General features: G+C 45.4%; 6 protein-coding genes and 5 pseudogenes across 7 annotated transcripts; 7 read left to right on the top strand and 4 right to left on the bottom strand.

The window, feature by feature from the left end:
• Positions 1-8,500: 8,500 nt before the first annotated feature.
• Positions 8,501-10,022, top strand: LOC147962896 (uncharacterized; annotated as a pseudogene).
• A 10,223-nt stretch (positions 10,023-20,245) lies between these two features.
• LOC147962895 (disease resistance protein RGA2-like) lies at positions 20,246-27,803 on the bottom strand (annotated as a pseudogene).
• Positions 27,804-37,577: 9,774 nt separating this feature from the next.
• On the top strand, positions 37,578-39,099 carry LOC147962894 (uncharacterized; annotated as a pseudogene).
• A 10,216-nt stretch (positions 39,100-49,315) lies between these two features.
• LOC125524967 (disease resistance protein RGA2-like) lies at positions 49,316-81,253 on the bottom strand (annotated as a pseudogene). The gene is made up of 12 exons (XR_015612382.1): positions 80,742-81,253; positions 79,751-79,992; positions 78,683-79,023; positions 77,331-77,542; positions 70,419-70,533; positions 56,840-56,921; positions 56,222-56,669; positions 55,995-56,079; positions 52,159-55,814; positions 51,881-51,887; positions 49,847-50,314; positions 49,316-49,699 (listed from the first exon to the last, which is right to left on the bottom strand). The product of XR_015612382.1 is annotated as a disease resistance protein RGA2-like (transcript).
• LOC147962893 (uncharacterized) lies at positions 64,577-67,653 on the top strand. The gene is made up of 6 exons (XM_087534348.1): positions 64,577-65,534; positions 65,603-65,704; positions 65,796-65,873; positions 65,977-66,233; positions 66,323-67,548; positions 67,614-67,653. Exons 1-6 carry the CDS (start codon positions 64,577-64,579, stop codon positions 67,651-67,653), a joined length of 2,661 nt encoding a protein of 886 aa, XP_087390474.1.
• Positions 67,721-69,544, top strand: LOC147962892 (uncharacterized). Its single transcript, XM_087537550.1, has one exon. It carries the CDS (start codon positions 67,721-67,723, stop codon positions 69,047-69,049), a length of 1,329 nt encoding a protein of 442 aa, XP_087393676.1. The 3' UTR covers positions 69,050-69,544.
• LOC147962891 (uncharacterized) lies at positions 71,717-77,375 on the top strand. Its single transcript, XM_087538060.1, has 13 exons — positions 71,717-72,451; positions 72,553-72,706; positions 72,791-72,942; positions 73,030-73,209; positions 73,303-73,428; positions 73,526-73,656; positions 75,033-75,108; positions 75,184-75,476; positions 75,560-75,746; positions 75,814-75,933; positions 76,019-76,248; positions 76,322-76,397; positions 76,477-77,375. Exons 1-13 carry the CDS (start codon positions 72,296-72,298, stop codon positions 76,606-76,608), a joined length of 2,013 nt encoding a protein of 670 aa, XP_087394186.1. The 5' UTR covers positions 71,717-72,295; the 3' UTR covers positions 76,609-77,375.
• Positions 81,254-93,716: 12,463 nt separating the features above from the next.
• LOC147962890 (receptor-like protein EIX1) lies at positions 93,717-94,737 on the top strand (annotated as a pseudogene).
• Positions 94,738-94,909: 172 nt separating this feature from the next.
• On the bottom strand, positions 94,910-109,562 carry LOC147962889 (mediator of RNA polymerase II transcription subunit 15a-like). Its single transcript, XM_087534347.1, has 4 exons — positions 109,276-109,562; positions 108,718-108,829; positions 107,827-107,934; positions 94,910-95,269 (listed from the first exon to the last, which is right to left on the bottom strand). The coding sequence occupies exons 1-4, from the start codon at positions 109,560-109,562 to the stop codon at positions 95,228-95,230; spliced, it is 549 nt and encodes a 182-aa protein (XP_087390473.1). The 3' UTR covers positions 94,910-95,227.
• Positions 109,563-109,864: 302 nt separating this feature from the next.
• Positions 109,865-111,049, bottom strand: LOC147962888 (mediator of RNA polymerase II transcription subunit 15a-like). The gene is made up of 3 exons (XM_087534346.1): positions 110,775-111,049; positions 110,237-110,348; positions 109,865-110,029 (listed from the first exon to the last, which is right to left on the bottom strand). Exons 1-3 carry the CDS (start codon positions 110,882-110,884, stop codon positions 109,865-109,867), a joined length of 387 nt encoding a protein of 128 aa, XP_087390472.1. The 5' UTR covers positions 110,885-111,049.
• A 3,095-nt stretch (positions 111,050-114,144) lies between these two features.
• On the top strand, positions 114,145-119,665 carry LOC147962887 (putative disease resistance protein RGA3). The gene is made up of 5 exons (XM_087535951.1): positions 114,145-114,375; positions 114,418-115,182; positions 116,137-116,564; positions 116,597-118,290; positions 118,680-119,665. The coding sequence occupies exons 1-5, from the start codon at positions 114,172-114,174 to the stop codon at positions 119,663-119,665; spliced, it is 4,077 nt and encodes a 1,358-aa protein (XP_087392077.1). The 5' UTR covers positions 114,145-114,171.
• Positions 119,666-125,446: the final 5,781 nt, after the last annotated feature.

Raw genomic sequence — 125,446 nt, 5'->3', positions numbered from 1 at the left:
GGTACCGCTATGAAGAGGATGACGACTCCTCTCAAGATGATGACAATGTGGCGGCGGCTGCAGATGGCTCCTACGGCATCGACACCAACTGGTATGTCGACAGCGGCGCCACCAACCACATCACCAACGAGCTCGAGAAGGTGACCATGAAGGAGAAATACCGCGGCAAGGATCAAATCCACAGGGCTAGTGGTGAAGGTATGGAGATCCGTCACATTGGTCATTCAAGTTTTAGTACCCCTTCTCGTAAAATCCATCTTAGGAACATTTTGCATGTTCCTAATGCCGACAAAAGTCTTCTCTCCGTCCATAGAATTGCTCTTAATAATCATGTCTTCCTTGAGTTTCACCCTTACTTCTTTTTGATCAAGGATCAGGTGACGAAGAGAATTATCTATCGAGGTAGATGCGTTCGTGGACTCTACCCGTTGATTCCGGAGCTTAGGAGACTGAATAAACAAGCTTGTAGTGCTATCAAGCTTTCATCCACATGATGGCATGATCGTTTAGGACATGCTTCTTTTTCTTTAGTTGAAAAATTACTAGAATAAGCTCCCGTTTGTTGGTGAGCGCAATATTGAAACTATTTGTGATTCCTGTCAACGAGCTAAGAGTCATCAGCTACCTTATCCCATATCCACTAGTGTGTCTACCAAACCCTTGCAATTAATTTTTTCAGATGTTTGGGGTCCTGCCCCCAACTCAGTAGGTAGACATACACACTACGTGAGTTTTATCGATGACTACAATAAATTCTCCTTGATTTATCTTCTTAAGAAAAGATCCAATGTCTTTCAAGTTTTTAAGAACTTTCAAGCACTCGTTAAACGCCAATTTGACAGCAAGATACTTGTTGTCCAATCAGACTGGGGCGGAGAGTACGAGAAATTAAACTCTTTCTTTCAAACTCTCGGCATCTCTCACCATGTGTCATGCCCCCACGCTCACCAACAAAACGGCTCTACTGAACGCAAGCACAGGCACATTGTTGAGGTCGGCCTAGCTCTCTTAGCTGGCGCCTCCATGCCTTTGAAATTCTGGGATGAAGCTTTTCTCACTGCCATTCACATCATTAATATGCTTCCTAGTCGCGTTATTAATAATGAAACTCCAGTAGAACGGCTACTCCACACCAAACCTGATTACACGTCGCTACGTGTTTTTGCGTGTGCATGTTGGCCTAATTTTCGTCCATACAATCAACGCAAACTTATGTTTCGATCAAAGCAATGTGTATTTCTTGGGTATAGTGCCCAACACAAAGGTGTCAAGTGCCTAGATGTGTCTACGGTCCAAGTTTATATCTCCCGTGACGTTGTTTTTGAGGAAACAGAGTTTCCTTTCGCTGATCTTCATCCCAACGCCGGTGCCTTACTTCCAAAGAAATTCTACTTCTACCCTCTTCTCTCACCGGCCTTGATCATGGTGGAATTACTTGTGATGATTCAATGTCGACTAACCCTCCTAATGGTGCACCCGAGTTCTCTTGTGACGTTGCAGGAACAACCAGCGAAAAAAATGATGAAGAAAATGGCTCCCAAGTGCCATATTTGCTGTGTCCAGATTTGGGGAACAAATCCTCCTTGGGATCGGCGCCAAACCAGCTGCAGTTCAGCAGATCCGTGCCAGGATCTGCGCTGGCAGACGCGCCAGACCGGCCTGCGACGGAATCTGCCACGCGTGTGGACCAGGCCCCGGCTGGTGGCGCCCCCGATGCTACGCGGCGGCATCCCAGTGGAGCGGGCGGCGTGCGCTTCCCCGACCAACCGCAATGCTACAAGCGGCGGGCCCAGGCGCGGCCGACCGGCGCGGGTGCGGGTTCCAGTGCTGACCCGACCAGCCAGGAGGGCGCGGGCTTCGGTGCTGATTCTCGTGGCCCCACGCAATCATTGGCTCATGATGAGCCCGCCGGTGCGTCAGGAGGTGCGCCAGGATCTTCTGCGGCTGATATAACCTCGCCGTCACGTGTTGAAGCCACAAAGGATCCGGTGCGGATGTCAGGCGAATCTGCCTCGGGATCGCCTGCACCAGGGACTCCTGTGCACGGCTCTGGATCTTCTGCGCCCGCTGATTCTGCAGTACAGCCTAGGCGGCTCACACGGCTACAAAAAGGTGTAACTCAACCCCTTAACTACGAAAATCTAAGCAAATATGGCCTCGTTTGTTCTACAGATGAACATGCCGAACCAAGAACTCTGGATGAGGCACTTGGAGATGAAAAGTGGAGAAAAGCAATGATGGAAGAATATGTGGCACTGAAGAAAAATGAAACATGGCATTTGGTTCCCCCACGGCAAGGTAAAAATCTTATAGATTGCAAGTGGGTGTTCAGAGTTAAAAGGAAATCTGATGGAACTATTGATAGATACAAGGCTAGGCTTGTTGCAAAAGGTTTTAAGCAAAGATATGGTATTGATTATGAGGATACATTTAGTCCAGTTGTAAAAGCTGCCACCATTCGCCTTGTTCTATCTATTGCTGTATCCGGAGGATGGAGTCTCAGACAGCTAGATGTCCAGAACGCGTTTCTTCATGGTGTTCTTGAAGAAGAGGTGTATATGAAACAACCTCCTGGGTTTGAGAGCAAGTCTAATCCCTCGTTTGTGTGCAAACTTGATAAAGCACTCTATGGCTTGAAGCAGGCTCCAAGGGCGTGGTATTCCCGTCTTAGTCACAAGATGCAATCACTTGGTTTTGTCCCTTCCAAGTCAGACACCTCACTGTTTATTTACAATAAGCTCAATACATGCATATTTGTTCTCATCTATGTTGATGATATTATTGTTACAAGATCATCTAGTGAGGCCATTGCATCATTGTTGAAGGATTTAAGTGCAGAATTTGCTCTCAAGGATCTTGGAGATTTGCATTTTTTCCTTGGGATTGAGGTGAAGAAACACAAGGATGGACTTCATCTCTCTCTAGAGAAGTATGCAACCGATTTGGTAAGAAAGGCAGGCTTGCAAGGTTGTAAACCCTCTTTCACTCCATTATCTAGCTCAGAAAAGCTATCTCTCATAGAAGGGCACCTCTTGAATCAAGAGGATAGTACAAAGTACAGGAGTTTGGTAGGTGCATTATAGTACTTGACTTTAACAAGGCCTGATATCTCATTTGCTGTCAACAAGGTATGTCAGTTTCTGCATGCTCCCACCACTGTGCATTGGACTGCTGCAAAACGCATTGTCAGATATGTCAAACATACTTTGAGCATTGGTCTCAACTTCAGCAAGTCATCCTCAACTCCTGTTAGTGCTTTCTCTGATTCTGATTGGGCAGGTTGTCTGGATGACAGACGCTCCACTGGTGGATTTGCAATATTTTTTGCACCAAACTTGATTTCATGGTGCGCAAGAAAACATGCCACAGTGTCTAGGTCTAGCACAGAGGCAGAGTACAAGGCATTAGCAAATGCTACAGCTGAAATCATATGGGTCCAATCAATGCTAAAAGAACTTGGTATTCGAAGTTCTCAAACTCCATGTTTGTGGTGTGATAACCTTGGTGCCACCTACTTGTCTGCAAATCCAGTCTTTCATGCCAGAACAAAGCACATAGAGATAGACTTTCATTTTGTCAGAGAAATAGTTGCACTGAAACAGCTTGATATTCGGTTCATTCACTCCAGAGATCAAGTTGCAGATGGGTTTACTAAAGCCTTGCCTATCAAAAGCTTTGAAGAGTTTAAGCATAATCTCAACCTCTTGAAGTTGTGATTAAGGGGGGGTGTTAAACACCATCATATGCGGCATATTAGAGATAAGGCTAGGTATATTAGAGATAAGGTTAGGAGGTAGTTTGCATTGAGGTATTCTTGTAACCATCTCAACCTTTCTTCTCTCACAAGATGTATCCTAGATTCTCGCTTATCTCTCTCTCAAACCGCATGTAAGCCATCTAGGGTTTCGGCTCCCCTGCTATATAACATGAACACGTCGCCTCGACAAGGGCAAGACGTTTTACCGCTCGCACAAAGTAAACATAGGTAACTAACATGTTTCATCCTCCTCAAAAAAAAAAGAAAGATTGCATCTGAATCGGATGGGTTTTTCCCCGCTCTTGGTGACCCAAATTGAGTTGTCAAGGCAAGAATCAGTGGTTACATGGAACAAATTGCCTGGACATAGATAGGTTAACTGACTACTGCCTCAGGCACAGTGAAGCCAGCAAACTCTGCTAAGGGGAATGGGTCTCCCCTGCCACCAACACCAACCTCCCTTACATGGAGCCAGGGGCGTGAGAATACTAACCTGACTTGACCATAGTGATCTGATCTACTCCCTCCGTTCCGAAATAGATGACTCAACTTTGTACTATTTCGGAACGGAGGGAGTAGCTAGTTGCGTTTTTCAATTTGAGCTGAGCTCAACTTGCTGAAAAATGTAACAGGTGCCCTGTGTTCTGTAGCGCACTCACTAATCAAATGGTTATAAATACAACAAGTGGCCGAAGCTGCCGGCCTAAGCTATAGTTGTATCTAATAAGAACTAAGTGCTCATTTACTCATCTTTTGATGTTACTCGATCAAAGAGTATTTGTTGGCGTGAGGTAGTAAACCGAGGCAAGCAAGGTTTCTACTCAGTTGGGTATCAGTCGGCGGTTATATCAAAGTAGTGGTTCTGCAAACATGAGATGAGCGACAAGATAGAAACACTTGGGTTTATGTTTTAAGTTGTTAAACAGAAGGTTCACCGGTTTGAATCTCAGTAGCTAGTTTGCATACTGTGTAGAAGTAGAAGAATTCATGAACTACACACCCTGTGGTGTTGGCGGACCTGGTGGTGGCACATCAATATGAAGAAAGTCAGTGAAGATTGTTTTTTTTAGAACATGAATAAAATGGCTTACTTTTTGTTTCTTTTCCATCTGCATTAGTTTTACCCTCCTCGAAACAAAGAAAGGAACAACGAAGATTGCATCTGAATGAATTCGGTGGACCTAATTAATTCAGTTGTCGACACAAACTGCATCAAGCATCTGCTAAGGGGCAGCCTCCAGTCCAGGGGCAGGAATAGGATGGAGCTCACCTGCTAAGGGCGCATGAATCCTCACCTGATCTGACCTCACCATAACTGCCGTCTCCTCGTCGGTGCCCATGTACATCGGTAATGCTGATCAACAAATTATATATAGCCCTATGTGTTCATACTAATTAACTTTATTACACATATATGCAGACCCTAAGGAGTTGAGGAGGCAAAGGGACAGGGAGCGGTATGCACAAAATAGGGATGAGATATTAAAACGACAACGCCTATCCCGTGAAAAGAGAAAGATTACTACTGGCCTCAACGATGATAACACTGTGTCGCAAACACCACCTACAGGACAATCCGGTGTCACCCAGCTACATAAATTGACAGGTTCGGGTGTACCATGAAATATTGATTGCATGTTCACACCTCATCGAACATGCCAGAACAAATGGGTACTCATGTGGTGCTGCAATTTTATGGCAGGCTTGTCAAATATACAAATTTCATCTCATGAACAAATCCCTCACGACAAGGAAAATTATTTAACCTGCGATGATGAATCCAATTGGTTGCACAGGAATGATGCGTATCAGAGACAACTAATAGCAGGAAGCTCAAAAGGAACTATTGTTAGGCCTCAAGTACATAAAATGCAAAGCCTCCTCAGAGATATTGCACGAGGTAGATTTAACTGGCTTTGCCTTCCGGTCCAGCCACTATTCTGATTATAATCATCTTCTATGCAAAAATTAATTGTACATGCAGGACCTCCCACCCAAATTTCTGGAGTTCAGGTACCACAAATGAGCATAATACGTGAGCCAGATTGCACAACTGAGCATGCTGGTTAGTTCGTCCGTATAGTTATGATTGGGGTGCCCAAAGTGTATATTTGATAAAAACTCCCTGATTTTCGATTGCTTCTTCAGGTATACAACCTTTTAGCGGATCCAACCAACTTCAAAATACGCCAGAATATGATACGATCCGGCCTGTGCAACTGGATCCACTAGGTACTAATAACACTACTAATGATATGGGATTTTGAAGATCTAGCATGCTTATGCTCTACTAATCTTATGATTTTTCATAGTGTGCAATGACCAGAAAGATGATCCATATGGGATTTTTGAACCTGTTGTTGAACTAGACAATTTACAAGGTATATTGTATAATATACTATCATACACACATAAAGGTCATCATACATAAATTTGAGTCATTTCTGTATGACCAATATATTCCCTACTAGACTGCTTGGAGCCATTGCATAATGGAGAAGCTGCATACCATGAGCCTGATGAAGAAGCTAGAATTTTTATGGATCAGGGTATGTGCATTGCGTATTTTCTAATTTAGCAATCTAAAATGCACATGTTATGGGTATTTACTGATAAAATACATGTGTTGTCCTGTGCTAGATGTTGCTTTTGAATCGTACCAAATTGGACAACATCCTACCCGAGCAGTACCCGTAGCAAATACCGATGTCTTCATATACCGAAACCTACCTACAAGGCACCATGTCCTAAGAAAGGTTGCGGACTGTCGCCACTGTGGGGCGTTGCGGTTTCCATTCGAGGGGCCAGCATTTTGATACCCATCTCTAATACCCATTGTGTCGCCGAAGGATGCAGTCGGCCAAAGCCTAGGACAAAAATGGTGGATGCACGCATGTTTGAGCGGGGCCTTTCTTCCCCGGCTCGGGACGGTGGCGTCCAGGCGGCGGCTGCTTTCTCTCGTGGTGCATCGACATGGCGGCACAACATAAGCATGTTGCCTTGGCGACGGCTGCCTACTGTCCAGCGGAGGGTTGAGGCCAGACAACTACAACAGCTTCCTGCGAGAATGCGGTTTTGGCCTCCAGCGAATCGAATCTGCCTACCTCCCGGTGGCGGCCATGGTTGGATGTAGGCCGTCCAAGGCAAGACTTGGGGCTTCTTACCGGCAGTGAAGACGATGACGTCGTTTTTTTCCAATAAGTAAGATATGCGGCAATGAAGCTTGATTAACATTTTTAAACACAACATTAACATTTTTTGAATGGTCATCATTTTTCCTATGCACATTTTTAAACTTTTCCCAATGCTTGATTAACATTTTTCAAATACAAGATTATCATTTCTAACACATGGTCAACAGTTTTTTCTGTGCACACTCATTTTTCAAATGCTTCATTAACATTTTTTAATGAAATATTTAACTTTTTTAACACATGGTCAACATTTTTTTTCTAAGCTCATTTAGCTTTTTCAAATGCTTGATTAGTTTTTTTTTTCAAATACCTGTTCAACATTTTTTTCAAATGTTCGAGTGAGATTACACATGACTAATTGACACGAGAAAATAAAGAAGCTTACATGATATAAGAAAATGTAATCAAATCCCTAAAAAAAAGTATCCAAACGAGTGGTGCAACGCAATACACCTTATATTTCAGACTTTTTCTCAAAAATCTATATACCTTATATCAAGGAACAGAGGGAGTTCATGATAAAAAAAATCATCATTTTTTAATACATGGCCAAAACAACTTCTATGCACATTTAAATTTTTCAAAGGCTTGATTAACATTTTTTAAATACTTGTTCAATTTTTTTCAAGTGCTTGATTAACATTTTTATATACATGATCAAATTTTTAATAAATGGTCAATATTTTTTTCTATACAAATTTAACATTTCCCAAATGCTTGATTAACATTTTTCAAACACTTGTCCAAGATTGTTTCTAATGCTTGATTAAAGTTTTTTAAACACATGTTCAAATTGTTCCATACACATTTTTATACATTTTTTTATATGTGAATACATTTCTCTATACATATTTAACATTTTTCAAATGCTTCAGTCAACGTCTTTCAAATGTTTAACGTAGAATGATTTTTAAATAAAATTTATTTAGAACATTTGAAAGTATAAAAAAAATTTAAATAAAAAAGGAAGAAACAAAAAGGAAAAACATGAAAAAAATAAACAGAAAACGAGGCTTTTGTTCCGGCGTGCCTGGGCCGGCCCAACTCAAGCCACCCGTCAGCGAGGGATTCCTTCTGTCTCGCTGAAGGTGAGATATAGGGACGCCCTAATCAACCAGGGATTCAGAGACGAGACCCCTGGTCTGATTTTTTTTTTATTCGCCCAAGAATAACACTGATGATTTTTCAGATTATTTAGCGGAGCTCATGGCATGTCTCAAAAAAAGTAGAGCTCGTGACAGAAAAATGGGCTTATGGACCGTGGGTGGTGGAAAGAAGCATTGTCTGTGGGCTTTCATTGCCGCCATCGCTCACTCTGCCGTCTTCCATAGTTTACAAGCCGTTCTTCGGTGAAAAGAACTTGCTTGGTGTGAACAATCTCTACCAGCATCTGTCTTGTAGCGTAAGAAATTGACCAAGTGTCGTTTGCACCATCACTTGGCAAAAGAAAGCATGACATATATAAGGCACTGGATTAGGCCCTGTTTGGTTCATAAGTCCTACTACTTTTTTTAGTCCAAACTTATAAGTCCCAAGTCCTTAAAAAGTCCCTACCTGTTTGGTTCCTGGGACTTATAAGTCCCTATAAGACCATATTACAACTATAAGTCCCTATAAGTCCCTCCTTGTGAGTCTTATTTCATAAGTCCCAAATGCCCACTTTAAGTTCCTATAAGTCCCTCCTGTTTGGTTTAGATGGGACTTATAAGGACTTTTTTAAGTCCCTAAACCAATAAGTCCCTGGAAACAAACACCCTCTTAGTACACGTGCGTGTTTCCTTCCTTCCCGCGTGACCATGAACCGTCTCCAGCCCCCAGATCGATCCCTTGGTCCCAAAAGTCCAGACCGGCGCTAGCGAGGAGGGCGCCGCCATGATCTGCCGCCACGGCAATTCCCGCCGGCGGCGCTGGAAGATAACGACATGCTCCAGGAGATCCTCATCCGCCTCCCTCCCCAGCCGTCCTCCCTCCCGCGTGTCTCCGCCGTCTGCAAGCGCTGGCGACGCCTTGTCACCGACTCTAGATTTCTCTGCTGCTTCTATGCACATCACCGGAACCCGCCCTTCCTCGGCGTCTTCTTCCATCACGACGATAAGATCATATTCACTTCCGTCCTACCCGCTCCAGACCACATCCCTTATGGGCGGCTCAACCTGCCAGTCAGGCAACTTGTCGGGCCGGCTGCTCGGGTGCCGGCACGGCCTTGTCCTCATCTTACACCGTTTGTGCACCGAGGTCCTCGTGTGTGACCCCATCACCGGTAATCAGCACCATGTTGCCAATTCCACCCGATTTCAAGTGCGGCTACATCCATGGGGCGGTGTTCTGCGCTGCCCGTGACCGTGGCCACGTGCACAACTATTGCCACTCCACCCTCTTTAAGATAGTCTTGCTGCTTACACGCCTATGGATGGTCGACCTCTTGCCTCTGTTTATTCTTCCGAGAACGACACATGTGCTGATATCATCGAAGCAGATGTTAACTATCGAGATTGTTTTGGCGGTTATATTAGTACCCTAGTTGGTAATGTTGTTTATTGGTCATTTAAGTTTGTGAAGGAGGGTATACGTGCGTTGATGGCGCAGTTGGTGTCGCCATGATGTCTTACCATTACCATAACATTGAAATGTGGCAGAGGAAGATCAATTGTCATGGTGTTGCCACCTGGGTGCTGTGGAAGACCATTGATATAGATAACATTCTTGGGTTACCTCCTCTGGTTGAAGGAGGGATAGTATACTTGAAATTTATAGTAGGATATGTTGAGGATACTGATGGAATATTTTTACGTGCGAAAAGCAGTGTCTATATGGTTAAACTTAACTCAATGTAATCAAGGATACTTTGTGAAGCCGGTGATATTAGTTCCTGTCATTCTTTCAAGAGTTTCTATGCGCCAGGTAATTGTTCAGTTAACCTATTTAACAATGTGTTGGTATTGCATGCCTATTGACTGACTGGCTGTGATAGTGGAAAACCCAACTCAGCTGGATGCATGCATGCGTAGTCATATACTGTATCTCATCCAGTTCAAATCTTAATGTGGACAGGTGCGGGGAAAACTAGCTAGCCGGGCCTGTTAATGGTCTTCACCCTAGTGCTCAGCTTGGTAACACCAAATCGCGTGCGTGCATGTGGATGCAATGCAGGTCCTTCATGGCAATGAAAGGGCAACCAAAGGCTAAAATCTGTGTTGTTGTATATCAGTGTATCTTATAATGTTGGCAGTAGTAAGCTTTTGTGATCGAGGAAACAATTAAGATTGCTTATTTGTCTCATCAAAAGGCATCAATCGAATTATCGAGATTTATGTAGTCCGGTTTATTTTATATTGTCTGAAGTGGTGATGATAGTTTTCTTACTAGTTTGTTATACATACAAAAAAAAAAATCTTAATAGTTGGTTATGTAATTTCAGGGCGATTTATACCCATCCACCCCAAAGATTCATCCTTGGTCGAGCATGATCAAAGTTGTGCTCACACAATAATTTTATTGTATCGTACTTTGTGCCAGTTTACATGTACTATCTTGTATAAATTGCTACACTAGTAGAAAAAGGGCCTGCAGTCCTGGTTTATAAGGGCCTTTAGTCCCGGTTCTTGAACCGGGACTAAAGGGTCGGTACTAATGCCCTGACCCTTTAGTCCCGGTTCAAACCAGAACCGGGACTAAAGGCCCTCCACGTGGCCGCTGCCTGGAGGTCCACCTTTAGTCCCGGTTGGTAACACCAACCGGTACTAAAGGTAATTTTCTGATTATTTTTTTTTGAAATTTTTTTTGAATTTTTTTTTGAATTTTTTTTGAATCTTTTTTATTTTCAAATTTCTGATTTATTTTAACCTCTAATCTCTAATCACCCCTCTCATCACTGCTCAATTTAATCTCTAATCACCCCTCATCATTCCAAATCATCTAACTTCCCGAACGGTCACCCATCTAAAGTTATGCCCATTTTACAAATTCCAGAGAGATTTTGTAAATAAAGTCGAAATTCATATTTTTAAATTTTCCAAACAACTAGACCACATATCACATGTGAAACTTATTTTATTCTATTTTTTTTGACATTTCCATCATTTTCTTTTGTTTTTTCTAAAACTGAAAAGGCGGTCCACGGTGGGGGGGGGGGGGTGGAGAGTTTGAAAATTGGACCTTTAGTACCGGTTCGTGCCACGAACCGGTACTAATGCCTCAAAGGCCATTAGTCCCGGTTGGTGGCACCAACCGGTACTAATGGTTAGACCTTTAGTCCCGGTTGGTGCCACCAACCGGGACTAATGGGCATCGCACCCTTTAGTCCCGGTTCGTGGCATGAACCGAGACTAAAGGGCCCAGGTGAACCGAGACTAATGCCTTAGCCGCACGAACCGGGACTAATGCACCCATTGGTCTCGGTTCTGGACTGAACCGGGACTAATGGGGTTACCCGGCCTGGACCAAAGCCCCTTTTTTCTACTAGTGCTAGTGTGTTTGGCAGGACAGAATATAAAAGAATGAGGGCACTGTTATCGCCCAGGAAGAATGATATACATTCAAATATCAAACTTATGATGGTGTCCCTCGGCTGCAGCTGCTAGACATGAGGACTACATACATTAGTCATCTAGAGTGTTCTGATTCATATTTGCTGAATGATATTCTAATTCCAGAATTGAATGTTGGTATTTTGTTAATCTCTATGATTTCGATTAATTAAAGGATGTCGGAATCCTTTGATGTTTTCAAATGTTCTGAAAATATAATGATTCTATGAATGGTGAAAGGAAAAAGTGGTCATTATTGACATTCTGGTGACCATGAAAATATAGTCAACGATAATAAAAGTGGCCATTATTTCCGCACAGTCAACGGCGACACACCATCACGTAATTACAAAAATAACGACCAAAAAAATATGTGGTCGTTAAAAACCTTTTCCCCAGTAGTGGACGGCCCAGCAACATATACACGTACTAAAGTGCTAGAATAAAAATGCCAAAACTCAAGCGCTCGCGATAAAATCAAACAAAGATTATGACTGCAAGCTGCTAGCCATCGCAACTACTGAGGCTTTGAGTCTATAAAACAACGAGATATATTAAGCACCAACAACAGTGGTAAATCCGATTTATATAAATTTCAGACGCTTTTTTGTTGAAAAATGAATATTTTTTAAAATGCGAACACCCTTATAGTTGTGAAAGGCTTTTTGAAAATGCGACCATTGTTTTGAAATTTATGAACAATTTTGAAAGCAGAAAGATTTTTTAAAATTCTTAACAAAAAATGAAAATTTTAACTTTTTTTGAAACTGTGAACAATTATTTTTAAATGGGAACATTTTTTAAAATTCTAAACAAAATTTGAACACTCAGACAATCTTCTGAATATTTCGTATTTTTTAAAAAAATGGGAACATTTTGGAAACTACCTAAAAAATTATAAAAATGCGAACATTTTTTAAAATCCACGAATAATTTTTTAAACCAGTATATTTTTTGGAATTCTGAACTTTTTTGTGAAATAACTAACATGTATTGAAAATTGTATTTTATTTTGAAATCGAGAACATTTTTTGAATTGGTTTTTTATAAATTTGAATATTTTTAAAAAGGTGAAGAAAATTTGAAATTCCTACGTTTTGAAAGCATGATTTGGTTTAAGAAATTGATTTTTTTTATTTCGGAAAATAATGACAGTTGACAGGTGAGTGAGTCTTGTATGTTGTTTATGCATGACAGGTGTTACTTTCACGGTTGAGCAAGTATCCGGTTCACATCATTAGACATAACAATTTGAGAGCAAAAGTATGCACGGCGAGACACTACAAGAAAGTCCAGCCGTGGATCAGCTTCTAGGATATGTCAGTAATGTGTTGGTTGTTCCTAGCCTACATGATACTAGGGTTTATGGTTCAACTGTACTTGGAAAAAATAATTTTATGCTGCTGAGGGAACACATATTTTTTGGCATGGTAATATGTGTACGTAGGTCCATCAGGGTGGACTGGCGAAGCTTCACTAGAATTAACATCTGGCGAGAAAATAAACAAACAAGATGAAAAAACATAACCTTGGAGATTCAATTTATTTCAGCTCAACGGGGTTTATTTATACTGACATTATAGTGGCCGCGAGAAGCAATCGATCAAGGCCGTCTGTTGTGATGGAGCATACTCTGACAAAACTGATATCAGAAAGAAAAAAAAATATCTTTCATATATCAAAAACGACAGGGAACGAAGGGCGAGGATTTAACACTTCAATGTTTTTTTTTTTTGAGCTAAAACGCCCTTACGGCTCTTTATTCATTAGGCGCTAGCATGTCTGACTGCATAATTTCAGTCAGCCACCCAGGGATTACATTGTACACAAGCATAGATACAGAAAGCTTTAATGCATGCCTAGCTACACGGTGGGCTGCCGAATTAGTCCGACGGCTAGCATACCGAAGCTTGAATCCCTGAAAGAAATTACTCATATCCCGCATCTCTCTGATGATATGGAAACAACTCGACTTCTGTGGGGCAGCCCATAAAGTCTGAATTTGCTGACAGTCCGTCTCCATTTCCACGTACTCAAGGCCAGAATCATGCGCTGTTGCAAGCGCATCTCTGCAGGCGAGAAGCTCGATCGTGAAGGGGTCCGAAACTCCATCGTAGCGTGAACACCCTGCTTTCACGAACGCCCCCTGGTGATCCCGGATTACGAAACCTGCACCACCTCTTCTATGCTCTGACTCCGTAGCTCCATCTGTATTGATTTTCATCCATCCTACATCCGGTGGCTTCCACCTTGGTTGGGTAGTAGATTGAATCCTGCCGGTTGCTGGAACCTCCAGAGCTCGAACAATCTCTTCTATGGTTATCATGGATTGCATTGGTTGGTACTGCTTCTCACCATGTGTGTAGCTATTTCTTGAATGCCACACTGCCCACATCACTGTTATCATGATTGCCGCTGCCTCCTTCTTTATCATGTTATGGTCCAGTATATCCCGGGACCAAGTTATTGGGTTGAGTCTTGGCATGGCTACATCAAAGAATCGCTCTGCCGCTTCCCAGAAGCGCCTAGCATGGTCACACTCCATCAATGAATGAACCAGGGTTTCATTATCATGGCCACACATTGGGCAGTTTGGTAGTTGCTTTATATGCCTCCGCTTAAGTTCTCCATAGCTGGGTAGGAAACCCTTTAGCACTCGCCACCAAAATACCTTAATCTTGGGCAGAACATTAAGTTTCCACAGAGCTCGCCATGTTCCTTCCTCACCAGCCGATGAGCCCTCTATCACCGTCATCTGCCGCTTTTCTTCCATTGTATGCCCATACGCCGAGCGTACAATAAATAGGCCGGACTTCTCCCACGCCCATGCCCAGCAATCTGCTCCGTCTGTCCTCGGCCGTGGCATAGCCAAAATGGCATCCACATCAGGGGGTAAGAATACCGACCTGATCAGCTCAGTCTTCCACTGATTAGAAACAGGATCAATCAAGTCTGAGACTAGCTGAATGGAGTTCGGTTTCAGCGCTCCCAATGGTTTCATGGAACAGCTTCCATCGATCCAGTGATCGTGCCAAACCTCAGTCGTAGTCCCGTCTCCCACTCGCCGGATCAGACCCGACTTGAGCATCTCCCTTCCTTTTATAATAGCCTTCCAAGTTTTTGATGCACTCGTGGGGCATCCGGCTGTAAGAAACTCCTCATTTGGGAAGTATCTTCCCTTTAACACACGAGCACACAGGCTGTTTGGGTTTTCAAGTATTCTCCATGCCTGTTTTGCTAGAATTGCGTCATTGAAAGTCTCAAAGTCACGAAAACCGATCCCTCCTTTTGATTTTGCAATGCACATTTTCTCCCAAGATTGCCAATGCATTCCCTTCGTATCTAGTGTTCCAGCCCACCAATATTTTGACATGTTTGCTGTCAGTTTCTTGCACAAGCCTTTTGTGAGTTTAAAACAACTCATAGAGAAGGCCGGTAGAGCTTGGACAACAGATTTTAAGAGAACTTCTCTTGCAGCACAAGACATCTTCCTTTCACACCACCCTTGCACCTTTGCCCTCGACCGCTCATTGATATGTTCAAAGTTTTGCTCCGTAATTCTGCCCGCCGCCGTAGGAAGGCCAAGATACTTTTCCGACATAGCCTCGCGATGTATCTGAAGAGCGTTTTTAACACCCCTCTTAACAGAAGCCCCGCTGTTAGGACTAAAAAATACCGAGCTTTTCATCTTATTGGCACTCTGTCCAGAGCCCACACTATATTGTTCAAGTATATCATTCAACCTTGTGGCACTTCTGGAATCAGCCTTCATAAAGATCAAGCAATCATCTGCAAATAACAGATGTGAGATCCATGGGGCAGTGTTACTAACTCTGATGCCCCTATCAATCCACCCTCCATCATAGTTTTGCAACATACAAGAGAGGCCCTCCCCACAAAGGAGAAATAAGTAGGGCGAGATGGGATCTCCCTGTCGAAATCCTCTAGAGGGCGAGAAAGCCGGCAGTAGCTCACCATTCACCTTCACTTGGAAACTCACGGTGGTCACACAAGACATAACAAGTGATATCCAGCGTTCATGAAAGCCAAGTTGATGCATAATTCCCTGTAAATATGCCCATTCTACTCGGTCATACGCCTTGATCATATCTATTTTAACCGCACACCATCCCTTCTTACCCCTTTTCCTCCTCATGGAATGAACACATTCATAGGCGACTAGGATGTTGTCGGTAATAAGTCTCCCTGGAACGAATGCACTTTGCTCCTCTGCAATTATCTCATCAAGAATCTCCCTTAACCGGTTAGCTAGCACCTTAGAGCAAAGCTTATACAGAACATTGCACAAAGAAATTGGCCTATACTGTGTGATATTCTGCGGATTTCTCACCTTGGGTATAAGCACAATAACCGTAGTGTTCACTTCATTCGGCATTTGTCCTCCATTGAGGAAATTGAGGACAGCCAGTGTAACATCTGGGCCAATCAGCTCCCAATGTTTCTGATAGAATCCAGCATGAAACCCATCACATCCGGGCACCTTTGTAGGTCCCATAGCCAGCAATGCAGCCTTCACCTCCTCCTCTTTGAACGGTCTGACAAGTCGTTCATTCATAGCATCTGTAATTTTATGTGGCACATGATGAAGAACTGCTTCAACTTCTGTATATTCTTGAGCCGTGTACAATTCCGTGTAAAACTGTTGTACTTCGGCATGTATCGCTTCCTTGGTTTCACATAGCGAACCATCCGCAGCTTGGAGACTGCGTATACGGTTCCTACTCTTGCGGGCTGCCGCTTGCGCCTGGAAAAAGCCCGTATTGCGGTCGCCTGCCTTTAGCCAATCAGCCCTCGATCTCTGTCGAGCCATAATTTCTTCTTTGTGCAAGAGATCAGAGAGCTGTCGTGCTAAGTCTTTTTCTCTTCCCGTCGGCCCCTTGAATAAGGAGTTCGATCTCTCTTTCTCATATTCCTTACGAATCTTTTTGATCTTGCGTTTCACCTCACCAAACTTCTTTGTTTTCCAGTCTGTAAGACGGATCTGCATTGCCGATAGGGCCTCTCCTAGCCCATGCAAACCTTGCGACCCCGCTCCCCGGGGCCAACCCTGGACCACTGTATCATTATACGTTTCATCCAGCTGCCAGGCCTCCTCGTATATGAATCTGCGTCTCCCTTCCCCCGCCCCCTGTGGTGAAACCAGCAATTGCAATGCCAGCATACAATGATCCGATTTTGGGGAAGGAACATGCTTAACAAATGATGCCGAGTACAAGCTCATCATTGCCGGGTTCGCTAGAAATCTATCTAGCCGTACCTTAACATTGCCGTCGCCTTGCTGCATGTTATCCCAAGTGAACGGGACCCCCTGGAAACCCAGGTCTAGTAATTCACATTCATCAAGACACTGACGAAAACCATCCATCTGCCATTCTGGCCGATCATGAGCTCCAAAATACTCAGAATTGTCTGTGATCTCATTAAAATCACCACCACAAATCCACAGAACATTATACTGAGATTTAAGCCATCTCAACAGGTTCCAACTTTCGACGCGTTCACTTCTTCTAGCCTTAGCGTAGAAGCCCGTGAACCGCCAAACTTTATTATCACTCCCAACGTTCTTAACCATTACATCAATATGTTGGTTCGAGTAATTATTGAGGGTTACATCAATATCTTTTGACCAAAACAAAGCTAACCCTCCACTAAGCCCATCGCTACTCACTGGGCAACACCCTTCAAACCCAAGCCTGGTCGTTAGCTCACTAACACGCTTCCCCTCGATCTTCGTCTCACACAAGAAGACCAAGGCGGGAACTTCCATCTTCACGAGGTCGTGAAGCTCTCGAACTGTCTCTGGGTTCCCAAGCCCGCGACAGTTCCAAGACAAGCATCTCATTGCGGCCCGCGGGGCTGATTATCAGCCTCCGCGAGAATTCGTGCAGCCTCTTCCTCTGCCTTCTTTTTCTTTGAATCACGACTATCTTCTCTTGAGTCCGACGACTCGTGCTCCTCACTTTGCCTCTTCCTTAACACAGTTTCAGAATCTTGCAGAAGCAACTTGTTGTGTCCTCCACCATGTGCGGCCGCGCTATTCATATCAACCCTCCGATACACCCCATTGTGGCCACGTCCCGTGCGCCCACCCCTTCCATTCGAGCCTCTGCCTCTAGCATTAAATTGGTATATCGCATTCCTCACCTTGCCCCTCCCTGTCTTTTCTGGTGAAGTCACCTCATCACCCGGTTCCACTTCTTCTTGCACATCTTCTGATGCATTGTGCCTCCCTTCATCTCCGGTGGCCTCATACTTATAGGTTGGTACATTGCCCCAACTCTTGTTCTTGTTTGACAAATACCTCAAGGCCTCACGGTATGGTGGCCTCCCATACTCATCTCTCCCTGCCGGTGTAGGGCATACCAACTCTGCATGCCCCAGTTTACCACAGGAGAAGCAAAAATAGGGCAGGTTCTCATATTGGATGTCGAAAAACTCAGTCTCCTTCTTTTTAGCTTTCTCCAGTTGCACCCACCGCATCAAAGGCTCATCTACCTTAATCCACACTCTGAATCTGAGACAATCTCCAAACGCAAAGCCCTTCCCATCAGCATCCAGAGTAACAACATCCCCTACCATGGCTGCAATGCGCTTTGGCCATGGCGGGCACAACAGATTGAATGGGAGGTTAACCACCCGCGCCCAAATCTTGATCCTATCGAACTTGAGTTCAGAGGGCCTCGATCTGATGTTAAACCTCTCCCACACCACACAGTGCTTTCCAACCATCCATGGACCTCCCTCCAAGATCCGATCGCTATCTCTTTTGTTCATGAAACTAGCCACAAAAACGTTCTCCCCCGACGGCCTGAAACTCAATCCCTTCGGATTGCCCCACGCTGGGCGTAGCGCATCCCCGATGGTATTCACATGGAGCACCCTTCGGTGTAGTACCTTGCCGATCAGTGCATAGATCTCCTCCTCCGTCTTCTCTTCCTCATCATCAATGACTAGCTTTGTTCTCTCTTTATCCGTCAGCTCCAACCGATCCATCATCTGCTCCACCGTCTCCGTCCCCTTGTTGTGATTTCTCTTTCCTCCCATGGCGCTAGACTCCGCCGCCATCTTCGCCCGGCATTCCAACCCTGACCCCTCTCCTATCGCGCCACCAAGGGTGGGAAAGGACGCAAGGTCCCCCCTTAATCACCTCGAGTAGGCGAGCAACAGGAACAGGATGAGCAGGATAGATGATTGCCGGCGATCTTGAAACCCTAAAACTTGCGCCCTCGAGATCGCCTCGTGCGCCGCCCTGCCACTCGAAACCCTAGGAAAACGTTTCGGGGCCCAATCACACTTCAATGTGACGACCCTAGATCGACCCAAGACCAGATCCACCTCAGAGAGGAGGGCACCGCCATGATCCGCTGCCGCGGTGGTTCGCTGGCTGTGGCGGCGCTGGAAGACGACGACATGCTCGGAGAGATCCTCCTCCGTCTCCCGCCGCAGCTGTCCTCCCTTGCGTGCGCCCTTGCCGTCTGCAAGCGCTGGCAAGGCCTCGTCACCGACCCCAGATTCCTCCGCCTCTTGTATCAACATCACCGGGAGCCGCCCCTCCTCGGCGTCTTCTTCAATCGCGATGATAAGCTCAAGTACACTCCGCGTCCTTCCTGCACACCTCGACATGGGGGGCCGACTGCTAGGGTGCCACCACGGCCTTGTCCTCATCTTCTACCGGGCTGCACTATGAGGTTCTCGTGTGCGACCCCATCACCGGTGGCCAGCACCGTGTACCAATTCCACCCGAGTTCAAGATGGGCTACGTCAACGGGGCGGTGCTCTGCGCTGCACGCGACAAGGGCCACATGCACGGCACTTGTTTTACAGTAGTGTGCATTACCTATTTTTCTGGTTTTCTTTCATGCAAATTTGCTTACTGCATAGATGTACGATTGGGCTGCCTAGGAGAGAGTTTACTTTCTGTGGTCGGCCTCGGCCTTTGATGCTAAATATCATCTGGGTCACGAATTGTGTGATATACTGTCAGAGATCTGCTGCTTGTTTTCCTTCTCCGTGTGCAAGCAAACTTGTTGCGAGCTAATGATCATGTCCTAGCTAGCAAGATTGATGCTCTTAAAGAGAAGTGAGTAGTGACCCCCTGCATCCTACATATCATAGATTGTTTATTTGTTGTGTCATTCTCAAAAGGAAAAAAATTTCCTCTTTTGATATTGCGCTGAAGGTAGTAACTGACAGCACACTATTAACTTGTTCAGAAAAGCAGTTAATCTCACACAACTGTTATCAATGTACGTGGTAGGCAAAACATTACTATTGCACCTAGTGCTTCCACTGTGCTGTATATACTGTACATGGGAAGTGAAAAAATATATTGATGCCTTAAACCCGGGTGTATGGGAAAGGTGGTTTCTCTGCAGCTGCTGACATAATTGTAAACCACTTTTCATAAAAGAAATGTCTTTTCTTTTTCCAGAATAAATAACAAGGAGAGCTCACAGGCTCCATTCGTAGAAAGAAGCATGAACAAGACCAGGTCTGATTACAAGGTTCAGAAAAAACCAAAGGACTAGAAAGCAACCTCCACTGTGATTCAACACAAGATACTACTGCACAAGTTCAGGCACGATGGTGCATGGAGAAGACATCTGACCACACAAAACATATCAGCATGCAGCTGAGAATGAGCGATCTCCAACAGTTGACAATGTAAAAACCGTGCGTATCCATAGAAGTAGCCCACTGAAGTAGACATCAATTGTACCGAGTATAAATGGCTCAAATGAATAATTTATAGATAGGTAACCTCCATATTCTGCACCGAAGGACAAGGCAGCCTCCGCTGCGATCCAAAAGAAGCCACACAGGCTCCAGGTAAGACTGTATATGGAGATTGTGCTCTCCAGAAGTACATCACACCATACAAAAGATAGAAGCGAGTACAATAACAACCAAAATGAACACTATGAGATGAGGATAACAAAACAACATTTATAATAATAACAATACATGTATTTATATACACGTCTTGGCAAAGACGGTGGAGTCGTCGAAGGCGGTGATCGCAGAATTTGGCGATAAAACTGAAATGACGGGTCAACGGCAAGCTGAGAGCTTGAGAGAATCACTCCACCTCACTGACAGGCAGTGGAGACGAGGTGCAGTGTCCTGGAGCCCTGCTGATCGAAATAAGTGAAGAGGGGAAACTTTAAAATTAATGAAGCGAACTTTTAAATACATCTAACATACTGAAAGATCAAAAAATTGTGAAATAAAAGGTACAAAACGTCATCTCTTTCAGAGCGAGCAGATGAGGACTTTACCTTTCTATTTCTACATAGTTGCAAATCTGGATGAAGATTAATAAATAGATTTTGAGCGGACATGCTCAATCTTTGGCCAGCTTTCTCCATCAGGTGATTGGCAGCTCTTCAGCAGGAGTTGAGAACCACGCACCAATATGTCGTAGAGGGAGGATGGCAAATCAGGTAAAGATGACATATTGGGGCATCCAAAGATACCGAGTGTCCTCAAAGATGAAAAGCACTTCAGATCTGGCAAGGAACTGATTTCACAATTTGCAAATAAGAGGCACTCGACAGTTGAGAAATCTACTGATTTTTCAAATGAAAAGGATCGCTCCTTGCAATCTTCAACAGCGAGATTTCCTGGAACTGTAAAACCTTCAGCTGAGAGCATGTGGTTGAGTATTACGGAGCTGCTAACATAGAGAGAACAGAGTTGCAACCGTGAGATGCACGTCATACTAAGATTCGGGAGATCTCCAAAATGTGCACTGCTAAGGGCATCTCCAGCTGTTGGCCCCCCGGGAGGGGCAAAAAATCGCCCCCTGGGGGCGCGCCGGCGCTAAACCGCGCACTGGGGACGTGATGCCCCCCAGTCGCGGCGCCCATGTTTTTTTTAAAAATTCAAATACGGCGGAAACACGACTGAAATTTAACGCAAACATCGGCGAGTTCGTTCAAACTTAAACATATTTTACAAAAGAAGAAAAAAACTTCCGCGGGCTACCCCGCCGTCTCCCTCGCCGCCCGCCTCGCCGCCCGCCCACGCGGTTTACATGCCGAGGAGGCGGTAGAACCGCGTGTAGTCGCCGCCGCCGTCGTCGTCGTCATCGTCGCCGGCCCCGCCTGCGCCTCCGCCGTCCCTGCTGCATCCCTCCCCCGGTTGGCGCGGCGGGTTGGACGGTCCGGGGGCGTCGTCGTCGTCGTCGCTGTCGAGGACCATGACGCCGTGCTCGTCCTCGTGCCCACGCTTGCGGGCGGCGATCTCCTGCAGGGCCCGGCGCTGCCGGACCATCTCGTCGCGGAGGTAGTCGTCCCGCGCCCACCGCAGGGCGTCCTCGTCGGAGATGCCGCGCCGGGCTATCTCCTCGTACTCCGTGGGGAGGCCGCGCTCCGGCTTGGGCTTGACGAGGACGAAGCGGTCGGTGGGTGGGGAGGCGTTGGCGCCGATGCGGACGCCGGAGCTGCGCGTGCGGGCACTGACCGGCGTGCCCTGGGGCTCCGGCTTGACGGGGCGGAGGCAGGGCGAGCCGCCGGACGACGAGGAGGACCCCCCGGTCTCCATGCGCCTCGGGGTCCAGGAGCTTCCCCGGCGGCGTGAGAAGGACGGGGGATCGGGGTACTGGAGGCGCGGCGTGTTGCCGCCCTCGATGTACTCGAGGACGGCCTCCAACGTGCGCCCGGGCACGCCCCACCACCGGCGCCGGCCATTGGAGTTGAGCCTGCCGGAGGGCACGACGCCGTTGGTGGCCTCGAGCTGCTCGGCGTGACGGCGCCGGAAGTAGGGCTCCCAGAGCGGGCTGTCGGGGACGTACCGTGGCCCCTCCCTCGCTGCCCGCGGCAGGGACGCGCGGATGCGTGCGATCTCCGCACGCCGCGCCGCCCCGGTGGGTGGTGGTGGCACCGGCACGCCGCCGACGCTGATCCTCCACGCGCCGGGCACCGGGTACCCGACCTCGTAAAGGAGGCGAGCCTCGTCTTCGTGGAGATGGCGGCGGCCGAAGCCGTTCGCCGCCGCGCCGTCACCAGGGAAGCGCTCGGCCATGGGTGGAGACGGCGAGAGAGAGGAGAGGGAGGAACGACGATGGCGAGAGAGTGTGATCGCCGAGCACGCTGGTGCGCGCCTTATATAGGCCGAGACGCCGCCCGTACGCGTGGCCGCCGTGTGTACGCGTGGCGGGCGAGGGAGGGCGAGGGACGCGCGTCGTCCGGCCGTCACTGCGCCGCCCGTGAGGCATCAATGGCGCAGGCTGACCGGCGCGGCAACGCGGCAGCTTTGGCATTGATTCGCTGCGGGAAACGAGGCGATGAGGACGACGAAGGGGCGAGAAGAGAGCCGTGTCGCTGACGCGGCGGGCCAGCGGCTTTTTCGCGCCAAAAAAGTTCGCCCGGCGCCCCCGGACGCCCCCCAGCGCGCCGGGTTCGGCCTGGGTCCGCCGGCGCTGTTTTCGGCCCAGGCCGGCGAAAATCGGGCTCCTGGGGGCGCGACTGGACCGATTTTTCGGCGCCGATGCAAGAAAAACGCCTGGGGAGGCCTTCCTGGGAGCGCGGCTGGAGATGCCCTAAGTTGCAGCGAAGACAACCCTTCAAGAAAGCACAGGTCTTGTAAATTTCGTAGTGATAAGTCTACCAGGGAGGTTAAATGACCAATCGACAATGATGAAGAGCTTCTGCACGCATCCATCGAAAGACGACGTAGGTGCGGCAAGTCACTACTAAAGAAATCTTCTCCAACCACAGAGTGTCTTATGCTGAGTATCTCAAGGGACAATGGCATAAAATCTGATCCATGTGTCAACTCTACAGAAGGGCAGCTCCATAAAGAAAATCCTGAAAGAGTGGTAACAGCTCGCAGCCCCCCTAATGATCTAAGGCACCAGCACGAGTCGATGCACAAGTCATCAAGCTTTCTCAACTGTTGGAGAACATCCTGTGACGGAAGTGTAGTCAAAGTCATAATCTCTTTTAATGAAAATTTTCTCAATGCAGTGAGACCAACAAGGCAAACCGCTAACGCTTCATCTGTAACGACACATGAATAAAGGTCAAGCCGACAAAGCCCTGATGGTGGAACCAGTTGTAGGCTAATGTTCCTTTTACATATGAGTCTTATCCTCTCCACATGGCAACATATCCATGCGTTGATGATATCCTCTTTCACCAATACTTCACTCCCCTCTCTTTCTAGAGCACTTTCAATGGTTTCAAGATGAGAAATATCAACATCCATCAATTTCATCAAGCGCTTCAGAGATGAATGTTCTGACAACAGTATGTCCTTGATTTTTGATCCCGAATCCACCTCCCAGGTGGAAGAAAGCCTTGACTTCAGGCTGTATGTCATCACGGTGTTCTCCCTTTGGTCATATTGTTTTAGCTCATCGCTGGAAATAAACATAAGCAATATGCATTTCCTAATCACTAACTCTTCAAGGCTAGCTGGAAGAGAAGGTAATGTCTTCAAGTATGGGACATTCTGGAGGCGAAGTGAGGAGCAATTCCCAAAGAGAGCGGCATTCGATGGTAGGATTTCTAAGGCACTGCAATTAACAAGGGCAAATGATTCCAAATTCTGGAAATAAGAATCCTCAAGTAACCAGCCTGGGTATTCTGCACATCTGTAACCTTTGATAGTAAGGCCCCTTATTTGCGGTGGTGGCACCAGACCTTCCAGGGTTTCCAAATGTAAGCTATCAGGTTCAGTCATGTCATTTTCTTCACTCCATTCAAGGTGCAATCTCCCGAGATGATTTTTCTGATGTAGCTTTGCTTCTAAGGCTTGATCCTTCCCAGCAACATTCTCAAGATTTGAGACACTTAAACTGCCTCCAAGGTTGTTCAGGTCTTTCAGCTGTCGCACCTCATAGCCCATTTGCTTTTGTACACAAAATTTGTTGAGATGTTGGAGCGAAGTTAACTTGCCAATGTAAGGGATTTGACCACCTTCAAGATATCTCAACTTACTTAAAGTGAATAGTTTTTCAGGCAAAATTTTAACATCGGCGCTAAAATGAAGTAATTGCAAGTGGTGAAGAGCACACAATGATCCAGGCAATTCAGAGATTGAAGTACGGACAACGTCCAAGTAACAAAGGTGCTTCAATTCACCAACAGAATCAGGCAGTTTGCTGCTGTTGTAGAACTGCAGAATAAGTACACGTCACTTCTTCAAATTCTGCAGCACCTGCTGGAAAATGTCTCTTGCATCATCTGTAAGTGGTTTAATGCAGACAAAGCTACGTAAATGATGTAGCATGCAGATAGAGTGCTTATGTTGCTTCAAACTCTTAACACAAACAGATAGATGTCGAACAGTGTGTGGTATTGTTGCCATCTTATCATCTTCTAATCTGAAGCAGACTTCTTTAGACAATGACTCGGCCAAATCATGAACGAGGTCATGCATAACATACCAGTGCATAACTTCGTCACCTCTGTAAACGGGTTGAAAGAATGAAACTGAGAGCATCTCATCAAAGCAGTCCCTCCCAATATCTTCCGTTCTCTTGTTCACATTGCACGAATCAATAAGTCCCTCTCCTACCCACATGCAAACCAACTTATCCCTTTTATAGCAGTGGCCTTTTGGGTGTAAACTGCAATACAGGAAACACCTCTGCAGACTTGGATCTAACTTCTCGTAACTCCACAAAAGTGCTCTACTGGGATCACTTAAGTTGTCAATCCTTAGAGCATCTTCCCATGTTGCCTTATCCTTTTTCCTGCTTAGTTGTGAACCCACAGTTTTTGCTGCCAGTGGAGATCTTCCAAGTCTTTTAGCAAGCTTCCCTGCAATCGTTTCTAGCTGCTCATGCAACCTCTGGTCTCCAATTGCTGCACCAGAAAAGGCATGTTCCTTCAAGAGTGCTAAGATATCAGTGTTTTCCATCTCTTTCAAAATAATAATTTCCTTACAGTAAAGAGCAGCTGGAAGTGTCTCAGATCGAGAAGTTACCAAAACTTTGCTTCCTGTGTGTCGAGAAACTAGAGGAGCCAGTAGTTGCTCCCAGTCCTCATTGCTCTTTTTTTCGAACCAGACATCATCCAACACAAGCAGGAATCTCTTTGATTTTTCCAGTATGTCCCTCAATATGCATTGGAGAGTATCAAGATTATCAACAGATGGACACTGCCCTCCTTTTGCTGATTCAATAATCAACCGTGTATGGCCAATAACATCAAGTTTGCGCGAGATGCAAACCCACATCCTGACCTGAAAATGTTCTTTTACCCTCTTGTCATTGTAAACATACTGCACCAAGGTGGATTTTCCCATGCCTCCAAGTCCAACAATGGCTAGACCAGAAAACCTACTTGTATCTGACTCAACAGCAATCGGCTTGGTAAGAATATCTGTAATATCATCGCGGTCCTTGTCACGACCAATCACTTTCGGAGGTGCTATTGATGTGGCCGCTCGAATAACAGCTGCTGGCATTGCGGAGGCCCCAGTAGGTAAGCAAAGCAGTTCCCGGAGGCCCTTGGCTTTCGCAAGTATGAGCTTCAGTTCCTTGAGCTGGTCGAGTAGCTTTTTGTTCTTTGGGCGCAGATTGGACAGCCTGCTCGACACAGTATGCACATGCTTCATAATAGTACCACTGGAAGATGCATGTTCTATCAAAGAGTCCTTCCCCTTCTCTGCTTCACGCTTGAGGATGTTGTACTCATGCTCATCTAGTAGGTCCTCAGCTTTACAGAAGGCGTCTTTGAGCTGCTGGACCCAGTTGTCCAACATTGGCCTGTGTGGGCTCTTGTTAGCTGCTTCAACCAGTAGAGCAAACTGCGGCATGATGTTGGTCTCCAGTTCATGGAGCTCACTCACCATGTCCACACCAAGACACCTTGCAGGGTCAGCTAGGAGCTTCTTTAAAATTGGTGATACCACCAACTGTAAGCCAGCCCGTACACCAGCCACAGCCAGTGCCACTTCCGCCATGGAAAGCACGCCGTGGGACGAGGGGAAGGATGAATCTCTTACTTTTTCTTTATTGGACGTAGTAAGAGACACGGTGGGAAAATTGGGATTTTTTTCTTTTTTGAGGAATGAAAATAGGGAATATAACAGAGCAAAGATGGTTAATAGGTAAAATTACTCTAAAGGCAGATTTGTGTGTGTTAACAGAATCTTCTGTTTGGATGGTGGTTGGGGGAGGGGATCACTAGGATGAAAAATGAAGCGAATAATGATGGCCTCTGGAGTAGCAATAGATGGAAAACCTGCAGGAGCGGGAAACAGGGAGATGAATCAGTGAGCTGCAACACAGAACATATAGTAAACAGAGCCACTGCAAGCTGATTCTTCTTCTTGCTTTTGTGCTAGTGGATGTATTTGAAGAAGAAAAGAGCAAGCAGAAGACTAAAACTGCCAAGACAGAAAACAGATGGGAGAGAGCTTACACAGATGAAGAGGTGCGGTGTTGACGGACTTCTGCAGCCGGTGCGGCGATGAATGGAATGGGAGTGGAAATCAAAGGTAGAAAACCTGCAGAGCGGGAAACAGGGAGATAAATCAGTGAACAGATAAGCCGCTACAAGCTGATTATTCTTCCTGATTTTGCAGGAGAATATGTATTTGAATGAAGACTACCTCACACAAGAAAGAAAATGAAGGGCAGAAAGCTTACACAGATGAAGAGGTGAAGGATGATGACGGAAGCTAGTTATTGTGGGAAACAGTGCGGCGATGAAGGAGGATGGGAGATCGCAGGAGAGGCGAATCGGAGGCAGCACTAGACCGTAAGAGAAATAGGACTCGTGACTCTCCAATGGGGGTCAACAAGACATGAATGGATCTGATCCAGCCACTCGCATTTTTTAATTTAAGCTGAGCCCAACTTGCTGAAAAATTAACCGGTACCCACAGTCTGTAGCGCACTCACTAATCAAACGATGATTAAATACATGAAGCGGACGCGTAAGCTATAGTTAATAAAAAGCAAGTGCCCATCCACTCATGTTTTTTAACAATGAAATGGTAGGTCATCTTACCTGCTTCTCTTTTTTTGTTTGTTTCTTTCTTTTCCATTACCATCACTGGTCCTTTTGTGATTTCCAAGAAACATCGCTCCAGTTCTGAAAGGAATAATAAAATTACGATCTCATATGCCTTCAATTTACAGGACATGTATGGCAATTGGCAATTGCAAATGGGTAATATGATGTGCATTAAAGGAACAACAATGAAGACAGAACATGACATTGTGAAATACAGAGGAAGTGGGCCTGAACATAGGTCACTTTACCTGCTTCTCCTTCTTTTTTTCCATCACCATCAATGGCCTTTGATGGTTTCCAAGAACAAGCTGGAGCAGGTAGGCTACATCCCTGCATGAACATAGGTGAGAGGTCAACTAACTGCCTCAAGGCATAATGAAGTATGTTAAACACCATCATATGCGGCATATTAGAGATAAGGCTAGGTATATTAGAGATAAGGTTAGGAGGTAGTTTGTATTGAGATATTCTTGTAACCATCTCCTCCTTTCTTCTCTCACAAGATGTATCCTAGATTCTCGCTTATCTCTCTCTCTCTCTCTCAAACCACATGTAAGCCATCTAGGGTTTCGGCTCCCCTGCTATATAACATGAACACGTCGCCTCGACAAGGGCAAGACGTTTTACCGCTCGCACATGGTAATCAGAGCCCCTCTTCTTCAACTCATCTAGCTACCAAAAACCATCTGTGCCAAAGCTACCATGTCTTCCTCCTCCGGCGCTTCCCTCCCGGCTAGTCTCAATGGCCAGGTCACCGAGAAGCTATCCCGCACGAACTACGTGCTATGGCGCACGCAGATGATCCCCCAACTGCGAGTTGCCGGGGTCTTCGGCTACGTCGACGGCACCCAACCGGAGCCGGCAAAGCTGCTCGTCACCACCGACAAGGAAGGCAAGAAGACTTCAACGCCCAACCCTCTCCACCCAATCTGGGTCCGGGAGGACCGGCAGGTCCTTGGCTACCTGCTAGGCAACCTCACAAAGGAGGTACTCCTCACGGTGACCACGGTCACCACCGCGGGCGCGCTATGGACAACGCTTGCCGGCATGTACTCGTCACAATTGGTGAGTCGCATCAACAATATTCGCACCTCTCTCATCAATGCGCAGAAGGGCAACCTCTCCGTCGCCTCCTACTTCGCCACCATGCGTGGCTACGCCGACGAGCTGGCCGCGGCGGGCAAGGCGATCCTCGACGATGAGCTCATCTCCTACATCATCCACGGGCTCGATGCTGACTACCAGCCTCTGATCTCTGCTCTGGACGCTCGCGTGACCCCGGTCACCCTCGACGAGCTGTTCGCTATGCTCTCCAACTTTGATCAGAGGATGGTGCACTTCCACGAGTCTAGCGGCGGCGGCTTCAAATCCTCTGCCAACTCGGCCTCTCGCGGTCGTGGCGGCTCCTCTCGGCGCGGCGGCTCCTCCCGTGGCAGGGGGAGGTCCAGTGGAGGCGGAAACGGCGGCGGCTCCAACTCCCGCAATGGCGGCGGGCGTGGTTCCTCCAACAACCGCACTCGCCGTGGCGGCGGCAACCCTCGTGCACGCCCTGATGCTCCTTGCTGCCAAATATGTGGCAAGTTGGGGCACACAGCAAAAGATTGCTGGTACCGCTATGAAGAGGATGACGACTCCTCTCAAGATGATGACAATGTGGCGGCGGCTGCAGATGGCTCCTACGGCATCGACACCAACTGGTATGTCGACAGCGGCGCCACCAACCACATCACCAACGAGCTCGAGAAGGTGACCATGAAGGAGAAATACCGCGGCAAGGATCAAATCCACAGGGCTAGTGGTGAAGGTATGGAGATCCGTCACATTGGTCATTCAAGTTTTAGTACCCCTTCTCGTAAAATCCATCTTAGGAACATTTTGCATGTTCCTAATGCCAACAAAAGTCTTCTCTCCGTCCATAGAATTGCTCTTAATAATCATGTCTTCCTTGAGTTTCACCCTTACTTCTTTTTGATCAAGGATCAGGTGACGAAGAGAATTATCTATCGAGGTAGATGCGTTCGTGGACTCTACCCGTTGATTCCGGAGCTTAGGAGACTGAATAAACAAGCTTGTAGTGCTATCAAGCTTTCATCCACATGATGGCATGATCGTTTAGGACATGCTTCTTTTTCTTTAGTTGAAAAATTACTAGAATAAGCTCCCGTTTGTTGGTGAGCGCAATATTGAAACTATTTGTGATTCCTGTCAACGAGCTAAGAGTCATCAGCTACCTTATCCCATATCCACTAGTGTGTCTACCAAACCCTTGCAATTAATTTTTTCAGATGTTTGGGGTCCTGCCCCCAACTCAGTAGGTAGACATACACACTACGTGAGTTTTATCGATGACTACAATAAATTCTCCTTGATTTATCTTCTTAAGAAAAGATCCAATGTCTTTCAAGTTTTTAAGAACTTTCAAGCACTCGTTAAACGCCAATTTGACAGCAAGATACTTGTTGTCCAATCAGACTGGGGCGGAGAGTACGAGAAATTAAACTCTTTCTTTCAAACTCTCGGCATCTCTCACCATGTGTCATGCCCCCACGCTCACCAACAAAACGGCTCTACTGAACGCAAGCACAGGCACATTGTTGAGGTCGGCCTAGCTCTCTTAGCTGGCGCCTCCATGCCTTTGAAATTCTGGGATGAAGCTTTTCTCACTGCCATTCACATCATTAATATGCTTCCTAGTCGCGTTATTAATAATGAAACTCCAGTAGAACGGCTACTCCACACCAAACCTGATTACACGTCGCTACGTGTTTTTGCGTGTGCATGTTGGCCTAATTTTCGTCCATACAATCAACGCAAACTTATGTTTCGATCAAAGCAATGTGTATTTCTTGGGTATAGTGCCCAACACAAAGGTGTCAAGTGCCTAGATGTGTCTACGGTCCAAGTTTATATCTCCCGTGACGTTGTTTTTGAGGAAACAGAGTTTCCTTTCGCTGATCTTCATCCCAACGCCGGTGCCTTACTTCCAAAGAAATTCTACTTCTACCCTCTTCTCTCACCGGCCTTGATCATGGTGGAATTACTTGTGATGATTCAATGTCGACTAACCCTCCTAATGGTGCACCCGAGTTCTCTTGTGACGTTGCAGGAACAACCAGCGAAAAAAATGATGAAGAAAATGGCTCCCAAGTGCCATATTTGCCGTGTCCAGATTTGGGGAACAAATCCTCCTTGGGATCGGCGCCAAACCAGCTGCAGTTCAGCAGATCCGTGCCAGGATCTGCGCTGGCAGACGCGCCAGACCGGCCTGCGACGGAATCTGCCACGCGTGTGGACCAGGCCCCGGCTGGTGGCGCCCCCGATGCTACGCGGCGGCATCCCAGTGGAGCGGGCGGCGTGCGCTTCCCCGACCAACCGCAATGCTACAAGCGGCGGGCCCAGGCGCGGCCGACCGGCGCGGGTGCGGGTTCCAGTGCTGACCCGACCAGCCAGGAGGGCGCGGGCTTCGGTGCTGATTCTCGTGGCCCCACGCAATCATTGGCTCATGATGAGCCCGCCGGTGCGTCAGGAGGTGGGCCAGGATCTTCTGCGGCTGATATAACCTCGCCGTCACGTGTTGAAACCACAAAGGATCCGGTGCGGATGTCAGGCGAATCTGCCTCGGGATCGCCTGCACCAGGGACTCCTGTGCACGGCTCTGGATCTTCTGCGCCCGCTGATTCTGCAGTACAGCCTAGGCGGCTCACACGGCTACAAAAAGGTGTAACTCAACCCCTTAACTACGAAAATCTAAGCAAATATGGCCTCGTTTGTTCTACAGATGAACATGCCGAACCAAGAACTCTGGATGAGGCACTTGGAGATGAAAAGTGGAGAAAAGCAATGATGGAAGAATATGTGGCACTGAAGAAAAATGAAACATGGCATTTGGTTCCCCCACGGCAAGGTAAAAATCTTATAGATTGCAAGTGGGTGTTCAGAGTTAAAAGGAAATCTGATGGAACTATTGATAGATACAAGGCTAGGCTTGTTGCAAAAGGTTTTAAGCAAAGATATGGTATTGATTATGAGGATACATTTAGTCCAGTTGTAAAAGCTGCCACCATTCGCCTTGTTCTATCTATTGCTGTATCCGGAGGATGGAGTCTCAGACAGCTAGATGTCCAGAACGCGTTTCTTCATGGTGTTCTTGAAGAAGAGGTGTATATGAAACAACCTCCTGGGTTTGAGAGCAAGTCTAATCCCTCGTTTGTGTGCAAACTTGATAAAGCACTCTATGGCTTGAAGCAGGCTCCAAGGGCGTGGTATTCCCGTCTTAGTCACAAGATGCAATCACTTGGTTTTGTCCCTTCCAAGTCAGACACCTCACTGTTTATTTACAATAAGCTCAATACATGCATATTTGTTCTCATCTATGTTGATGATATTATTGTTACAAGATCATCTAGTGAGGCCATTGCATCATTGTTGAAGGATTTAAGTGCAGAATTTGCTCTCAAGGATCTTGGAGATTTGCATTTTTTCCTTGGGATTGAGGTGAAGAAACACAAGGATGGACTTCATCTCTCTCTAGAGAAGTATGCAACCGATTTGGTAAGAAAGGCAGGCTTGCAAGGTTGTAAACCCTCTTTCACTCCATTATCTAGCTCAGAAAAGCTATCTCTCATAGAAGGGCACCTCTTGAATCAAGAGGATAGTACAAAGTACAGGAGTTTGGTAGGTGCATTATAGTACTTGACTTTAACAAGGCCTGATATCTCATTTGCTGTCAACAAGGTATGTCAGTTTCTGCATGCTCCCACCACTGTGCATTGGACTGCTGCAAAACGCATTGTCAGATATGTCAAACATACTTTGAGCATTGGTCTCAACTTCAGCAAGTCATCCTCAACTCTTGTTAGTGCTTTCTCTGATTCTGATTGGGCAGGTTGTCTGGATGACAGACGCTCCACTGGTGGATTTGCAATATTTTTTGCACCAAACTTGATTTCATGGTGCGCAAGAAAACATGCCACAGTGTCTAGGTCTAGCACAGAGGCAGAGTACAAGGCATTAGCAAATGCTACAGCTGAAATCATATGGGTCCAATCAATGCTAAAAGAACTTGGTATTCGAAGTTCTCAAACTCCATGTTTGTGGTGTGATAACCTTGGTGCCACCTACTTGTCTGCAAATCCAGTCTTTCATGCCAGAACAAAGCACATAGAGATAGACTTTCATTTTGTCAGAGAAATAGTTGCACTGAAACAGCTTGATATTCGGTTCATTCACTCCAGAGATCAAGTTGCAGATGGGTTTACTAAAGCCTTGCCTATCAAAAGCTTTGAAGATTTTAAGCATAATCTCAACCTCTTGAAGTTGTGATTAAGGGGGGGTGTTAAACACCATCATATGCGGCATATTAGAGATAAGGCTAGGTATATTAGAGATAAGGTTAGGAGGTAGTTTGCATTGAGGTATTCTTGTAACCATCTCAACCTTTCTTCTCTCACAAGATGTATCCTAGATTCTCGCTTATCTCTCTCTCAAACCGCATGTAAGCCATCTAGGGTTTCGGCTCCCCTGCTATATAACATGAACACGTCGCCTCGACAAGGGCAAGACGTTTTACCGCTCGCACAAAGTAAACATAGGTAACTAACATGTTTCATCCTCCTCAAAAAAAAAAGAAAGATTGCATCTGAATCGGATGGGTTTTTCCCCGCTCTTGGTGACCCAAATTGAGTTGTCAAGGCAAGAATCAGTGGTTACATGGAACAAATTGCCTGGACATAGATAGGTTAACTGACTACTGCCTCAGGCACAGTGAAGCCAGCAAACTCTGCTAAGGGGAATGGGTCTCCCCTGCCACCAACACCAACCTCCCTTACATGGAGCCAGGGGCGTGAGAATACTAACCTGACTTGACCATAGTGATCTGATCTACTCCCTCCGTTCCGAAATAGATGACTCAACTTTGTACTATTTCGGAACGGAGGGAGTAGCTAGTTGCGTTTTTCAATTTGAGCTGAGCTCAACTTGCTGAAAAATGTAACAGGTGCCCTGTGTTCTGTAGCGCACTCACTAATCAAATGGTTATAAATACAACAAGTGGCCGAAGCTGCCGGCCTAAGCTATAGTTGTATCTAATAAGAACTAAGTGCTCATTTACTCATCTTTTGATGTTACTCAATCAAAGAGTATTTGTTGGCGTGAGGTAGTAAACCGAGGCAAGCAAGGTTTCTACTCAGTTGGGTATCAGTCGGCGGTTATATCAAAGTAGTGGTTCTGCAAACATGAGATGAGCGACAAGATAGAAACACTTGGGTTTATGTTTTAAGTTGTTAAACAGAAGGTTCACCGGTTTGAATCTCAGTAGCTAGTTTGCATACTGTGTAGAAGTAGAAGAATTCATGAACTACACACCCTGTGGTGTTGGCGGACCTGGTGGTGGCACATCAATATGAAGAAAGTCAGTGAAGATTGTTTTTTTTAGAACATGAATAAAATGGCTTACTTTTTGTTTCTTTTCCATCTGCATTAGTTTTACCCTCCTCGAAACAAAGAAAGGAACAACGAAGATTGCATCTGAATGAATTCGGTGGACCTAATTAATTCAGTTGTCGACACAAACTGCATCAAGCATCTGCTAAGGGGCAGCCTCCATTCCAGGGGCAGGAATAGGATGGAGCTCACCTGCTAAGGGCGCATGAATCCTCACCTGATCTGACCTCACCATAACTGCCGTCTCCTCGTCGGTGCCCATGTACATCGGTAATGCTGATCAACAAATTATATATAGCCCTATGTGTTCATACTAATTAACTTTATTACACATATATGCAGACCCTAAGGAGTTGAGGAGGCAAAGGGACAGGGAGCGGTATGCACAAAATAGGGATGAGATATTAAAACGACAACGCCTATCCCGTGAAAAGAGAAAGATTACTACTGGCCTCAACGATGATAACACTGTGTCGCAAACACCACCTACAGGACAATCCGGTGTCACCCAGCTACATAAATTGATAGGTTCGGGTGTACCATGAAATATTGATTGCATGTTCACACCTCATCGAACATGCCAGAACAAATGGGTACTCATGTGGTGCTGCAATTTTATGGCAGGCTTGTCAAATATACAAATTTCATCTCATGAACAAATCCCTCACGACAAGGAAAATTATTTAACCTGCGATGATGAATCCAATTGGTTGCACAGGAATGATGCGTATCAGAGACAACTAATAGCAGGAAGCTCAAAAGGAACTATTGTTAGGCCTCAAGTACATAAAATGCAAAGCCTCCTCAGAGATATTGCACGAGGTAGATTTAACTGGCTTTGCCTTCCGGTCCAGCCACTATTCTGATTGTAATCATCTTCTATGCAAAAATTAATTGTACATGCAGGACCTCCCACCCAAATTTCTGGAGTTCAGGTACCACAAATGAGCATAATACGTGAGCCAGATTGCACAACTGAGCATGCTGGTTAGTTCGTCCGTATAGTTATGATTGGGGTGCCCAAAGTGTATATTTGATAAAAACTCCCTGATTTTCGATTGCTTCTTCAGGTATACAACCTTTTAGCGGATCCAACCAACTTCAAAATACGCCACAATATGATACGATCCGGCCTGTGCAACTGGATCCACTAGGTACTAATAACACTACTAATGATATGGGATTTTGAAGATCTAGCATGCTTATGCTCTACTAATCTTATGATTTTTCATAGTGTGCAATGACCAGAAAGATGATCCATATGGGATTTTTGAACCTGTTGTTGAACTAGACAATTTACAAGGTATATTGTATAATATACTATCATACACACATAAAGGTCATCATACATAAATTTGAGTCATTTCTGTATGACCAATATATTCCCTACTAGACTGCTTGGAGCCATTGCATAATGGAGAAGCTGCATACCATGAGCCTGATGAAGAAGCTAGAATTTTTATGGATCAGGGTATGTGCATTGCGTATTTTCTAATTTAGCAATCTAAAATGCACATGTTATGGGTATTTACTGATAAAATACATGTGTTGTCCTGTGCTAGATGTTGCTTTTGAATCGTACCAAATTGGACAACATCCTACCCGAGCAGTACCCGTAGCAAATACCGATGTCTTCATATACCGAAACCTACCTACAAGGCACCATGTCCTAAGAAAGGTTGCGGACTGTCGCCACTGTGGGGCGTTGCGGTTTCCATTCGAGGGGCCAGCATTTTGATACCCATCTCTAATACCCATTGTGTCGCCGAAGGATGCAGTCGGCCAAAGCCTAGGACAAAAATGGTGGATGCACGCATGTTTGAGCGGGGCCTTTCTTCCCCGGCTCGGGACGGTGGCGTCCAGGCGGCGGCTGCTTTCTCTCGTGGTGCATCGACATGGCGGCACAACATAAGCATGTTGCCTTGGCGACGGCTGCCTACTGTCCAGCGGAGGGTTGAGGCCAGACAACTACAACAGCTTCCTGCGAGAATGCGGTTTTGGCCTCCAGCGAATCGAATCTGCCTACCTCCCGGTGGCGGCCATGGTTGGATGTAGGCCGTCCAAGGCAAGACTTGGGGCTTCTTACCGGCAGTGAAGACGATGACGTCGTTTTTTTCCAATAAGTAAGATATGCGGCAATGAAGCTTGATTAACATTTTTAAACACAACATTAACATTTTTTGAATGGTCATCATTTTTCCTATGCACATTTTTAAACTTTTCCCAATGCTTGATTAACATTTTTCAAATACAAGATTATCATTTCTAACACATGGTCAACAGTTTTTTCTGTGCACACTCATTTTTCAAATGCTTCATTAACATTTTTTAATGAAATATTTAACTTTTTTAACACATGGTCAACATTTTTTTTCTAAGCTCATTTAGCTTTTTCAAATGCTTGATTAGTTTTTTTTTTCAAATACCTGTTCAACATTTTTTTCAAATGTTCGAGTGAGATTACACATGACTAATTGACACGAGAAAATAAAGAAGCTTACATGATATAAGAAAATGTAATCAAATCCCTAAAAAAAAGTATCCAAACGAGTGGTGCAACGCAATACACCTTATATTTCAGACTTTTTCTCAAAAATCTATATACCTTATATCAAGGAACAGAGGGAGTTCATGATAAAAAAAATCATCATTTTTTAATACATGGCCAAAACAACTTCTATGCACATTTAAATTTTTCAAAGGCTTGATTAACATTTTTTAAATACTTGTTCAATTTTTTTCAAGTGCTTGATTAACATTTTTATATACATGATCAAATTTTTAATAAATGGTCAATATTTTTTTCTATACAAATTTAACATTTCCCAAATGCTTGATTAACATTTTTCAAACACTTGTCCAAGATTGTTTCTAATGCTTGATTAAAGTTTTTTAAACACATGTTCAAATTGTTCCATACACATTTTTATACATTTTTTTATATGTGAATACATTTCTCTATACATATTTAACATTTTTCAAATGCTTCAGTCAACGTCTTTCAAATGTTTAACGTAGAATGATTTTTAAATAAAATTTATTTAGAACATTTGAAAGTATAAAAAAAATTTAAATAAAAAAGGAAGAAACAAAAAGGAAAAACATGAAAAAAATAAACAGAAAACGAGGCTTTTGTTCCGGCGTGCCTGGGCCGGCCCAACTCAAGCCACCCGTCAGCGAGGGATTCCTTCTGTCTCGCTGAAGGTGAGATATAGGGACGCCCTAATCAACCAGGGATTCAGAGACGAGACCCCTGGTCTGATTTTTTTTTATTCGCCCAAGAATAACACTGATGATTTTTCAGATTATTTAGCGGAGCTCATGGCATGTCTCAAAAAAAGTAGAGCTCGTGACAGAAAAATGGGCTTATGGACCGTGGGTGGTGGAAAGAAGCATTGTCTGTGGGCTTTCATTGCCGCCATCGCTCACTCTGCCGTCTTCCATAGTTTACAAGCCGTTCTTCGGTGAAAAGAACTTGCTTGGTGTGAACAATCTCTACCAGCATCTGTCTTGTAGCGTAAGAAATTGACCAAGTGTCGTTTGCACCATCACTTGGCAAAAGAAAGCATGACATATATAAGGCACTGGATTAGGCCCTGTTTGGTTCATAAGTCCTACTACTTTTTTTAGTCCAAACTTATAAGTCCCAAGTCCTTAAAAAGTCCCTACCTGTTTGGTTCCTGGGACTTATAAGTCCCTATAAGACCATATTACAACTATAAGTCCCTATAAGTCCCTCCTTGTGAGTCTTATTTCATAAGTCCCAAATGCCCACTTTAAGTTCCTATAAGTCCCTCCTGTTTGGTTTAGATGGGACTTATAAGGACTTTTTTAAGTCCCTAAACCAATAAGTCCCTGGAAACAAACACCCTCTTAGTACACGTGCGTGTTTCCTTCCTTCCCGCGTGACCATGAACCGTCTCCAGCCCCCAGATCGATCCCTTGGTCCCAAAAGTCCAGACCGGCGCTAGCGAGGAGGGCGCCGCCATGATCTGCCGCCACGGCAATTCCCGCCGGCGGCGCTGGAAGATAACGACATGCTCCAGGAGATCCTCATCCGCCTCCCTCCCCAGCCGTCCTCCCTCCCGCGTGTCTCCGCCGTCTGCAAGCGCTGGCGACGCCTTGTCACCGACTCTAGATTTCTCTGCTGCTTCTATGCACATCACCGGAACCCGCCCTTCCTCGGCGTCTTCTTCCATCACGACGATAAGATCATATTCACTTCCGTCCTACCCGCTCCAGACCACATCCCTTATGGGCGGCTCAACCTGCCAGTCAGGCAACTTGTCGGGCCGGCTGCTCGGGTGCCGGCACGGCCTTGTCCTCATCTTACACCGTTTGTGCACCGAGGTCCTCGTGTGTGACCCCATCACCGGTAATCAGCACCATGTTGCCAATTCCACCCGATTTCAAGTGCGGCTACATCCATGGGGCGGTGTTCTGCGCTGCCCGTGACCGTGGCCACGTGCACAACTATTGCCACTCCACCCTCTTTAAGATAGTCTTGCTGCTTACACGCCTATGGATGGTCGACCTCTTGCCTCTGTTTATTCTTCCGAGAACGACACATGTGCTGATATCATCGAAGCAGATGTTAACTATCGAGATTGTTTTGGCGGTTATATTAGTACCCTAGTTGGTAATGTTGTTTATTGGTCATTTAAGTTTGTGAAGGAGGGTATACGTGCGTTGATGGCGCAGTTGGTGTCGCCATGATGTCTTACCATTACCATAACATTGAAATGTGGCAGAGGAAGATCAATTGTCATGGTGTTGCCACCTGGGTGCTGTGGAAGACCATTGATATAGATAACATTCTTGGGTTACCTCCTCTGGTTGAAGGAGGGATAGTATACTTGAAATTTATAGTAGGATATGTTGAGGATACTGATGGAATATTTTTACGTGCGAAAAGCAGTGTCTATATGGTTAAACTTAACTCAATGTAATCAAGGATACTTTGTGAAGCCGGTGATATTAGTTCCTGTCATTCTTTCAAGAGTTTCTATGCGCCAGGTAATTGTTCAGTTAACCTATTTAACAATGTGTTGGTATTGCATGCCTATTGACTGACTGGCTGTGATAGTGGAAAACCCAACTCAGCTGGATGCATGCATGCGTAGTCATATACTGTATCTCATCCAGTTCAAATCTTAATGTGGACAGGTGCGGGGAAAACTAGCTAGCCGGGCCTGTTAATGGTCTTCACCCTAGTGCTCAGCTTGGTAACACCAAATCGCGTGCGTGCATGTGGATGCAATGCAGGTCCTTCATGGCAATGAAAGGGCAACCAAAGGCTAAAATCTGTGTTGTTGTATATCAGTGTATCTTATAATGTTGGCAGTAGTAAGCTTTTGTGATCGAGGAAACAATTAAGATTGCTTATTTGTCTCATCAAAAGGCATCAATCGAATTATCGAGATTTATGTAGTCCGGTTTATTTTATATTGTCTGAAGTGGTGATGATAGTTTTCTTACTAGTTTGTTATACATACAAAAAAAAATCTTAATAGTTGGTTATGTAATTTCAGGGCGATTTATACCCATCCACCCCAAAGATTCATCCTTGGTCGAGCATGATCAAAGTTGTGCTCACACAATAATTTTATTGTATCGTACTTTGTGCCAGTTTACATGTACTATCTTGTATAAATTGCTACACTAGTAGAAAAAGGGCCTGCAGTCCCGGTTCATAAGGGCCTTTAGTCCCGGTTCTTGAACCGGGACTAAAGGGTCGGTACTAATGCCCTGACCCTTTAGTCCCGGTTCAAACCAGAACCGGGACTAAAGGCCCTCCACGTGGCCGCTGCCTGGAGGTCCACCTTTAGTCCCGGTTGGTAACACCAACCGGTACTAAAGGTAATTTTCTGATTATTTTTTTTTGAATTTTTTTTTGAATTTTTTTTTGAATTTTTTTGAATCTTTTTTATTTTCAAATTTCTGATTTATTTTAACCTCTAATCTCTAATCACCCCTCTCATCACTGCTCAATTTAATCTCTAATCACCCCTCATCATTCCAAATCATCTAACTTCCCGAACGGTCACCCATCTAAAGTTATGCCCATTTTACAAATTCCAGAGAGATTTTGTAAATAAAGTCGAAATTCATATTTTTAAATTTTCCAAACAACTAGACCACATATCACATGTGAAACTTATTTTATTCTATTTTTTTGACATTTCCATCATTTTCTTCTGTTTTTTCTAAAACTGAAAAGGCGGTCCACGGTGGGGGGGGGGGTGGAGAGTTTGAAAATTGGACCTTTAGTACCGGTTCGTGCCACGAACCGGTACTAATGCCTCAAAGGCCATTAGTCCCGGTTGGTGGCACCAACCGGTACTAATGGTTAGACCTTTAGTCCCGGTTGGTGCCACCAACCGGGACTAATGGGCATCGCACCCTTTAGTCCCGGTTCGTGGCATGAACCGAGACTAAAGGGCCCAGGTGAACCGAGACTAATGCCTTAGCCGCACGAACCGGGACTAATGCACCCATTGGTCTCGGTTCTGGACTGAACCGGGACTAATGGGGTTACCCGGCCTGGACCAAAGCCCCTTTTTTCTACTAGTGCTAGTGTGTTTGGCAGGACAGAATATAAAAGAATGAGGGCACTGTTATCGCCCAGGAAGAATGATATACATTCAAATATCAAACTTATGATGGTGTCCCTCGGCTGCAGCTGCTAGACATGAGGACTACATACATTAGTCATCTAGAGTGTTCTGATTCATATTTGCTGAATGATATTCTAATTCCAGAATTGAATGTTGGTATTTTGTTAATCTCTATGATTTCGATTAATTAAAGGATGTCGGAATCCTTTGATGTTTTCAAATGTTCTGAAAATATAATGATTCTATGAATGGTGAAAGGAAAAAGTGGTCATTATTGACATTCTGGTGACCATGAAAATATAGTCAACGATAATAAAAGTGGCCATTATTTCCGCACAGTCAACGGCGACACACCATCACGTAATTACAAAAATAACGACCAAAAAAATATGTGGTCGTTAAAAACCTTTTCCCCAGTAGTGGACGGCCCAGCAACATATACACGTACTAAAGTGCTAGAATAAAAATGCCAAAACTCAAGCGCTCGCGATAAAATCAAACAAAGATTATGACTGCAAGCTGCTAGCCATCGCAACTACTGAGGCTTTGAGTCTATAAAACAACGAGATATATTAAGCACCAACAACAGTGGTAAATCCGATTTATATAAATTTCAGACGCTTTTTTGTTGAAAAATGAATATTTTTTAAAATGCGAACACCCTTATAGTTGTGAAAGGCTTTTTGAAAATGCGACCATTGTTTTGAAATTTATGAACAATTTTGAAAGCAGAAAGATTTTTTAAAATTCTTAACAAAAAATGAAAATTTTAACTTTTTTTGAAACTGTGAACAATTATTTTTAAATGGGAACATTTTTTAAAATTCTAAACAAAATTTGAACACTCAGACAATCTTCTGAATATTTCGTATTTTTTAAAAAAATGGGAACATTTTGGAAACTACCTAAAAAATTATAAAAATGCGAACATTTTTTAAAATCCACGAATAATTTTTTAAACCAGTATATTTTTTGGAATTCTGAACTTTTTTGTGAAATAACTAACATGTATTGAAAATTGTATTTTATTTTGAAATCGAGAACATTTTTTGAATTGGTTTTTTATAAATTTGAATATTTTTAAAAAGGTGAAGAAAATTTGAAATTCCTACGTTTTGAAAGCATGATTTGGTTTAAGAAATTGATTTTTTTTATTTCGGAAAATAATGACAGTTGACAGGTGAGTGAGTCTTGTATGTTGTTTATGCATGACAGGTGTTACTTTCACGGTTGAGCAAGTATCCGGTTCACATCATTAGACATAACAATTTGAGAGCAAAAGTATGCACGGCGAGACACTACAAGAAAGTCCAGCCGTGGATCAGCTTCTAGGATATGTCAGTAATGTGTTGGTTGTTCCTAGCCTACATGATACTAGGGTTTATGGTTCAACTGTACTTGGAAAAAATAATTTTATGCTGCTGAGGGAACACATATTTTTTGGCATGGTAATATGTGTACGTAGGTCCATCAGGGTGGACTGGCGAAGCTTCACTAGAATTAACATCTGGCGAGAAAATAAACAAACAAGATGAAAAAACATAACCTTGGAGATTCAATTTATTTCAGCTCAACGGGGTTTATTTATACTGACATTATAGTGGCCGCGAGAAGCAATCGATCAAGGCCGTCTGTTGTGATGGAGCATACTCTGACAAAACTGATATCAGAAAGAAAAAAAAATATCTTTCATATATCAAAAACGACAGGGAACGAAGGGCGAGGATTTAACACTTCAATGTTTTTTTTTTTGAGCTAAAACGCCCTTACGGCTCTTTATTCATTAGGCGCTAGCATGTCTGACTGCATAATTTCAGTCAGCCACCCAGGGATTACATTGTACACAAGCATAGATACAGAAAGCTTTAATGCATGCCTAGCTACACGGTGGGCTGCCGAATTAGTCCGACGGCTAGCATACCGAAGCTTGAATCCCTGAAAGAAATTACTCATATCCCGCATCTCTCTGATGATATGGAAACAACTCGACTTCTGTGGGGCAGCCCATAAAATCTGAATTTGCTGACAGTCCGTCTCCATTTCCACGTACTCAAGGCCAGAATCATGCGCTGTTGCAAGCGCATCTCTGCAGGCGAGAAGCTCGATCGTGAAGGGGTCCGAAACTCCATCGTAGCGTGAACACCCTGCTTTCACGAACGCCCCCTGGTGATCCCGGATTACGAAACCTGCACCACCTCTTCTATGCTCTGACTCCGTAGCTCCATCTGTATTGATTTTCATCCATCCTACATCCGGTGGCTTCCACCTTGGTTGGGTAGTAGATTGAATCCTGCCGGTTGCTGGAACCTCCAGAGCTCGAACAATCTCTTCTATGGTTATCATGGATTGCATTGGTTGGTACTGCTTCTCACCATGTGTGTAGCTATTTCTTGAATGCCACACTGCCCACATCACTGTTATCATGATTGCCGCTGCCTCCTTCTTTATCATGTTATGGTCCAGTATATCCCGGGACCAAGTTATTGGGTTGAGTCTTGGCATGGCTACATCAAAGAATCGCTCTGCCGCTTCCCAGAAGCGCCTAGCATGGTCACACTCCATCAATGAATGAACCAGGGTTTCATTATCATGGCCACACATTGGGCAGTTTGGTAGTTGCTTTATATGCCTCCGCTTAAGTTCTCCATAGCTGGGTAGGAAACCCTTTAGCACTCGCCACCAAAATACCTTAATCTTGGGCAGAACATTAAGTTTCCACAGAGCTCGCCATGTTCCTTCCTCACCAGCCGATGAGCCCTCTATCACCGTCATCTGCCGCTTTTCTTCCATTGTATGCCCATACGCCGAGCGTACAATAAATAGGCCGGACTTCTCCCACGCCCATGCCCAGCAATCTGCTCCGTCTGTCCTCGGCCGTGGCATAGCCAAAATGGCATCCACATCAGGGGGTAAGAATACCGACCTGATCAGCTCAGTCTTCCACTGATTAGAAACAGGATCAATCAAGTCTGAGACTAGCTGAATGGAGTTCGGTTTCAGCGCTCCCAATGGTTTCATGGAACAGCTTCCATCGATCCAGTGATCGTGCCAAACCTCAGTCGTAGTCCCGTCTCCCACTCGCCGGATCAGACCCGACTTGAGCATCTCCCTTCCTTTTATAATAGCCTTCCAAGTTTTTGATGCACTCGTGGGGCATCCGGCTGTAAGAAACTCCTCATTTGGGAAGTATCTTCCCTTTAACACACGAGCACACAGGCTGTTTGGGTTTTCAAGTATTCTCCATGCCTGTTTTGCTAGAATTGCGTCATTGAAAGTCTCAAAGTCACGAAAACCGATCCCTCCTTTTGATTTTGCAATGCACATTTTCTCCCAAGATTGCCAATGCATTCCCTTCGTATCTAGTGTTCCAGCCCACCAATATTTTGACATGTTTGCTGTCAGTTTCTTGCACAAGCCTTTTGTGAGTTTAAAACAACTCATAGAGAAGGCCGGTAGAGCTTGGACAACAGATTTTAAGAGAACTTCTCTTGCAGCACAAGACATCTTCCTTTCACACCACCCTTGCACCTTTGCCCTCGACCGCTCATTGATATGTTCAAAGTTTTGCTCCGTAATTCTGCCCGCCGCCGTAGGAAGGCCAAGATACTTTTCCGACATAGCCTCGCGATGTATCTGAAGAGCGTTTTTAACACCCCTCTTAACAGAAGCCCCGCTGTTAGGACTAAAAAATACCGAGCTTTTCATCTTATTGGCACTCTGTCCAGAGCCCACACTATATTGTTCAAGTATATCATTCAACCTTGTGGCACTTCTGGAATCAGCCTTCATAAAGATCAAGCAATCATCTGCAAATAACAGATGTGAGATCCATGGGGCAGTGTTACTAACTCTGATGCCCCTATCAATCCACCCTCCATCATAGTTTTGCAACATACAAGAGAGGCCCTCCCCACAAAGGAGAAATAAGTAGGGCGAGATGGGATCTCCCTGTCGAAATCCTCTAGAGGGCGAGAAAGCCGGCAGTAGCTCACCATTCACCTTCACTTGGAAACTCACGGTGGTCACACAAGACATAACAAGTGATATCCAGCGTTCATGAAAGCCAAGTTGATGCATAATTCCCTGTAAATATGCCCATTCTACTCGGTCATACGCCTTGATCATATCTATTTTAACCGCACACCATCCCTTCTTACCCCTTTTCCTCCTCATGGAATGAACACATTCATAGGCGACTAGGATGTTGTCGGTAATAAGTCTCCCTGGAACGAATGCACTTTGCTCCTCTGCAATTATCTCATCAAGAATCTCCCTTAACCGGTTAGCTAGCACCTTAGAGCAAAGCTTATACAGAACATTGCACAAAGAAATTGGCCTATACTGTGTGATATTCTGCGGATTTCTCACCTTGGGTATAAGCACAATAACCGTAGTGTTCACTTCATTCGGCATTTGTCCTCCATTGAGGAAATTGAGGACAGCCAGTGTAACATCTGGGCCAATCAGCTCCCAATGTTTCTGATAGAATCCAGCATGAAACCCATCACATCCGGGCACCTTTGTAGGTCCCATAGCCAGCAATGCAGCCTTCACCTCCTCCTCTTTGAACGGTCTGACAAGTCGTTCATTCATAGCATCTGTAATTTTATGTGGCACATGATGAAGAACTGCTTCAACTTCTGTATATTCTTGAGCCGTGTACAATTCCGTGTAAAACTGTTGTACTTCGGCATGTATCGCTTCCTTGGTTTCACATAGCGAACCATCCGCAGCTTGGAGACTGCGTATACGGTTCCTACTCTTGCGGGCTGCCGCTTGCGCCTGGAAAAAGCCCGTATTGCGGTCGCCTGCCTTTAGCCAATCAGCCCTCGATCTCTGTCGAGCCATAATTTCTTCTTTGTGCAAGAGATCAGAGAGCTGTCGTGCTAAGTCTTTTTCTCTTCCCGTCGGCCCCCTGAATAAGGAGTTCGATCTCTCTTTCTCATATTCCTTACGAATCTTTTTGATCTTGCGTTTCACCTCACCAAACTTCTTTGTTTTCCAGTCTGTAAGACGGATCTGCATTGCCGATAGGGCCTCTCCTAGCCCATGCAAACCTTGCGACCCCGCTCCCCGGGGCCAACCCTGGACCACTGTATCATTATACGTTTCATCCAGCTGCCAGGCCTCCTCGTATATGAATCTGCGTCTCCCTTCCCCCGCCCCCTGTGGTGAAACCAGCAATTGCAATGCCAGCATACAATGATCCGATTTTGGGGAAGGAACATGCTTAACAAATGATGCCGAGTACAAGCTCATCATTGCCGGGTTCGCTAGAAATCTATCTAGCCGTACCTTAACATTGCCGTCGCCTTGCTGCATGTTATCCCAAGTGAACGGGACCCCCTGGAAACCCAGGTCTAGTAATTCACATTCATCAAGACACTGACGAAAACCATCCATCTGCCATTCTGGCCGATCATGAGCTCCAAAATACTCAGAATTGTCTGTGATCTCATTAAAATCACCACCACAAATCCACAGAACATTATACTGAGATTTAAGCCATCTCAACAGGTTCCAACTTTCGACGCGTTCACTTCTTCTAGCCTTAGCGTAGAAGCCCGTGAACCGCCAAACTTTATTATCACTCCCAACGTTCTTAACCATTACATCAATATGTTGGTTCGAGTAATTATTGAGGGTTACATCAATATCTTTTGACCAAAACAAAGCTAACCCTCCACTAAGCCCATCGCTACTCACTGGGCAACACCCTTCAAACCCAAGCCTGGTCGTTAGCTCACTAACACGCTTCCCCTCGATCTTCGTCTCACACAAGAAGACCAAGGCGGGAACTTCCATCTTCACGAGGTCGTGAAGCTCTCGAACTGTCTCCGGGTTCCCAAGCCCGCGACAGTTCCAAGACAAGCATCTCATTGCGGCCCGCGGGGCTGATTATCAGCCTCCGCGAGAATTCGTGCAGCCTCTTCCTCTGCCTTCTTTTTCTTTGAATCACGACTATCTTCTCTTGAGTCCGACGACTCGTGCTCCTCACTTTGCCTCTTCCTTAACACAGTTTCAGAATCTTGCAGAAGCAACTTGTTGTGTCCTCCACCATGTGCGGCCGCGCTATTCATATCAACCCTCCGATACACCCCATTGTGGCCACGTCCCGTGCGCCCACCCCTTCCATTCGAGCCTCTGCCTCTAGCATTAAATTGGTATATCGCATTCCTCACCTTGCCCCTCCCTGTCTTTTCTGGTGAAGTCACCTCATCACCCGGTTCCACTTCTTCTTGCACATCTTCTGATGCATTGTGCCTCCCTTCATCTCCGGTGGCCTCATACTTATAGGTTGGTACATTGCCCCAACTCTTGTTCTTGTTTGACAAATACCTCAAGGCCTCACGGTATGGTGGCCTCCCATACTCATCTCTCCCTGCCGGTGTAGGGCATACCAACTCTGCATGCCCCAGTTTACCACAGGAGAAGCAAAAATAGGGCAGGTTCTCATATTGGATGTCGAAAAACTCAGTCTCCTTCTTTTTAGCTTTCTCCAGTTGCACCCACCGCATCAAAGGCTCATCTACCTTAATCCACACTCTGAATCTGAGACAATCTCCAAACGCAAAGCCCTTCCCATCAGCATCCAGAGTAACAACATCCCCTACCATGGCTGCAATGCGCTTTGGCCATGGCGGGCACAACAGATTGAATGGGAGGTTAACCACCCGTGCCCAAATCTTGATCCTATCGAACTTGAGTTCAGAGGGCCTCGATCTGATGTTAAACCTCTCCAACACCACACAGTGCTTTCCAACCATCCATGGACCTCCCTCCAAGATCCGATCGCTATCTCTTTTGTTCATGAAACTAGCCACAAAAACGTTCTCCCCCGACGGCCTGAAACTCAATCCCTTCGGATTGCCCCACGCTGGGCGTAGCGCATCCCCGATGGTATTCACATGGAGCACCCTTCGGTGTAGTACCTTGCCGATCAGTGCATAGATCTCCTCCTCCGTCTTCTCTTCCTCATCATCAATGACTAGCTTTGTTCTCTCTTTATCCGTCAGCTCCAACCGATCCATCATCTGCTCCACCGTCTCCGTCCCCTTGTTGTGATTTCTCTTTCCTCCCATGGCGCTAGACTCCGCCGCCATCTTCGCCCGGCATTCCAACCCTGACCCCTCTCCTATCACGCCACCAAGGGTGGGAAAGGACGCAAGGTCCCCCCTTAATCACCCCGAGTAGGCGAGCAACAGGAACAGGATGAGCAGGATAGATGATTGCCGGCGATCTTGAAACCCTAAAACTTGCGCCCTCGAGATCGCCTCGTGCGCCGCCCTGCCACTCGAAACCCTAGGAAAACGTTTCGGGGCCCAATCACACTTCAATGTGACGACCCTAGATCGACCCAAGACCAGATCCACCTCAGAGAGGAGGGCACCGCCATGATCCGCTGCCGCGGTGGTTCGCTGGCTGTGGCGGCGCTGGAAGACGACGACATGCTCGGAGAGATCCTCCTCCGTCTCCCGCCGCAGCCGTCCTCCCTTGCGTGCGCCCTTGCCGTCTGCAAGCGCTGGCAAGGCCTCGTCACCGACCCCAGATTCCTCCGCCTCTTGTATCAACATCACCGGGAGCCGCCCCTCCTCGGTGTCTTCTTCAATCGCGATGATAAGCTCAAGTACACTCCGCGTCCTTCCTGCACACCTCGACATGGGGGGCCGACTGCTAGGGTGCCACCACGGCCTTGTCCTCATCTTCTACCGGGCTGCACTATGAGGTTCTCGTGTGCGACCCCATCACCGGTGGCCAGCACCGTGTACCAATTCCACCCGAGTTCAAGATGGGCTACGTCAACGGGGCGGTGCTCTGCGCTGCACGCGACAAGGGCCACATGCACGGCACTTGTTTTACAGTAGTGTGCATTACCTATTTTTCTGGTTTTCTTTCATGCAAATTTGCTTACTGCATAGATGTACGATTGGGCTGCCTAGGAGAGAGTTTACTTTCTGTGGTCGGCCTCGGCCTTTGATGCTAAATATCATCTGGGTCACGAATTGTGTGATATACTGTCAGAGATCTGCTGCTTGTTTTCCTTCTCCGTGTGCAAGCAAACTTGTTGCGAGCTAATGATCATGTCCTAGCTAGCAAGATTGATGCTCTTAAAGAGAAGTGAGTAGTGACCCCCTGCATCCTACATATCATAGATTGTTTATTTGTTGTGTCATTCTCAAAAGGAAAAAAATTTCCTCTTTTGATATTGCGCTGAAGGTAGTAACTGACAGCACACTATTAACTTGTTCAGAAAAGCAGTTAATCTCACACAACTGTTATCAATGTACGTGGTAGGCAAAACATTACTATTGCACCTAGTGCTTCCACTGTGCTGTATATACTGTACATGGGAAGTGAAAAAATATATTGATGCCTTAAACCCGGGTGTATGGGAAAGGTGGTTTCTCTGCAGCTGCTGACATAATTGTAAACCACTTTTCATAAAAGAAATGTCTTTTCTTTTTCCAGAATAAATAACAAGGAGAGCTCACAGGCTCCATTCGTAGAAAGAAGCATGAACAAGACCAGGTCTGATTACAAGGTTCAGAAAAAACCAAAGGACTAGAAAGCAACCTCCACTGTGATTCAACACAAGATACTACTGCACAAGTTCAGGCACGATGGTGCATGGAGAAGACATCTGACCACACAAAACATATCAGCATGCAGCTGAGAATGAGCGATCTCCAACAGTTGACAATGTAAAAACCGTGCGTATCCATAGAAGTAGCCCACTGAAGTAGACATCAATTGTACCGAGTATAAATGGCTCAAATGAATAATTTATAGATAGGTAACCTCCATATTCTGCACCGAAGGACAAGGCAGCCTCCGCTGCGATCCAAAAGAAGCCACACAGGCTCCAGGTAAGACTGTATATGGAGATTGTGCTCTCCAGAAGTACATCACACCATACAAAAGATAGAAGCGAGTACAATAACAACCAAAATGAACACTATGAGATGAGGATAACAAAACAACATTTATAATAATAACAATACATGTATTTATATACACGTCTTGGCAAAGACGGTGGAGTCGTCGAAGGCGGTGATCGCAGAATTTGGCGATAAAACTGAAATGACGGGTCAACGGCAAGCTGAGAGCTTGAGAGAATCACTCCACCTCACTGACAGGCAGTGGAGACGAGGTGCAGTGTCCTGGAGCCCTGCTGATCGAAATAAGTGAAGAGGGGAAACTTTAAAATTAATGAAGCGAACTTTTAAATACATCTAACATACTGAAAGATCAAAAAATTGTGAAATAAAAGGTACAAAACGTCATCTCTTTCAGAGCGAGCAGATGAGGACTTTACCTTTCTATTTCTACATAGTTGCAAATCTGGATGAAGATTAATAAATAGATTTTGAGCGGACATGCTCAATCTTTGGCCAGCTTTCTCCATCAGGTGATTGGCAGCTCTTCAGCAGGAGTTGAGAACCACGCACCAATATGTCGTAGAGGGAGGATGGCAAATCAGGTAAAGATGACATATTGGGGCATCCAAAGATACCGAGTGTCCTCAAAGATGAAAAGCACTTCAGATCTGGCAAGGAACTGATTTCACAATTTGCAAATAAGAGGCACTCGACAGTTGAGAAATCTACTGATTTTTCAAATGAAAAGGATCGCTCCTTGCAATCTTCAACAGCGAGATTTCCTGGAACTGTAAAACCTTCAGCTGAGAGCATGTGGTTGAGTATTACGGAGCTGCTAACATAGAGAGAACAGAGTTGCAACCGTGAGATGCACGTCATACTAAGATTCGGGAGATCTCCAAAATGTGCACTGCTAAGGGCATCTCCAGCTGTTGGCCCCCCGGGAGGGGCAAAAAATCGCCCCCTGGGGGCGCGCCGGCGCTAAACCGCGCACTGGGGACGTGATGCCCCCCAGTCGCGGCGCCCATGTTTTTTTTAAAAATTCAAATACGGCGGAAACACGACTGAAATTTAACGCAAACATCGGCGAGTTCGTTCAAACTTAAACATATTTTACAAAAGAAGAAAAAAACTTCCGCGGGCTACCCCGCCGTCTCCCTCGCCGCCCGCCTCGCCGCCCGCCCACGCGGTTTACATGCCGAGGAGGCGGTAGAACCGCGTGTAGTCGCCGCCGCCGTCGTCGTCGTCATCGTCGCCGGCCCCGCCTGCGCCTCCGCCGTCCCTGCTGCATCCCTCCCCCGGTTGGCGCGGCGGGTTGGACGGTCCGGGGGCGTCGTCGTCGTCGTCGCTGTCGAGGACCATGACGCCGTGCTCGTCCTCGTGCCCACGCTTGCGGGCGGCGATCTCCTGCAGGTCCCGGCGCTGCCGGACCATCTCGTCGCGGAGGTAGTCGTCCCGCGCCCACCGCAGGGCGTCCTCGTCGGAGATGCCGTGCCGGGCTATCTCCTCGTACTCCGTGGGGAGGCCGCGCTCCGGCTTGGGCTTGACGAGGACGAAGCGGTCGGTGGGTGGGGAGGCGTTGGCGCCGATGCGGACGCCGGAGCTGCGCGTGCGGGCACTGACCGGCGTGCCCTGGGGCTCCGGCTTGACGGGGCGGAGGCAGGGCGAGCCGCCGGACGACGAGGAGGACCCCCCGGTCTCCATGCGCCTCGGGGTCCAGGAGCTTCCCCGGCGGCGTGAGAAGGACGGGGGATCGGGGTACTGGAGGCGCGGCGTGTTGCCGCCCTTGATGTACTCGAGGACGGCCTCCAACGTGCGCCCGGGCACGCCCCACCACCGGCGCCGGCCATTGGAGTTGAGCCTGCCGGAGGGCACGACGCCGTTGGTGGCCTCGAGCTGCTCGGCGTGAAGGCGCTGGAAGTAGGGCTCCCAGAGCGGGCTGTCGGGGACGTACCGTGGCCCCTCCCTCGCCGCCCGCGGCAGGGACGCGCGGATGCGTGCGATCTCCGCACGCCGCGCCGCCTCGGTGGGTGGTGGTGGCACCGGCACGCCGCCGGCGCTGATCCTCCACGCGCCGGGCACCCGCATGTCCGGCGGGACCGGGTACCCGGCCTCGTAAAGGAGGCGAGCCTCGTCTTCGTGGAGATGGCGGCGGCCGAAGCCGTTCGCCGCCGCGCCGTCACCAGGGAAGCGCTCGGCCATGGGTGGAGACGGCGAGAGAGAGGAGAGGGAGGAACGACGACGGCGAGAGAGAGGAGAGGGAGGAACGACGATGGCGAGAGAGTGTGATCGCCGAGCACGCTGGTGCGCGCCTTATATAGGCCGAGACGCCGCCCGTACGCGTGGCCGCCGTGTGTACGCGTGGCGGGCGAGGGAGGGCGAGGGACGCGCGTCGTCCGGCCGTCACTGCGCCGCCCGTGAGGCATCAATGGCGCAGGCTGACCGGCGCGGCAACGCGGCAGCTTTGGCATTGATTCGCTGCGGGAAACGAGGCGATGAGGACGACGAAGGGGCGAGAAGAGAGCCGTGTCGCTGACGCGGCGGGCCAGCGGCTTTTTCGCGCCAAAAAAGTTCGCCCGGCGCCCCCGGGCGCCCCCCAGCGCGCCGGGTTCGGCCTGGGTCCGCCGGCGCTGTTTTCGGCCCAGGCCGGCGAAAATCGGGCTCCTGAGGGCGCGACTGGACCGATTTTTCGGCGCCGATGCAAGAAAAACGCCTGGGAAGGCCTTCCTGGGAGCGCGGCTGGAGATGCCCTAAGTTGCAGCGAAGACAACCCTTCAAGAAAGCACAGGTCTTGTAAATTTCGTAGTGATAAGTCTACCAGGGAGGTTAAATGACCAATCGACAATGATGAAGAGCTTCTGCACGCATCCATCGAAAGACGACGTAGGTGCGGCAAGTCACTACTAAAGAAATCTTCTCCAACCACAGAGTGTCTTATGCTGAGTATCTCAAGGGACAATGGCATAAAATCTGATCCATGTGTCAACTCTACAGAAGGGCAGCTCCATAAAGAAAATCCTGAAAGAGTGGTAACAGCTCGCAGCCCCCCTAATGATCTAAGGCACCAGCACGAGTCGATGCACAAGTCATCAAGCTTTCTCAACTGTTGGAGAACATCCTGTGACGGAAGTGTAGTCAAAGTCATAATCTCTTTTAATGAAAATTTTCTCAATGCAGTGAGACCAACAAGGCAAACCGCTAACGCTTCATCTGTAACGACACATGAATAAAGGTCAAGCCGACAAAGCCCTGATGGTGGAACCAGTTGTAGGCTAATGTTCCTTTTACATATGAGTCTTATCCTCTCCACATGGCAACATATCCATGCGTTGATGATATCCTCTTTCACCAATACTTCACTCCCCTCTCTTTCTAGAGCACTTTCAATGGTTTCAAGATGAGAAATATCAACATCCATCAATTTCATCAAGCGCTTCAGAGATGAATGTTCTGACAACAGTATGTCCTTGATTTTTGATCCCGAATCCACCTCCCAGGTGGAAGAAAGCCTTGACTTCAGGCTGTATGTCATCACGGTGTTCTCCCTTTGGTCATATTGTTTTAGCTCATCGCTGGAAATAAACATAAGCAATATGCATTTCCTAATCACTAACTCTTCAAGGCTAGCTGGAAGAGAAGGTAATGTCTTCAAGTATGGGACATTCTGGAGGCGAAGTGAGGAGCAATTCCCAAAGAGAGCGGCATTCGATGGTAGGATTTCTAAGGCACTGCAATTAACAAGGGCAAATGATTCCAAATTCTGGAAATAAGAATCCTCAAGTAACCAGCCTGGGTATTCTGCACATCTGTAACCTTTGATAGTAAGGCCCCTTATTTGCGGTGGTGGCACCAGACCTTCCAGGGTTTCCAAATGTAAGCTATCAGGTTCAGTCATGTCATTTTCTTCACTCCATTCAAGGTGCAATCTCCCGAGATGATTTTTCTGATGTAGCTTTGCTTCTAAGGCTTGATCCTTCCCAGCAACATTCTCAAGATTTGAGACACTTAAACTGCCTCCAAGGTTGTTCAGGTCTTTCAGCTGTCGCACCTCATAGCCCATTTGCTTTTGTACACAAAATTTGTTGAGATGTTGGAGCGAAGTTAACTTGCCAATGTAAGGGATTTGACCACCTTCAAGATATCTCAACTTACTTAAAGTGAATAGTTTTTCAGGCAAAATTTTAACATCGGCGCTAAAATGAAGTAATTGCAAGTGGTGAAGAGCACACAATGATCCAGGCAATTCAGAGATTGAAGTACGGACAACGTCCAAGTAACAAAGGTGCTTCAATTCACCAACAGAATCAGGCAGTTTGCTGCTGTTGTAGAACTGCAGAATAAGTACACGTCACTTCTTCAAATTCTGCAGCACCTGCTGGAAAATGTCTCTTGCATCATCTGTAAGTGGTTTAATGCAGACAAAGCTACGTAAATGATGTAGCATGCAGATAGAGTGCTTATGTTGCTTCAAACTCTTAACACAAACAGATAGATGTCGAACAGTGTGTGGTATTGTTGCCATCTTATCATCTTCTAATCTGAAGCAGACTTCTTTAGACAATGACTCGGCCAAATCATGAACGAGGTCATGCATAACATACCAGTGCATAACTTCGTCACCTCTGTAAACGGGTTGAAAGAATGAAACTGAGAGCATCTCATCAAAGCAGTCCCTCCCAATATCTTCCGTTCTCTTGTTCACATTGCACGAATCAATAAGTCCCTCTCCTACCCACATGCAAACCAACTTATCCCTTTTATAGCAGTGGCCTTTTGGGTGTAAACTGCAATACAGGAAACACCTCTGCAGACTTGGATCTAACTTCTCGTAACTCCACAAAAGTGCTCTACTGGGATCACTTAAGTTGTCAATCCTTAGAGCATCTTCCCATGTTGCCTTATCCTTTTTCCTGCTTAGTTGTGAACCCACAGTTTTTGCTGCCAGTGGAGATCTTCCAAGTCTTTTAGCAAGCTTCCCTGCAATCGTTTCTAGCTGCTCATGCAACCTCTGGTCTCCAATTGCTGCACCAGAAAAGGCATGTTCCTTCAAGAGTGCTAAGATATCAGTGTTTTCCATCTCTTTCAAAATAATAATTTCCTTACAGTAAAGAGCAGCTGGAAGTGTCTCAGATCGAGAAGTTACCAAAACTTTGCTTCCTGTGTGTCGAGAAACTAGAGGAGCCAGTAGTTGCTCCCAGTCCTCATTGCTCTTTTTTTCGAACCAGACATCATCCAACACAAGCAGGAATCTCTTTGATTTTTCCAGTATGTCCCTCAATATGCATTGGAGAGTATCAAGATTATCAACAGATGGACACTGCCCTCCTTTTGCTGATTCAATAATCAACCGTGTATGGCCAATAACATCAAGTTTGCGCGAGATGCAAACCCACATCCTGACCTGAAAATGTTCTTTTACCCTCTTGTCATTGTAAACATACTGCACCAAGGTGGATTTTCCCATGCCTCCAAGTCCAACAATGGCTAGACCAGAAAACCTACTTGTATCTGACTCAACAGCAATCGGCTTGGTAAGAATATCTGTAATATCATCGCGGTCCTTGTCACGACCAATCACTTTCGGAGGTGCTATTGATGTGGCCGCTCGAATAACAGCTGCTGGCATTGCGGAGGCCCCAGTAGGTAAGCAAAGCAGTTCCCGGAGGCCCTTGGCTTTCGCAAGTATGAGCTTCAGTTCCTTGAGCTGGTCGAGTAGCTTTTTGTTCTTTGGGCGCAGATTGGACAGCCTGCTCGACACAGTATGCACATGCTTCATAATAGTACCACTGGAAGATGCATGTTCTATCAAAGAGTCCTTCCCCTTCTCTGCTTCACGCTTGAGGATGTTGTACTCATGCTCATCTAGTAGGTCCTCAGCTTTACAGAAGGCGTCTTTGAGCTGCTGGACCCAGTTGTCCAACATTGGCCTGTGTGGGCTCTTGTTAGCTGCTTCAACCAGTAGAGCAAACTGCGGCATGATGTTGGTCTCCAGTTCATGGAGCTCACTCACCATGTCCACACCAAGACACCTTGCAGGGTCAGCTAGGAGCTTCTTTAAAATTGGTGATACCACCAACTGTAAGCCAGCCCGTACACCAGCCACAGCCAGTGCCACTTCCGCCATGGAAAGCACGCCGTGGGACGAGGGGAAGGATGAATCTCTTACTTTTTCTTTATTGGACGTAGTAAGAGACACGGTGGGAAAATTGGGATTTTTTTCTTTTTTGAGGAATGAAAATAGGGAATATAACAGAGCAAAGATGGTTAATAGGTAAAATTACTCTAAAGGCAGATTTGTGTGTGTTAACAGAATCTTCTGTTTGGATGGTGGTTGGGGGAGGGGATCACTAGGATGAAAAATGAAGCGAATAATGATGGCCTCTGGAGTAGCAATAGATGGAAAACCTGCAGGAGCGGGAAACAGGGAGATGAATCAGTGAGCTGCAACACAGAACATATAGTAAACAGAGCCACTGCAAGCTGATTCTTCTTCTTGCTTTTGTGCTAGTGGATGTATTTGAAGAAGAAAAGAGCAAGCAGAAGACTAAAACTGCCAAGACAGAAAACAGATGGGAGAGAGCTTACACAGATGAAGAGGTGCGGTGTTGAGGGACTTCTGCAGCCGGTGCGGCGATGAATGGAATGGGAGTGGAAATCAAAGGTAGAAAACCTGCAGAGCGGGAAACAGGGAGATAAATCAGTGAACAGATAAGCCGCTACAAGCTGATTATTCTTCCTGATTTTGCAGGAGAATATGTATTTGAATGAAGACTACCTCACACAAGAAAGAAAATGAAGGGCAGAAAGCTTACACAGATGAAGAGGTGAAGGATGATGACGGAAGCTAGTTATTGTGGGAAACAGTGCGGCGATGAAGGAGGATGGGAGATCGCAGGAGAGGCGAATCGGAGGCAGCACTAGACCGTAAGAGAAATAGGACTCGTGACTCTCCAATGGGGGTCAACAAGACATGAATGGATCTGATCCAGCCACTCGCATTTTTTAATTTAAGCTGAGCCCAACTTGCTGAAAAATTAACCGGTACCCACAGTCTGTAGCGCACTCACTAATCAAACGATGATTAAATACATGAAGCGGACGCGTAAGCTATAGTTAATAAAAAGCAAGTGCCCATCCACTCATGTTTTTTAACAATGAAATGGTAGGTCATCTTACCTGCTTCTCTTTTTTTGTTTGTTTCTTTCTTTTCCATTACCATCACTGGTCCTTTTGTGATTTCCAAGAAACATCGCTCCAGTTCTGAAAGGAATAATAAAATTACGATCTCATATGCCTTCAATTTACAGGACATGTATGGCAATTGGCAATTGCAAATGGGTAATATGATGTGCATTAAAGGAACAACAATGAAGACAGAACATGACATTGTGAAATACAGAGGAAGTGGGCCTGAACATAGGTCACTTTACCTGCTTCTCCTTCTTTTTTTCCATCACCATCAATGGCCTTTGATGGTTTCCAAGAACAAGCTGGAGCAGGTAGGCTACATCCCTGCATGAACATAGGTGAGAGGTCAACTAACTGCCTCAAGGCATAATGAAGTATGTTAAACACCATCATATGCGGCATATTAGAGATAAGGCTAGGTATATTAGAGATAAGGTTAGGAGGTAGTTTGTATTGAGATATTCTTGTAACCATCTCCTCCTTTCTTCTCTCACAAGATGTATCCTAGATTCTCGCTTATCTCTCTCTCTCTCTCTCAAACCACATGTAAGCCATCTAGGGTTTCGGCTCCCCTGCTATATAACATGAACACGTCGCCTCGACAAGGGCAAGACGTTTTACCGCTCGCACATGGTAATCAGAGCCCCTCTTCTTCAACTCATCTAGCTACCAAAAACCATCTGTGCCAAAGCTACCATGTCTTCCTCCTCCGGCGCTTCCCTCCCGGCTAGTCTCAATGGCCAGGTCACCGAGAAGCTATCCCGCACGAACTACGTGCTATGGCGCACGCAGATGATCCCCCAACTGCGAGTTGCCGGGGTCTTCGGCTACGTCGACGGCACCCAACCGGAGCCGGCAAAGCTGCTCGTCACCACCGACAAGGAAGGCAAGAAGACTTCAACGCCCAACCCTCTCCACCCAATCTGGGTCCGGGAGGACCGGCAGGTCCTTGGCTACCTGCTAGGCAACCTCACAAAGGAGGTACTCCTCACGGTGACCACGGTCACCACCGCGGGCGCGCTATGGACAACGCTTGCCGGCATGTACTCGTCACAATTGGTGAGTCGCATCAACAATATTCGCACCTCTGTCATCAATGCGCAGAAGGGCAACCTCTCCGTCGCCTCCTACTTCGCCACCATGCGTGGCTATGCCGACGAGCTGGCCGCGGCGGGCAAGGCGATCCTCGACGATGAGCTCATCTCCTACATCATCCACGGGCTCGATGCTGACTACCAGCCTCTGATCTCTGCTCTGGACGCTCGCGTGACCCCGGTCACCCTCGACGAGCTGTTCGCTATGCTCTCCAACTTTGATCAGAGGATGGTGCACTTCCACGAGTCTAGCGGCGGCGGCTTCAAATCCTCCGCCAACTCGGCCTCTCGCGGTCGTGGCGGCTCCTCTCGGCGTGGCGGCTCCTCCCGTGGCAGGGGGAGGTCCAGTGGAGGCGGAAACGGCGGCGGCTCCAACTACCGCAATGGCGGCGGGCGTGGTTCCTCCAACAACCGCACTCGCCGTGGCGGCGGCAACCCTCGTGCACGCCCTGATGCTCCTTGCTGCCAAATATGTGGCAAGTTGGGGCACACAACAAAAGATTGCTGGTACCGCTATGAAGAGGATGACGATTCCTCTCAATATGATGACAATGTGGCGGCGGCTGCAGATGGCTCCTACGGCATTGACACCAACTGGTATGTCGACAGCGGCGCCACCAACCACATCACCAACGAGCTCGAGAAGGTGACCATGAAGGAGAAATACCGCGGCAAGGATCAAATCCACACGGCTAGTGGTGAAGGTATGGAGATCCGTCACATTGGTCATTCAAGTTTTAGTACCCCTTCTCGTAAAATCCATCTTAGGAACATTTTGCATGTTCCTAATGCCGACAAAAGTCTTCTCTCCGTCCATAGAATTGCTCTTAATAATCATGTCTTCCTTGAGTTTCACCCTTACTTCTTTTTGATCAAGGATCAGGTGACGAAGAGAATTATCTATCGAGGTAGATGCGTTCGTGGACTCTACCCGTTGATTCCGGAGCTTAGGAGACTGAATAAACAAGCTTGTAGTGCTATCAAGCTTTCATCCACATGATGGCATGATCGTTTAGGACATGCTTCTTTTTCTTTAGTTGAAAAATTACTAGAATAAGCTCCCGTTTGTTGGTGAGCACAATATTGAAACTATTTGTGATTCCTGTCAACGAGCTAAGAGTCATCAGCTACCTTATCCCATATCCACTAGTGTGTCTACCAAACCCTTGCAATTAATTTTTTCAGATGTTTGGGGTCCTGCCCCCAACTCAGTAGGTAGACATACATACTACGTGAGTTTTATCGATGACTACAATAAATTCTCCTTGATTTATCTTCTTAAGAAAAGATCCAATGTCTTTCAAGTTTTTAAGAACTTTCAAGCACTCGTTAAACGCCAATTTGACAACAAGATACTTGTTGTCCAATCAGACTGGGGCGGAGAGTACGAGAAATTAAACTCTTTCTTTCAAACTCTCGGCATCTCTCACCATGTGTCATGCCCCCACGCTCACCAACAAAACGGCTCTGCTGAACGCAAGCACAGGCACATTGTTGAGGTCGGCCTAGCTCTCTTAGCTGGCGCCTCCATGCCTTTGAAATTCTGGGATGAAGCTTTTCTCACTGCCATTCACATCATTAATATGCTTCCTAGTCGCGTTATTAATAATGAAACTCCAGTAGAACGGCTACTCCACACCAAACCTGATTACACGTCGCTACGTGTTTTTGCGTGTGCATGTTGGCCTAATTTTCCTCCATACAATCAACGCAAACTTATGTTTCGATCAAAGCAATGTGTATTTCTTGGGTATAGTGCCCAACACAAAGGTGTCAAGTGCCTAGATGTGTCTACGGTCCAAGTTTATATCTCCCGTGACGTTGTTTTTGAGGAAACAGAGTTTCCTTTTGCTGATCTTCATCCCAACGCCAGTGCCTTACTTCGCAAAGAAATTCTACTTCTACCCTCTTCTCTCACCGGCCTTGATCATGGTGGAATTACTTGTGATGATTCAATGTCGACTAACCCTCCTAATGGTGCACCCGAGTTCTCTTGTGATGTTGCAGGAACAACCAGCGAAAAAAATGATGAAGAAAATGGCTCCCAAGTGCCATATTTGCTGTGTCCAGATTTGGGGAACAAATCCTCCTTGGGATCGGCGCCAAACCAGCTGCAGTTCAGCAGATCCGTGCCAGGATCTGCGCTGGCAGACGCGCCAGACCGGCCTGCGACGGAATCTGCCACGCGTGTGGACCAGGCCCCGGCTGGTGGCGCCCCCGATGCTACGCGGCGGCATCCCAGTGGAGCGGGCGGCGTGCGCTTCCCCGACCAACCGCAATGCTACAAGCGGCGGGCCCAGGCGCGGCCGACCGGCGCGGGTGCGGGTTCCAGTGCTGACCCGACCAGCCAGGAGGGCGCGGGCTTCGGTGCTGATTCTCGTGGCCCCGCGCAATCATTGGCTCATGATGAGCCCGCCGGTGCGTCAGGAGGTGCGCCAGGATCTTCTGCGGCTGATATAACCTCGCCGTCACGTGTTGAAGCCACAAAGGATCCGGTGCGGATGTCAGGCGAATCTGCCTCGGGATCGCCTGCACCAGGGACTCCTGTGCACGGCTCTGGATCTTCTGCGCCCGCTGATTCTGCAGTACAGCCTAGGCGGCTCACACGGCTACAAAAAGGTGTAACTCAACCCCTTAACTACGAAAATCTAAGCAAATATGGCCTCGTTTGTTCTACAGATGAACATGCCGAACCAAGAACTCTGGATGAGGCACTTGGAGATGAAAAGTGGAGAAAAGCAATGATGGAAGAATATGTGGCACTGAAGAAAAATGAAACATGGCATTTGGTTCCCCCACGGCAAGGTAAAAATCTTATAGATTGCAAGTGGGTGTTCAGAGTTAAAAGGAAATCTGATGGAACTATTGATAGATACAAGGCTAGGCTTGTTGCAAAAGGTTTTAAGCAAAGATATGGTATTGATTATGAGGATACATTTAGTCCAGTTGTAAAAGCTGCCACCATTCGCCTTGTTCTATCTATTGCTGTATCCGGAGGATGGAGTCTCAGACAGCTAGATGTCCAGAACGCGTTTCTTCATGGTGTTCTTGAAGAAGAGGTGTATATGAAACAACCTCCTGGGTTTGAGAGCAAGTCTAATCCCTCGTTTGTGTGCAAACTTGATAAAGCACTCTATGGCTTGAAGCAGGCTCCAAGGGCGTGGTATTCCCGTCTTAGTCACAAGATGCAATCACTTGGTTTTGTCCCTTCCAAGTCAGACACCTCACTGTTTATTTACAATAAGCTCAATACATGCATATTTGTTCTCATCTATGTTGATGATATTATTGTTACAAGATCATCTAGTGAGGCCATTGCATCATTGTTGAAGGATTTAAGTGCAGAATTTGCTCTCAAGGATCTTGGAGATTTGCATTTTTTCCTTGGGATTGAGGTGAAGAAACACAAGGATGGACTTCATCTCTCTCTAGAGAAGTATGCAACCGATTTGGTAAGAAAGGCAGGCTTGCAAGGTTGTAAACCCTCTTTCACTCCATTATCTAGCTCAGAAAAGCTATCTCTCATAGAAGGGCACCTCTTGAATCAAGAGGATAGTACAAAGTACAGGAGTTTGGTAGGTGCATTATAGTACTTGACTTTAACAAGGCCTGATATCTCATTTGCTGTCAACAAGGTATGTCAGTTTCTGCATGCTCCCACCACTGTGCATTGGACTGCTGCAAAACGCATTGTCAGATATGTCAAACATACTTTGAGCATTGGTCTCAACTTCAGCAAGTCATCCTCAACTCTTGTTAGTGCTTTCTCTGATTCTGATTGGGCAGGTTGTCTGGATGACAGACGCTCCACTGGTGGATTTGCAATATTTTTTGCACCAAACTTGATTTCATGGTGCGCAAGAAAACATGCCACAGTGTCTAGGTCTAGCACAGAGGCAGAGTACAAGGCATTAGCAAATGCTACAGCTGAAATCATATGGGTCCAATCAATGCTAAAAGAACTTGGTATTCGAAGTTCTCAAACTCCATGTTTGTGGTGTGATAACCTTGGTGCCACCTACTTGTCTGCAAATCCAGTCTTTCATGCCAGAACAAAGCACATAGAGATAGACTTTCATTTTGTCAGAGAAATAGTTGCACTGAAACAGCTTGATATTCGGTTCATTCACTCCAGAGATCAAGTTGCAGATGGGTTTACTAAAGCCTTGCCTATCAAAAGCTTTGAAGAGTTTAAGCATAATCTCAACCTCTTGAAGTTGTGATTAAGGGGGGGTGTTAAACACCATCATATGCGGCATATTAGAGATAAGGCTAGGTATATTAGAGATAAGGTTAGGAGGTAGTTTGCATTGAGGTATTCTTGTAACCATCTCAACCTTTCTTCTCTCACAAGATGTATCCTAGATTCTCGCTTATCTCTCTCTCAAACCGCATGTAAGCCATCTAGGGTTTCGGCTCCCCTGCTATATAACATGAACACGTCGCCTCGACAAGGGCAAGACGTTTTACCGCTCGCACAAAGTAAACATAGGTAACTAACATGTTTCATCCTCCTCAAAAAAAAAAGAAAGATTGCATCTGAATCGGATGGGTTTTTCCCCGCTCTTGGTGACCCAAATTGAGTTGTCAAGGCAAGAATCAGTGGTTACATGGAACAAATTGCCTGGACATAGATAGGTTAACTGACTACTGCCTCAGGCACAGTGAAGCCAGCAAACTCTGCTAAGGGGAATGGGTCTCCCCTGCCACCAACACCAACCTCCCTTACATGGAGCCAGGGGCGTGAGAATACTAACCTGACTTGACCATAGTGATCTGATCTACTCCCTCCGTTCCGAAATAGATGACTCAACTTTGTACTATTTCGGAACGGAGGGAGTAGCTAGTTGCGTTTTTCAATTTGAGCTGAGCTCAACTTGCTGAAAAATGTAACAGGTGCCCTGTGTTCTGTAGCGCACTCACTAATCAAATGGTTATAAATACAACAAGTGGCCGAAGCTGCCGGCCTAAGCTATAGTTGTATCTAATAAGAACTAAGTGCTCATTTACTCATCTTTTGATGTTACTCGATCAAAGAGTATTTGTTGGCGTGAGGTAGTAAACCGAGGCAAGCAAGGTTTCTACTCAGTTGGGTATCAGTCGGCGGTTATATCAAAGTAGTGGTTCTGCAAACATGAGATGAGCGACAAGATAGAAACACTTGGGTTTATGTTTTAAGTTGTTAAACAGAAGGTTCACCGGTTTGAATCTCAGTAGCTAGTTTGCATACTGTGTAGAAGTAGAAGAATTCATGAACTACACACCCTGTGGTGTTGGCGGACCTGGTGGTGGCACATCAATATGAAGAAAGTCAGTGAAGATTGTTTTTTTTAGAACATGAATAAAATGGCTTACTTTTTGTTTCTTTTCCATCTGCATTAGTTTTACCCTCCTCGAAACAAAGAAAGGAACAACGAAGATTGCATCTGAATGAATTCGGTGGACCTAATTAATTCAGTTGTCGACACAAACTGCATCAAGCATCTGCTAAGGGGCAGCCTCCATTCCAGGGGCAGGAATAGGATGGAGCTCACCTGCTAAGGGCGCATGAATCCTCACCTGATCTGACCTCACCATAACTGCCGTCTCCTCGTCGGTGCCCATGTACATCGGTAATGCTGATCAACAAATTATATATAGCCCTATGTGTTCATACTAATTAACTTTATTACACATATATGCAGACCCTAAGGAGTTGAGGAGGCAAAGGGACAGGGAGCGGTATGCACAAAATAGGGATGAGATATTAAAACGACAACGCCTATCCCGTGAAAAGAGAAAGATTACTACTGGCCTCAACGATGATAACACTGTGTCGCAAACACCACCTACAGGACAATCCGGTGTCACCCAGCTACATAAATTGACAGGTTCGGGTGTACCATGAAATATTGATTGCATGTTCACACCTCATCGAACATGCCAGAACAAATGGGTACTCATGTGGTGCTGCAATTTTATGGCAGGCTTGTCAAATATACAAATTTCATCTCATGAACAAATCCCTCACGACAAGGAAAATTATTTAACCTGCTATGATGAATCCAATTGGTTGCATAGGAATGATGCGTATCAGAGACAACTAATAGCAGGAAGCTCAAAAGGAACTATTGTTAGGCCTCAAGTACATAAAATGCAAAGCCTCCTCAGAGATATTGCACGAGGTAGATTTAACTGGCTTTGCCTTCCGGTCCAGCCACTATTCTGATTGTAATCATCTTCTGTGCAAAAATTAATTGTACATGCAGGACCTCCCACCCAAATTTCTGGAGTTCAGGTACCACAAATGAGCATAATACGTGAGCCAGATTGCACAACTGAGCATGCTGGTTAGTCCGTCCGTATAGTTATGATTGGGGTGCCCAAAGTGTATATTTGATAAAAACTCCCTGATTTTCGATTGCTTCTTCAGGTATACAACCTTTTAGCGGATCCAACCAACTTCAAAATACGCCAGAATATGATACGATCCGGCCTGTGCAACTGGATCCACTAGGTACTAATAACACTACTAATGATATGGGATTTTGAAGATCTAGCATGCTTATGCTCTACTAATCTTATGATTTTTCATAGTGTGCAATGACCAGAAAGATGATCCATATGGGATTTTTGAACCTGTTGTTGAACTAGACAATTTACAAGGTATATTGTATAATATACTATCATACACACATAAAGGTCATCATACATAAATTTGAGTCATTTCTGTATGACCAATATATTCCCTACTAGACTGCTTGGAGCCATTGCATAATGGAGAAGCTGCATACCATGAGCCTGATGAAGAAGCTAGAATTTTTATGGATCAGGGTATGTGCATTGCGTATTTTATAATTTAGCAATCTAAAATGCACATGTTATGGGTATTTACTGATAAAATACATGTGTTGTCCTGTGCTAGATGTTGCTTTTGAATCGTACCAAATTGGACACCATCCTACCCGAGCAGTACCCGTAGCAAATACCGATGACTTCATATACCGAAACCTACCTACAAGGCACCATGTCCTAAGAAAGGTTGCGGACTGTCGCCACTGTGGGGCGTTGCGGTTTCCATTCGAGGGGCCAGCATTTTGTTGCAGAAAAGGAAAAGTTGATTTGTTTACTCCAGATGTTCCAGAAGAGTTGAAACGGTTGTTTACAAGTCAAGATGATGAGGACGCTAAGTACTTCAGAGAACATATACGGTATTTCAACTCGCACTTCTCATTCACAAGTCTAGGCGTCACCCTTGATCGTCGAGTAAGCACTGCGGCAGGAACTGGCATATATACATTCCGTGCATGTGGTGGGCTGTACCACGCTCTTGACAATCTGGTGCCGGCTGATAATGGCCCTCGGCATTTGCAACTCTATATTTATGATACAGATCAAAACTTGTTACACAGGGCTAATAGGTCTCCAGATCTTAATATAGACCTCATATGGAAGATTCTGAGAATACTACAGCATAACCCTTATGCGCAAGTTTTGAAGAGCCTAGGGTCTGTTCCGAATCTTCATGAGTATAGAATCTCACTAAACACGGATATCAAGTTAGATCAGCGAAGGTACAATGCCCCAACGACTTCCCAAGTGGCAGCCATATGGGTTGAAGGGAGTGACCCACAAAATTGCTTTGACAGGAGTGTTGTTGTGCATGGAAAAACAGGAAACCGGCCACTGTATATTAGAGCATACTATGGGTGCTACGACCCATTGTCATATCCACTGTTTTTCCCACGTGGAGAGACTGGCTGGAATCGTTGCATGCCATATATTCGGCCACCAGATGACACGAACCAAAATTCAATACATACTCCTGCATTGCAAGGAAACCAAGCCTCTGTCGAACATATAGGTATGATGTTCACTTTTATTTTATATACAAGCTATTTGTGAATGATGATGACAGCTTTTATGTATCAGTTGAAGACTTGATTAAAGAAAGAAAAGAAGATGGTAATTTGGCAGTGCATGAAGCCGTTAATCATGCACCACAAGGAAACCAAGTCCCTGAATTATATACAGGTATGATGTGAACTATTAATATATATACTTTCTTTTTTCCACAATGATGCTCAAAACTTGTGTTTTCATATACATCTGCCATATATATCAGATGGGAACTTCATTAGAGAAATAGAACAAGATGGGAATTTTACACTGCATGACGCCCATGGCACTGATTTACCTTCGGGTATTAATCACTTATTCTTCAATTATTATGTTGTCGATCATTATGAATATTGTTGATGATTACAAGTCCACTCACCATATTGATATTGATCTCAAACTTGTAGATGACAATGAGGATAACCCAGATGACGAATTTGGTGACAATGAGGTCAATGCAAAACAATCCAGAAAATTTGTTAGTGCAAGGGAGTACTACTGCTTCAAGCTGCAAGTCAGGAGGAAGCTTTTTAACATCATCTTGTTCGGTCATCGCCTTTTCCAACAGTGGGCTGTGGACATGTATATCAAGATTGAAACTATGCGGCTTGATTGGTACTCAAAGCCGGAAAATCAAAAGGTTATACGCGCTGACCTCTACCAGGTATTGTTCTTGTGTTTATTTTAATACATCATAATGCAATGACATTATGGACGTTCCATGAATTTCTATAACGTTCTATGCTATTATAGGGTCTTGTTGACACCGTCGTTGTCGGCGAGTCACGCGGAGATCGAATTGGCAAAAGAATTGTGCTTCCACGTACATTTCCTGGTGGAGATCGCGACATGCAACGGAGGTTCTTGGATGCTATGGCAATAGTGCAGCGGTGGGGTAAAACGGATTATTTTATCACGATGACGTGCAACCCATATTGGGAGGAGATAACCAATAACCTGTTGCCTGGACAACTGCCGCAGGACCGTCCAGACCTGGTGGCAAGAGTATACAAGGCTAAACAGCGAGATATGATGGCCTTACTAACTAAGGGTAAGCATTTCGGAGAAGTAGCAGCGTATGTACATGTAACTGAGTTCCAGAAGCGAGGTCTCCTGCATGAGCATATACTTCTAATCATGAAAGCAAAAAGCAAGTTATCGACACCAGATGACTATGATCGAGTGATATGTGCAGAGATACCGGACAAAGAGAAACACCCCGTTCTACATGAACTGGTCGTCAAACACATGCTGCATGGACCATGTGGCGAGTTGAAAAAAAGTTGCCCTTGCATGATTGATGGTCAGTGTCGGTTTCATTACCCGCGAGATTTTTGTGATGCCACACAACAAGGGAAAGACTCATATCCCATCTATAGGTGGAGGGACGATGGGCGTCGAATTAGGATCAGAGGAGCAGATTTGGACAATAGGTGGGTGGTCCCTTACAACCCTTCACTACTTATGCGATACAACTGCCACATTAATGTGGAAGCATGCTCGAGCATCAAGGCAGTCAAGTACTTGTTCAAGTACATCTACAAAGGTCATGATCGTACATCCTTTGCATTCGAGCAGGATATCATCAATGATGGTGGAATCATCAATGAAATCCGACAATATAGGGATGCACGATATGTATCTCCTCCAGAGGCTATTTACAGGATTTTTGGTTTTAAAATGTTTGGTGTCAGTCCATCTGTGCTACAACTCCAGCTTCATTTGCCAAATATGCATACAGTTGCAGTTAAAGCATGTGAGAATCTTGCAGATGTTGTAGCTCGACCATCTTCTTCAAAGTCCATGCTTACAGAATACTTTGAGATGAACCGGAAGTTTCCAACTGCACGAAAATGGTTGTACAGAGAGTTTCCAGAACATTATAGATGGATACCTGGAAATAAGAAGTGGCAGAATAGAAGAAATAAGAGATCACAGATTGGAAGAGTTGTGCATGCACACCCTGCTGAAGGAGAGAGGTACTACTTGCGTGTGCTCCTAAGTCATGTCCGAGGTGCCACTTCATTCGATGATTTAAAAACAGTAAATGGCAAGCCATGCAGTTCCTTCAGGGAGGCATGTGAGCACTTAGGCCTCATTGAGCACGACAAGACTCTTGATGATTGCATGACGGAGGCAGCCACATTTCAGATGCCTTCTGCCCTAAGACGGTTATTTGCAACTATACTGGTGTTTTGCGAGGCAACAGAAATCCGGCAGCTGTGGGACAAACACCTGGCATCAATGTCTGAGGATTACCGTCGTAATCAATCCAATGAGGCAACACTTGAGCAGATGGTCCTCAGAGATATCAGGGATATGTTGCAATCCATGGGAAAAGATATTACAAGCTATGGACTTCCGGATTTGTTTGAGCACGATGGTTCTTCTGACGGTGAGTACAAAGAGGTAACAGAGGAGAGGCAAATCAGCGTGGACAAAGAACACCTAGATTTATTTAGCAGTTTGAACAATGAGCAGCTGGCTGGTTTCAATGAAATAATGGATCATGTGATGAAACACAAAAGCCAGATATTCTTTGTTGATGGTCCAGGAGGCACCGGCAAGACATACTTGTACAAGGCATTGCTTGCAAAGGTGCGTTCGATGGGCCAGATAGCGATTGCAACTGCTACATCAGGTATAGCGGCGTCGATAATGCCCGGAGGACGGACTGCGCACTCCAGGTTCAAAATTCCAATCAAGCTCACTGACAACAGCATGTGTAGTTTCACAAAGCAGAGTGGTACAGCGGAGTTGCTTAAACAAGCCTCCTTGATAATTTGGGACGAGGTCGCTGTGACAAAACGTCAAGCAGTTGAGACGCTTGATAGATCCCTGCAGGACATAATGGACTGTTCTTTGCCATTTGGGGGAAAGGTTGTCGTCTTTGGTGGGGATTTCAGGCAGGTCCTCCCCGTTGTGACACGTGGGACAAGAGCACAGATCACGGATGCTACACTTCTAAGATCCTATCTGTGGGAGAAGACCCGGAAGATACGCCTCACGCGCAATATGCGAGCACAGGCTGATCCTTGGTTCTCTGAATACCTCCTAGGGATCGGCAATGGAACAGAAGAGACAATTGGCGACGACTATGTGCGTCTCCCTGACGACATTGTGATCGGCTATACCGAGGATGAGAAAGCTATTAACACACTCATCGACAATGTCTTCCCATCGTTGCATGCCAATGCTAGATCGAGGGAGTATATGAGCACACGTGCTATTCTTTCCACCAAGAACGATCATGTCGATGACCTGAATGACAAGATGATCTCCAGGTTTCCAGGCTCAGAAAAGTTATACCATAGCTTCGACTCCATCGAGGATGACTTGCAAAATAATTACACGATTGATTTTCTAAACTCGATCACACCAAATGGCTTGCCCTCGCATGTGTTGAGATTAAAGGTTAACTGCCCAGTCATTCTGCTCCGGAACCTCGACCCCCATAATGGCCTATGCAATGGGACGTGACTTATGATTAGAGCCTTCCAGGATAATGCAATCGACGCAGAGATTGTTGGTGGTCAGCATGCTGGAAAGAGGGTCTTCATACCTAGGATCCCTATGTCGCCCTCGGAGGACATCTCACTTCCTTTCAAACTTAAGAGGAAACAGTTCCCCATTCGCCTGAGTTTTGCGATGACAATTAACAAGGCGCAGGGTCAGACTATCCCAAACGTCGGTATTTACCTTCCCGAGCCAGTATTCTCACATGGTCAGCTATATGTTGCATTGTCAAGGGGAGTGTCCAGAGAGACGACGCGGATTTTGGCCAAGCCAAACAACGAGGTTGATAAATCTGGGAAAAGCACCAAGAACATTGTCTATAGAGATGTTTTGGGGAGATGAGGCAGGTGCGCTATTCCGGCATTTATTTGCACCTTGTTATTGTATCTGTAACTACTTGTGGATCTAACATTATTTGTTTTTATTTGCAGGTTTAGCGAAGGAGAATAAGCAGCAGAAGAGGAGGTAAGGTGGATGAACACAAGGGTATCTTCTTCGATCAAGCAAAAGGTGAGAGCTCTGCTTCTCCATCTGACCCCCCCCCCCTGATATGTATGTAATGACCAGATGGGGTACGCACATGATATGTAATAATCAGATGGAGTAGGCATACATAATGATAGTGCCTACACCTTTTTTCAGATGATAAGAGCAAAATGTATGCTACTGTGTTGTTTTTGAGCTTCCATGCAAAATATTTTTCTATGAGTATAATGTGCTAATGTGATGATGTATTGCAATATTTCAGGTTTTCAAGTTTGTCAGGTGAGAAACACTGCATAGAAAAAAGGTTGAACAGACATTCATGCCAGGAAGAGGCAGAGGACAAATTGAGTGTCGAGGTACTCCATGAGAAAGAGGATAAAGAAAGGAGTCAGCACATGAAGAGAGGCACCCAAAGTTAAAATGATACAGTCCTAATAACATCAACAATCTATCATAGTTATTAGCTTTTGCTATTCACTTGCTATTTAGCCTATAGTTCAGCATCAGCTAAGATTGTGCTCCACTTTTGGGCCATCAGATTTCCATGTTCTGATAATTAACCGAATGGGTTATGTTTTAATGTAACTGATTTGGGTATGCAACTGTTGATGCATATAATTCTGAAGAACACACATCATTGCTGTTAATAATATATTGTACAGGACTTGCTTCTTGATAATGTCAAGCATTATTACTACTATATTGAACATACGTCCAGGACAAAAGTTTGTTTTACCAGAAAAACTTAAGCTGGCTGAAATAACTAGCGTGTATCTTCTCATTGCAAAATTTTATTTTACACGTGATTAGCAATAATATAATAATAAAACTTAAGTACGAAACTCACCACAGTGGAAATCTGCTATGTCATCGTTTTATCAGGCTCACATCTCTTGGAACAACTTAAAGCACTTCCCTGGCCCCTCCTGTCCAGCACAGCCACTGAACTAAACCTTCTGTATCTGTATATAAAAAGGTAAGAGAAAACACACAAAAAATCAAAGATACGTTCCGATGAGCTGAAACCAATATTTTTGTATTAAAATGTATTACGAAAATAACTCCATTAATTCTGTATGTGTGGTGAATAAAAAAAGAAAAAGAAAAACATTGGGCCTGAGATAAATCAAAGCAAAAAAGGAAAAGCATTGGGCCTCAGATAAATTAAAGGGAAGTGTGGGTCCTGAGATAACGCTATGGAAGTATACTTCCCGTGATTTCCACCTTCCATATCCCAATCCTCACGCTATGGAAGTATACTTCCCGTGATTTCCACCTTCCATATTGCCTACAACAATATATCTCTCGATCAGGAGCAGAAAAAAGCAATGGGTTTTGCATCGTAGGGTTTCCTTCCACCTCTCCTTCATCATCTCTCGCAAAGGACTGCCGCATCTCACACCACTCCACCGCGCTGGCCTCCTACACCGCAAGTCTCTCCAGCATCTGTCCGTTAACTACCATCGTCCTCCATGTCTGGGTCACAATCCCCGGTGGCCTGTGTGGATCAATCTGCTATCATCACGGTAATGATATCTCTCTGTAATTACATCCTATTCACGATTTCACATCTACAAGGCAACATAGTCACTAGAGGGGATCCAACAAAGTGAATCAACATGCCCTGTGTGACCCCACAAAATTGCCAAGATGCTTTGTGTGACTGTAGAAATTCTTTGGGCAACATCCACCTGATTACTTGAGAGAATATTCACGCAAGTGAATATCAAAAAGTTGATTGAATGAACAATTAGACAAAGAAACAGATACTGAAATTTTGTTGGAAAGAATGTCCTGATGCCACTAAGTTAAAGTAAACATGTCAAAATATGTGCACCCAGTTGTGATGTATGCCCTCCGTCCCAACATATAAGATTGTTTTTCAAGGTAACAGAACTTAGGGGCCTAATGTTAACAGCGTGACAATAATATGTGCTTTGGTTTTCAGGAAAACATCGACGGGGGAGCCAAGAATGAGCATACCACAAAATACGAGGATATGAACACCGACTCAACAAAGGCAATAGAAGAACAAACCATCATCAATGATATAGAAAATATGCAGATTGATGAGGTCATACCCTAAGATAAGCATGCGAAACCCCAAGTCAAAAAAGGCGGTTTTTATTTTCACATGACACTATTATTTTTATTCTGCCGGGACAAAACAATATGTAATTTGTAGTATAATAATATCATGTCTACATAATATTATATTATTGTGTGTTTCAGTTAGTAAGCGAGGAAGAACCAAATGGAATAGACGACAAAGACGAAATAGAGAAAAATAATAGCATGCAGACCACTGATTGCGAAGTGATAAAGGCATGCTTTCTTTTCAACTATCCCAAATAGTTCTAATTCTAATTATATTATATCCTGTATAGGAATTATTCTTTGTAATATTTGCTCTCAGGAATTAAACTTCAAGGAAACAAGTGAACAAATGCAGCCACCTCAAGACGATAAATTAGCACAAACATTCAACACCAAAGAGGCAGAAACTATAGGGGACAAGCTGGCAGAATCAAATGAAATAGCCAACAAAGGAGAAGTGGAGAAAAAGAAAAGCACGCGGGGCACTGATTCTGAGGTGATAGACGCATATTTTCTGCCCAACTATGTCTCAAATAGTTTGAATTCTAATTATATTATATCCTGCATACAAAATATTCTTTGTAATGTTGCTCTCAGGAATTAACCTTTGATAAAACAAGTGAACGAATGGGGCTAGCTCAGGATGAGGAATTAGCACAAACATTGGGCACCGAAGGGGCAGAAACTATATGGGACACTCTGGTAGAATCAAATGGAATAGCCAACACAGAAGAAGTGGAGAAAAAGCAGAGCACGCAGTCCACTGATTCCGAAGTCTCCGAAGTGACAGAGGCATCTTTTCTTTTTCAACTATGTCCCAATAGTTCTAAATCTAATTATGTTATATCCTGCATACCAATTATTCTTTGTATTGTGGCTTTCAGGAATTATCCTTTGATGAAACAAGTGAACAAATGGTGGCAGATGAGGACGAAGATTTAGCACAAACGTCCGGCATGAAAAGGCCACAAACAGTGAAGCCTATCCGACTACATAACAAACCCAAGAAAGCACCAGACTATGTGGTGGCTCCAGAAGGCACGTACAAGTCCTTCTATGCCTTGCTTTTGCTACATTTATTTTCTTTGTTGTTAATGAATGTTTTGACTTACATCATGATAGATTATGCTTGCACCGGCGATGATTGGTCCGTGATTGAAAATATCATGACTGAACCAAGCGATAAAAGAAATTTAGTGAGCATCAACGACTCATATCTCAAAAAATTACAATTACTACGCCTTTTAACCGAAGGAGAATTTGTTGGCGACGAAGTAAGTATATGTAGCTTTATGATAAGAGGATGTTATTAACATGAGTTCCTGTTATCTCCTAACCAAGGTGTGCACTTGATATTGTAGATCATAGACGCATACATACATTGCATAAGTGCTAAGCAACATCTACAGATGAGGTCAGGTGGAAGTGTGTTCTTAGAGAATGCATGCATCTCTAAGATGATAAAGGAATTTAGCTCTATACGGGATGACGCACCAAAATGGGTATTACAGAGAGCTAAAACTTATTTGGAACATGATATGGTGAGTCTCAGTTCCATACATATTACTATAAATTCAATAGAGGACAAATGTTTGTATACATGGGACCTAAACTAACAAAAAACCTATTTTCAGATATTCGTTCCAGTTAACCTTGAAGAGTTTCATTGGTACCTAGCAGTTATAAATACCGGGAAGCAATGTATCCAGGTGCTCGACTCGGTAGGCCCAGGAATGAACCGCAACGACCTCACTGCTATGGTTAGTTATTAGTCCCACTGCACCTTCTTTTGATAAGACAATTTTCTGTTATTCTTCGATTGTGATGCTAATACTTTGTCATTTATTCATGCAACAGCTGAAAGGACTGGAAAATGTATTCCAATATGCTAAGCTTCAAATGGATCTAAAATCTGATAAGTGTAAAGACTTAAACATCAGTGCATGGCCAAGGGAAGAGTGTATTAAGAAGAGACTGCAGACAGATGGGTATACCTTCTAACTCAAAGCAATCGACATTATGTGTTTTTTGTGTGTCCCCATTAGTTGCATCACAAAACAAATTTTTCCACAATAAGAATAAAAGTATACAAGCTCAAAGGATACAGACTGCAGAATAAAATGAGGCTATGCACCGATTTGACGAGCGATGAGAAGGGAGGGTCCCGAACAGCAGCACAGCACGCAGAGCTCTTCGTGGTCATCCATGGAAGGAAGGAACTACAGATAGCAAGTTCCTGCTCCGGACCGAATCGAACAGCCAATTGAAGTTGTTATCGGAGAGCAAAGCATCTGGATCGAGGGGATAAGAGTTGAAACCGGACCTTGTTGATGTCCCGAGCAGTGGGGAAGGGAAGTTCATGGCGCGCGGGAGAAGGTGGAGACGCTCATCGCGGCGACGGCAAGTGCGTCAGGAGGAGGGAGGGCCCCGGCGTCGCCGGCGCGCATGACGAGCTTGAGCGCCTCCTCGAGCACCTCGGCGACCTTATATGAAGAAGGGGCGGGGCAGATCAAGGGCCTGCGCGCCCGCCGACAGTGGTGACGAAGGGGCGGGGCAGTTCAAGGGCCTGCGCGCTCGCCGACAGTGGTGACGAAGGGCCGAGGCAGATCAAGGAACTACGCGCCCGCTGGCAGCGGTGACGAAGGGGAGAGGCGGGGCACATCGCGGGCCTCCGCGCCCGCCGGCAGCGGTGACGAAGGGGAGAGGCGGGGCACATCGCGGGCCTCCGTGCCCGCCGGCAGCGGTGACGAAGGGGAGGGGCGGGGCACATCGCGGGCCTCCGCGGTCGCCGGCGGTGCTGACGAATGTGAGGGGCGGGGCACATCGCGGGCCTCCGCGCCCGCCGGCAGCGGTGACGAAGGGGAGGGGCGGGGCACATCGCGGGCCTCCGCGGCCGCCGGCGGTGCTGACGAAGGGAAAGGGCGGGGCGCATCAGGGCCTCCGCGGCGGCTGGCAGTGGTGACGAAGGGGAGGGGCGGCCACCACAGATCGCCGGCTGTGGATGGGGAATCTGACGTGTGCCAGTGAAGGAGGATAGAGGGAGGGAGGGAAGAATGGGGAATCGGCGTGTGCCTGTGGAGGAGGGAGTGAGGGGGCAGTAGAAGGTTCACTAACTGAGTTTTTGTATTTAATACTACTACTTCACTAATCTCCACTGTTAAGCACGTTTAACCAAACTATATTAACTTCTTACATTATTTTTCATACATTCCAGAGAGGGATTATGAGTGAGCGCAGGATTTTCTTTATCATCACTTCTTTGTTACAGTCATGATCATTTGATGATTTAAAAGTCTTCTTATATAAATATCTATAAAATTGATAAAATAAACTATTGAATATATTAAGTTTTGTAATCATACAGGTCATCGTGTGGTTTGTGGATGGTAAATTTTATGGAGTACTTCACAGGAGAAATTTTGTCTGACTCTCCTACACAGGTATTTTTCGATGTGTATCATTATACTTACATTCTATGGTGTATCACTATTTAACTATGAGTTCTGTTTTAATAGGATCATATCACAGATTTTAGAACAAAACTAGCTGTCATTTTAGTGGACTCAGAATTGAATGATGATAATATAAGAAATCGAGACATTGAAGATGACGAAGACAACACAGATCCCACGGATTGTATGATTTTGGAAACACCCCCTGAGAACCTCAAACCATCGAATACATCGTCAGAAGTTGAGCAGGAGTCGCAATCATTTATCCTTTCGCCCTCTCTCACTCCAACAAATGATGACTTAATAGATGAACTTTGTTTGTTCATCGGTATGGTTGATGATGTCGCTCTACTAGAGTAAGCCATATATTTTTAGTTCATTTTGTATTTTAATAAATTAGTATGATTTTATTATAGTTTACATAGTTTCAATTTTACAGAAGCAAATGGGTGAAAAGCTCTGATCCTTATCCCATTAGTTTGAATTTGAGACAAATAAAAAACATATTAAATAATGATGAATGCATGGATGTTGATTGCTTCAATATGGTTGTACGGATACTAGCGCGCCACGAAGTCCAGCTTTTTAGAGACATTCCATGTCACTACATGGATCTAAATTTTTGTGTAAGTCATTATAATCATGTATTAAATTTTGCCTCATGGAACTAATATTTTGTTTTTCTTATTTTAGTTCATGTCCTACTATGCACGAGACTCACGTCATCGTGGAAATATGGACATTGCTATGTTGAAATGGATGTTTGATAGCTGGCCAGACAGTAATGAGTATCATATTTCACAGTGTCATACAGTAAGTTTTAAAATTTTAATTTGTAACAATGGTTTGTCATGTCTTAACTAATGTTTTAAATTTTTAAATGTATGCATCATTGCAGATTTTATTGCCTTGGGATATTTGTGGGATATTTCTATTGTTTGTTTTCGATCAAAATAAAATAGTTGTCTCAATTATGGATCCGATACCAATACCTATTTTGGGAAAAAATGTACTTAAAACTATGGTCAACAACCTAAACCGTGCGCTCCAAGTTGCAAACCCTGCATTCAAAGACGACATCTCTAAATGGGAATGGAAAGTTCCTGTTGTTCCAACAAACTCACATGGGTATGAATCTTTTCAATGCATTACAAGATTAATTGATTTATTCAATAGACAATGTAATATTTTATAAATGCAGTGCCTTGTCGGGTTATTTGGTGTTTAATTTCATGCACTCATTGTGCGATGGACAGCTATATTTTCCCATACCCCAGGTTAGTATTTACACCATGCTTATTTGTATACACATTGCGCATTATTTTGTTATAACAATGTTGCATAATGCATATGTAGGATGATTTTGAACTGAGAAAACAATTTTTGGTGCATATTTTAAAGTATGAAGAGAATGAAGCTCAAGACAATATCCCATCAATTGAACAAAGCATCATAGATCGCATCAATAGATGGACCTTCATTGCTTGAAAAGATGGACCTTCAAGAGATGCATAGTTATTGACTCTAAAATATCTTTTTGTAACAAATTATAATACAATTATTATGTCATCGTGCATATTATGTGAAGACATGTTTCTGGATCATGTGTTACACGCGCGCTCATATCGTTGGCATAAGACAGTTGGCTCGGTAATAAAAACTCACTAACATAAAAAATAGATTCACAAAATATGTCACTCTTTTGAAAATATATTTTAATATTATATTATATCAACTCATTTTGTTTGAGACGTGCGTTGCACGTGCATGCTCCAGTCAGTATGATCTATTTGTAACTTGGTCCAAGAGAGTGGATAAGAAAACCCAGTTAGTACGATCTATTTGTAACTTGGACCAAGAGAGTGGATAAGAAAACCCAGTTCAAAAATATGCATTTTTCTGTACATAAATGAGGTTATATTCCATTACCAAGAGAGTAAATATCACTTGTGCAGATGCAGGATAAGTATTGCATGATAAACAACAATATGAAACCAAACATATAGGCTCGGAAACAATTTGAATTTACAAGAGAAGATCTACTAAAGTAAATTCGGGTAGAATCAACAGCGGAGCTAGGATTTGGAAACAGGGTAGTCCTCCTCCAAAATTAAGTCGTTTCAGTTAATGAGACACTTTGATGTATCACCGTTGTCTAACTGATACATTCAACAAATAACTGGTATATTCAGAATTAAGTGAGTAAGTACCTGATCATTTTGGCCAAACCAAATCCAAGACTATCATGAAGTAAACCTGTCAATTACTTGTTCTGTACAACGCTTGAAAGCCTCAGGTTGATGTATATGGCAGGCAGGTATGCCTCCCATTCCCATCTTTGTGTTTATTCCAGTCCCAAAAATTTAGGATGGAACAAATTCCCTCACTCTTAGATGGTCTTCAATATCCATTTCGTCTAAGCCTGCAAAATAACTTATGTTATAGCCGGGGGTCCGGGACAACAAGAAATATATCTAAACGGTTGTGCTATATCATGAATATCACTTGTGCAGCTGCTGTAAGTAGTACTGAAGATGTCAGAGATGTTTATGGACTTCTAAAAAGGCAAGTTATTCACAGAAAAGCATTTTTTGAGGTGATAAGCTCTTTTAACCAACCACCGTCCTTTATATGACAGCCATAGCATCATCATTATCCTACATTATCAATTATTCAATCGTCAACCTGTATTATCCTAGAGTCATACACTCATACATACTTATCCTACTGTACTATCCTACTATGCTTCTCTTGATCCTCTTTGATTTACTATAAAGCTCGCATTTGAAAACTTCTAAAAACATGCTTTCTTTTTTCAAAACAGAAGTAAATTTCTTTAGCGGGATCAAGCCAAATCTACCTCATCCGTCTTGGTCCCTAGCGCCCCTAGCCACCCAGAATTCAAATCCACCAATCAATCAACTTTATCGCAGCATGGTTGCCTCAAGAATATTAACTAACTAGAATCCCCACTCATAACAGTTGTTGCAGCGAAGTTAAGAATGTCTAATCGAACATCTTACTCCAAGATTAGACAGTACGAAAATAGAATCACCCCAACTTCTATTTTTTCTCCCCGATTCTAAAATGACTCTCATGCTTAAACCTAGACTACTGAGCTACATCTATACTACTATTAAACAAACGAACATTTTCTTTCCTAACTCCACCCGCTAAGTGTACCCAGGTTGATTAATACCATCAGATTATCCCACCAAATTAGATCTAACATCCCGGATTAATCTAATCCAACCCAATGGTTAGCATCTACACTTCTACACTACTATTAAACAAGAGAACTTGGCGGACGAAAACTCTGCCGGACCCATGCTCGCGCAAGATTGGAACGGTTCCACAAATTCTGTTCGCGTCCCAACAACAAATGGCTAAACTACAGAAAATTAGCCACATCTACACTACTATTAAACACACGCTCGCGCAAGACCGGAACGGTTCCACAAATTCTGTTCGCGTCCCAACAACAAATGGCTAAACTACAGAAAATTAGCCACAATTAACGGCAATTAAACACGTCCGCCTAACAACAAGTAGCTAAACTTACGGGAATCAGATGGATCTTCCTACCCTTGCCCACCCGGACGTACGTCGCAGCCGCAGAGCCTGTCCTGCGCCATCGCAGCCATGTGGCGCGGACGACGACCGCGCCGAAGAGCTTCTCGCGAAAGCAGGTGCAGACTATCCTCTTGTGCGCAATATGTGGCCGGTTCCATCCCAGTTAATCTCAGTGTCTTTCTTCGATGTCGCTGTTCAGACGGACACTGCAGTGAGACGTCGGCGCCGCAAGCCACTGTTGCGCCGTCGCCGCCCAGCCAGTTTTGGCCATCGCCCCCTTTCGCGGCCGACGACGTAGGCGCCGACGAACTCCTCAGGCAACGCACCTGCCTGCACCAAAGGAACATGGGTATGATTTTACAGGATATTCAATTGGGTTAACTTATGGGGCCGACCAGTTCCTGATTTACACAAAATTCTATTTAACATATATGTGCGTTCTTCATTTGCTTCCCTAATCCATGTCAAATTTGCATCCTTATAACAATGTTCTTCACTCTCAAATTTGCATATTTACAACAATGTGCTGATCAATGCATCATTTTTGTGCAAACCATAATAGATCTACCTCCTGGAACTTCAACATGAATTTTAACAGTGCATCAAACTGGAGCCCTCCATCATATTGGTTTAACAGTATAGTATTCAAATCTATATGACTGAATGAATAAAACCCAGTCAGTATGATGTATTTGTAACCTGATCCAAGAGAGTGCGGAAGAAAACCCAGTCCAAGAATATGCATTTTTTCTGTACATAAATGAGGTCGTCTTCTATTATCAAATTTGCATATTAGATGGCTGCGGGATAAGTATTGCATGATAAACAAAAATATTAAACCAAACATATAGGCTCGGAAACAGTTTGGATTTTACAAGAGAAAATCTACTAAAGTAAATTCAGGTAGAATCAATGGCAGAGCTAGGATTTGGAAACAGGATAATCCTCCTCCAAAATTATGTCGTTTCAGTTATGGAGAAGCTTTGATGTATCACAGTAGTCTAACTGATGCATTCAACAAATAACTGGAATATTCAGAAATTATGTGAGTAAGTACCTGATTATTTTGGCCAAAACAAAAGCCAAGACTATCATGAAGTAAACCTGTCAATAACTTCTTCTGTACAACGCTGAAAAGCTTCGGGATGAGTATTGAAAACATGTCAATGTGTATGGCAGGCAGGTATGCATCCCCATTCCCATCTTTGTGTTTATTCCAGAGTCCCAAAAATTTAGGATGGAACGAATTCCATGACTCTTAGATAGTTAGATGGTCTTCAAAATCCATTTCTTGTAAGCCTGCAAAAGCACTTCTGTTTTAACAGGGGGGCCGGGACAACAAGAAATATATCTAAAAGGTTGTGCTATATCATGAATAACACTTGTGCAGCTGCCGTAAGTAGTACTGAAGATGCCAGAGATGTTTATGGACTTCTAATAAGGCAAGTTATTCCAAGAAAGGAAATTTTTGAGGTGATAAACTCTTTGAGCCAACCACCGTCCTCTATATATGAGAACCATACCATCATCATTCTTCAAACTGTATTATCCTACAGTCATACATGCTTATCCTACTGTACTATCGTACTATGCTTCTCTTGATCCTCTTTGATTTGCTATAAACCTCACATTTGGAAACTTAACCCTACACATCTAAGAACATGTGTTCATTTTTCAAAATAGAAGTAAATTTCTTTGGCAGGATCAAGCCAAATCAACCTCATCTGTCTTGGTCCCTATCGCCCCTAGCCACCCAGAATTCTAATCCACCAATCAATCAGCTTTATCGCAGTATGGTTGCCTGAAGAATATTAACTAACTGGAATCCCCACTCATAACAGTTGCCCCAACCAAGTTAAGAACGTCTAATCGAACAGCTTACTCCAAGATTAGGCAGACCAAAATAGGATCACCCCAACTTCTAATTTTTCTCCCCGATTCTAAAATGACTCTCATGCTTAAACCTAGACTACTGAGCTACATATGTACTATACAGGAATGGATAGCAATTAGGGATTAGAAGAAGTGGGTAATGGGGAGTAACTCACATCAGATACAAGCAGATATGAAAGCTGAAGTGGGGAATAGATCGTCTAATGGCGCCGGCTTGCACTTGCAGGGACCAGGCACCGCGGCACTGCTGCCGGACCTAGGCAGGGCAGGGTGCGGCGCAGTCGCACGCACAGGGTGGTGGGAGCCACCGACGAGCGAGATGGAGATGGAGGCACCGGGCGCGGAGGTTGCGATGCACGATTGCCACTGCCCCCAATCTGATGGAGACGAGTCCCGCGCCCAGCGACCATGCCGAGCTCGAGCGGATCCTTAGGCACTTCGGCGACAGACTCGACGAGGAGGGGCCGAGAAGATTGGGGGGAGTGCGAGCCTGCGAGACCTCGCTCCGGTGATGGGGACGAAGAGGATGGGCGGCCTGAGGAGGTAGAGAGAGATAGTGTGTGTGTGTGTGTGTTGTGGGCTTGTGGCCACCATGGAATAGGGAGCAGTGGGGAGACAGTGAAGGGATAAGGTTAGGGGCAGGTTGGTGAGAGAGGTGAGGAGAACCGAGAGGGAGAGACAAGTGTGCTTTTTTTTAAGCTATTTTTTCTTTTTTGAGGGGTCATTTCTTTTCTTTTCTGAGTTGGTATTTTAGCCCTTTTGGTCTAAGTCAGATCAGATATAGCGTCCGATGTTGTCCAATTCATTTTTTATCCCTAGCGCATTTGGTCATTTGGTTTGTATTCAGCATTGGACCTTGTCCAATTCTTTTTTATCAGGTGTGTCCAATTTGACTATGTGGATGTGCGATCGTTTTATACTGTCATAAGGGGTACAAAAAGTATTCATTCACAATCATTTTGAAAGTTTTATAAAACTATTAAGATTTTTATCGGTATTTGTTATTGAACCTATCAAAATTTCATAATCATGCAAGTTGTGGTCTCTGAATGTTAAATTTCATGGAGTACCTACGGGCGGTATTTTGTCCGACACTCATATTTTGCTGTATAGGATGATTCATTGCCAGCCATATAAAGGTTTTGATTTTGAAATATGTCAAGTTTAGTTCAAATTTATTTATACTTACATTTTCTTCGGCATTATTTTTATGTTAATTTTTAAATTTACGCCATGAATTTGTTTTTTCAGTTTTACAAGTATTTGTTAAGACAACTGAACACTTTTATGTTTCGCATTGAGTGTTTTTGGAAGTGTTAAAGGTCATCAAGAATATTTTATTATATTAACACTTGAATAGGATTATATGACACTAAGATGTATGTAACATTTGTTGTTGCAGATAGCCTACCAAGACGAACGAGACTGAGAGAGAGAGAGAGGTGGAAGACAATGGTTTTGCGCTGCTCAACTGACGCAGCTTTTCTGCTTCTTCTGTTATTATCAGGCTAGCTCAAAACGGCTGCCGAATTACAAAGAAATTGCCCACGTCTTCAGCAGGCCTACTGGTCGTGCCATCCCACGATGCCTAGCTAAGATCGGGCGACTACTTTACCCGCACGGACCGCAACGATCATGCCATCCCATGACCTGGTAAGGCGAGCAAAACTAGCTAACAGATTAACTGAAAACTACTGACAGAAAAACGCCTAACTGAAACTTCTGAAACCGTACGTGCACAAGCACACGCTGACGGTCAGTCTTTATTCAGACTACTGTAACCTGAAACTTGAATATGTGTGTGTGCAGATTATCCAACAAATCACCCCCTAATCTGCTACACACTGGATCACCCCTAGCTTGTGCCGTAGCTCAGCGTACCGGCTCCTTCCAAGGGATTTTGTGAAAATATCTGCAACTTGGTCTCCAGTTCTGACATGGACGACATCCACTCGCCCCAGCTCAACACACTCTCTGATATAGTGATACCTGAGATCAATGTGTTTACTCCTCTCATGATGCACCGGATTTTTGCTCAATTCAATTGCAGATCTGTTGTCAACACGCAGCTTGACCTTCTGAACTTTTGTGCCCAGCATTTCAGCAAGCAACCTGCTCAGCCACACAGCCTGACTTGCTGCTGTTGCTGCTGCTATGTACTCGGCCTCGCATGAAGATTTTGCAACCACCTTCTGCTTCTGGGAGGACCAAGTAATAGCACCCGATCCGAGGAAGAACACAGTACCCGTGGTACTTTTTCTGTCATCAAGATCTCCTGCGTGGTCACTGTCACTGAAACCAGTGAGAACAGTTTCCCCTTCTGCTCTGTAGATACACCCAAGATTCAGAGTGCCCTTGATGTACCTCAGAACTTGCAATCCAATGCTCCTTTCCTGGTGCTTCCATGAAACGGCTTATAAGCCCCACTGCATATGCAATATCTGGTCGTGTGTTTACCAAGTACCGCAGGCTCCCAATGAGGCTTCGATATTCTGATGCGTCCACTGCTCCTCCCTGGTTCTTCCTCAATTTCAGGCGATTTTCCAGTGGTGTATGACTGGCATTGCAGTGATCCATGCCAGCGTCTTCCAAAATCTTCTTAGCATAGCTGGACTGGCAAACACTGATTCCATCCTTGTCCTGCTTCACTTCTAAACCCAGATAGTAAGTCAGGAGACCAAGATCGCTCATCTGAAACATGTCCTGCATCTGCTGCTTGAACTGCTTGATAGCATCTTCAGACGACCCAGAGATGATCAGATCGTCAACGTACACCCCAACTAGCAGATGATCTATTCCTCTGCCACGCTTGTACAGGGCATGATCCAACTGACACTTCTCAAAACCAAGAGAAACTAGCGTAGTGTCCAGCTTGGTATTCCATGCTCGGGGTGCCTGATGGAGCCCATACAGAGCCTTCTGCAGCTTCAGAACCTTACTGGGATTGCAGCTGTCGATGAAACCTGCAGGCTGATGCACATATACTTCTTCCTGCAGTTCCCCATTCAAAAAGGCAGATCGCACATCCATGTGATGCACTGACCATCGTCGTTGCGCTGCTACTGCAAGCAACAGTCTCACTGTTTCCAGACGAGCTACGGGAGCGAACACTTCGTCAAAGTCCACCCCCTGCCTCTGTGCATATCCCTTTGCCACCAGACGAGCTTTGTGCTTCACAATATTTCCATCTGGATCGCGCTTCACCTTAAACACCCACTTTAGTCCGATGGCGCGATGTCCGGCAGGCAGGGAGGCAAGAGACCAGGTGCTGTTGGAGCGGATCGAGTCCATCTCTGCCTCCATTGCGCTGCGCCAGGCAGGCTCGTCCAGTGCATCTTCGACAGACGCGGGTTCCTCTGCCGCAGAGAGACAGAGCCCACTGTACTCCAGAGTGCATGCCGGCGCGTGGTCGATGATGTACTCCATGGACTTCCAGCGAACGGGCACTCCCTCGGCGTCGAAATCCTCGCCGGTGGGCGGCGTCACCCACCCGTCATCAGAGTTGTAGGGAGTAACTGGTGTGGACGGGCTTGAGTCCGCCGATGCCTGCGTGCTCGACGCGCTCGGGGTGTCCGCGGCGGATCCGCTAGACGTGGGCGTCCGTGGCGTGCTTGGAGCAAGCGGTGAGCCTGGCGCAGTTGGTGTTGTCGATGCGCTAGGTGGCGTCGCCGGGGCTGGTGACACGGAGTAGGTCATGGTTGTGGGCACACCCGCGTCGGAGTACACAACCGTGAACTGGTGGGCGCGCTCCGAGTCGCCACCGTCCTTGCTCCAGTCCCAGCGCCGATCCTCCTCGAAACGCACATCGCGCGTGATGTACAAGCGCTTGCCGATCGGGTCGTAAACCCGATAGCCCTTTGTGCCCGCCTCATAGCCCAGAAATATGCCCAGCCGTGTCCTGTCCGCCAGCTTGGTCATGCCGGGGCCGACGAGCTTGACGTGCACGACGCAGCCGAAAGTGCGGAAGTAGTCGACCGTTGGCTTCTTCTTGCGCCACGCTTCATAGGGTGTCATGCCCTGCAGACTCCTCGTTGGTGAGCGGTTGAGGATGTGAACCGCCGTGCGCACTACCTCGCCCCAGAACGTGCTCGGCACACCCATACTTTTCATCAGACTGCGAGCCATCTCGACCACGGACTGGTTGCGGCGCTCGACGACTCCATTTTGTTGAGGAGAGTACGGAGTTGTTGTGTTCCTTAGGATGCCGAGCTCCTCGCAGTACGCGGTGAACTCGCTCGAGTTGAACTCCCCGCCGCGGTCGGTGCGGAACGCTCTGAGCTTTGCACCGCACTATGTCTCCGCGGCCGCCTTGATCTTTCTGAAGAATTTGAACGCCTCGTCCTTGCTCCTGAGCACTTCCAACCACATGTATCTACTGTGATCATCAACGATGAGCAGGAAGTACTTGTTACCGGACGTGGTCGCCGGCGTGATGGGCCCGGCAGAGGTCGCCGTGGACCAGCTCGAGCCCCTGCTCCGCGCGGTACGCTGACGCACGCGGGAACGGCGTTCGGTGCATCTTTCCGAGCGTGCAACCCTCACAGAACTGTTCGACATGCTGGATCGCCGGCATGCCTCGCACCATCCCCTTCGCGCCAAGATTGTGCAGCGCCCGAAAATGGAGATGACCGAAACGTCCATGCCAGTGCCACGCTTCGTCGCCGCCGTGCGCCAGGAGGCACACCGGCGCAGCCAAGTTCAGAGCCACGGCGTAGAGCCGGTTGCTCGTCCGCTGCACCCGTGCCAGAAGCACGCGCTCCCTGTCGTAGAGGCAGAGCACGCCGCCCTCGATCACGGACTTGCACCCGTGCTCGTCGAGCTGCCCGAGGCTCACGATGCTCGTCCGCAGTTGGGGGATGTAGTAGACATCCGAGAGCGCGCGGTGCTCGCCGTTCTTACAGGAGAACATCACCATGCCGCGTCCGCAGATCTGCACGATGGAGCCGTCGCCGAAACGCACCGAGCCGCGAACGGACTCGTCCACCTGCGCCAACATGTCAAGCCGCCCTGTCATGTGATTGCTAGCGCCAGTATCCAGATACCAGCGGTCGTCGTTGGTGGCGACCGGCACCACGCGAGCTTCGTTGAGGAAGATGTCGGTGGACTGCTCACATATGTCGCCCACCGCGCTCGCCGCGCTCTCCATTGCGCAGGTGGCAAGGAGCAAGCCCGGCTGCTCAACCTCGACCTGGGCAATGTTCGCCTGCTGGTCCGGCTGTTCGCGCTGGTCCCTTTCCTTCTTGCGGCACTCCTTCGCCCAGTGCCCTGCGATGCCGCAGTAGCGGCAGTTGCCCTTTCGCCTGGGCGCCGCTGGACCGCCGTTGCCGCGGCCAACGCCCTGGCCACGGCCGCCCCCGCCTTGCAGGGTCTTCGGTTTGCCGTTTCCGCGCCCGCGCCCAGCTCCAGCTCCTGAGGACGCGCCGCCTTGGTCCAGCGACTTCTCGTGCGCCCGCCACTGGTCGATGGTGTACAGTAGCTGCGCTTCGGGCGCCGGGGTCTCCTCGCGCTCACGCTCCTCGACGACAAGGAGCCGGCCGCAAAGTTCCTCGAGGGAGAGCACCCTGGTGTCGACGAATGACTCGATCGCCACGGCCATCTCGCGGTACGGACGCGGCACAGTGCGGAGCACCTTGAGGACGGCCTTGTGCTCGTCCACTGGATCACCGAGCGCCTGCAGCTCGTCGATGATCGTCCTGAGCCGCATGACGTACGACTCGATTCCTTCGCCGTCCTTGTACCGGAGCGCCTCGTACTCCGAGCGGCGAGTCTGTGCCTTGGCCTCGCGCACGCGCTCGACGCCGACCCGCATGGTCTTCAGAGTGTCCCATGCCTCCTTGGCAGTGGCCTTGGCGCCCAAGATCCGCATCAGCTCCGGCGGCACCCCCTTGAGAAGGGCGATCATAGCGCGCCGATCGTCGCGGTCCGTGCCTTGGCCAGTCTCCACCACGCGCCACAGCTCATCAGCCTGCAGCTGCAGCTTAGTGATCATGGCCCAATCAGAGTAATTGGTGCGCGTGAGCATCATCGGAGGCACGCCGCCGCCGCCGCCGTGCACGATGCGCTCGACAACGCGCACCCCCGACCCCTCGTCTGTGGAGAGACGGGCCAGGGACTTGCCAAGCGCCGACGCCTCCGCCGCGGCCTCTTCTTCCTGTTTCTTCTGCTTCGCCTTCTCGTCGTCGCTGCCGGCCATCTCTCCGACGGATCAAACACCGCCGGCGCCCAGGATGGATTGAACACCACCGAGGCTCTGATGCCACTTGTTGTTGCAGATAGCCTACCAAGACGAACGAGACTGAGAGAGAGAGAGGTGGAAGACAATGGTTTTGCGCTGCTCAACTGACGCAGCTTTTCTGCTTCTTCTGTTATTATCAGGCTAGCTCAAAACGGCTGCCGAATTACAAGGAAATTGCCCACGTCTTCAGCAGGCCTACTGGTCGTGCCATCCCACGACGCCTAGCTAAGATCGGGCGACTACTTTACCCGCACGGACCGCAACGATCATGCCATCCCATGACCTGGTAAGGCGAGCAAAACTAGCTAACAGACTAACTGAAAACTACTGACAGAAAAACGCCTAACTGAAACTTCTGAAACCGTACGTGCACAAGCACACGCTGACGGTCAGTCTTTATTCAGACTACTGTAACCTGAAACTTGAATATGTGTGTGTGCAGATTATCCAACAACATTTTCACTCTTTATGATAGCCAGGTGGCAATAAAAATAAGGAGAGAAACAATGAAATCCTTGACGAGGACCTCTAATTCCTAAAAGGATGACCTTCGTATTTTCTTGATTTTATCACCTGCTTGCAAGTTGGAAACTGTGTTCAAATATATTTGTTGTAGGTTGTAACCTAGATGTGTAGAGAATCTTGCCTTATGCAAGAAAACGTGCGTTGTAGGTTGTAAAAGAGTAAAATTTATGCATTAATGAAGACGTGCGTTGCACGTGCACGCTTACTAGTAAATACAATAAGTGGCCGAAGCTGCCGGCCTAAGCTATAGTTGTATCTAATAAGAACTAAGTGCTCATTTACTCATCTTTTGATGTTACTCGATCAAAGAGTATTTGTTGGCGTGAGGTAGTAAACCGAGGCAAGCAAGGTTTCTACTCAGTTGGGTATCAGTCGGCGGTTATATCAAAGTAGTGGTTCTGCAAACATGAGATGAGCGACAAGATAGAAACACTTGGGTTTATGTTTTAAGTTGTTAAACAGAAGGTTCACCGGTTTGAATCTCAGTAGCTAGTTTGCATACTGTGTAGAAGTAGAAGAATTCATGAACTACACACCCTGTGGTGTTGGCGGACCTGGTGGTGGCACATCAATATGAAGAAAGTCAGTGAAGATTGTTTTTTTTAGAACATGAATAAAATGGCTTACTTTTTGTTTCTTTTCCATCTGCATTAGTTTTACCCTCCTCGAAACAAAGAAAGGAACAACGAAGATTGCATCTGAATGAATTCGGTGGACCTAATTAATTCAGTTGTCGACACAAACTGCATCAAGCATCTGCTAAGGGGCAGCCTCCAGTCCAGGGGCAGGAATAGGATGGAGCTCACCTGCTAAGGGCGCATGAATCCTCACCTGATCTGACCTCACCATAACTGCCGTCTCCTCGTCGGTGCCCATGTACATCGGTAATGCTGATCAACAAATTATATATAGCCCTATGTGTTCATACAAATTATATATAGCCCTATGTATCCAGAGGATGGAGTCTCAGACAGCTAGATGTCCAGAACGCGTTTCTTCATGGTGTTCTTGAAGAAGAGGTGTATATGAAACAACCTCCTGGGTTTGAGAGCAAGTCTAATCCCTCGTTTGTGTGCAAACTTGATAAAGCACTCTATGGCTTGAAGCAGGCTCCAAGGGCGTGGTATTCCCGTCTTAGTCACAAGATGCAATCACTTGGTTTTGTCCCTTCCAAGTCAGACACCTCACTGTTTATTTACAATAAGCTCAATACATGCATATTTGTTCTCATCTGTGTTGATGATATTATTGTTACAAGTTCATCTAGTGAGGCCATTGCATCATTGTTGAAGGATTTAAGTGCAGAATTTGCTCTCAAGGATCTTGGAGATTTGCATTTTTTCCTTGGGATTGAGGTGAAGAAACACAAGGATGGAGTTCATCTCTCTCTAGAGAAGTATGCAACCGATTTGGTAAGAAAGGCAGGCTTGCAAGGTTGTAAACCCTCTTTCACTCCATTATCTAGCTCAGAAAAGCTATCTCTCATAGAAGGGCACCTCTTGAATCAAGAGGATAGTACAAAGTACAGGAGTTTGGTAGGTGCATTACAGTACTTGACTTTAACAAGGCCTGATATCTCATTTGCTGTCAACAAGGTATGTCAGTTTCTGCATGCTCCCACCACTGTGCATTGGACTGCTGCAAAACGCATTGTCAGATATGTCAAACATACTTTGAGCATTGGTCTCAACTTCAGCAAGTCATCCTCAACTCTTGTTAGTGCTTTCTCTGATTCTGATTGGGCAGGTTGTCTGGATGACAGACGCTCCACTGGTGGATTTGCAATATTTTTTGGACCAAACTTGATTTCATGGTGCGCAAGAAAACATGCCACGGTGTCTAGGTCTAGCACAGAGGCAGAGTACAAGGCATTAGCAAATGCTACAGCTGAAATCATATGGGTCCAATCAATGCTAAAAGAACTTGGTATTCGAAGTTCTCAAACTCCATGTTTGTGGTGTGATAACCTTGGTGCCACCTACTTGTCTGCAAATCCAGTCTTTCATGCCAGAACAAAGCACATAGAGATAGTCTTTCATTTTGTCAGAGAAATAGTTGCACTGAAACAGCTTGATATTCGGTTCATTCACTCCAGAGATCAAGTTGCAGATGGGTTTACTAAAGCCTTGCCTATCAAAAGCTTTGAAGAGTTTAAGCATAATCTCAACCTCTTGAAGTTGTGATTAAGGGGGGGGGGGTTAAACACCATCATATGCGGCATATTAGAGATAAGGCTAGGTATATTAGAGATAAGGTTAGGAGGTAGTTTGCATTGAGGTATTCTTGTAACCATCTCAACCTTTCTTCTCTCACAAGATGTATCCTAGATTCTCGCTTATCTCTCTCTCAAACCGCATGTAAGCCATCTAGGGTTTCGGCTCCCCTGCTATATAACATGAACACGTCGCCTCGACAAGGGCAAGACGTTTTACCGCTCGCACAAAGTAAACATAGGTAACTAACATGTTTCATCCTCCTCAAAAAAAAAAGAAAGATTGCATCTGAATCGGATGGGTTTTTCCCCGCTCTTGGTGACCCAAATTGAGTTGTCAAGGCAAGAATCAGTGGTTACATGGAACAAATTGCCTGGACATAGATAGGTTAACTGACTACTGCCTCAGGCACAGTGAAGCCAGCAAACTCTGCTAAGGGGAATGGGTCTCCCCTGCCACCAACACCAACCTCCCTTACATGGAGCCAGGGGCGTGAGAATACTAACCTGACTTGACCATAGTGATCTGATCTACTCCCTCCGTTCCGAAATAGATGACTCAACTTTGTACTATTTCGGAACGGAGGGAGTAGCTAGTTGCGTTTTTCAACTTGCTGAAAAATGTAACAGGTGCCCTGTGTTCTGTAGCGCACTCACTAATCAAATGGTTATAAATACAACAAGTGGCCGAAGCTGCCGGCCTAAGCTATAGTTGTATCTAATAAGAACTAAGTGCTCATTTACTCATCTTTTGATGTTACTCGATCAAAGAGTATTTGTTGGCGTGAGGTAGTAAACCGAGGCAAGCAAGGTTTCTACTCAGTTGGGTATCAGTCAGCGGTTATATCAAAGTAGTGGTTCTGCAAACATGAGATGAGCGACAAGATAGAAACACTTGGGTTTATGTTTTAAGTTGTTAAACAGAAGGTTCACCGGTTTGAATCTCAGTAGCTAGTTTGCATACTGTGTAGAAGTAGAAGAATTCATGAACTACACACCCTGTGGTGTTGGCGGACCTGGTGGTGGCACATCAATATGAAGAAAGTCAGTGAAGATTGTTTTTTTAGAACATGAATAAAATGGCTTACTTTTTGTTTCTTTTCCATCTGCATTAGTTTTACCCTCCTCGAAACAAAGAAAGGAACAACGAAGATTGCATCTGAATGAATTCGGTGGACCTAATTAATTCAGTTGTCGACACAAACTGCATCAAGCATCTGCTAAGGGGCAGCCTCCAGTCCAGAGGCAGGAATAGGATGGAGCTCACCTGCTAAGGGCGCATGAATCCTCACCTGATCTGACCTCACCATAACTGCCGTCTCCTCGTCGCGGCCCTAGCTAGCAGATCTCAGCAGAGGCGGGGGGCGGAGAAGACTGGAAAACAGAGGAGCTCGATTCAGACATGAGAGGTCGCCGGTGGCGGCGGACTCTGCTCTGCCGGAGATGGAGGATTCTGCCCGGCCGGCGAGGGGATGCGCGAGCCGTCCTCCATCTCCATGGCCGGCCGCCGAGGCGCAGTGGAACTGATTTGATTTTGGTTTTGTGTCCATGGCCGGCCGCCGGGGCGGGGGGATTGGATGATTTGCCCCACTTTACAAGGAGTTGGATGATTTGCCCTGTGATTGTCTCAATGGCAATGGCCCCGGGCCCCATCTGGTAGCCTCTCGGGAGGAGAGGGGGCAAATGATCAAATGGAGAAGTAAAGTGGGGCAAAAGATCCAATTTCTCCCACCGAGGTTCGAGGACAGGAACTGATTTGATTTTCCCCTTGATTTTGTGTCCAAGCAAAACAGGCAGATGAAATGAAAGATAAAAAAGATGAAATACTATATGAAATCTTGGAGTCGAATTTCTGTGAAACATACAACGTTTTGTTTCGAACCAAAGTAAAAAGTCTCTCCATTGGTGTTCTCATCACCTCACATATTATTCTCACCGCAAATTAAGATTGTCCGCACAAGATTAGTTTTTTTAAAAAGATTGTCCGCACAAGATCGCTCCACGGGGGCGACATGGGTGGCCACCTAATCCTATCGCCGCCACCACCTTGGAATGGACTGGTACTCGTGGTGCCTCGGTGTGACCCGGGTGAGGCTCTGGGAGAAAGCTCGGCGCCATCGGTGGCGATGCACGCCGTTGTCGTGTCCTTCTTGTCGGCATCAGCGTGGTCTCTCTCTTTGTGTGTAGTAGAACTCCAGTTGAAAACCCCTGGACCATTTCTTTGGTCTTGGCAGCAGCGATGCGGTACGTCGTTACCCTCCTGAGGGCGTTGCCGGGGAGCCCAGGTTCATCTCGTTCGTATCACATCGTCGTTGGTACGCCAGGTTGGATCCCTTCTCAAAGCTTCTTCGACTCTGGTGTGAGGCGATCTTGCCTTCCTCCTACTTTATATACATGTCCTTGTTGACACCTCGCTCGGTCCTCAGTTTACACATGCAAGATCAGCGCTCCACAATCCGGAGCGGGAGAGCAGGGAGGCCTCCCCGGCGATGCCTTCAGGTGGAGCAATGCAACAAAGGACGACAGTCTTTCTAAGGAGGTGTGGTTTTTATCTCCTATTAATAGTTTCGATCGTGTTGGGGTTGGCTGTAGCTTCTCTTGTAATCTTATTTTTACTTTGATAAGATAGTAAGAGGGTATCCTCGTCACCTTGTATCGATTTGGCTATTTGCTTTATATAAAAAACGGGACGCAAGCTTTCTGGGTATTGCTTGCACAACACAAGGTGTCCAAAAGAACACACTCATATTTGTTTTGATGGCAGACTTCATGGTAAGGCGCGGCTTAAAGATTATGTAAGGCTAAAAAATACCCTCTCAGTAAACAAATATAAGACATTATGTAATTATTCTTTTCAAAGTTTTTGGGTTCACAAAACTAGGGTGAGAACTGAGAGGAGGCGCCCTTGTGGATCCAACACACCTGGCCCACACACCTTAGCCCTACAGTCAAGTGTTGTTTTCCTAAATATCGATCCTGTCTTTTCTTTCTTTTTTTGCGAGGACAACTTCCAATCTATTTATCAACTGACAAGATAGTACAAAGAACACCAGAAGTAAAAAAATACATCCAGGTCGGTAGACCACCTAGGCGACTACAAGAACTGGAGCGAATCGAAGGCGTGCTGCCGTCATTGCCCCTCCTTCATCAGAGCCGGCAAACTTTGTTATGGTAGACAATCAGGAAGTCGTCATGTATCAAACTGGTCTTTGATAGCTAGGGCGCATCGAAAGTGTGATGGTTTGGTACCCGGTCCCGTCAGTACCTAATTCAAACAAATATTCAGAAAGTGTTACTTAAAAGTATGATAATATTGTATGGATACATATGAATGTTCTCGATTTATGTGGAAAGTTCCATTTTTTAGAGAATGTAAATTTTCATTAAGTAATACTCCTCCATTAGCAAATATAATATGTTTTAGATATTTCAATATGAATTATATAGAGTGAAATGAATGAACAAACGCACTATAAAACGTTAGAAAAACCGAGGGAGGGGTAATAAACTATATTGTCTTTTTATAAAATGTCTGTATAATATAATATACATATAAAATGTCTGTATACAATTGATTCACGAAAACGTTAGAAAAACCGAGGGAGTACAATAGTTTATGTGTGTCTCTCTTTTATGTGTGTCTCTCTTTTAATAATGCCACATACGAAAATGCATATAGATGCAAATATGTACACGTGTACTATAGATCTATATCTGCATGCACACAATATTCTAGAACGTTTTGTCATATAAAAACAATATTTTTCGCAAAAAGATAATAGTAAAAACAATTTATTTTGTAAAGCGCTCCATGGAGGGAGCCTCCTCTGAATCGGTTAAGCACCCCAAAACAATGCTTGTGTGTCGACTGTCCATCCTAATCATCGGTATAAATTCACTAGAAGAAAAGTATGCATGCGTGCTTGGCCACAACTTCATTAGAAGAAAAGTATGCAAGACCACGACGTGGACTAGGGTGTCAACTTGAAACAGGACGAGTCTTGAATTCAAATTCTAGCCACAGCCTGCTCTGCCGTGCTCTGCAGGGTCGAATGTCCGGATCATTACAAATTCTAGCAATAACTTCAGCATATGAAAAGTATACATGAAAAGACCAGTACGCGGACTAGCTTAAGATGCTTGTGGAGGAATAATAGAGATAAGCTGCTCGCTCCACTCCACTGTCTTCTTCGTCTGCCATTTCCGATCGACCAATATGACTAAGCTCGCGCTCCTCGTTCGAGCAACTGCACTACTCCTTTGCTTCCTCATCTCCCAAATAGCGTCCACTTCCAATGGTCAAGCGAGTGTATCAGAGGCTTGCCTTAGCAGTGAGCGAGATGCGCTCCTGTCCTTCAAGGCAGGCCTCTTAGACCCCGTTGGTCGTCTCTCGTCAGGGCGCCCTGGCGACGACTGTTGTCAATGGAAGGGAGTTCGGTGCAGCAACCGAACTGGCCATGTAATCAAGCTCAACCTCCGCAACATCGACATGGATAACTACGGCTATCCGAACATGAGCAGATGATTGAGCTTGTTGGCAGCAGAGATGAGCTCCTCTTTGGCTAATTTACAACACCTGAGGTATCTTGATCTGAGCTATAGTGACTTCAACAACACAAGCATACCTCTTTTCATGGGTTCCCTCGGCAACTTAAGGTATCCCAACCTCTCGTGGGCATATTTCACTGGGATGATACCTTCCCAACTAGGCAATCTCTTCAAGTTGCAATATCTCGATGTCTGTTGGAATTATAATGGTCTTCAAGCAGTGCATCTTGCATGGTTGCCACGCCTCTCTTTGCTGAGTCATCTTGACATGAGCAGACTTAATCTTAGTTTTGTGGGGGATTGGGTTCACAAGTTTAACATGCTCCCTTCACTTAAAGTGCTTCGCTTGACAAATTGTGGCCTTAATAGTACTGTGACTACTAGTAATTTACATTCCAAGTCCAACTTCACACATCTCGAGGTCCTTGATATGTCTGATAACTACTTATTTGGCACTTCATTCAAGCACAACTGGTTTTGGAACCTTACAAGCGTCAAGGAGCTCTACCTCTTTGGTTGCGCCTGGAATGGGTCCATTCCCAGCCAATTGAGAAACATGAAGTCCCTTCAGGTCATAGACTTGAGTTTTAACAATCTTGAGGGTTTGCTACCAACAGTGGTATAAATTTTGCTCCCGCTGTAGTCAGTCTCGTTGGTTAAATTTACGATCAAACTTGGATCTGAGGAAACACGGGCGCACTACATTGTGGAATGGAGGGAGTATCAGTACCGCTCGCCCTCTCACCCAGCTAGAAAAAATGCGTCAACATGTGACACTATAGCACAAATATAATACATGTGACCACTGTTGCAAGAAGCTTCCCCTTATAAGTATTGGTTGATTAGCAGACATCTTAGGATCATACCTTCAAGAAAGCCCACCAAGACACCACATTATAAAGAAAAACACTCCATCTTTCCCACGTGCCAAACCAAATAACAAAAAAAATGATATTACAACACACAGACGACACGCAGTGAAGTGTGCCAAACCCTTCTAGTATATTATATATAGGAACAAGATACATATAACAAGGATACAAATGATCCAAAATAAAAACAAAAAATACATATCTACGCTACTCTTTTGAGTTCAAATTCCTTACACTCAAGAGTGATCACTAGGTCAGACGGGCACGTTTTTGAGAGGCATGTGTATCTGGCTGAAAATGTACAAACAGAAGAATGTTAACCAGAGACATGGAAATGACGATATTTGATGGATATAATGTAATCATGGGAGTGGCTGTTTTCACATCCAACAACTATTGATGACAACATATCAGTAAGAGATAAGGATTAGATGATGCAAGCAATATTATTGTTGATGATGACTGGAGACAAAGAGTGCGGGTGTGCCACAACCCACAATGTTCATAAATCTCAAGGAAGACACACTACGGTGGCCAAGTGAAGACGAACATCAGATTGTTGAATTCTTAGGCAGCCTGCCGCATATGGAAGCCATCTGGTAGAGGATTATTCACGTTCTTAAATTACGATGTATGTGTTTTGCGATGTGAGCTTTGCTTGGTGCTACTGTAAATAAGATAGCTTGGAGCATACTGGTTTATTTATGTGCTTTCCTGAATGTATGCAAGGTAAGCCAAATTACATTGTACTTTTGTCAACAATTTATCATATCTTTCACATGTTACATTTAGAGAAATTTTGAAATAGATGGTTTATAGAGCCTTGGAGTACTTTAAGTTCGGTGTGTGCGACATGTGCACAATGTAGCTAGAAAATATGGGACACATGATGTGATGATGCCTTCAGTTACGTGTCTCTTACTATCTTTCCCATTTTTCATTATCCTGTCATCCTTCTTTCTATCTTTTTTGTTGAAGATAGCACATGTGTAGCCTGTTTGATTGAATTTATTTCTAGGATTTGAACATTCTAATTCTATGTTATGGAGGTTTTTCGTACATTTGGAAGAAACCTTACAAGTGTTTCCTATGAGCCACTTTATAATCGTGTCTAGAGGACAATCTTCACTAAATATAACTTCTTGGAATCCAACAACTCATGATTTCTAATGTTTTTCCTATAGGGTAATCCAGCACCTTTCGATGCCGACTCTTACGATTTCCAATCATGCAGGATTAAGAGGTAAGTCCACACATTTTAAAACCGACATATTATTCTTGTTCCTAGATTATTTTCACTGATATAATAAACATTACATCACCTATTTAGGGATGTTTTATGTGAAACCTCACCTATTTGTGATATGGAGGGAGCATTAACATACTATTCAATCATACATGTAATTTTTTCTCAAACAAAATGTTTTGCACATAATCCACAGCGAGGCCAAGTTCTTATAATAATCTATCAAATTAGAATAAATGACTACTCACTGCATCCATGTAATTAAGGTAATGGTAAAGATTATACATAAGAATATTTCATAGAATTGCGTTAGATTTGATTTGATTGAACATAGCTTTTATATCTTTATTCACGGCCTTTTGCTTAAAAAAAGTTTTAAATTTTAATTGTCTTCCGCCAATACAAAATAAACTACACAAAAAATCTAAGTTTGTTTTTGAAACAAAGAATTTTAAATATATAAATTGCAAACTTGTAATTTTTCGTGTTGATAAATCAGTACTAATTTAGTAGAGAGTATTATGAGTATAAAGTGATTCATATATGTGCATTGAATGTTGCCACTCAACGGATTGTTTGGTCTTTACTATTGTACTAAAATTAAAATAAATACAAATTAATAAAAGTCTTAATTGAAAATATGTAATTTAAAGAGGTGAAACTACGTGAGGCCATCTAGATTACAAATTTGTGTTGAAAGTAGATTAAGAAACTTGTATTATACTCCCTCCGTTCCAAATTACTCGTCGTGGTTTTAGTTCAAATTTGAACTAAAACCACGATGAGTAATTTGGAACGGAGGGAGTAGATATCATCTTCCACATCAAAATTATCATCAGTGTTTGGGGTATAAATATTTTTAACAAATAATAGAAAATACATAGTAGTCAACTCATAGAATCTTAGAATTTTCTATGAGTTGGAAATCAAATTTCGTTATGAAAGTAATACAATCAAGCTTGCAACTTTTACTTCTACAACAATCTAACAGTTATTTCCCCCAAAGTAAACTAAGAGTTCAATTAATGAACACATACTGGTAGGGATCCCGATGATATTAGAGACTCCCACTAGGAAATTCAGCGACCTCAATATTGCACAAGCGTGTGTGTTTCATATGCTCCATGCCTCCATGTGTTAAAATGCTAACCACTTGAAATTGTTGTCCACCATTTTCTATGTATTTTTAGTTCCTTTTTGCAAACAATGCAACATTAAATAATAGTATGAATCTTAAAATGACTACTAATATAGAAAAAAAATTGTTTTACTTACTAGCCCGTGCCAATGCATGGGTTAGGGACTAGTGAGTGGTCTGATTGGGTATTTGAGCTTGTTGAATGGGCTAAATTGTGATAATCCAAAAACAAATCCCAGATATCAACATCCCATGATATTACCAATACCATATCTACTAGATATCTGGTTACCAAAAATCGGTATCCATCAGATTCGTGCAAGTACATAACATGTCTTTAAAATCAAATGCGGATTCGAAACGGAGACTATATGTACCATGTACATCCCGACGCCTACTGCTACTTCAAGTATCGGTCGATCACCACTACCTCAGCACCTTCCTCGAACAAGTCTACAACGGCTAAGACTACTACATGAATGAGACCTGCTACTTTGATAATATTCAAGACAACTTCAATCATGGTCACTACTGCAATGACTACCATGGCCACTCCAACATGATCAACGATCTTCATGCCCTTGGCATCCTGGAGAATTCTCCGTGGAAACGGCTTCGGGACACTAATAACTTTTCACTTAAAGTACATTACCCTCATCAAGGACATGTATGATAATGTTGTGACAAGTGTTCGAACAAGTGATTGCGACACTCATAACTTTTCAGTTAAAATATGACTACAACAAGGTTCAACTTTGAACCCTTAACTTTTTTGCTTTGGTGAGCGATGAGGCCACAAGCGATACAGAAAGAGATATCTCGTGGTGTATGCTCTTTGCGGATGACGTGGTGCTAGCCGGCGATATGGACTATGGCTACAGGAAGTAAGAATTGTGGAGACAGACTTTGGAATCAAAAGGTTAGAGACTTAGTAGAACTAAAACTAAGTATATGAAGTGTGCTTTTAGTACTATTATACACGATGAGGAGGGGGTTAGCCTTGATGGGTAAGTGATACCTCGGAAGAGCACCTTTCGATATCTGCAGTCAATGTTGGAGAAGGATGGTGATATCGATGATTTGAGCCATTGATTCAAAGCCGGATAGATAAAGTGGCGTCAAGCTTGTGGCGTCATCTATGATAAGAGAGTGCTACTAAAGCTAAAAGGTGAGTTCTATAGGACGTCAATTTAACCTGAGTTTATGTGGCACGGAATGTTGGCCAACTAAAAGGTGAGATGTCTAAATATTAGGTGTGGTAGAGATGTGTATTCTGAGATGGATATGTGACCAGACAAAAAAAAGGATCTGGTCCGACATGATGATATTGGTGATAGAATTATGATAGCACCAAGCTTGTCCAACATCATCTGAGAATGCTTAGCACATACCACACAGACCTCTAGAAGCGTCGGTAAATAGTGGAAGGTGTTGGAAATATGCCCTAGAGGCAATAATAAAAGCATTATTATTATATTTCCTTGTTCATGATAATTGTCTTTTATTCATGCTATAATTGTGTTATCCGGAAATCGTAATACATGTGTGAATAAATAGACACCAACATGTCCCTAGTAAGCCTCTAGTTGACTAGCTCGTTGATCAACAGATAGTCATGGTTTCCTGACTATGGACATTGGATGTCATTGATAACGAGATCACATCATTAGGAGAATGATGTGATGGACAAGACCCAATCCTAAACATAGCACAAGATCGTATAGTTCGTTTGCTAGAGTTTTCCAATGTCAAGTATCTTTTCCTTAGACCATGAGATCGTGTAACTCCCGGATACCGTAGGAGTGCTTTGGGTATACCAAATGTCACAACGTAACTGGGTGACTATAAAGGTATACTACGGGTATCTCCGAAAGTGTCTGTTGGGTTGACACGGATCAAGACTGGGATTTGTCACTCCGTATGACGGAGAGGTATCACTGGGCCCACTCGGTAATGCATCATCATTATGAGCTCAAAGTGACCAAGTGTCTGGTCACGGGATCATGCATTACGGTACGAGTAAAGTGACTTGTCGGTAACGAGATTGAACGAGGTATTGGGATACCGACGATCGAATCTCGGGCAAGTAACATACCGATTGACAAAGGGAATTGTATACGGGGTTGCTTGAATCCTCGACATCGTGGTTCATCCGATGAGATCATCGAGGAGCATGTGGGAGCCAACATGGGTATCCAGATCCCGCTGTTGGTTATTGACAGGAGAGCAATCTCGGTCATGTCTACATGTCTCCCGAACCCGTAGGATCTACACACTTAAGGTTCGGTGACGCTAGGGTTGTAAGGATATGTATATGCAGTAACCCGAATGTTGTTCGGAGTCCCGGATGAGATCCCGGACGTCACGAGGAGTTCCGAAATGATCCGGAGGTAAAGAATTATATATAGGAAGTGCTATTTCGGCCATCGGGACAAGTTTCGGGGTCACCGGTATTGTACCGGGACCACCGGAAGGGTCCCGGGGGTCCACCGGGTGGGGCCACCTATCCCGGAGGGCCCCATGGGCTGAAGTGGGAAGGGATCCAGCCCAAAGTGGGCTGGGGCGCCACTTCCCCTAGGGCCCATGCGCCTAGGAGGGGAAACCCTAAAAGGGGGGGCGCCCCCTTGCTTGGGGGGCAAGCCCCCCACCCCTTGGCCGGCGCCCCCCCTAGGAGATTGCATCTCCTAGGGCCGGCGCCCCCCTAGGCTCCCTATATATAGTGGGGGGGAGGAAGGGCTTCACACACACGCCATTGGTGCCTCCCTCTCCCTCTCCAACACCTCCTCCTCCTCCATAGAGCTTGGCGAAGCCCTGCCGGAGTACTGCAGCTCCATCACCACCACGCCGTCGTGTTGCTGCTGGAGCCATCTTCCTCAACCTCTCCTTCCCCTTGCTGGATCAAGAAGGAGGAGACGTCACGCTGACCGTACGTGTGTTGAATGCGGAGGTGCCGTCCGTTCGGCGCTAGGATCTCCGGTGATTTGGATCACGTCGAGTACGACTCCCTCATCCCCGTTCTTTGAACGCTTCCGCTCGCGATCTACAAGGTATGTAGATGCATCCGATCACTCGTTGCTAGATGAACTCATAGATGGATCTTGGTGAAACCATAGGAAAATTTTTGTTTTCTGCAACGTTCCCCAACAGTGGCATCATGAGCTAGGTCTATGCGTAGTTCTCTTTGCACGAGTAGAACACAATTTGTTGTGGGCGTAGATGTTGTCAACTTTCTTGCCGCTACTAGTCTTATTTTGCTTTAGCGGTATTGTGGGATGAAGCGGCCCGTACCAACCTTACACGTACGCTTACGTGAGACCGGTTCCACCGACTAACATGCACTAGTTGCATAAGGTGGCTGGCGGGTGTCTGTCTCTCCCACTTTAGTTGGAGCGGATTCGATGAAAAGGGTCCTTATGAAGGGTAAATAGAAGTTAACAAATCACGTTATGGCTTTCACGTAGGTAAGAAAACGTTCTTGCTAGAACCCTCTTGCAGCCACGTAAAACTTGCAACAACAATTAGAGGACGTCTAACTTGTTTTTGCAGCAAGTGCTTTGTGATATGATATGGTCAAAGTTGTGATGAATGATGAATGATATATATGTGATGTATGAGATGTTCATGCTATTGTAATAGGAATCACGATTTGCATGTCGATGAGTATGACAACCGACAGGAGCCATAGGAGTTGTCCTTATTTTTTGTATGACTTGTGTGTCATTGAGAAACGCCATGTAAATTACTTTACTTTATTGCTAAACGCGTTAGCCATAGTAGTAGAAGTAATAGTTGGTGAGCAACTTCATGGAGACACGATGATGGAGATCATGATGATGGAGATCATGGTGTCATGCCGGTGACAAGATGATCATGGAGCCCCAAGATGGAGATCAAAGGAGCTATGTGATATTGGCCATATCATGTCACTATTATTATTTGATTGCATGTGATGTTTATCATGTTTTTGCATCTTGTTTACTTAGAACGACGGTAGTAAATAAGATGATCCCTCATAATAATTTCAAGAAAATGCCCCCCCTAACTGTGCACCGTTGCGACAGTTCGTTGTTTCGAAGCACCACGTGATGATCGGGTGTGATAGATTCCAACGTTCACATACAACGGGTGTAAGACAGATTTACACATGCAAACACTTAGGTTGACTTGACGAGCCTAGCATGTACAGACATGGCCTCGGAATATAGAAGACCGAAAGGTCGAGCATGAGCCTAGCATGAACTTAATTATCATGAACTTAGTCTAAAATATTTACAATATGTCTTGTAGATCAAATGGCCAACGTAGTCCTCAACTTCAACGCATTCCTAGAGAAAACCAAGCTGAAAGACGATGGCAACAACTACACGGACTGGGTCCGGAACCTGAGGATCATCCTCATAGCTGCCAAGAAAGATTATGTCCTACAAGCACCGCTAGGTGACGCACCTGTTCTCCCTGCAGAACAAGACGTTATGAACGCTTGGCAGGCACGTACCGATGACTAATCCCTCGTTCAGTGCGGCATGCTTTACAGCTTAGAGCCGGGGCTCCAAAAACGTTTTGAGAGACACGGAGCATATGAGATGTTCGAAGAGCTGAAAATGGTTTTCCAAGCTCATGCCCGGGTCGAGAGATATCAAGTCTCCGACAAGTTCTTCAGCTGTAAGATGGAGGAAAACAGTTCTGTTAGTGAGCACATACTCACTATGTCTGGGTTGCATAACCACTTGACTCAGCTGGGAGTTAATCTCCCGGATGACGCGGTCATTGACAGAATCCTTCAGTCGCTTCCACTGAGCTACAAGAGCTTTGTGATGAACTTCAATATGCAGGGGATGGAAAAGACCATTCCTGAAGTATTTGCAATGCTGAAATCAGCAGAGGTAGAAGTAAAAAAGGAACATCAAGTGTTGATGGTGAATGAAACCACTAAGTTCAAGAAAGGCAAGGGTAAGAAAACCTTCAAGAAGGACGGCAAGGGAGTTGCCGCGCCCGGCAAGCAAGCTGCCGGGAAGAAGCCAAAGAATGGACCCAAGCCCGAGACTGAGTGCTTTTATTGCAAGGGAAGTGGTCACTGAAAGCGGAACTGCCCCAAATACTTAGAGGACAAGAAGGCCGGCATCACGAAAGGTATATGTGATATACATGTAATTGATGTGTACCTTACCAGTACTCGTAGTAGCTCTTGGGTATTTGATACCGGTGCAGTTGCTCACATTTGTAACTCAAAGCAGGAGCTGCGGAATAAGCGGAGACTGGCGAAGGACGAGGTGAGATGCGCGTCGGGAATGGTTCCAAGGTCGATGTGATCGCCGTCGGCACACTACCTCTACATTTACCTACGGGATTAGTTTTGAACCTCAATAATTGTTATTTAGTGCCAAGTTTGAGCATGAACATTGTATCAGGATCTCGTTTAATACAAGATGGCTACTCATTTAAATCCGAGAATAATGCTTGTTCTATTTATATGAGAGATATGTTTTATGGTCATGCTCCGATGGTGAATGGTTTATTCTTAATGAATCTCGAGCGTAATGCTACACATATTCATAGTGTGAATACCAAAAGATGTAAGATTGATAATGATAGTCCCACATACTTGTGGCACTGCCGCCTTGGTCACATAGGTGTCAAACGCATGAAGAAGCTCCATGCAGATGGACTTTTAGAGTCTCTTGATTACGAATCATTTGACACGTGCGAACCATGCCTCATGGGTAAAATGACCAAGACTCCGTTCTCAGGAACAACGGAGCGAGCAACCAACTTATTGGAAATCATACATACTGATGTGTGCAGTCCAATGAGTGTTGAGGCTCGCGGTGGCTATCGTTATGTTCTCTCCCTCACTGATGACTTGAGTAGATATGGGTATATCTATTTAATGAAACACAAGTCTGAGACCTTTGAAAAGTTCAAGGAATTTCAGAGTGAGGTTGAGAATCAACGTGACAGGAAAATCAAATTCCTGCGATCAGATCGTGGAGGAGAATACTTGAGTCACGAATTTGGCACACACTTAAGAAAATGTGGAATAGTTTCACAACTGACGCCGCCTGGAACACCTCAGCGTAATGGTGTGTCCGAACGTCGTAATCGCACTCTATTAGATATGGTGCAATCTATGATGTCTCTTACCGATTTACCGCTATCATTTTGGGGCTATGCTTTAGAGACTGCCGCATTCACTTTAAATAGGGCTCCATCGAAATCCGTTGAGACGACACCGTATGAATTATGGTTTGGGAAGAAACCTAAGCTGTCGTTTCTAAAAGTTTGGGGATGCGATGCTTATGTCAAGAAACTTCAACCTGAAAAGCTCGAACCCAAGTCGGAAAAATGCGTCTTCATAGGATACCCTAAAGAAACTATTGGGTATACCTTCTACCTCAGATCCGAAGGCAAGATCTTTGTTGCCAAGAATGGATCCTTTCTAGAGGAGTTTCTCTCGAAAGAAGTAAGTGGAAGGAAAGTAGAACTTGATGAAGTATTACCTCTTGAACCGGAAAATGGCGCAACTCAAGAAAATGTTCCTGAGGTGCCTGCACCGACTAGAGAGGAAATTAATGATGATGATCATGAAACTTCAGATCAAGTTGCTACTGAACTTCGTAGGTCCACAAGGACACGTTCCGCACCAGAGTGGTACGGCAACCCTGTCTTGGAAATCATGTTGTTAGACAACGGTGAACCTTCGAACTATGAAGAAGCGATGGCGGGCCCGGATTCCGACAGATGGCTAGAAGCCATGAAATCTGAGATAGGATCCATGTATGAAAACGAAGTGACTTGCCCGTTGAGCGGCGAGCCATAGAAAATAAATGGATCTTTAAGAAGAAGACAGACGCGGATGGTAATGTGACCATCTATAAAGCTCGGCTAGTCGCTAAGGGTTATCGACAAGTTCACGGGGTTGACTACGATGAGGCTTTCTCACCGGTAGCGAAGCTAAAGTCCGTCCGAATCATGTTAGCAATTGCCGCATTCTATGATTATGAGATATGGAAAATGGACGTCAAAATGGCATTCCTTAATGGTTTCCTTAAGGAAGAATTGTATATGATGCAGCCGGAAGGTTTTGTCGATCCTAAGAATGCTGACAAGGTGTGCAAGCTCCAACGCTCGATTTATGGGCTGGTGCAAGCATCTCGGAGTTGGAACATTTGCTTTGATGAGATGATCAAAGTGTTTGGGTTTACACAGACTTATGGAGAAGCCTGCGTTTACAAGAAAGTGAGTGGGAGCTCTGTAGCATTTCTCATATTATATGTAGATGACATACTTTTGATGGGAAATGATATAGAACTCTTGGACAGCATTAAGGCCTACTTGAATAAGATTTTTTCAATGAAGGACCTTGGAGAAGCTGCATATATATTAGGCATCAAGATCTATAGAGATAGATCAAGACGCCTCATAGGTCTTTCACAAAGCACATACATTGATAAGATATTGAAGAAATTCAATATGGATCAGTGTAAGAAGGGGTTCTTGCCTGTGTTGCAAGGTGTGAAATTGAGCTCAGCTCAATGTCCGACCACGGCAGAAGATATAGAAGAGATGAGTGTCATCCCCTATGCCTCGGCCGTAGGTTCTATTATTTATGCCATGCTGTGTACCAGACCTGATGTAAACCTTGCCATAAGTTTGGTAGGTAGATACCAAAGTAATTCCGGCAAGGAACACTGGACAGCGGTCAAGAATATCCTGAAGTACCTGAAAAGGACTAAGGAAATGTTTCTCGTTTATGGAGGTGACGAAGAGCTCGCCATAAAGGGTTACGTCGACGCTAGCTTCGACACAGATCTGGATGACTCTAAGTCACAAACCGGATATGTGTATATTTTGAATGGTGGGGCAGTAAGCTGGTGCAGTTGCAAGCAGAGCGTCGTGGCGGGATCTACATGTGAAGCGGAGTACATGGCAGCCTCGGAGGCAGCCCATGAAGCAATTTGGGTGAAGGAGTTCATCACCGAACTAGGAGTCATACCCAATGCACTGGGGCCAATCAAACTCTTCTGTGACAACACTGGAGCTATTGCACTTGCCAAGGAGCCCAGATTTCACAAGAAGACCAGGCACATCAAGCGTCGCTTCAACTCAATTCGTGAAAATGTTCAAGATGGAGACATAGATATTTGTAAAGTACATACGGACCTGAATGTAGCAGATCCGTTGACTAAACCTCTCCCTAGAGCAAAACATGATCAACACCAGAATTCCATGGGTGTTCGATTCATCACAATGTAACTAGATTATTGACTCTAGTGCAAGTGGGAGACTGTTGGAAATATGCCCTAGAGGCAATAATAAAAGCATTATTATTATATTTCCTTGTTCATGATAATTGTCTTTTATTCATGCTATAATTGTGTTATCCGGAAATCGTAATACATGTGTGAATAAATAGACACCAACATGTCCCTAGTAAGCCTCTAGTTGACTAGCTCGTTGATCAACAGATAGTCATGGTTTCCTGACTATGGACATTGGATGTCATTGATAACGAGATCACATCATTAGGAGAATGATGTGATGGACAAGACCCAATCCTAAACATAGCACAAGATCGTATAGTTCGTTTGCTAGAGTTTTCCAATGTCAAGTATCTTTTCCTTAGACCATGAGATCGTGTAACTCCCGGATACCGTAGGAGTGCTTTGGGTATACCAAACGTCACAACATAACTGGGTGACTATAAAGGTATACTACGGGTATCTCCGAAAGTGTCTGTTGGGTTGACACGGATCAAGACTGGGATTTGTCACTCCGTATGACGGAGAGGTATCACTGGGCCCACTCGGTAATGCATCATCATTATGAGCTCAAAGTGACCAAGTGTCTGGTCACGGGATCATGCATTACGGTACGAGTAAAGTGACTTGCCGGTAACGAGATTGAACGAGGTATTGGGATACCGACGATCGAATCTCGGGCAAGTAACATACCGATTGACAAAGGGAATTGTATACGGGGTTGCTTGAATCCTCGACATCGTGGTTCATCCGATGAGATCATCGAGGAGCATGTGGGAGCCAACATGGGTATCCAGATCCCGCTATTGGTTATTGACAGGAGAGCAATCTCGGTCATGTCTACATGTCTCCCGAACCCGTAGGATCTACACACTTAAGGTTCGGTGACGCTAGGGTTGTAAGGATATGTATATGCAGTAACCCGAATGTTGTTCGGAGTCCCGGATGAGATCCCGGACGTCACGAGCAGTTCCGGAATGATCCGGAGGTAAAGAATTATATATATAGGAAGTGCTATTTCGGCCATCGGGACAAGTTTCGGGGTCACCGGTATTGTACCGGGACCACCGGAAGGGTCCCGGGGGTCCACCGGGTGGGGCCACCTATCTCGGAGGGCCCCATGGGCTGAAGTGGGAAGGGATCCAGCCCAAAGTGGGCTGGGGCGCCACTTCCCCTAGGGCCCATGCGCCTAGGAGGGGAAACCCTAAAAGGGGGGGCGCCCCCTTGCTTGGGGGGCAAGCCCCCCACCCCTTGGCCGCCGCCCCCCCTAGGAGATTGCATCTCCTAGGGCCGGCGCCCCCCCCCTAGGCTCCCTATATATAGTGGGGGGAGGAAGGGCTTCACACACACGCCATTGGTGCCTCCCTCTCCCTCTCCAACACCTCCTCCTCCTCCATAGAGCTTGGCGAAGCCCTGCCGGAGTACTGCAGCTCCATCATCACCACGCCGTCGTGTTGCTGCTGGAGCCATCTTCCTCAACCTCTCCTTCCCCTTGCTGGATCAAGAAGGAGGAGACGTCACGCTGACCGTACGTGTGTTGAACGCGGAGGTGCCGTCCGTTCGGCGCTAGGATCTCCAGTGATTTGGATCACGTCGAGTACGACTCCCTCATCCCCGTTCTTTGAACGCTTCCGCTCGCGATCTACAAGGTATGTAGATGCATCCGATCACTCGTTGCTAAATGAACTCATAGATGGATTTTGGTGAAACCGTAGGAAATTTTTTGTTTTCTGCAACGTTCCCCAACAGAAGGGTGACGTGTGTTGATAATATCAAGAGAGGTTGGGGCTGAGCAAACTTAACATAGGAGGAGTCCGTAAGGATAGACCAAATTTAACATAGGAGGAGTCAAATTTAGTATAGAGGAAGCTAATAAAAAAATAGCTCCAACATATTCCCACTCGGTGAACTTTTTTCTGGGATCCCATACAATCCAGCTCAACCTCCTCAATATCCAGGGAAAAACCATGTAGTAATATTTTACTGAGCCAACAGGTTGATTAGTCACTTACCATGTTACTTCAGGTTCAATAACTTCGTACACATAACACGAGCTAGATGCAAAATTCTTATGCATTATGCGGGAGAGGGTTGAGGGCGATTTAATGCAATAAATCACATAATCTCATCACTTGATGCAATAAAAAGTTATTGGCATCCAAGTGAAGATGATAAATTGTGACAATCAGTTTATTGTATATGATACCTTACTGGAGTTGTTTTGATCTGGAATCACTTGAGCATTTCCATGAGCTTGTTGTGCCTTGCTTTCCATAGCGAGCATTTTCAGAGAAATCTTCCGCAAATAATCAGACTGGGTAATACAAAAGAAAAATGATGCAAAGTTCAATACCGAATTACTAATGGTGGTTTGCAATCAACAATTCTTGTGTGATTAGCAGTTTAACACGTCCAGAAGGTGTTTCGGATTTCAAACATTTGGATCCAAAAAAATTCAACTAAGCAGCAAAACACACAACCTCAAATAGGTGATATGAACAGAAAATCCAAATCAAAGTAGTGGCAGTGTACCTCAACTTTATCAAATAAACAAATATTCACCATAAGTGAGTTAGGCAAAATGATGGAGAGTTGTAGACTGCTCCTAGGGTTGCCACAAATATGCAGACAAATAGAAATTTGAAATGGAATTAGTGATAATATGGTACACCCTAACCAAACAAATATGTTTTAAAAAAAATTCAAGACTAGAGTGGATGCAATTAAGATGAATCCCATTCAGGCAAAGGGGAGGAGGGAGTAAGGCATTGTTTGTTTTTAGTCTGAGATAAATGATTGCATACCATTGCTTATTCATCCCATGGACTTGGGTAGTACTATCGTTTTAACAAAAGGTACTTTTGTTTCATCTATAACAAATTCGGATGCATGGACACATGGCGTAGGAACATGAATTGGAAGGTAACTAGCTCAAGACACTCAAGGTAGAAAACACTGCAAGATTCAATCTATGATCGACGATAACAAAGATTATGATCAATATTTCGGTCTATTACTAGCTCATAAACCCTGTTTGACTAAAGGAAAACTCGATAACTACTAATGTGTGCTTTGGTCCGAAGATAGGAAAAATTACCTGATTGGTTGCTAGAGTATACATCCTCTCTTCAAATCGCACAGCGATTTTTTGAAGCTCGTTCTGTCCCTCAGGCGCAGATATTGGCAGGTGCATCTTTAGAGTCACCATTCTGCATGCATAATGCAAAATGTGAATAAATCTAAGGGAGGGGCGTGATGCATTGCATTACAACTATTGTGGGCAACAAAACATGTTGCATCTTCTGAAATGTAAAGTGGAACGAGCAGGTAGAGCAGGCAAGGTTAGATCTCCAATTCTCAACAAAATGTTGTGTTAAATTGTTCAGACTTAGTGTACCTAGATTCAAAGCGGGGATTTTGACTAGTAATAAGGATAAAATAGAAACTGGGAGCTAGATCGGACGAATATGTTGTTGCTGCTATGAATATGGCTAGATCAGAACTATTATATCAGATGGAAATAATTGACCGAGGAAAGGAAATTACTCCTCATTTTTATCTTGTAGATGTGCGGGAAACCGGAAAAGGCGGAGGAAGGATCAAATTAATTAGACATTGGGGAAATCAACTCAACTCAAGTAGAGCCCACACATACATCTTATCGACGATCCTGCTGCGAGCCTCGGGCTGAAGTTGGGCACGCCAATCGCCTCCGGTGAGCGGCGGCATTTTATCGACGATCCTGCTGCGAGCCTCGGGCTGAAGTTGGGCACGCCAATCGCCTCCGGTGAGCGGCGGGTTAATGCCGCCGCCGCCGGCGGGTTCCGACCCGGTGGGTCCGTCAATTGTGCGGATCGGGCGATTCCTGTATGCTACTTTGTTAGATCTCAAGGAAAGGGATGGTGTTATGTGGTTAACTTGACCGCCGCACTCAGTATGCATGCTTGGATCATCTCTAACAAATCCCCTTTTTGACATAATTTTTTAGAGGAACTTGGATAAAGAAAACAGTTCTAACAGATTCCCACTCGATAATTAATTTTATGGGATAATGTATCATCCAGCTCAAACTCCCCACTAGATAGGAAAAAACCCTCCAATAATATTTCATTGAACCAAAAGGTTGAAACTACATAGACATGATACAAGCTAGCTAGATGCAAAATACTTATACCTTATGCTTGAGAGGGTGATTTAATGCAATAAAGCTCATAATCTCAGCACTTGATGCAATAAAAAAAGTATTAACATCCAAGTGAAGATGATAAATTGTGCAACACCCTGTTTGCTGTATATGGTACCTTACTGGAGTTGTTTCGTTCAGGAATGACTGTAGCATTTCTTGGAGCCTGTTGTGTCTTCATCTCCATAAAGAGAATTTTCAGAGAAATCTTCCGCAAATAATCAGACTGTGTAATGCAAAAGAAAATGATGTGAAGTTCCATACCAAATTACTAATAGTGGCTTGCGACCAACAGTTGTTATGTGATTAGCAGTTTCGCATGGTCGAGAACGTGTTTCAGTTCTTAAGATTTGATGAAATGTCATCCAAGCAACATATATAACAAAGTGCCTCAAACAAGCAATGTGTGCTGTGCTTGTTAGATATATATTACCTGATTGGTTTCTTGAGTATAGATCCTGTTTTCATATCGCACAGCGATCTCTCGAAGTTGATTCAGTTCCTCTGGCGCAGATACTGGGAGGCGCTTCTTTAGAGCTTCCGTTCTGCACGCATAGTGCAAAATGTGAAGCTGGTTAATTACTGGAACAAGTAGGCGGAGCAGCCAATCAGGGTAGATCTCCAATTCAGTTCTATTATATGCCATGGTAAATTTGTCAATAAACCTGTGTTAAATTGTTGAGAGTTAATGAAGCTGAGAATTTTGACTAAGAAGAATCAAATAGGAACAGAAACTGGGAGGTAGATAGACGACGGACGAATCTGTCACCGCGGCTATGGATATGTGTGTACAGATAGATCAAAGTTCAAAGCTAAATCTTGGATGGATGAATGGATCGATGGCAAAACTGACAGAAATTCCTCTATTTTTGTTCCGAGTGGGAAACCGAAAGAGCCGGGGAGGGGAAACCAGATCAGATGAAACCAGATCGAATGAAATAGAGTGAGTCCCGCCCAACATACATACGTACATCTTATTGACGATCCTGCTGCGTGCCTCGGGCTGGTGCCAATCGCCTCCGGTGGCAGTGGAGGGCGGCTCAACGCCGGCGGCAGGGTCGGGCCGCAGGTTGGCGTCCATGGTTGGATCGGCGATTCCTCGTGTATGCTGCTTGGTCGCCTCCACCTTGTCTCCTTGACTTGGCCGCGGCTTTCAACTGAAACTCAAACTTGGGTTCAGACTCTCGTGTCTCTCTCGCCTTCAACTGAAACTTGTGTTGGCGAGCAAAATACGCTGCACTTTTCACCCCGTTTGTATCCGTCAACCTTGCATACCAGTGGAATAATATATCTATGAAATATGGGTCCCTCCCGCTTATCGACACAGCTGGGTTGGAAAATACTACTCCCTCCGTCCCATAATATAAGATCATTTTTTACACTAGCGAAGTAGGAAAGAATAATTCGTTAAGAGAAGAATAATATACGTTGAGTTGCTAGCTATCGGATCATCCAGCTAAATTTGTATTAGCTGGCATGCATCATCAAGGTTGACTTTGTTGAGTTGAGACAGCTGAGAGTTGTTGAGTTGTTAGCTATCATCATCTAGCTAACATGATTAATTTGAATGTGACGGTGAATACTAAATTAAGCTATAAGGGGTGTTGACATCGATCAGCGCCGTAATTAAAAACTCCTTCATCTTGGTTACCCGATACTGGTAGATAGAGCCTCCGTCCACGTCAACCCATTGTGGACTAGTTCTCGAGTTAGGCCAAATCATGGAGTTACAACTGAAAATCATCTAAGTCACTTACAGGATGGCGCAGCAAAGCTCATACTACTCTAGTTTGAAGTTTCGATCGTGTTGCAACTGAAAATCATCTAAGTCACTTACAGAGAGATGCCTACGAATTTTCGCGTTGATGATCGTTTGCATCTTGTGATGAGTACGTCATTGTTTGAAAAAGCAAATAGTGCATTCGTCACCTTAGCCTTACCATTGACGGGAGCTACCTTTGGACAAGCTGAGTCTGACAAATAGTTCAACGAACCTACACAGCTAGTTTTTTATACATCGTTCTGATGCAGAGGTCGGGGAGTCCCCTCTTTTTAGAAAAAAAAAGCTAGTTGACCTAAACAAATCCCGCCAATCAGGGCAACGAACCCTCGCTCGCAATGTTACACCGCATAGCTAGTCTTCGTCATGCGGCACTTGAAGGAGGAGAGCTGCTGCGCGTGGAGGCAAGGAGTGTCAGCGCGCAGGATCACCTGCAAGACGCGGCGAATGGTTAACTGGCTCCGGCTTTCAAATATTCAACCGTTAGGCCGTGGGCCTTGTAATACCAAAAAAGCTTTCGTCCCGCTCTATATATAAACCATAGATCAACATCATCCGGAATAAACGCACGCCAACACCACACACACCCAAGGCAGGATACATAAGCGCTGAACGCAGCAACACCACCCCTAGCACACTACCACGAAGAGATAAAGGCACATGCAACGAACCGTGGACTCCAATGCGGCGCCTTCAGGAAGGATACGTCACCGGAGCGCGCCGCCACCGCCCGATCCAAGGATCAGAGTTTCTCCTGAAGCCGCACGACAGGCAGTGAGAGCCGCGACGACGCCTTCAAGAAGGGAACGAGCTTCGCCGCCACCGGTCCGTCCGAAGATAGAACAGGTTTGCACCCCGGCCAACACTCACCGCCACACCCCGGCTACCACGCCGCCCACACGGCCATGGCCACCGGGCAGCACCAAGTCACGGGCTCTGCCCAAGAGCATCGCGCTACCGCCACCAGAGCCGCCGCCCCAGCGTCCAAGACCTTGACACCACCTCACCCGAGACCCGCAGCTACCCCAACCAAAGAGACGATCGGAAAGGTCCAACCTTTCGCACCACTAGGCGACCCCCAGCGTCGAGACCCACTAGGACGGCCAGCACTGGCATCCATCAGCCCGACCAGCAGCCCCTACCGCGAGACGAGTTCGGTCTTGCAGCACCGTGAGGGGGACGAGGTCAGTCCTGCTGCACCGTGCGCGAGACGAGTTTGGTCCTGCTGCACTGTGCGCGAGACAAGCTCAGTCCTGCTGCACCGGGCGCAAGACGAGCAATGGACCGCAGCTGAGAGATGGCCAGCCCTTCAATGGAAGTAGCACTCGGGCAATGAGTAGATGGGACGAAGGTCGAAACGGTCCGATCACAGACGAGCTGATGCCGGACAAGGCGGTTGACGCCACAGGCAGATCCGTCGAGCCACCGTGAAACCGCCACGACACCCGGAGGTCACCATCCGGACCTCCCCACGCCGCCACCCACAGCCAGAGCAACGACCACGCCGGCCGGCCAGCTCCAAGAACCAGAGCCACCGGGCACGCACCACCACTGCCACAAGCCGCCGGCCGCCCCCCATCGCGAGGAGAAAGGCGGCCGCTTCCACCACCCGCGCCAACTGCATCAGCCGCCCCTGCAGCCACCACTAGATCGCAGCCGACCGACCCCTACAGATCCGCCCCGCCACCAGTGCACCTGTCGGCGCGCCCCACCATGCTGGAGGCCGACCCAGGCTAGCTGGACCACCCCCAGCCCACGCCGCCGCAGCCCTTGACCCCTACCGTCGAGATCTGACGAGGGAGCACCACTGCAGCTTGCAGCCTCGCCATCCCCACGCGCAGGCTCGCACCACCTGACCTCACGCAGTCGTCGCCCCCGTCGCCGGACAGCCGCACCACCGGCACGCCACCCAGGTCGCTGTCCCGCGTCCCGCGCCGCAGTACACCAGGGAAGGAGGGAGTGGAGCCCCGCCGCCACTGACGCTAGGCCCGGCGGCGCCCTCCGGCGGTGGTGAGGCGGAGGGGAGGTGGGGGAGGTGCGCGGCCGGCGGCGGCTAGGGTTCGCCCTGCCGCCCCGCGAGAGCAGCACGGGCGAGGTGGGTTCTTTGTTTCATGCCCTAACTTCCTGCACATGAATGAATATAATATTAGTTCCTTGCATACCCCAAGGAAATTAAGGTAGAGTAATAAACTAGAACTAGCTATTGTCAGCAGATCTCAAGGCAAGCACACTGCAGTTGTGATCTTAGTTCGTGCCGACTGACGGTCATGGTTTTGGATAAATATAATCTTAGTTCGTGCCGACTAATGGTCATGGTTTTGGATAAATATAATCTTAGTTCGTGCCAGCATGGTCTCCAGGTAGTGGACTTTTTTAAAATTAAATCCAGATCCAAATCTTACCGATGGCACTTAACAAACTATTCATTTGTTCAAAATCGCAACTATGCAGGATCGGCATCCTGACAGCTAGGCCACGTTATGTATTTGGTTAGTTAATTAGGTCCATCGCGGAAAATAATATGCAGATCATAGCTACCTTTCGACTTGGCAGACTTGCTCACGCAGGTGGATGCAGAAGAGCTGGGAATGCTGATCGGTGCTTCTGACGAGATCGACAAGATGGGGAACAAGCTTCACGACCTCAAGAACTTCCTCGCAGATGTCGATAGGAGGAGCATCAGCGACAAGAGGATCCAAGAGTGGGTGGGGCAGCTGAAGGGTGCCATGTATGAAGCTGCTGACATCCTCGACCTTTGTCATCTCAACGTCATGGAGAGTGGAACATCACATGTAAACGTAGGCTGTTTTGATCCCCTTCTCTTCTGCATGCAGAATTTTAGAGGGTGTTTCAATCCCTTGCTCTTTTGCATGCAGAATCCCTCCCATGCTCATGACATCAACACCCGCATCAAGGTGCTCAACCAGAAGCTTGACACCATCAAGGAGCAGAGTGTTGCCTTTGGCTTCATCAATCTTGGGTCCAATGAGTGTCATAGCAGTCATATGCACTTCTCTCATCGTGGTAATCCTAGCTGGGAGATGTCGGGGGATCCCGACCGGTTCGGTGTGGTTGGAGAGAAGATCGAAGAAGACACAAAATCACTAGTGGCTCAGATCATGCAGGTAGGAAACAATGTCAACAACAACATCATGGTGCTTGCCATCGTAGGTGTCGGCGGGGTTGGCAAGACCACCCTTGCCGAGAAGGTCTTCAATGATAAGGCCATCCAAGGTGACTTCAGCAAACATATATGGTTGAGCATTGACAAAAACTTTAGTGAGGTTGAGCTCTTGAGAAGAGCGGTTATTGAAGCCGGAGGAGACCACTGGCAGGCTGGAAATACGAAGACCACGCTTCATCAAACCCTCAAGGATTCCTTGATTGGCCACAAGACCTTACTAGTAATGGATGATGTGTGGGACCATGGAGCATGGGAGGGTGTGCTCAAAGTTCCCTTCAATGCTGCTGCTTCAGGCAGCCGAGTCCTAATCACCACCAGAGATGAAGGTGTTGCGCTGGGGATGATAGCCACATGGCCCTACCACCATGTCAACACATTAGCGCCTGATGAGGCTTGGTTATTGCTCAAGAAGCAGGTTAGTACATATCAATGGCTTCTATGCACTAATACCAGCTGGAGTGCAAGCCATGTCAATAATTTTATAGGTCTGATATTAACCTTGCTATTTTGCAAATAAATAAGTAAATAATAATGTCATCAAAGCATGGTGCTAATCAAGAAATATATCATAATGCCAACTGGATTTTCTATACTTTGTTGCCTACATGACACATTAGAAACACTAGGATTTTATTTTACCGAACTTTAGTAATTTGTAAAAAATCCGCATAATTAATAGATATGTTGTCTTTTACCATTGAAGAATTGTGGGGTGTATATACATGTAGTGATTAGATTATTGCTAATTTTTAATTGTTTTGTCAAACCCAAGATGAAGATCTGAGTGATCAGCTGCTCTTCCACTACCTTAGTATATAACAGAAACAAAATGTTATTTAAGATAAGAAACCAATAGTTTTTGTGAAACCTACCAATACAAGAAAAATCATAAAAAAATAACCAGACTAAAAGTTGCAGTGGTTTTCCGTAAAAATTGCACCCAGATTTTTGGCTGCGTTGTTTGTCTAGTATTATGATTTTTGCAATTTTTGCTATATTTAGAGTATAGTTTTATGTAACAACTATGAGAGAGTAGTTCAAAAGTATATTTTTCTCACAATGCATTCCATTTTATAAAGGAAAGGAAAGAATTTCTTCGTATATAGTGTGTACGTCATATGTGGAAGTCATTGCATAAATCTTTGGAGCATAGGAGCAGGATAAGTAAATACATTCATTGATTCATAGCATTTCCCTTTTGACAAGCACTTTCTGTACTTTGAATATTTAGATAGTCAAACCTACCTTGATGAATAGATGACTACATCCAACAGTACTCTTGTCTATTAAGAGGTATATTTGAGCGCCTTAGAGGAGCTTGGTACGTAGTCAATTAACTGTATCGGTTTGTTCAATAATATGTTTCCAGGTACTTTCAAGTGTTATGGATGAAAACCACACCAATACGCTGAACGATATCGGATTGAAAATTATACAAAAATTTGGTGGTTTACCACTAGCCATTAAATTAATGGGAGGACTCTTGCGTCAAAGAGAGGGGTTGCGCTGTTACTGGGAGAAGGTTTTGGATGATTCTAAATGGTCAATAGCTGAAATGCCTCGAGAGCTCAGTTATGCAGTATACTTGAGCTATGAAGACATGCCTTCTTATCTGAGGCAGTGCTTTCTATACTACTCTCTTCTTCCTAAGTGTAAAAAATTTCATGTGGGTGAAGTAGTTGCCATGTGGATTAGTGAAGGATTTATTCATGGCAGCTTGAATGATTTAGAAGAATATGGAAGATATTACTACAATCAGCTGATATCTAGGAACCTAATAGAGCCAGATAAATCTTATTTTGATCAATCTTATTGTAGCATGCATGATGTTTTGATCAATCTTATTGTAGCATGCATGATGTTGTTCGCTCATTTGCTCAGTATGTGATGAAAGATGAAGCACTTATAGTTCACAATGAAGACATCAATATTCTTGCTAAACTCAATTCACAGAGGTTTCTTCGGTTGTCTATAGAAACCAACATGCTCCAATCAGGTGAAATTTATTGGCAATCTATGCACAAGCAGCATGTGAGAACATTAATCTCAACTATCCACATCAAGATGAAGCATGGTGATTCATTGGCTAACTTTTCTTGTCTGCGGGTTCTACATATTGAATCTACGGATGTGGCCACATTGGTTGAATCGTTGTATCAACTCAAGCACCTGAGGTATCTGGCACTGATAAATACTGATATATCTGTACTTCCAGGGAACATTGGCAATATGAAATTATTGCAGTTCCTCAACCTTTGTGGATGCACACAATTAGTGAATCTACCTGATAGCATTGTAAACCTTGGTCAGCTGAGGTTACTTAGTATTCCAACCATAAGAATGATACCTAGAGGCTTCTGCGGTCTGACAAGTATGAGGAGACTACATGGCTTTCGAGCCCACATGGACGGTGATTGGTGTAGTTTGGACGAGTTGGGTCCTCTTTCCCAACTCAAACTTCTTGAAGTAATTCAGTTGGAGAGTGTGTCTTCTGCTTCGTTTGCTGCTAAAGCTAGGCTTGGTGAAAAAATACATCTCATCGACCTATTCTTGCACTGCACCAGCAAATTGGGAGATTATTGGTTTGGTAAAGAGTATGACTATGAAGGCATCTCTCAAGCAGAGCAGCAACGAATTGAGGAGGTGTTTGATGAGCTCTGCCCTCCTCCTAGTGTAGAAAATCTTCATATCGAAGGGTATTTTGGCCATCAACTCCCGAGCTGGATGATATCGACATTGACAGTGCCCCTCCACAACCTGAAGACACTATATTTTTCTGACCTGGCTTATTGCACCCAACTTCCCAATGGGTTGTGTCAGCTCCCCTATCTGCATTTGCTTCAGGTCTGCAATGCTCCATGCATCAGGCGTGTTGAGACTGGATTCTTGCAGGCAGCGGCAACACCATTTCCAAGGTTAAAAAATTTGTCCTTAATAGGATTGGTGGAATGGGAGGAGTGGGAGTGGGAGGATCAAGTGGAAGTTATGCCCCATTTGGATGAGCTCTTTCTCTGTAATTGCAGACGGAGGCGTGTTCCTCTTGGGCTTGCCTCCAATGCAAGGGCTCTGAAGAAATTAATCATACAAGATATCCAACACCTGTGCTATCTTGAGAACTTTCCTCTTATTGTTGATCTTACATTGCTTGGAAGCCCCGACTTGGAGAGGATCACCAATTTCCCAAATCTGCAGAAGCTTACCATCACCGATTGCCCAAAGTTGAATGTGCTGGAGAGTATCCCTGCGCTCAATATGTTGGTCCTTGAAGATTACACCATGGAAGAACTCCCAGAATACATGCGAGATATAAAGCCAAGACATTTTCAGTTATTCTGTAGGTTATGGCTGCTCCGTTCACTAGCTGCAGGCCAATCTGGTATCGAGTGGGACAAATTCAGCCATGTGGAGCATGTGAAGGCATATGCGTATGATGGTATGAACAAAAGGAAGTGGTATGTGATGTACACAAGAAGTGACAACTTCAAGATTGATTCGAATATTAGCCGCTCTTCCATATTTAAAGGTACAGAAAATAAAAAATTACGCTTTGCCTTAATTTGTTGGGCACTCTAACTCTGTCCTTTTATAAGTTTGTTTCATTTTGTCTCCTATATATATATGCTGCATGAAGACTGCATATATTCCATACTTTTTTTTGTTTCACATGATTAAGTCATCTCAGAGGACATGTAGACATGGTTGTACTAGACATGCAAATTAAGTCTTAGCCACAATCGTGAGCATTGTTTAAGGCCACTCTCTGATTTCGTTGCACCCCCTCATGTTGCTAAGGATTTGTTTTTCTACTTGTTTTGTAGATCAATTACCTCAAGTTAAACAAATCAAGAGTAATATGTTTATTCTTGGCTTAAGATTATGTATAACCAGTTTTGTACTTTACTTGCCATGCAGAAACTTTATCGTCTTCTATGGTAGAAACACAAGGATTTGAGTCTTTGTACAAAATGAGAAGAAGTACCTTTAATTACATCTGCAGCTTGGTGAAGGTGCCCCTTTCCGAAGATATGATGGTAAAACGTCACACCTTCATTGATGACAGAGTGTTGTCTTTCTATGATGCAGTAGCCATTGCTCTGAGAATGTTGAACTCAGGTGAGACACCAGAGATTATAGGATCATCATTTGGTGTGGATGGTTCAACGGTTTCGCTGTTAACTCAGAAGTTTGTTAAGGCTGTGGACGGGCGAGCAATGTACCACATCAGTTTGCCTGGCTCCGCTCAAGTGGATAAGATCGAGCGCAAGTTTGACAAGATCCATGGCCTCCCAAACTACTGCGGTGTTGTACATACAACTCACATCAAATTTGGATCACAAAACCATGAGAATGAGGAAAATGATGGCATGCTAATGCATGCCGTGGTTGATGCGGATATGAGGTTCACGGGCATTTCATTGCGGCCGCAAGGTACCATGAACCAATCAAGATTTTTTCACGATGCTTATGTCGCCGAGTCCTGCGTGAAGGGTGTTCGGCTGAATGGTAGAAAGCTGAATGTATCATCAGGTGCGGGATCGGGAGTTAGTGAATACATAATTGGTGATGTAGGATACCCTCTTTGCCCGGGGCTCCCCACACCTTACCGGTTGGAAAATGGCCTCTCATTCTCAGACGCCAAAGTTGAGTTCAACATGAGACATTCTGCAGCTATAGCTGTTGATCTGAGGCCGCTAACAAGGCTAAAAGAAACGTGGAAGTGCCTGGAGGGAGAAGGGTGGCATCCAAATAATCAACTTGAGATGTACCGGACAGTGAGCACATGCTGCATGTTGCACAACATAGTGATAGACATGGAGGAGGAGGGTGTAGGCATGCCGAGTGATCAGGAGGATAATTACATTGAGCAAGTGCTGCAGGTACAAGATGATGACGCCTGATCAAATCTGGAGGTAAAACAACAATACCCAGACATTGTTTTATTTGTTCATTTCATTTTTGTTCCATCCTATCCTATTTGTTCCATCTTATTAATTTCATCTATTTGGACGTTAGTCCACACGATGGCCGCAGAGGAGGAACAAGAAGCAGCAACAGTTGCACCCGGTTCAGGAGATGAAAACAAGGAACAAGAAGAATACCAGCGACAAAAAGCTGGCCAGGAAAAAGAGAAAGTGCATGATAGCTAGCTGCGGACATCAGATCAGGCCGTTTTCTCCACCTAATTAACCTGGTATTCATTTACCTCTCCTATTATGAACTGTGCTTCTAGTGGCAGTTCTCTTCTGAGTTGCTACACATGACACTAATTAATTAATGTCAGTTGAAACCATTATTAAATCCCTTGGAGATATATGTTAACTTGACTTGGAAAGAAACTAATCTGATCTATACATGCACCTATTTTATTAGCAATTTCTAAGCAGAACATTACCTATTAGGACTGGCTCTCATGTATTCCCTTTCTACGCAGGCCCTGGTGATATTTGAATTTGCTTGGAAAAATAAAAACTAGGCTGGTGACCCCTCTTATATGAGCAAAGTCAGTTGTGGATGTTCTTTGATTTTAAATGAACCGGAATTTGGGTTGGCCTCTTGCTTGCTTCTCTTCAAGTCTTGTGGTCCCCTGCAAAAAAAAAGTCTTGTGGTTGTACGTGTTAGGTTGATCTCCTCCCGATCGAGCCCAACGGCTCGACGGGTCCTTGACTCGCGCCCTGATCGGGGGCGCCCAACCAAACCATGGTTGGTGGGCCCCTGTGGCCCGCGCTATATAAACAGAGGTGGGGGCCGAGGCACGTTTTCACAAGGTTGAACGCTGCCACCAACCCCACCGAATACTCCCTACCGATCTAGGGCTAGCGCGGTGCTCAAGGGAAGCTCCACTACCGCCGCCATCCACTCACTGCCATCACCGGCCACCGTCACCATGGCCGGCACCAGGAGTTCCTCCTCTGGACCAGGAGAAGGTAGGTTCACCGGAATCACTAGCCTACATCGATCCAGAGGATCTATCAATGGTATCAGATGCCACTGGGTTCTAGTGATATTTACGGTATAAAGAAAAGAATCCCCTCCCCCAAGAACCCTAGACAGGGCAAAGAATGAATCCTCAACGGAAAAAGTAGCGCCGCCACAAGGCCGCGCCGTTCCTCTCGATCCCGATGCGCATCGGCAAGCCGAGGCATCAAGAAGAAGAACACCACCCCTTTTCAGGGGCAAAGATCACCACCACCGATCCATTCGACGACGGCGCGCTCACAGCAAGGGGAACGCGCGACCGGCGAAGGGGTCGGCAGGGGCGCAGCCGCTCCGTCCATCTAGGTCGCCATCGTGCGGCAGTTGCCTCTCTTTCTCTCTGTGGGGAGCTGGTGGATGGAGACAGTAGATACACAAGAGGTGGAAGGATAAGGGAGGGGCTCCGGCGCGGTGGTAGATCCACGGCGTTGCCGGCGGCCGGCGCAGCTCCAACCGCATCGCCACTCGACCGCCGTCACGCGCAGTGGGGAAGAGGAGGGCTCAGCCACGCTGCTCTCTCTCTCTCTGCCACAGGAGAAAGAAAATGGAGGAAAGAAAGGGAGAGGAGGCGCGCGGCGCGGTGGCTTCAGCCGCCGGCGGCGGCGGCCGGCGTAGCCGCTGCGGGAGGAGTCCAACAGAGACGAGGCGGTGAGAAAGAACAAAGTGGGGCTAGGGTTTTCCGGGAGGATCGATCGGGGTTGTTTTGTTCGCCCGAAAACGGCGCTGGACCGTCGATCTCATCGGACGGCAGGGATTGAAACCCTAGCTCGCCAATGGGCCTCTGGGCCGAAAGGCTGGCAGCCGCGGCGCGCGCGCTGGCCGCTGGGCCAAGGCCGCAGCCACGCGCTGGGCTGAGGCCGGCTCGCGCGAGGGAGAGAAGGAGCAGGCCGTGGGCCGCTACTGGCCTCACGCGTCAGGCCGAGGCCGGCTGGAGCTGGCTAATTGTTTTCTATAGTTTTCTGTCCAGTGTTTTTTTGGGCAGATTTACAATAGCTTTTCTACACAAATTTTTCCAACGAAAATTCTGTTTATAAAATAGAAAAGAAAAAAGTAAACAGAAAAGTTCTAAAAATGAAAATAGAAAAAAATTCAGAAAAAGAAATGTTCATGAATTTTAAAAAGAAAATAATAAAGTTCATGAATTTTTTATTTGGTCAAAGAAAAGTTTCTGTAAAGAATAAAAGGTTCATGAATTTTTATTCATGTTTTTCTGCTGCGTACATAATTAATAGTTCTCTTTTACAAAGAAAATAAAAGTTTTGATAGAATTATATCTAAAGAGCACATTAAAGTAATTACTGAAATGAAATGATTATGTTATTTTTATGGCCAACGTTGTTAATAACATGATCATGATTAAAAGTGCTCTTTTAAAAGTGAATAGAACGAAAGTAAAAGATTAAGTTGTTGCTTCTCTAATGCATTTTTGAACCAAGCGGTTAAAATTTCTTAGAGAGTAAAAGAGTAGAGAATTGTTTTTTAGAATATTGTAAAGCTTCCGTTGCAAAGTAAAAGTTTTATCCTCCAATTAAATTGGAACCAATGGGAAAATTTAATTGTAAGAAATGTTCTTAGCAATGTTTTCCCCCTGTGGGTGAAATAAGATGCAGATAGTTTCCACTATGACAAAACAAAGATATTTGTTTTAAAATTAAAATATGGTATTGTTATTTTCTAACCAACGTTGATGATAACGGTGCTATAATTCTATGAGCCTTATGTTCAAAGTTTCAATCTCTGATAAATTTTGTATCAAAGTGATTAATTTTCAGAGAACGTATAAAGATCAAGAAATGCTCTTGAACTAGAGAATTGTATATTTCTTGTTCCCGCTGCAATAAAGTTGATGATGATGATTAATTCTTAGCAAAGTTGTTTAATAGAAATACTATCATCACATTGTTTATGAGTTATATGCATTATTTCCATTTCTGCCCAACGGTGATATGGAATTAATGTAGAAGGATTATGCTTATTCTAATTCTACCACAATGGTGATTTAGAATATAAAAGAAAGTTTCAAAAGTTTCATGTGCATTTTTTAACCAGACCAACGTAGGGTTATTTTATGCCCATTATTGTTGATTATTGGACCAATAAGTTTTCCATGCTTTCATTCGTGAAAGCGAATGGTTGGGTACTTGTGACCCGAAAGATGACCAAGAAAGGTCATAACGTGAGGGAGTATGTTCTCTCTGAAGAATGGCATCAAAAGAAAAGAGACAGATCATTGAGAGTCTTTTGATGAATGTCTTTCATGTACTCTCTATGAAGAAGATTTTTCAAGCAACATGTGTGTTTAATTTGACCAACGTCGGATCAAGCATGTGTGTCAAAGAGCATTCGGATTTATTCCTAAATTTGATGATTGAATATGTAGTCAAAAGAGCCAATTCTGGCATTTATGTTCCCTTACAGGGAATTACCCGCGTGGCGGGAAAAGATGATTATGATAAAACCCGCATGGCGGAAAAAGTCTGGGAAAATACCTGCATAACGGGGTAAAGTTGACATAATATTATGTCAAAAATCCCGTATGGCGGGAGAAATTCTGGCAAGAAAAAGATATGATAACTCAGGTGCTTTTAATGTATCCCACTCTGGGAGAAAAGAATGGAGTAGCTGAAAGGCGCAACCGTACACTTATCATGTTAGCAATTGCCGCATTTTATGAAATCTGGCAAATGGATAAACAAAACTGCATTCCTTAATGGATTTATTAAAGAAGAGTTGTATGTGATGCAACAAGATGGTTTTGTCAATCCTAAAAGTGCTAACAAAATATGCAAGCTCCAGCGATCCATTTATGGACTGGTGCAAGCATCTCGGAGTTGGAATATACGTTTTGATAAGTTGATCAAAGCATATAGTTTTATACAGACTTGCGGTGAAGCCTGTATTTACAAGAAAGTGAGTGGGAGCACTACAACATTTCTGATAAGTATATGTGAATGACATATTGTTGATCGGAAATAATGTAAAATTATTCTGCAAAGCATAAAGGAGTGTTTGAAAGGAGTTTTTCAAAGAAAGACCTCGGTGAAGCTGCTTACATATTGAGTATCAAGATCTATAGAGATAGATCAAGACGCTTGATAAGTTTTTCAGTGAGTACATCAGTAGTTGAATGATCTGATTGACATGACCCATTCCATTAGCTTAGCACCCGATCGTTTAGTATGTTGCTATTGCTTTCTTCATGACTTATACATGTTCCTATGACTATGAGATTATGCAACTCCCGTTTGCCGGAGGAACACTTTGTGTGCTACCAAACGTCACAACGTAACTGGGTGATTATAAAGGAGCTCTACAAGTGTCTCCAAAGGTACATGTTGGGTTGGCGTATTTCGAGATTAGGATTTGTCACTCCGAATGTCGGAGAGGTATCTCTGGGCCCTCTCGGTAATGCACATCACTTAAGCCTTGCAAGCATTGCAACTAATGAGTTAGTTGCGGGATGATGTATTATGGAACGAGTAAAGAGACTTGCCGGTAACGAGATTGAACTAGGTATTGGATACCGACGATCGAATCTCAGGCAAGCAACATACCGATGACAAAGGGAACAACGTATGTTGTTATGCGATCTGACCGATAAAGATCTTCGTAGAATATGTAGGAGCCAATATGGGCATCCAGGTCCCGCTATTGGTTATTGACCGGAGACGTGTCTCGGTCATGTCTACATTGTTCTCGAACCGTAGGGTCCGCACGCTTAAGGTTTCGATGACAGTTATATTATGAGTTTATGAGTTTTGATGTACCGAAGGAGTTCGGAGTCCCGTATGAGATCGGGGACATGACGAGGAGTCTCGAAATGGTCGAGACGTAAAGATCGATATATTGGACGACTATATTCGGACATCGGAAAGGTTCCGAGTGATTCGGGTATTTTTCGGAGTACCGGGGAGTTACGGGAATACGGGGGAAGAAGTATTGGGCCTTATTGGGCCATACGGGAAAGAGAGAGGGGCTGCCTAGGGCAGGCCGCGCGCCCCCCCAAGGCCTAGTCCGAATTGGACTAGGGGGAGGGGCTGCGCCCCCTCCTTCCTTCCCTTCTCCCTTCCCCTTCCTTGTCTCCTACTCCTACTACATGGAAGGACTCCTAGTTGGACTAGGAAAGGGGAATCCTACTCCCGGTGGGAGTAGGACTCCCCTAGGGCGCGCCATAGAGAGGGCCGGCCCTCCCCTCCTCCACTTCTTTATATACGGGGGCATGGGGCACCCCATAGACACACAAGTTGATCTTCGTGATCGTTCCTTAGCCGTGTGCGGTGCCCCCCTCCACGATATTACACCTCGGTCATATTGTAGCGGTGCTTAGGCGAAGCCCTGCGACGGTTGAACATCAGATCGTCACCACGCCGTCGTGCTGACGGAACTCCTCCCCGAAGCTTTGCTGGATCGGAGCCCGGGGAGCGTCATCGAGCTGAACGTGTGCCAAGAACTCGGAGGTGCCGGAGTAATGGTGCTTGGATCGGTTGGACCGGGAAGACGTACGACTACTTCCTCTACGTTGCGTCAACGCTTCCGCTTCGGTCTACGAGGGTACGTAGACAACACTCTCCCCTCTCGTTGCTATGCATCACCATGATCTTGCGTGTGCGTAGGAATTTTTTTGAAATTACTACGTTCCCCAACAGTGGCCGCCACCACCACCGCCACCGCTGTTGTAGTTGTTGTAGCCGCCACCGGCGTTGGAG

This window comes from Triticum urartu, chromosome 7A (genome assembly GCF_056163025.1).
Source record: "Triticum urartu cultivar PI428250 chromosome 7A, HENAU_Tu73, whole genome shotgun sequence".
NCBI classification, from domain to species: Eukaryota; Viridiplantae; Streptophyta; class Magnoliopsida; order Poales; family Poaceae; genus Triticum; species Triticum urartu.
This window is presented reverse-complemented; position numbering and strand designations above follow the sequence as displayed.

Excerpts from the sequence above, each read along its gene's own strand:
- LOC147962893 (XM_087534348.1), top strand. The coding sequence starts at position 64,577 with ATGTGTTGTCCTGTGCTAGATGTTGCTTTTGAATCGTACCAAATTGGA. Across the intron at positions 65,535-65,602 it reads AGCCTCTGTCGAACATATAG|TTGAAGACTTGATTAAAGAA; the intron begins GTATGATGTTCA and ends TTTATGTATCAG. Across the intron at positions 67,549-67,613 it reads CACCCTGCTGAAGGAGAGAG|TAAATGGCAAGCCATGCAGT; the intron begins GTACTACTTGCG and ends ATTTAAAAACAG.
- LOC147962892 (XM_087537550.1), top strand. The coding sequence starts at position 67,721 with ATGCCTTCTGCCCTAAGACGGTTATTTGCAACTATACTGGTGTTTTGC.
- LOC147962891 (XM_087538060.1), top strand. The coding sequence starts at position 72,296 with ATGGGGCTAGCTCAGGATGAGGAATTAGCACAAACATTGGGCACCGAA. Across the intron at positions 75,109-75,183 it reads TGTCTGACTCTCCTACACAG|GATCATATCACAGATTTTAG; the intron begins GTATTTTTCGAT and ends CTGTTTTAATAG. Across the intron at positions 75,934-76,018 it reads ATATTTCACAGTGTCATACA|ATTTTATTGCCTTGGGATAT; the intron begins GTAAGTTTTAAA and ends GCATCATTGCAG.
- LOC147962889 (XM_087534347.1), bottom strand. The coding sequence starts at position 109,562 with ATGCATACTGAGTGCGGCGGTCAAGTTAACCACATAACACCATCCCTT. Across the intron at positions 108,830-109,275 it reads AGCAGGATCGTCGATAAGAT|AATGGTGACTCTAAAGATGC; the intron begins GTATGTGTGGGC and ends TTATGCATGCAG. Across the intron at positions 95,270-107,826 it reads ATCAAAACAACTCCAGTAAG|CCAGATACACATGCCTCTCA; the intron begins GTATCATATACA and ends GTACATTTTCAG.
- LOC147962888 (XM_087534346.1), bottom strand. The coding sequence starts at position 110,884 with ATGGACGCCAACCTGCGGCCCGACCCTGCCGCCGGCGTTGAGCCGCCC. Across the intron at positions 110,349-110,774 it reads AGCAGGATCGTCAATAAGAT|AACGGAAGCTCTAAAGAAGC; the intron begins GTACGTATGTAT and ends CTATGCGTGCAG. Across the intron at positions 110,030-110,236 it reads ATACTCAAGAAACCAATCAG|TCTGATTATTTGCGGAAGAT; the intron begins GTAATATATATC and ends TGCATTACACAG.
- LOC147962887 (XM_087535951.1), top strand. The coding sequence starts at position 114,172 with ATGCTGATCGGTGCTTCTGACGAGATCGACAAGATGGGGAACAAGCTT. Across the intron at positions 115,183-116,136 it reads GGTTATTGCTCAAGAAGCAG|GTACTTTCAAGTGTTATGGA; the intron begins GTTAGTACATAT and ends ATATGTTTCCAG. Across the intron at positions 118,291-118,679 it reads CCGCTCTTCCATATTTAAAG|AAACTTTATCGTCTTCTATG; the intron begins GTACAGAAAATA and ends CTTGCCATGCAG.